At 41.1% G+C, this 128090-nt stretch overlaps 1 protein-coding gene across 6 annotated transcripts; it reads left to right on the forward strand.

The window, feature by feature from the left end:
- Positions 1–51111: 51111 nt before the first annotated feature.
- On the forward strand, positions 51112–120749 carry NECTIN3 (nectin cell adhesion molecule 3). Of its 6 annotated transcripts, none has more exons than XM_055802068.1 (9): positions 51112–51451; positions 78599–78937; positions 84862–85158; positions 87052–87169; positions 89923–90074; positions 103267–103405; positions 104776–104857; positions 117109–117171; positions 117722–120749. In XM_055802068.1, the coding sequence occupies exons 1-9, from the start codon at positions 51226–51228 to the stop codon at positions 117893–117895; spliced, it is 1590 nt and encodes a 529-aa protein (XP_055658043.1). In that variant the 5' UTR covers positions 51112–51225; the 3' UTR covers positions 117896–120749. The 6 variants fall into 6 exon arrangements, with proteins under 6 accessions (XP_055658043.1, XP_055658044.1, XP_055658042.1 ...); XM_055802069.1 differs by having other exon boundaries at positions 103303–103405; positions 117719–120749; XM_055802067.1 differs by having other exon boundaries at positions 51114–51451; positions 117719–120749.
- Positions 120750–128090: the final 7341 nt, after the last annotated feature.

Genomic DNA, 128090 nt, shown 5'->3' on the forward strand with positions numbered 1-128090 from the left:
AGCAGAGAGGTGACCATTCAGCAGGACACTTAACATTTCAATAGCCAGCTACAAGCACCTACCTAAGAACAATCCTCCTTAAAAGCAATTGCTTTCTTCCTTCTTATTTCGTACTTCCATCCTAGCTGTTAGGACAAACCTCTATACCTGTCTACTCTGGCTACTCAAATCTAGTTATTATTCCCTCTCAAAAAATACCAATTACTCTTGTTCTGTTCATGGTTCTCCTATTTTTATCTTATAGGCTTATGTTAATTCTCACTTAATGGTTAAAGGTGCCTAAATGCTTTCTGATGCCTATAATTTCACTTTCTATTGTATTTTATCAAATGAACACTTCCATCAATCAACTTAAATCTCATGTTTTTGAAGTATGCAGTGTAGATGCTAAAGAACAGCTGTCTGAAAACCGGGGCCCTGCTTCAACTTATTCTGTGTATTTCAGCCTAATAATCACGTCCTAATTGAAGCCAAATTTAAACGTACAGTATTTTGCTTCATTGCCATTGAATGCTGTGTCCATGCCGATGGTTTTCAAAAGTGCATCTGTAGGATCTGCTACTGAACAAATCAAAGTTGATTCTTGTAAAAGGGACCGAAGGCTTCCATCAGCTGGAGCTGTTCCCCCACCCTTGAAACAGAGCGCAAGCACGAGTTTGCTAAAGGCAGCAGTCTGCTAAATTTCCAGCTTTAAGAACAACACAAGTTTAATACTGACCATAGTGTGGTTTTTTGGTGGTTTTTTTTTTTTTTTTTTCAATTAAATAAGGAATAAACAGTACCAATGCCCATTTCCTGATTGGAGTGGCACGCAGATTACTAAATGATCTATCATTAGTAATACGTTTCCCATGTTCCCGGTATTTTCAGCCTGCTTCCTGTAAACCTGGGGGAAACTATGTTCTACAGTGTGTTCATTATTAAAAAAACCCAAAACAACAGGCATTGAATTCAGCTCATGCTATCCTGTGCAAAGGACAGAAAACATTCCTATTCTCTCTTCTTATTTCTCTTCTCTCTTACAGTGTACTTTCAAATGTACCTGCACATTAGAGAGATATAATCCTATTATTTCTGTAAGGTTTCATTACTATATGAAATAAAACTCCCAGGCATGATGCTGGTCATCCCTGTCCTTCTGTAAATGAGCAATCTTCTGAAGCAACAGTGCATAAGTTTCCCTAAATGAGGTTGAAGAATTCTCCTAACTGCAATATACCATGCCATTATTGCTTCATTCTCTGCAAGGAACACCTTTGGCAAATTCTAGAATTGTCTAGTAACCTTTGCTACGGCCAGGTTTTTCTCCTTTTATGCTGTAATAGACTGAGACAACCAGTTGACAATATCGCCTATCATGCAAGTGCAAGGCCTTGCCTTCTGTACCGTGGATTTTATTCCATTTTTGCTATATCAGTTTTGTGCAAAATAGTCCACTTCTGTTGTCCATTAAAGGTGCCTCCAAGCTTTGTCTCGGTGCACTTCATCACCATGCCTCTAGTGATTTTGCCAAATTTATCCAATATACATATTTAGTAAAGGTCCCACGATTGCTCTTTGCAGAATTTAATTAGTTTACTCCCTCTGACATTTCTAAAACTTTCCATTTTTTTCTTATTAGTAAGGATTGCTTATTTTATATTTCATCTACTAATCGCTATCTTCGCACCTTTTTGATTTCATTGATTTACCTTTTTGCACACTGACAACTGCCTGTGCAAGCAATAACCCAGGTTCACTCCTTTGTTATTGCAGCACAAAAATGGCTCAAAAAAAATTTCCTGTCAAGTGTCTGCTTCATCACCTGATTTCTTATCCAGCTTGGAAAAACAATGGGTTACTTGATAAGATTTGGGGTTTTGTAACCTTTACTGTTTCTTCAGAAAGAATTGCAAACTTTTATCTTGATAACAGAGCTCAAATTTATGGTAGAATTACTTTCTGGGAAAAAAAATAATTTGTATATTATATTCCTTTCATACAAGACTTCAAAAAACTGTGCCTCATTAATGGTCTTTGATGCCTGTGAGGAAAACTCTCTATGCAACTCCGTGGCATCAAGGCGCTGCAAAAAAGCAAATCCTTTAAGTGAGCTACATGTTTTTCAAGAGAAATAATGACCATCCAATGATTCCTTTTCAAACAGACCAGGAAACCGGTTCGTGTCTTGTTTAGAAAGTTAACAGGAACTTGATCGGTCAATTTAAAACTTCTGATGTGGATCACTGTTTCAGTCTTTAAAGAAAAGTATCTAAAGGAAAAAACTGAACTTTATATTCCAGCGTGGTGCCATCGCGTGGCCTATTGCCCGACACGGTAATGCTTTCCATAGTCCAAGGCCACACGAAGGTTATTCTGCCAGACTATTCTTCCACTTGCCACCTTCTTCACATCTTCAGTTAAGCACTTCATACAAACCCTTATTTTAAGCTACAAAACCAGTTTAAATCATGAAGCTGCTGCTTTTTAAAGAACTGTTAGTTCTGTCAATGTATTACACTTCACACCTTGTCAAAAGCAAGTGACGCTTAGTCAATCAAAGTATGTAGGTGTATATGTTAGTGTATAGCTTCAAATTCTGCTTTTTTTTTTTAAAGACTGATACCAGATGCTTTTCTGGTATCAAATAGTTGGCTGTTACCAACAATTTTTCCTTACTGAGTGTCCTGCTCAATCCTAACCTGCAGCATGAGTTATTGCCCGTTTCCCCTAACTGAGGCAAAGTTTTGTGTACAGATGGTATTTATTATATCAGTTCTAGCTATCCCTCATACAAACAGACCTCACCCACATGATCTAGAGACTTGGTAAGCAAAACAGTCTTCTGAACAAGTTAACTATTCAAGTGTCACCCAAAAATCAAACTGGTGATTACCATTGAACGAGACCTGTCACACTTCCTTTAAAATGAAGGGGGAAGAAAATTCCCATAAAGGTTTAATGGGACTCCACAAATTCAGATAACATTTGAGAAGCTCGTGCTGTGGTTTGGAAGCTCCTTTTCAAACTTTCCCTAGGTGGCCCTTTGTGGTCTCCAGGGTTAATGGAAAATACCCTGACTTTGAGCAACAAGCTCCCTGTTCTGGACAGGTAACGTACCACGTCTGTGTTTGAACTCATTCAATAGAAGTGAGTTTTCCCTAAATCTATCAAGATTATATATTCAGAATTTTGTATGAAGGATGAATGTGGAGCCACATGTTTCCAGCAGAAAGCGAGACACAAAATAAGCAATTTTCCCCCTATTGGTAGCACTTTTTTGATTTCTACTGTATTTCCAAACACTATATAGCAGAGCTGAGTGGCCTTCACCCGGCAGCCCTGCCACCTTTTCTGTAGGCTTCAACTCCTTCATCGGAGGGTGACAGCAGGCTCAGGACCCTGCAGGATGTATAAACTCTTCTTCACTCTTCCAGACCACCAGAACTGGAGCTCTGACACCAGCTCCCGAGTGCCATCGGTGCCCACCCAGCAGGGAAGGGCACACGTTCCCACTCCTCCTGGCACCGTCAGCAGCTGGAGCTCCCTCCCTGTAACCTGGGCTACCACGCTGGGAAAACACCACTGACACCCTCTGCCAGGTTCCTTCCCGCTGCCTGGCATGCCATATCCATCTGTGCACGTTGTGTACAGATGCTATAGTTTACGGGTTAAATAACTCACTGCGTATCGCACAGTCTCTGTGTGGGATCAAACGCTGCAGGTTTGCATTTCCACTTCTTTTGCCCTTCCCACCCCCGGGACAGCCCTTCTATTCACTCTCAGCTTTTCTCGGTTTACAATGTGCCCTGGGAAACCTGTTCAGCTCGTTTTTTAGTTTCTTTGATTGATTAACTTTTCTGTTAGGAAGCCAGGATCAAGCCTGCTTTCTGGCAGTGCTATTCTGTCTCCTTGCTCACCAAACTTTGCAACAGGATTGATTACACTTGAATAAAGTGCAGAGCAATGGTAAAGTACGCATTGTTTGCTGGTCTGACACCTGACCATGACTTCTTTTTGCATCAAGCTCCCTACAATCACACACGCTTTTCTAGAATGAGTTTAGTATTCAAATTGGAATGAACGGCTGTATGTCTTGGCAGAACACAAATCTGCAGTTTTTACTGAAGATCTTAATATACCGTCTTGGAACTTGCCTAATTTTCTCTTTTGCCCCAGCCCACAGCTTTCATGCCAAGCATTAGACGACAATAATTGGCATGTTCTGGCAACCTGAACGATAAGGGATCATTCCACAGGCAGCCTGACTCCTTGCTTTTTTTTTTGCAGGTTTCTAGCCTGGCTGCGTTGCCATCCAAGCTGGAGGGGACAGGATGGGATGGACTGGGACGGACACATGCCGCAGGGGTGCTGCCCGTGCCGCTAATGAGAAAGGCTGCAGCTAAACTTAGGACGCTGGCACTGCCCAAAGGTGCTCCCATTATGCTCGAAGCATGAAGATGAGCAACGTGGTGAGCTCTCTGAGCTCCTCTGCCTCTGGATCCTGGCAGTCATGTCTTCCCAGAAGCCTGGGTTTGCGATGACGCAGAAGGACCCACAATTTCAATTCCCATGTCTCTTCCATTTCAATGCTTCTAGACGTTAACGTTCCCAAAGACAGTCAGCTCCCTACCCCCATCAGTAGTCAACCCTCATTAATTTTCCTTATAGATTTCTTATCACCCTCTGAGCCATGTTAAAGAACTTTTTATTCATATGCAACAAAGGTTTTACTGAAAAATTTAGCTTTAGTTTTGCTTAATGGCATAAAAGCTAGAAACATTTTTTTTTCCCCTGTAGAGCTTTTAGAGCTGTCAGAGTCTGCAGCTTTTAAGTGTGCATTGCTCCAGGTATGTCATTTTCAAGAGTTAAAATCTGGCAATTTAATTTTCACAAAAATTCCTCTTCTGTCACCTGAAGTCTAAAATGTTTGCCCTCTCCTGCTCTACCCTGCACATTAAAATATGGTCAGTTTGGTTTGCTTTTGTGTTAGTTACATGCACAAAGCTCTATTTTTAATCTTTCCCAGAATTTGCCTACACAAAAAGTCACATTTAAGTTTCAGAGCTCCATGGGATGGGAGGGCAATGTATGTTAATCTTTCAGTTTAACCTCCTTTACAACATTTTTTGTGACATTTTATTGGACATTAAAGCATATAATTTCTTCATCTCACTACAGTGGCAGCAGTTATTTTTTTGCTCTTCCTAAGTAACAGAAAAGTCAAACCATATGGTTCTTCTATTACTTCTAAAGATGCAAGACTACAGGAAAAAAAATCTAGTTTTTCATACCATTTGGGGGAGGGAAAGACTAATTTTTTCTGATGTTTAGTTTGGGTGAAATTGTGATTTGTAATTGGAATATTCTCTCAAAGTATACTGGAAATATCAAGTTGCAAAAATCTTCAATTCAAAAAAAATCTTAACAAACTAAATAATTTCAAGTTTTAGTTTGTTCAGACATGCTCTGATTGGAGAAGGTAACACAACATGAGGTGTGCTAGTGTTACCAAAACAGAAACAGAAAGCTTTATGTATGAAATGTCTGTTACATGGATACTGATTACAGCACAGCACCAGAATTTGTAATAAAGTTTGAATATAGACGGCCACATTTGGTTAATCTTTAATACAGTGCTGTGCTAACTAGACCACAATATGCCCAACATGTCATGTTTATTCCACAGGCTTGATCTCTGAAAGGATTTTTTTTTTCTTCATTTGCATGCCTGCACCGCTGCTACATACTTACTAAGACCTGTAAAAATGACACCTCTTTGTCTAGAAAACAAAAATATTGGTACCTTTCCCTTCCCTCACCAACATTGCTTTTCCATTTTTTTAAAGATGAAAATGACTAAAAACCCACAAAACATATGTTAACTATCTTGGCATTGAGTATTTCTCCCACCTTTGGTACCCACATAATGACCTGCTGTATTTGTCATCATGACAATGCAAAAAAGGGGTATTTAGTTCAGAAATGTGTTCTGTGCATGTGAAATATAGCTATTTACCTTCAGTGTTTACTTACGTTAAGTCATTATTGCACAAGTTTTTCCCAAGACTTTCCTCCCTTGTCCTGCAAAACTCTTTCAGTTTTCACGACTTCTGGAAACCTTCTGGAGTTCAAGCAGTGGTTCCACCAGGACCAGTCTGAAACAGGGACAGGCACCCTGAAGCTTTCCTAGTGGAAGTCTTGCCGCTTACCTTATTTACACAATAAGACAGAACATTTGCATGAGCCTTCTGCAACTCTAGGTCACATATCAGGTCTCAGTACCTCAGAGTATTTCTACATTTTTGCTTTGCCAGAGGCAAGCCAGGTTTCAATGGCTGCGATGACACATTCATCTTGGTGCCTCTTTGCTCTTATATTGGCAATTCAGGAGTCATCTTCCTATACATTCTTCTCATACTAAATCCCAAAACACAGCACTGTATCAGCTACTAGGAAGAAAATTAACTCTATCCCAGCCGAAACAAGGACAGCTGCCTTGTCACTATCCCCACCCCATGAGCTCTTTGGTTTACCTGCAGACATTTTCCAAGTTTGGAAGGAGACTGGATGTCACATGCTATTGAAGGGCTACTATATTCAGAACACTAATTTTTGGCTCTTTCTTTGTGTCCGAAGGGTATTTCTCAGATATCTAGGATGGTGGGGGCAAATTTTTCTAGGGCATGCTTTCCAGACTTGGGGTGCAATGTGAATGCAGAGCTTGGCCTCCTCCTGGCCTCCAAAGAGAGGAGGATGGGACCAGACCCTCACGGAAAGCAGATGTTGCGTACCGTGTCATGAATGCAATGACGGCCCAAAGTCACCAGCAGGATGGCACGCCCCAAAATGAGGGACAACGTGTGCTACAATGGGATTAAACACCCAAGTAGAACACATCACACAGTATGCCACCTGACACTGACAAGTAGAAATAAAAGTAGGAATAAAAGGCCAAGTACAGTGCAATACTCCCGCTGGCCGTAGCTCCTGGACTCAGTCCCTAAACACAAAACTGCGAACAGCCATGGTCCCCCAGTGCTCTGTTGTGCAAGTCGTTTATCTCAAGGCCTGACATCCTGGCCAGCAGAATTATCCTCCATTGCTTTGGCTACCCCTCGGAGCTCAGATAAATTTTTAATTTTGTTTACAGTATCCCATGCAAATGACTGACATCAGCTGTACCGTGCCGCAAAGTACTTCCTGCAGATTGCTTTTTAAACACACTGCCTGATGATTTAATTAGATGACCTGTAGTTCTGGTATTTAACAAATAAATAAGCATCAATTACCCATTCTTTTTCTCCATTATATCAGTAATTTTACAGGTCTGGACTTCTGTGGAGACAGGACGGGGACTGCAGGGGAAGAAATCCTGCTTGTCAAGGCCAGATGTTTTAGTGTCACAGTAGCTCTAAGGTTACATTGTTTATGTCCTGCAGCACCAAATTTAACACAGAAATGTAAAATATTTTGAATGGTAGTCACTTACAGAACCAAATTTTTCCACAGTACATGCTACTACAAAGGTTTATTTGTCCTTTTCTTGTACTGCAGCTTTCAGACCACTAACCTGATAACCTGAGTGTGGAAACTAGCTTTTGACACGTACTAGGGGGTAAAATATCCTCAAAAGACAGAGCATGTAATTATCTATTTTTCCAGGGCAAAAGTAATACTCACACTGTTATCTATTTACAATCAGACATTTTTCCTTTTTCAAAGTTGCTGATACGGCAGTTATCAAAACCAAAGGAGTCACTCTCTCGGTGTGGGTTTTTACTGGCTCAGGCACTTGCCACGCAGTGCATTCCTCATTTGTAACTTGTTTTACTACTAACAGATAATAGTGCACTATTTCTGCGTTTTCAGCTCTCAAGGACAAGCTGGCATTGAAGGGCTGGTGACTCCTTTGCATGCTTCTTTGTGCCAGCCCTAGGAAGGCCTGCGAGCGAAGGAAAGCTAAACTGCTACCTAACCAATGATCCTTTAACTTATAGCAAAAGTGACTTTCATGGCATCCAGGAGGAGAGTTGTAGCTTGCCATCATTTAGCAGGGCTTGCATTTTAATCTGAGTGTATGAATGTAATTCTATGCTGCGTTTTACTTTAAGATGCAGTGTAACGTATGCTTTTCTACACTTGTTTTATTGTGCGGATTTGAGCAGATCTTAGGCAGCCACTATCTCTGTCCTCTTTGTGCCTCAGGGTTTATTAGTTGTGAACAATGGGTCACTGTCTCTGAGAATGAAGAGAGGCTAATGCTTCCTAAGTACATTATTGCCTATTCATTTGCCCCTAAAATCGTTTGGCTGAATTTCATCTGTTCTTCCATCTGTGAAATCATCATTTAGCTGAACGGTGATTATGCAGAGTTGCTTTTCAGTTCTTCATTACTGTTTAATAGCTGTGCTGTCTTTCAAAGATTGCCTTATTTGTACTATAGCTCAAATATTTGAATCAACTGTGGCTTGGTTTACCATGAACCCTCTCCTTTTCCCATCACTGAGTTAGCACTGGTGGGAGCTCTGGGGTGGCTCTGGGACTGGAAAGCACTGGAGGGGGTTTTTTGTCTCCCTGTATTCAGATCTGAAATGAGCAAGTTTAAGCTTGCCTCTCTACACCAAAGACACCACTGGGGGTGTTGAACTACAGGTGCATCTGAACTAGGGTTGAGCAGGGTGGTAAGTGGCAACAATTAAATTTTACATCATTTCCACGTAATCCATCCATCATCCCATTTCTTCTTAGTCACAGTGACCTTTTCTGGCCATAGAAAGCATTAGATAAAATGAAAAGAACATTAAATTCTCTCTACTACTGTTCTAATGCTTGCAGAAGTACCAGGACCACATGTGAAGTTTATATCTTTACTACCTATATGAAAACCTCAAAACCTCACCCACACAGAATATTTTATTGTGTTCATACTTGGGATGTATCACTATATTACCATGCTTTTGTCTTCTGCTGAAGCTACTTTAAATTTGCAATATCTTTTACTTTCTTCTCTTTTTTTTTTTTTTTTTCTGAAGTTAGCCTTTTGGCAAAGAATTACATTCCTCTAATAGTAAAACAAATCTATCTCACAGCTGATTTCCTAGCAAGAATAAAATTGAAAAAGCAAGTGAGGGCAGCGCTGCCCTGCTAGCCCCAGACCAGGCAGGGTCTAGTTATTAAGCTGTTAACCATGACCAGCTTGTAACAGGTACATCGCCCTCCTAAGCCACAGCCCCGCCTAAGCCAACAATCCCTCCCTTATAAGTGATAATCGCTTGTCTCGTGGCTCATTTCCATCAGTAGCTTCAGGGTACTCTTTCTGCACGGACAAAGATGAGTACTGTCTTCTAAAGCTCTTTGCCCACTGGCAGGCACATCTCTATTTTCCAGATGTATGCTATGAATAATTAACAAAAAAGCCAGAAAAAAATTACTTGAAGTTGTATATATTTTACATTTTACCTCATCACAACTTAATCTCACATTTGAGAAGCATGATAAGAAACCCAATGCTTTCAACATCTTTCAAACAAATGAGCCACAGTTCTCACCCGAGGAAAAAAAAATAAATAAAACCAAACAAAACAACAACGAACGTCTCCATTCGGGGACGAAGAAAGAGTTACTTTGTTCCCTGCCACTGGCTCTCCTATCCAAATGGAATTTAGGTCTACACAGTAAAATCAAACCAAATCTGATTGCAGGGAAGTCAGGCACATCCTCCGCAGCACGGGTAGATGTCTTGTGTCAGGCTTATTACTCATGCAGGACCCCGGGAAGCGGCTCTGGGAATGGCTCTGGCGCCTGTGTCACAATGAAATCACCGTCGGGCTGGCACAGCCAGGTGTGCCTGTGGCCACAGTCCCTCTTGCTGCTGCTGAGGCAGATCGTTAGGGGGGTTCTTCAAGACTGTGTAAATACAGGCATTAATTTAACTGAGGTTTTGCTCAGAGTGGGTATAATCTTAGAATAATAATAATAAAATTAAAATGTTCCTTAAATTCATATCTGGAAGGTTATTAAGCTTTTGGTAGAGAATCATAAGACATTCTGCTTGAGGTCACTGGTAAACTATCCCAAAATAGTTTTATGATATTATATTAATGTAGGTATTCACAAACCAACCTTGACCTAAGCTATGTTTTGAAAGTTGTCCTTGAATTTCAGACATGCATGTCAATGGTCAACTAGATTTAAAAATATTTACGTATATCTTACACAACAAATCTGAACAGGGAATATTTTTTTTTCTTTTCTCACAGCCCATTCCAGGCCTGTGCAAAGTTGTTTCTTTTTCAAATGCAGACAGCCATGTATTGGTGGGAATGATGCGTGACTACTGATATATGAGACAGAATTAATTTTAGGGAGGTTATTAAGGCATATTATAAGCTTACTAATGAAAGTTCATTTGTGTTCATTTCTGATTCATACTCCTAAGATGCATACAGATAAATGCAGTGTGCCCTGTAGTTCATAGTGGTATAAGTTTATATTTTCTTGGGCATAAACTTTATGATACTGACCTCCATTTGGACCTGACTGAGCCAGGTCTCGAAGCAATCCCTCTTGGCAGCTCAACAGCAAGAGGCTGAACAGGTTAAGTACACATTTTATCTTAATCAGCTGCTAGGAAAATTAACATCCAGCTTTACGTTATGGGATCAAAGCTTCTGCTCATGCAGAGGATGAGGAAACACTGGATGTGGTAAAACCGCATATCCATTGGTCCCAGTGAGGCAGCACCAGTGAGACCACAGAGGTCCCCTGCACATTTCCAGGGCTAAGGGTGTCATTGAAGCGTAAGTATAACGGCTTTGCTCTATAACACACCCTTCCCTTCCCCTACTTCTAATAAATTGAATGACAAAGCTTCTCTCAATGGTATGACTCTATTTGTCTTTACAGAGGTAAACTTACATGTTGAATTTCAAGTTGCCTTAAATTAGCAGGCTCCCCGGTCTTTTTCTTAAGGCTTGTTCCCTTCATAAAAACAGTGGCACTACGAACAACCCTACAGGTTCGCTTGTTTTTCTGTCCAGCTTGGCTTCACCTTTACTACTCTTAACTCACATCCAGCTGTTGTTGCTAACCACACTTCAATCAGTCCTAGCTACCAACATTACGTATGCTCCCGATCAAAAATGTGAGCTGAAAATTACCACAAAAGGCATTCATATAAATGATTTTTTTTTTTTCATTGATCTTCGCAGCAAATATCACTGGGCCAGTTGATAGTTACGCTTACAGCATGTCACCAGTCCTGTGAAAAGGATGCAAGTAAGAATAGTTCATGTCCCACCATTGAAAAACCAGCTTCTCACCCGCTTCAAATGAAGAAATGGGGACTTTAAGGAGCTTTTTAGGAAGGGGTGTTTATTAATAGTGAAATGTCTTTCACAGTGGGCTCCAAGATCATTGTAAAGTGTATTCATTCTGTGGTTTGTCTCACATTGCAGCTCAGCAGAGGCATGGTGACTGGTAAACTAATCACTTTGCTAATCATCGGTGAGCTCGCTCTTCCAGCCACTGACCATCAGCCGCTCTTCAACGACCAAAAAAAAAAAAAAGTTTACCAGGGCTCTTTGTTCTTCTTAAATAGAAAAAATGTTGGCTTAGTCCTTCTGACATCCTGCTTCAGCCTGCAGCAGGTTGGAAACCACCTACTTTCCTCCGTTTTTTCAGAAAGGGTCCAGCGGGCTGCAGCTGCCTCCGCTCTGCGGGCACGTTTTTGCTGATTTTTGCCAGTTTATCTGCGGCGCTGTCTTCTGTTATCCCGCGGGTGAAGCACAGGGATGCGCTTACCAGCACGGCCATGGCCTCAGAGCAGTCTTCCAGGTGAGCAGTGCTGACTGGCATATCCTAATGCCCAGTACCAGCCTGACCCCGTCACCTCTTGATTACATCTCGTTTGGGGTTTATTCATGATTAGGTCTCATATCACACATGAGCGAGCGCTTGAAAGTATTTAACTCTCGTGCTTTGGACAAAACCATTTAAGAAGGGAACGTTGTCATTTCAGAGCTACCAAGATAATCAAGGGCTGGAAAAATATGTGGGTTTGTGGAAGTCTTGTGTGTAATATGTGACCCTGTGGAACCTGGAATTATTGTTGCCAAAAGGATGGAAGGGAAGCTATTGCTAATAACTTCTTTTTCTCTAGGATTTGTCAACCTGGAAATTTCCAAAAGTTTTCTCATAGTTCACACTTCTTATTGATAATCAAGGAAACAATATGTATTATTGAATATTGGTATATTATCATAAATCTATAGTGCATTTTACTTGCAGGAAGCCTAAGAAAGGCAGGGAGTTTCAAGTAAAAATCTTGAGTGATCAGCTAAATGTCATCCTTTACGCTGAGTAAGGTAGTCAGCTTTCAGATAGAACTAGAATTTTATCCAGAATAGTATTGCAATATTTATTTCCCTTCATTTTGTAATAAAGCATTGAAGTTTGAGGTGTTATATTAGCACTTCTAAAACAACTACCAATTAAATTGCAACAGTTAATTCCCTGTCAAAGCCAGGAAAAGGCAAACACACAAATTACATGCCTGCCTGCTTTTTTTTCTTCCCATTCCTCTTGGAAAAAAAACACTTTTTTTTCTTATCCCCTCACCTCTGCACAAAATACCCAGCTAAGTCAGTAGGTCTGGTTGGATACCTCTCCAGCCTTTTAACGGGGTGGTGGGATTCCATGCCAGCTGTTGAAGTGTAATATACAACACTGTATTTTATGGTGAAAATGAGTCCTATTTTCCCTTCGGCCACCTGAAGCCGTATTACTAGCAAAGAATTTATACAGCCAGTGTCAGCACGTGTGAGTGCCCAGACGAACTCGGGCTGTAAGCTCAACCACAAGGAACGGCGTGAAGACCTCAGGGAGCTGGTGTGGCTGGAGCTGCAACGTTGTCCCTGTTGTCTCAGCAGAGTTCTGAGGAGCACTAGGTAAATCTACACATCAGACTGGCATCAAGCACCTAACCCCTCACCCTAAAAGAAGAACTGCATGCTTTTATATTTTATCAGCATTTGCTTACCCGCAGCCATAAAAGTTAACAAATAAGCTATTTCTTCTTTTTCCAACAGAAGTAATTTCATGTTATCCTTTGCACTGTGATGCTGGTGTATGAATACGGATTTTTGGCTTGCCGATGTTACCCCAGAAAAACAGAAAATGAAAGAAGCATTTGCCATGAGAGGAAAATAAATCCACACTTTTTCATTAGAGAGGCCTGCCACCATGATATAGCTTTGTAGAATTTACAAGGGTGAAAAATTAAGATTTTGGCAGCCAGGTTGCCAAACCTAATGCATTTTTCTGGAGGAAGAATGATAAGAAAAGTAAATGAACAGTCTTAAATCTTAATCTCTAGAAAAAAAAAGAAACAAAAATGCAAACCCTGCTAGAAATAGAATAGTCCTGTCCCAAACCTCTCTGCCATAGCTTTAGTTTGCACACCGAGGCTCTGAGATTTCTAGATGAGGGGAAAAAAGAAACAAGTTCTTTTTAGTAATTTTAAGGAAAAGAACAAGAAGTTATCAGGGTACTTCTGCCTTGCTACATCCAAACAAGCTTTTTGCAGCTGTCCTTACTGAAAGAGGTGTTCTTTCTGCGTCTGACTTTCAGTGATACAGGTACAGCTGCCCGGAGCGCCTCCGGGGATCCACTTCGTTACTCTAATGTCCGTTGACATCTAGAAAGAATTAGAAAGTATTTTCAGAATTAAGTACGTACATATGTTTTTGTTTTCTGATTCCAGTGGACAATAATGCTTTATTTTGTTTTGGTTTTGTTAACTTCTACGTTTGAGCAAACAGCTATCTCACCAGCAGCTTTGTTGTTCTTACAGGAAAATTTACAGAGCGTAAGAAAATGTTTTAAACATATTAGAAGGAAATCAATTATAATGTCTTTGTGACAGTCTTTGAAATACACATACACACACGCCCAAACACATGCTTAACTCAGGGCAAAAATCTACATATGTTTCTGATTCTGGTAACATTACTGTCTGCTTGAAGGATATATTTCCCAAACTAGCACATACCTTCCAAACAAACTCGGGCTGCGAACACAGGTTCTCACCACAGAATTTCAAAATATTTACATCTTGGAAGCCCAGCTATGGAGCCAACTAATTCACCTCCAGTTTATATTATATGACTGTGTAACTAATAAGTAAAGTCAGAAAACCGAGTTGCATTCCTGATTAATGCAGCAGTTAGAAATAATGCTGTAAATAGAGCATCACTGAATTCTCTGCCAGTCATTTATGTTTTAGCCGATGCGGTTTTCCAGGGAAAGCAGTGATTTCATGCCTGCCCTCTCCATGTGTCAGCCATTCATTCCCGTGCGCTCAGCCTGGCTGGGTATCCGGTGCAGAGTGCCATGCTGCAGCACCTCAGGGAGCATCCCAGTATGGGGTGCCAGTGGGGGTGGAAGGCAGCCCACCCCGGCGGCAGCATGGTGTGCTTGTCACTGCTGCCCACCCCGGCAGCTAGCCAGCTCGGCCCCAGCCTCCAGGGGTCTCGATGGTACACAAGAAAATACCTCGCACTTCTGGCATCCTGAATTTTCTCTTTGCTGGTAAAAGTGAAATGGTGACTTAAGCTGAAATACACTAGAAAGGCATTTTTTTAATAAAGAAAATAGACATTTATTTAATTTTTTTGATAAGCCAACGTTTTCATGATGTACTTTTTGTGCAAATAGCTCGAAGCGATTCCCAGGAGAACATAAGCTTCTTCATCCCCAGCTACAAGTGAGAAAACAATACACCAAAACCAACATGGGATTCTGGGTTTCACATACTAAGCTACTACTACACCAGTGATCCTTGGCTGTGGGCGACAGGGTCAGACACCATTACCTCTCCAAAGCTAGCATATCAAATATGCACTAGTAAAATGCTTCACCTGTTAGATGTGCTGTCCATTTAACTTTGCTGGACTTAAATATGTGCAACTAGAGAAGAAAGTCACTGGAGCGCACATGTAACAGGCAATATGTACATCCATAGGGGAGAAACGCAGATCCTTTCAGCTCGTGCACAGACTGCGTTCATTGACAGGACTGGAAAAAAGACAAAAAATAAGACTTTGAAAGGACTATTCCACCACAAAATCATTCAGAATGGGAGAAGGATACCTCATTCAGGCAAAAATGACTTTCTCGGAGAATGAGAGGAAGGGGTAGCTTAAAACAATATCTAGAATAGTGGGCAAAACCTTAGTAGCTAAAAATTGACCTTGTACGTGGGACGTTATTCGTAAGCAAGAAGAGTCTTCTGGCTTCCCTTTTAACACCCAGGAACATCGCAACGTTGCATTTTGCTGGCAGAAAGGACCTCGCCCTGCCTTCACGCAAAGCACAGGCAAGTTTGCTCTCGCACGCGGTGAGATGCAGCAAGTCCGCCTTGCACTGCAGAACCCAGCCGTGCGGTGCCTTCCTGCAGGGCTGAGCTCAGCCCCCGCAGAGGCGAGCAGGGGGCTCACGCCTGGCTGCCCAGCTTCTGAGCAGAAGAAGGTTGAATCTGCACATATAGTTTTGCACGGAAAACCTCACGAGTACTTGCAGACGTAGAGACAAACATGTTTCAAAATCCCCTGTATTACGTCTGTGGGAAACCTTTGACTTTACAGTGAAATTATTCAACACTTCTAAAAAGTTTTCTTTGCCAAAGCATGGATAGTTTTATGTTTGCACCGTTTTTCACCCGCGTGGTCCAAAATTCTGTTTGTGCGGGGTAACGTTCCTTGGGGAACGTGCCGGTGCTGAGGAAGGGGGCAGGGGGAGCCAGGTGGTGGGTGCGGGGCTGGGCAGTGGCTTGGGGACAGCCAGGGCAGGTGGGCAGCAGGTGGGGGGGAGGGGGATTTGCCCAGGGCGCAGTGCCGCACCCCTGCATGCTACCCAAAGGTAGCTGGATGAAGAGCAACCCTGGGTGGGCAGAAACTCCTCAGTCATGTGGTGGGCACAGGGTGTCTGTCTCTCCCCATACTGTCTTGCCTACTCACTTTCTCTGTTTTTTAAATGAAATCCAGCTTTCTCATTCATACCCTTGCCTCAGTTCACAAGCCACCCCGGCACTTCCATGGTGCTAGGAGGGAAGGATGAGGGAGACCGCTATCAAAGCTTTGGTCAGCTTGGCATCCTGCTGCAGGCTGGAGCTGGATTTGAGGATCTCTGGCAACAACAGGCTTCAGCATGGCTAACTCCAGCAAGCGCTGCCGCCAGGCTGTTTACCCCTGTCATGCTGGAGAGATTCACGCTCACTTTATTGCACTATGTAGGAGTCAAGTGTGAGTGAGGAAAGCTTACAGCGACCTCTTTTCAGATTTCTGCTGGAATTAGTCTGAATGAGGAGGAATATCATCCAATTTCACCCCGAATCAGCTGCAAGTTTTCATCTCTGCCCAGATCGTATCATGTTCCGTGTCTGAATGCATGCCATGTAGGAATCTCCCAGGCAGATTAACAACCGTGTTTTAATGTCCTGGGTTAACAACACGAAAAGCAAATGTCACACAAATATTCGTCCCAAATCAGCAGAACCAGAGCTCTCCAACTTAACAAAACTTACACAGACCAAGTAAGCAACACAAATCAGAAAAAAAGTTTTAATGTCATTTATGCTGTCAGCAATGTCCAATTCTATTTGGAAAGATATTGACATATTAAATGGGTCTGTCAGAATGCATTGACAAGTGAAAATCACGTAATTGAATATCTCCGTTTGGACTGGAGCTCTGTTTGCTCTTATCAGGACTGATTTATCAGTTCACATCAGAGAAGTCTCCAGAACTCTTGCAAGAACGCGTTGTCTTTTATTGTCTGCGTGAGCACATATGGTAACTGACAAAACTCAAGATGAGAAAAGCATTTTACTCCTGTACATCACCGATGATCTGTTTGCAGCAAGTGTGTAGCAAAGGGATTACTCAACAAAACCAACTCTTCTAAGCAGACTTCATTCAAAATGTTGTTTAATGAAAAGCATAACCAACCAGCCTGTAGGACAGGAAAATGCCTGACACGGCGGTCAGCACCATCTCCTGCCACTCGGTGATGAGGCATATGACAAAGCACGATACTTTTCTCTAAGGGGGATAAAGATAAGAACTGTTTATGGGATTATGCACAAGATGTAGGAAGAGCTTTGGGTGCAGTTTGTCTGTGGGTTTTTTTCCCCCAAGGGAACATTAAAAGAAAATGTCTGTACCAGCAGAACAACTCCCTTGCTGTTTGCTTCCTTCTTCAGATCTCCTCCAGGTGATCCCCAAAGTCAGTGTGAATTTTTACGATCTTTTGGACTTTTTCTCTCTTCCCACTTAGGAATATTTAGAGCCACTTCATTTACTGACAACCGTGAGAACTTCAGAAAGCCTGACATTCACTGGCTTGAGAGCCCTTCGTGTATGCACAGGCTGAAATGTCAAGGAGACCCAAGAACTGCTGAAGGGTGCAGAGAAAAGCCTCAAATAACGGAAAATAAAAGATAAACTGAAAAAACCAGGAACAACTTCCTGGCCCTTGAGCCAAGTTCAGTTGTGAAATAGCCAAGGGAAAGAATGGAAGCTCTGCTGACTAGAAAAACCTAAAAACAACTCAAAGCAAAGATGAGTGAATTAAACCCATTCTATGATTTGGTTCATACCCTACATGCCTGTCTCCTACAGTCCTTTAGGTCAGGCCAGGTCTACGTTCAGAAAGTCCCGCTGACACCCTCAAGTCAAAGAGGAAACCAGACATCTCCTCTCAGATGTCCTGATGCCAGCAAAACCATTACTGTGGGCAGTTGGTCCAAAGGAAAAAGACCTTTATATAATTCTGGGAGCTGCCAGAGGAATTTGGTCAACAGTAAGATCTCCTGTCTGCCTGACCCGGGTCTGCATGACAGGCTTTGTCAGCAGAGCTCCGTGAGGGTCTGCAGACAAGGCGTGGGTAGTCGGCCCTTTGGGGTAGCTCAGCTCAGAGGCGGTAATGCTGACCCATGAATAAAACTCATAATACTGTAGATCGACTCATCAACATGGTACAGTTATTTGTGCGCAAAGTTTCACTTTATTTGTTAGCAGGGCGAAAAAAAGTATGCCTTCTTTTATGCAGCCCTGAAATTCATCTTCAGCAGAACCACAGCTTCGCTTTTGCACATGAATGCATGCCAAGCCCTGGCATTTTAACATAACCATTTCTATCTAGCTGTGTTCCTAGCAAGGCTGGTAAATGTGTACACATTTTACACATAAGCAATGAAACACTGGTGAGAGTTTGTGAACACAGTGCTGAATTTGTAATCTGGAGCTAGGCTACGGTGTACTAGTGTAACAAGGGTTCATAATTCTTTATGCAGGCTAAGGAATGTCAATAGGCTGATTCATAAAATAATGAATGTTTGTAGTAGTAATTTCATGGGTTGACTGAAATTTAATAGCCTTTATTTCCAATATTAGTTCATGAAGGGTATCAGTGGTAAACAGGTTCTTATGAAATATGTTCTGTCAGAATTACTATTAAGCTGTTGTTGGTGTGTTTGTTACAGTTTTTACATGCCGTTGCTGTTTATGTGATGATCCGGTTTCATAAAACTTTATGTGCCAATTAAAAGCTGGACATTTGCAATGGTTTTACTGAATATTATTATCGATCAGTTAGAAGCCAGCATGACTCGGCTGCTTCGGCTTTACGCTTGTCCAACATAAATTACTTCTGAGTGGCTTTTGATTTACGCAGCACAGTTCTATAGACACTTCACATTCTTTCCCTCCATCTGCCCGTGTGAATTTGTGGTGTCAGAAGGTATCACATTCACTACCCAAGGGATTAATTTCCTAGTTATTCAACAGGGACAAAGCGAGTAACAGCATCCTACACAGACCTGCCAATGTGCTCAGCCTTGACCTGCCTCTAGGGCACGGCGGGTAATGTGTTCCCTCTGCTGTTGCCTCTTTAATAAGAGCCCGGAGAGGAGTGAAAATCAGTGCTGTCAGCCCTCTTCCACTCAGAAATCGACATCAGATCTTGTGCTTCTGATTTGAACTACTGACCTAAAGATAAAGACTTCATATGCTTTTATTGAACCTTTGAGATATCTGGGTTTGGCATTTAAAATACACAATCATTTTATATTCGGTATGTCGAGGACACAGCCAATTCAGTGATATAATCACGGATAACTTTTTTTCAGTAGCAAAGCTGGCCAGGGCAGTTCTCATTGCCCATTGCCACTCCCTCCCTACATCCCACTCTCTCCATTGTGCATCAACAATTGTTTGTGCAGCGAACCAGATTTAGAGATGGAGTGGCATGAAAAAATTATACAAGAGAAAAAAGTGAGAGCTACATAAGCCCATGCTGATGCCAAAAGAAAAACACATGCTACCACGTTCTTTGTTCATCCTCAACAGGTTCTGATGATGCTGGCCCCAAGTATTTATAAGTTAACTATAATGGATAGTACAGAAATTATTTTACATTCCAAATTTTGCCGGATAAATCTATATAATGAAGTAACAAATCGTTCTGCCACTGCCATAAACTTATCCTCTGTCAACAAACAGCAAAAACCAAACAAAAACTATTAGATTGGTAGTGAAGAGGATGCAGCAACATACAACAACGACAGCAGGAGACTGACCCAAGTTCTGATTCAACTCTGTGCAAGTCATTCACAAGTGCTTCAATTTTTCCTTTAAAATGTAAGTAAAGAAAAACAATCACCTTTCACTGTGCAGAAGCTCTGAGCTCTGGAGGAGATGAAAGGAGTTATATAAGTGCAAATTACTGTGCTTACTCATTTATGTTAAGAAAATGCCAGTTTTTCATTAAATGTTTTGCTTTGTTCAGAAGAATGAGATCCGTATCTTGATGTAACAAACATTATTCAGCCCACTCAAATGACCAGAATGTGTGATTCATTCGCTGTGTGCAGCAGCATTAAGCTTTGCAGTAGCTTTGTCTGTGGCCCATAGTGAGACGGACTAAGATCTCAAAGTCCGGCAGCCAGGGGCATGGTTCAAGCTTGGATGGGAGATCTTTATGAACGCACAGTGTATAGTGGTTTTGCTTCGGTAGGTGTCATGGTTCCTTGAGTCAGTATTGAATTAAGACCTTAATTTGGCATTAGGAAGCAGTGTGCCAGGAACCCAGCTGCAAGGGTGGGCTTCATTTTCTGGTGTTTTATCAGGGACACGTGTGGGACTCACAACCCTTATGAGCTGCAAAGCAACTTCACGTACTTGTTTTCTTTTAGAGAAACACCAAATATTACAGGGTCTTATCTGAACTACTTTATCTTATCTTAATCCCCCTAGAAAAAAAGCAGGTTTCTACACTCCTGGCTGTAAGACTAGCCAGCCTGCTAATTCTCACACAGTGTGCCTGGCCGGCCTGTTTCTCAGTGTTTCAGAGGTTGATAACCATTCTCTCCAGGTCTATTCCATTTTTATTGCTGTGTCCTTTCATCTCTGTTCCTATCACCGAACCTTAGATTTGTTCCTCCCTAATCCACTTTGATGTAACACCATCCACTAACTGACTCACCAGTTAGCAACCACTGTCAGATAAGGTTCCATTTTCAGGGCAGCTGTTTCCAGCTGTCTGAAGTAGGATTATCTGTAGGGCCAGTCCAGAAACGTTTATGGACTGTGCATTCCAAGCAGCCGCACATTGCCTACACATACATATTTAATTTACTATTTAGCATCCTCTAACATGATGAATAGTAATATTGCCAACAGTAGAAATGAGCTGTGCTTATTAGAATGGGGCAAGAGGTTGAAAAACCGAGCAAAGAACTGCCACACCAGTTACAAAGTGCTAAAGATGGAATAGCAGGATGGGGAACAGAGTTTCAACCTGCTCGAAGTAGGTTGGAATCTGCTTTGTGACTTGCCCCATCCAGCTGCTGATCCTGATCCTGGTGCATTGGAATAGCCTCATCACAGCTGAGCTGAGTGAATCTGCCCTTACTGGTGACATCCTGCTGACTTTAAGATGTGTCTGCTGGGCTGGTGACAGAACAAGAATCTACATGCAGGGTGGTAGCTCTGGATCACCTGGAAATGCAGTAGTGGAGGGAGATGCTCTGGGAGGACAGACACGCCACACAGGGGAGGCATGAGCAGAAGGTTGCAAAGCAATCTGTACCTGCCCTACAATGCAGCAAGTGTCTCAGAAAAAAAAAAAAAAGTCATAAAAATGTAATGTATTGTCAGGTTTCATCTAGTGTTACTTAATTTCTCCTTTTTCTGTTGCTTTTGTCATAGAAGGTAGTAGACGTGTTCAGTATGTTAACAAGGGTAATTAATGCCTACTTGTCATTTCCAGTGACTTGCTCTTAGCATCCAAAAGCTCATCTTCTTCCATGACTTCAACAAGTGTATACATTACCAGACTTCCCTACAGAGAGCTTGTTTTTTGGAGCAAACAACATTTAGCTGCTTCATGCTTGCTGTGCAACTTGATGAGCTTGCTAGTTCTTTCGTACCAAGCTCAAGAGAGATCTAAAATCCAACCCAGCAAAGGCCAAATGTTCAGCGTCTGTTAAACCAGTGGCATTGGTGTAGCCTCCTCTGCATCCACTGGTGAGGCTTTTGCAAAGACATCAGGAAGATGGCACTCCTCCCTTTTCCTTCCGTAGGTCTATGAAGTATTTATAGGCTTACAGCTAATGGCTTCCTTGAGATGCTTCGATAAGAATTAACAAAGCCACCCTTGACAGGATTTTCTAAATTTTGCGTGACTGTATGTCTTGCTTCTGAGGTTGGCGAGAGGATTTATATTTGAGCTTTGAACCCAAGTATGGGAAATTATGTTTGTCCGTGTCAATGATGATCTATGTCACCACAAAGGAACATGAATTCTGAACATGAATTACATCAATGATGAACGTAAACAAATCTTTCAAAGGGGTAAATGGAGATAAATATAGAAAGGAATATTGCTGTGCACCTTAGCTGGATGGAGATCCAAGGCTGGAGTTATAAATGAAGTTCTGTACCTGTTGTCACTTCAAGTGGATTCTGACCTGAATCCAAGGGCAAATACAGGTTTCATCTTGTCCTCCCTCACATCTGCTTTAGTGTCTGAAATTTTGTGAAGTCAAGAAGTAGCTCTCAGCATCATTGAACCCAAAGCTGTGTCCTGGACAGGCTTTGGGCTAGGAATCCTCACCCCACACAGCAGAGAGGGAAATGCTGACTCCGTGTGCCAGAAATGTCACCAGGCTTGGGAGCCAAGTGGGATTGCTTCCGACAGCCACGGCGCTCATTTATGGCAGTTTAAACTGATCATGAAGCTACAGCATTTTTCAAAATTTAATCTTCAGTAGCTGTAAAATGGAATAATTGTATTGCATGAGTCAGGCAAATGGGTTGGTAATGATCTAAACAGCTGAGCTTTGGATCAAGGCTGTAAGTTTTGTTAAGAAATTGAGTTAAGAAGTTTCAGTTCAGCAGGGCAAAACAGGTATGAGTGAAAACACCTAAATGAGCCCTAGAAACAGCCCCATCCCAGGGCAGGAGGTGCGAGTCTTCACGGGACCAGTGACCCACCAAGCAAGGAGTCTGAGGATCTCCCGGCCCCGACTGGAATTGCTGAATACGTTGACAGTTGTTAAGCACAGCTGCGGGTTGTGAAGCTGTTAAGTTGATCCCCCTCTGCCAAACCTTTTAGACACATTTGGGGCTGAAAAAAATAGTCATCTTTAGAAAAGAAGCCTGAGGCCACGTGATGTGGTTAAAAAATGGTTGGTAAGCACATGCACGTGCCACTTCCCTGACTTCTCTTTCATTCCTACTGCCAGCAGGATCTTGTCAAATCAATATGATTCAAACGTATCAGCCCATAGACCTGTGGGGTTTATATTTTTATGAGGAATACATATGTGTGCTCCTTTGTCCTCTCCTTAGCTCATTTTTTTCACAGTAGGATTCCTCTCAGCATATTTGGCATGGAGGCACATCAGCACAGTACCACCTCCGGTGAGTACCAAGAGGCTTTCCAACATGAAGCTGATGAATCTGCAGAACTGGAAAAAAATGAATGTGAAAGGGGAAGCATGGTTCTGTTTCATCGTGCTGCTCTCTTTGGAGATCATTTCCCAGGCTGCTGTTTCCAAGCGGCTGCTTGCCCCGTCTCCCCTGCTGCCGGAGCAGCCTCCTGCGGGGTGCGATGCTGGGCTGGGGCAGCGGGCTGGGGCTCTCAGGGGTAATTACTCATTAGCAGTAAGGGCAACATCGGTGGAGGGACTGCTTTGCAGCAGCCCTTTGCCTTGGGGCTGTCCTGCAGCAGTCGCTGCGCTGGAGGTCTAATTTACTGCCGCCCTTTAGAGAGTATTTCTGCCACAGGAATGATGTTTGCTCCTCGTGGGTCCCAAGGGAAAATGGAGAAGACAGGCAGCGGCTTCATCTTTACTCAGTTCTTTCATGTGTCACCATGCTCAATGTGTGTTTCGCTGCTGAAAAACTCCTTGGGCACTTCTGAAAATTTCAGGCAGTCACTTCCCCACGCTTTCCCAGCTCTTTTTGTTCACAGGCTGGTATTGCCGCTTCATTCTTTCTATTGTTTTCTGCGGTGAGTGGAAAAGGCACGTTACCCTGCAAGCTAGAGGTGGTGCAGGCTGTTCTCAACAACATCACTTTAACATAAATCTGTACAGAGAGAGGTTTGGTTATTTTGTTTGGAGGTGCAGGGAACTTTCCTAGTTTTGCTGCTGCTGCTACAAAGTGTGCTGCTCTCTGAGATGGCTGGCTGCCTGCTAGAAGCTTGCTTTCGGGAGATGGGAACTGGCACTTAACATTCATCCCAGTACAAGACTTTAAAGGAAAAGGTGATTTTTATGCTCATTTTCACACACAGCTTTTTGTTTGCTCTCCCAGACAGAAGAAGAGGTTAAAAACTGCAAGGCAAACGTGCCCCTTGACTTGCATGAATGCTGTATTATGCTTCCATCACTTACAACAGACATTTTTCTGTTGACCACCTCACATGAAGACCTACTAGAAAATAAATGACTGGGTGTTTTTGATAGAAATTGTTCTTTTTCTTTTCTTTTTTTCTTTCTTTTTTTTCCTTGCTTGTGTTTTCCTCTTAATGGGGAAAGGAGGATAGAAAGAGGGAAATGAGTCAGAAAATGATGAATGACATCTAAACAAGTTGCACGGGAAAGTTAGAAAGTTCCAAAAATAAGGGCTGAATTAGGATCACATGTGTTAAGAAGTAAGTGTAATAGAATTAAAGCAAGATGTTGATTAGAAGTTCACATTTCTGGGGTTTAACACAAAGGAAATGGGAAGCGAAACAAAGATTTGAGGAGGCAGCAGTGCACACTGAAGTTAATATTGGCTGCAGAGAGAGAAAATGAACGGCTAGGCTGAGTTTGTTTGGACTGAGGTAAAGAAAGAAAGAAAGTGGTTTGTGATTGTGGCATGCCTTCCACAGGAATGCAGACAATTGAGGAGCTGAAAAAGCTGCTACACTGATGACAAGGCAGGGGGATTAAAAAAAATAATTGCTGTATTCTACTTGCTGGTCTTTGCCACCGAGTGCATAAGCCCTGGCTGATCCCTTGAGGGCACAGCTTCAACGCGGCTGCGAAAGGTGCAGGAGGACACCAAGCCTGGGCTCTGAAAACACGGGAACTGCTCCGGGGGCACATGCCAGACGCTCAATCAGATCTTTTTTAAGTGAGAAAAAGCAACGTTGGTCAGGGCAGGGAATGACTTTCATTTATTTCGTTGTTGGCTGACAGTTGTGTTTAATCTACGGTTAATGTAAAACTTTTAGTTGGTATTTTCAATCTTAGGTGCATAAATGAAGGCTTTTATGGCAGTTTTCAGTGCAGAAGTGAAGGAGGCCTGGTTTTCAAAGGCAATAGCTTCAGTGAGATTTCTCGGTGCTCTGTCAGTCCCCAGTTAGTTTCCAAAATACGGATTTAGGAGCCCAGCTGTAGTCAGCCAAGTACAAAAGGTCTGGCCACAAAACCTACTGTTGGAATCTTGGTGGGGGCCTTCAGAGTTTGGAGCAAAGCTTTGGAGAAAACCATGATACAACAACTTTTTGTTTATGGTTGAACGAGCTGGGTTGATTTAGGCAGTTATTTTATGTGCATTACACCACCACTTGCATCTGTACGTGGGTGTGCAGCAAAACGCTGCTTGTTCGCAGTCCCTCTGAACAGCTGGGTTGTCCCTCACCCCCTGCTAAGTCACCTTGAAACTTCGTGGTGTTAACAACCTAGGATGCATCTATTTGTGAGAAGTAGTCACTACCACCCCGCCGTCCAGCTGTCTCGGGGCAGTGGGGGCAATGCGGGTCACTGGGCAATACCAGCAGGGGAAGGCAAGCCTTGGACCAGTGCTGCCCAGCCCAGGGCTCCATCCCCAGCCCAGCCTGCTTCTCACACAGCTCTCATTTTCCCCTCCTCAGGCAAAGCCTGACAAGATGTGTTGGTCGGAAAGAGTTGAACTCACCCATAAAATGCAATGCACTTTCAGTCAAAATGACTGACTGACTCAGTGCCCTGTTCTGTGCTGCTCACTTAGGCAGAGGGTGGGGGGCGCAGAAGGGAGAGGGGTGAAGCAAAGGGATCTGTACAGTTTCCACCTTTTTGAAGTTTGTGCCCCTGTGAACACAATGTGTGAGAAATCCTAGGATTGCTAAATTGCTTCTTTTTAATATATTCCTATAAATATTCCTTTATTTGTCTATACATAGGTGAGGTGCAAACAGCTCAGGGAGTAAATTAAATGGTTGTTTTGTTTCCTGAATTTCATTTTATTTGCACTTCTCTCTGGAGAACAAAAGTTCCTGTAGGCTTCCCTTCTAACTAGAAGGCAAGTATCTTTTACAATACTGAATCATTGAGAAATTAAGTGAAAATACAAAAAAAAAAGAAAAGCCCTAACAGAAAAGAGGAAGTATCATTTAGTTCTTCTCAGACAACTGTCATTAATTTATTCTGCCCCATTAAACTTTGGGATGCATCTATCTGTCAGAAAAAATAGATTATCACTCCTTGCTGACTCATGACTTTCACAGCATTGGCACAAACCCGCAGCAGAAAAAAAAAAAAAAAAAAAAAAAAAAAAAAAAAAGATTAAGCATTTCTCTATAGGTTTATCTGGAAGTGGTGTCCAGTTCAACTCTTTTTAATATTAGCCAATCTAAAAATCATCAAAGGGCATTCAGCCAGTTCAAGTCAACAGTAGGTATGCTGAGGGACCAAAGCAAAAAGAAGTTGGTCCTTGGTAGACAAGGAGCATTGCACGCGCTGTTACTCTTGGCAACTTACGAGATGGTACCTCACTTCCAGGTTCCCAGCGACACTATAAAGGACCTCATGGGAGTTATGAAGCCAGCTGCAGAGCCTTGTTGAGCACGATGTATTTGATCAATGAAGAGCTGGCATGCTTCATACTATGGCTTATGCTGGTGTTGCTGCATCTGGGCTCCTCCTCTACCATCCTTTTAAGGTCCGGATTAACATATTGCTTTTACCTATCAGCATTTGAACATCTCTTCATGAAAGGGGCTGGAGAAAGGGAAGAGCGCCAGAAAAAGAGGACAAAGTCATGCGAAGAGCAGATGTGATTGTCCTGTAAACAGCTGATAGAGGCTTTTGTCACAGGTATTGTCCACACAAGTGCATTAAAAGCCATGCTGAATATCCCTCAGTGCAACGAGCTGCAGGGCGAATTTAAGTACCAGTTGAATAGAGGGTTAGCCAGGATGTGATATCCATGTTTGAATGCCTGGATTAGTCCTGCAGTTTACACGAGGCAATCCCTCAGGTCCACTTTGTAACTATTTCTCATCATCCAAGGATTTCCTTTGGATTAATTAAAAGATTAATGTCTGGAAAGCCTTTGAATATCCTTTCAGAAGCATAAGGAAGCAGTGAAGTTATTTGCCCAATTAAACACCTCCGTTTGACTTTCCACCCTTATTTTAAAAGTGGTGGTTTGGCAACACGGATAAATGAATATTAATGACAGTTGTCAACCCTTCCTTGATTTACCTGTTTTTCATCCTCAGCTGCTGCTGTTATGATGATTTGGGATTTTATTTGTGTTTAAACTTACATAAATGGAGATGCAAATTGGACACGGTGTTGCCTTGCGGTTCCTGATACGCAGCCTGTAAAAGCCTCATTCCAGAGGTGTTTCTTGTTAAATGCAGAAATGTGGAGAACTTCCTTTTCACAAAGTTCTCCCTAGACAGAAAACGACCGCTCCCCTTCACAAATGTCCCTCAGAGGACCTTTCAAATAGCTGACCTCTTCAAAATCACGCTATTGTCCTCACCTGCTACAAATAGCTGAGCCAACTTTGAACCAAAACCAGAGTCTTTTCGCTGGATTATGCATTGCAAAATGCTTTGGATTATTTTGTATGACTAGACCTCTTATTTATAGCAAGAAGATTATGGTATTAAACAATAAAGAATTTTTGGACTCATGAGGGTTCAGATCTTTTAATTAATTTCCTAAAACCTTAGGATAGAAGGCTCTTGATAATCTTCTAGTGCCATTGACACCATAGTAATTGGTACATTTCTGAGCACTTTAAACTATGCTACACACAGTCCCTCTATGCTCTAGGTAACAACGCAAGTCCCACTCGCTTATGCTGTGGAGATACTGACTGAAGCACCGAGGCTTGTTAACTTGGCTACCAGTCTAAAAAAAACACTTGAGAACTGATAAATTTTAGCATTAGTTATTATTCTGTCATTATCAGCATTTACATATGGCTGTCTGTCTCACAATCTTTCAATTTATTCGTGGTTATTTACCCATGGGATGAGTAAATCACATTAAATTCACAGTGGTAGAAGAGGGCCCCCAGTGAGAAATCTATCACATGGGAGGTTCCACAAGCACCAGACTGATGAAGCTTCATTTTCTGTGAAGTGCTGTCTCATGGCTGACTGTCTTTGCCTTTTTCATTCTGAGCTCAAGGTGAAATTTCTGCTGTGGATGGATATTTATCACACCCTCTGATGTGTGCATTCTCATCTTTATAATAAAATAGGTGGTACCCTATGTTTAAGGTAAATATGGTATTTATTTAATTAAAGTATTACCTTAAATGGTAGCATTTACCATAAAAAGGCACAAAAAGGGTCTTGTTCATCTCTGCAACCTGTTATTTTCTTTACATTTGTAGGAATTGAACTATCTTTTAAGCCCACATCTCTCTATCACAGATTATTGGAATTGGCTGACTAGTTCAAATCTACTCAATGGAGGGGGAAATGCCATGGGACTGAATTATCCTCTTCCCATAGGAAATAAAAAATTAAGAGGCCTATTTTATACGGTGGTGCAGATGAAGTATGTTCCAGGACCATGACCCTGGTGAGGTGAGGAATAGGAACTACTGGAGTCAGACGTGGTGCGGCTGTGGGGAGCGGAGGAATCCTGCAGTGGGCTGTGCAGAGGGGCTTGTGCCCACCCATGTGGCGCAGGGGGAGCGTGCAGGTCCCCGAGGCTCAGGTGGTCTGTGTGAGGCAAAGCTGCTCTCTGCCTTTGCAGAGGAAAAATTAATGGAGACTAAACAGGCAAATGAGGAACCGGTTGGAAGCGCATGCAGTCAAGGACTGCTTATACATAGCATGATTAAACCGGTAACCACGGAAGGGTAAGTACTTGAGCAGTGGCAGGAAAGGATTTTTTTTTTTTTTCAGATGGAATAAATGCAGACATCCTCCAAGAAAGCCGACTATTTTATTTATACCACCACTGACTTCAGCTCATGACCCCTGGCCCCACAGGCACTTTGGTCCAGCCATCGCTCTAATGAATTTGGCCCACACAGGACAGCAATGGCAGAAATTTCTATACACTTGTAGTAACTTGCTGCTACACCGTGCAGTCTGCGTTGCCTCACAATGTCTTCCCTTACTGTAATAGCCAGCAACCTTGGAGTGATTTGAAGTGTAAATAACTTCTGGGGCTTATCAGGCAAGGAATGGTGTGGAGGATGATAAAACTGTTGCTGTACTCGATACTCTGAGAACTCCAGGTCAGCCTCACCTCCAGTGAGGCAACTACCTACCTCCTCACCAACAGCAACAGCAGCTCCCTTCCCTGAGACAAGGATCCATGCTTTGAGAACAGATGGCGTTACTTTCTATGCCAAGCATTCTGCACTTCACTGTTCATTACATTGGCCAAGAAGACCGTCAGGCCAGCTCTCAGAAAACATACGTGAGCTGTGATGTATGCACCGCTCGCACTGAACCCCGCTCTGCTCCGAGGATCTTTTAATGCTGTTAAGGAGCGGAATACACACATGATGAGAAATCAAGCCTTCTGTGATTTTTTTTCCCCAGCTGATTTGTTTTTTCACCCTGTTTCTATTTTATCCCTTGATTCCTTTTATTTAAATCATTTCTGGAGGATCCATGGCAATTGCTTTCTTATGCCCCCAGTACAGATGGTGTTGGTGTCTAAAGCTGGTGGAGAAGAAGCACTACTGCTTTGACTTCACACCTTTCTGGCATCCCCCTTGAATCCCTCCTGTGACTTAGGTACAGAGTTCATGATCACTCTACTTCCTCCTAAAATAAGTGCCAAAACTCCCCGTGTCTTCAGCACTAGCATGGGCAGTTTCCAGCAAACCTTCCAACTTTCTTTTGACTCATCTCTGCAATGGTGACCCCACATGCTGAAATCTGGGACACCCACATGGGTTATAGATATTTGCTGTTCTAAAGGGAGTAACTGAGACGTTTAGATGGTTGGTATTTCACAGGTTTCAGCCTAGTTGCTACCATGTTCATCTTCTCCATTTCAGTAAACTCTGCAGCATTGTAATATACCCCTGTATTACAATCCACACAAGAAAAAGAAGCCAACCTGAGCCAACCACTGTGAAGATGCATTTTCCGGAAAGAACAATAGAAGCTGGATATTTTATTTTATTTTATTTTGTTTTGTTTTGTTTTGTATTATTTTATTTTATTTTTGTAGTTTAGAGATTGCTCTGAAAGGAAAGTAGGAACCTGAAATACAAGTATAAAGCACTGCATGGCCTCGGGTACCTGATAAACGCAGGTATGGTAACCTGTCATCACCACCCCCAGGGGGGCTGCTTTGCCCTCAGCTGTGGGAAATCCCGGTGGCATTGCCTGGCGAGTGCCTGTGGTCGTGGTGGGCAGGGTCCAGAGAGAGGCACCACCGGCCACCGGCGCCGGCGTTCCTGCCTGCCAGAAGGTGAAAGCCATTTAACAGAGCCTGTGCCCTCCGATGGCTTTGTATTCACCGCCCCTGCTTCTCTCCTTCTCCCTTTTTTTCTTTAAATGAAAAACAATTCTGCCCTGTGTTGCACTAAATACCGTGTTTGCTTTCCAGTCTGAAGACTGAAAACAGGTTTCGTTACAAATAGACACATTATTCCTGGATAACTTAACTCCTTAAGGGATCCCAAGGGTACAAAGTGTCTACGAAAATGTTAAGTTGGGGAAGTTGTTTAGTGGTCAAAGTCCTAGATTTACAAGCCACCGGATCCTGCATCATCAAATCAGGTCTCTCACAGTTGGTTCCAAAGTCACATCCACAGGACGCATTCACTGAAACTCCACCACCTCTGGGAACAGCAGCAGCAGTGGGAGGGGAGGGAGAAGGGAACCAGCTGAGCTAGCAGGGAAGAAGTAGAGGAGCTCTGACCTCAGGTCACTCCTTTTGCTTTCCGTGCAGCTGGAAGCCATGCTTATTTCAGGTTCGTTAGTCCTCACTAGCCAAAAGACTTTAGGAAACCAGCTCTTTTCTTCTTTAGTCAGGGTCTGACTAATGCACAGGCAGAGCGTTAGACGGTGTGCTTGTCAGAAGGAAATATTATTACTGGGATGTTGGCATAGGGTTGGGCTTGCACAGGGAATGAAATCTTCCAAACAGGACTGGGCCAGTGGTGATGGGGGTGTCTGTTGCAAGGGTCCTTGCAGCAACATCTTCAGCTGGATCAGGAGAGACCCCTCAAACCACTGCTTTGCCCAGTTCTTATAATCCAGCAGGCCATAATCCTACTTAACCAGCACAGCACATGCATAAGTCATTGCTACTTGTACACCTTAACTACATAAAAAAAATCTCTTAAATATCCTAGCTACAGATGTAAGACTGTCTCACATAGCCGTCTCTGGAGGAATGCTTCTTATTGTAAATTTACAAATGTTTTATCTACATACAATCCCACCATTTCTGCAGCAGGGACACCTTGGGACACTCCATCCAGGGCGTTAATAAACACATTTAGGCACAGACATTAGACTAGACTCTAGCAGGAGTCTAGCCTAGAGGGGACAATTTCTAGAACTGTCCAGAATCCCCACCAGGTGGGTTCCCGGAACAATCAGTCAGCTACTGTATTACAAAGGTCCAGTCAATCACAGTTTCAGGTTGGTCCATTGTCTCAAGCCAGTCCATAATCTCATCCATGGTGAGACGGTTGGGATATTCCTGAACCACCCAAGGAATTAACGATTTGAGAGTACTCAGTGTGCACAGAGGCATAGCCCTGCTACCCAGCTACACAACAATTAGAACTAAAGAACATGCCTGATTTTCCTATTTATAACCTACAGCACAGGTCTCATAGCTCTTGCCACACCTCGTTGTCTTGGATATGGGATGGGGAAGATGTGGAATGGTTTTCCTGCTCCTGGTGATAAATCCTTTTCTGAATTAGAATATCTCTTTTGCAAAGAATCTTTTCAGCCAGAGCTGAGGGGGATCACTCAGATATCTGTCTGCCATCCTCCTAGAGAGTGGTGGGGAGCCAAACCCTGAGCTGCGAGTTGGAATATGATTTCTGACTTCTGTATTTTGCAGGGAAGATAGCAGTTCTAGCACACCTGCTGTTTCCTCTGCTTTGCAAAAAGAAAGACTTGAGAGCATGACCTGGACTTCCATTAGGCTGCTTTAATTAAAAACATATTGAATCTTTCAGTTCTCACCAAGGCTGAAAGAAAACTCAAATTCAATCTGATAATTTTTCTACCGCAGATAAGATTTATTAGTATGAAGTTAGCTTCTTCATATTTGAGAATTGCAGGATCCTATAAATTCTATTACTCTTGATACTCCTAACTCATAAAAGAGCCATCCAGAAAATAGTCTGAGAAGAGGAGCAGAGTGGGGATGAGATGGAGAGGAGAGGGAGAGGGAGAGGGAGAGGGAAGGGAAGGGAAGGGAAGGGAAGGGAAGGGAAGGGAAGGGAAGGGAAGGGAAGGGAAGGGAAGGGAAGGGAAGGGAAGGGAAGGGAAGGGAAGGGAAGGGAAGGGAAGGGAAGGGAAGGGAAGGGAAGGGAAGGGAAGGGAAGGGAAGGGAAGGGAAGGGAAGGGAAGGGAAGGGAAGGGAAGGGAAGGGCATTTACTTCTTCCTCTCCAAATAATGACATTCCCATAGTAATCTTTCTTATCTTCAAGGCTTTCATTCTACCTTTACAGGATTTCTACTGCACAGCAGCAGCGTTACCAAAAGCTATCAGCAACGATATAAGTCATCTGTAGGTATTCCAGTAAATGTGCTTTGGGACAGTCACCTTCTGACTCAAGAGGAAAGATGTAGTGAGTGGGAAAATAATATGAACCTCTTCCCTTGCATCCAGATTCTGCAAACCCTTCAACACCCTCAATATTGACTGATCAACACAGGAATGTACAATATTTGGTTCCCTGGTGGAAATGGTCTGCAGCTTACAGAATCAGATACTTTGTTTTGATGTTAAAATGCCTGAAGTCACGCACATGTAGCCAAATAGCATCCCCTGTTTCCAATTCATAAGATTGATTTGTATCAAAACAACATAAAATGTTTACTTACAAGCCTTAACTATAGGTGTTTGGACAGCTTTGTCTTTCCACATGAATGTTCATCAGAACATCCAATAACGTTCCTGGAAGGTCAGTGATATTTTACTCTGTGGTTAGCTAATAAAGTATTAAAATAAATTGCTGCATGCAAAATAAAAGCAAGAATAATTGCCTAGGGGAATATACTTCAGTGACAGGCATGTCATTTGGCCGGATGAAAAGATTCCTGATACAGTTCTTGGGGAATAACTCCACTTCATTCCTTCTCCCTCCAGCAATCGCCTTCTGAACAGTACCCCAGCCTGTGTACAAGGCTACACATCATTTCACAGAACATGACATCAGCTTCTTGGGTTTATTTATTGCCAACACTTTGCGATGGGATCCATGCATACGTTTAAAGTACAATTCTATTGGAAGTGATTCTTATCTCAGCTTAATCATTGGCAACACAGCTACACAAGAAGAAATCAATTAAAGCTATATACCTCGTTTCCAAGACACATTGGTGTTTGTCCAGCTATGAAAACATTATATTCAGCGATTTATTACATCACTTCAGGTAACCAGGTGAAATTTGCTGGAAGGAACAAACATGATAAACAAAGCAGATCTTAATGTCTGTCTGAAAAGATGCTTTCATTATTTTCCTGTTTGCATTCTATAAATAAATCGGTTTTCCTAGTATATATATTATACTCACAGCTGGTATAAGTGAAGGAGATGAGTGTCCTAGCTAGCAAGTTGTCTTAACTAAAATTCTTTCACACAGCTTTTGGTTTCAGCTTTTCCGTCCTTATTATAACAAACATCTTCACATTTGAAGTAATAAAATGCCATGCATTCCCATGAACAAAACCAGAGCTTAAAAAAAAGCTCAGGAAAGATTTTGTACAGTTCACATGTCAGACAAACTTGTACGGGCTCATATTGCAACAGAAGACAAAGATCAGGAATTCCTAGTGGTCTGTACATGTGCATTCACTAAAGTTGCCTGTAATTCTTGAGTAATATTGATGCAATGTTTTACAGGCACAGAGGAAACAATGAGCCGTTTATAAAAATCTCCTTTTCTAGGGGTTTGAGAAGACAAAAGCAAGCAAAGACAATGAGAAGCCTGCATGCAGATTCCAAAGCTGTTCCAGTCATGGGAATGCAAACATGGGTCAGTCTTGTTTTTCAGTAAGATGTAATGAAGTGACTCATAATACAGAAACCGAGTACAAATTAGCATGGTATTACAATGACATGGATACTGAAAATGTGAGAATTATATACAAATGTTATGAGATGAAAGAGAAATCGCAAGTTACGTCAGCATTATCTGCACAAATAAATGTGAATATGTGCATATGTGCATCATCTGCAGCCTCCCTCCCCCTGACTTCCAGAACAGAAAAGCTTAAATATAATTTCTTTTTTTTTTTCTACTTATATTTTTCCTTATGCTAAGTCACTTTGTGCTCCCCTCCTCCATTCCCACAGAAAGGCAGAAAAGGAGGTTCCACCAGGAAAAAGTAGGCACATTAAACTGAACGGTGAACACAAGTGCTTTGCATCTAGCAAAGATTTTATCCAGGTTTACTTTCCATAGGCACCAGTTCTGCAACAAAAATCAGTTACATTATAATCTGTAGGGGTGCTGGGGGGGGTGTGGGGGGGTGGGGCACCACCACCTTTCCTATGACTATACTACGTTGTAGGAGTGCTTCAAAAATATGATCTGTTATAGGGCTGGGGTCCTAGATCTCTTGGCTTTGCTTGGCTCCCCAATGTGTGGCTCCTAGGAGAGTCTGAAAGGATGGAGCTTCACGCTTTGCTCTGTTCTGGCCCTTGGGCGCCGGGCACCCCCTCCTCCCCGCCAGCACTGCTGGGTGAGATGACCTGCCACCAGCACCCACACTCCCAGAAATATCGCAAATACTATCGCTGCTGCACACTGAGTAAGCTGCTTTGTACATCCCCTGGGTACCAGCGGACAGCCAGATAATAAAGTGTTTTTCTATAGAGTGCTTGAGCATGTACCTATATTTCCTGCACTTACCCTGAAGTCCTGGACACCACTGTGATATAATTGATGGTGATGGCAACGTAAATTACAGTCTGGATAGAACTTAAAATATCCAAGATAGAGATTATGTTTGTTACTGATGTGGCTTCAAAATTATATCAGTATGGTCTCAGAGGTATGATAAATATCAAGAGTAATTCCAACACTGGAACTCTAATGCCTGCAACAGATTTTTAGGTCTGGCTTTTTAGCACAAGGATTGCAAAAGGAATATAACCGGAATTCTTGAACTGCACTACTTTCTCTCATACGTATGGGCACTAAGTGGTCCTAGAAAATTTCATTTTCAAACTGATAATTCTGTAATTTGGCCACACATTACTTCATCATGAGGACCATAAATTGGACTCGGAGTCTTTACACAGGTATCCACCACCATATTTATGATTAAAACACTTCTTTAATTTCACTCACCTCCGCTGTGCGGAAGTTTGCAATTCTGTACCGTCAGTACTTTAAACAGTAAGAAAGCATTTAAAAAAATGTTTTTTTAAAAAATGGATATAACTTAAGTAATAAAGATTTTAGCTGCCATGTATGAGAAATAATGATCCAAATTGCAATAACAAAAGTAAGCATGCAGGGTGGTGCTCGTAACAGAATGCCTTTAATGTACCTTGTCAAAATACTGATTTAGCATGAATTCTGGGGAGAATAAAGCATCTCTTTAAACATCAGTATTCTCTGGTTGGTTGTTGTTTTTTTTTTCTAGGCCTACCTTTTAGTTCCTGAGTGAGCAGTGACCATAATAGTAATGGGGTAAAAGATTTCAGAGCATACTAAAGTACCTATAAAATATCCAACCGAGGCATCTTTCTGAGCCCATATTTATTTAATTCTTTATCATGGCAATGGGCGATCTTTTCTGCTTAAGTTGCCATGCTTTCCAGACAAGCTGGTCACCAACGATCATAAAAGTACCTAAATTGAATCAATTACATGCATAAATTTCAATATTCTGGTCAAACGCTATTTTAGAAAAATATGTTTCCATTAAGCCCTCTCAATTTTTCCATTGGATTTTCATTTTTCACTACTTCTTTTAAAATCTGTCAACCATGCCAACCCTTCCAAGCACCCTAGCCTTAACTCTGCTAAGCTGATCTCATAATTAGAAGACTGCTGAGAACCCAGACGCCTTTGAAACCTCACCGTGTTTGACCGTAGTTTGTTATGGTTTTTAATTATTATTTTGCTTTCTGCTCTTTCATTTTTGGTAGTTTTTCTTCTTCAACAGAAAATGTCTTTATCATAACATCAAAACATCTCCATATAAATCTGAATTGTGGTAAAAAAGGGAAAATGTTCCCTTTTGGCAAATCCAGAAACAATGTTAAAACAGTCAGTTTTGACTGTTGATACTGAATCACTACTGTTTGATATGGGTACACAATTTTCATGATAACTTGACAAGTGTTACATGGCTCAGGTTCAGGAACTACAGCTCAGTGTCATGCCAGGAGTTTTTGTGTATGGCACTAAGCTGGAAAAGAAATCAGTAGGAGGTCAATAAAAAATTACTGTGATTGTACGTCGATGTGCATAGGTCTCCAAAATGTTAAACTCTCATAAACTTCATCCTCCAGTGGAACTAAAGGGTTTTTCATGTGGATTAAAAACGTAGGGGTATGTTTTGTAAATTACTTTCCTGGTGGGGTGCCAGAAAACAGAGAAAACACCATCCAGATTTTGCATTTGAGATGGATGCCTCTGAAGGGAGAAGTCTTGGAGTGGCAAATGGGTTTGTAGCACTGTTTTTATAATTAGTTAAGGGCAAATCTCAGGAAAGAGTGATTTTAGATGTGAATTCATGTGTGTGCTTACATCCGCATACACATGGAGGGAACAGCAACAGCACACACGGTTACACCACCATTCAAACAAGCCTGTGTGCCCTTTAGAGCCTGACACCCCTGAAGGTGCATCCTTGTAAAAGGCACATAAGCTGTATATATATATATTCTCCTGTCAGAGAAAACCTTCGTACGGAAAGAGGACTGATGGTTATGAAAACCTCCAAGGTTTCAATACCAGGCTGTTAGTCACTCCCTGTGTAGTCCATGAAACCGTTGGTCTCAATAGTGTGCCTGGATGCTAATGCTGTTTATGGTCTAGTGGGTCAGCAAAAATAAGAAAAAAGCCCGACAGGAATCTGACTTCAGGTATGTGGAAATAAGTAAGAAAATTCAGAGCTTCCAGAAGGAAGGGCTGCTGCGTGGCTCGTGCACTTGAGAAAACAGGAGTCACTTCTGGCAAGTAGCGGAGTTGCTCAAAGATTCAGCCTTGGGAACCAGATGGGATGAAATCCCACACTTTCCTTCCCGCAGCTGTTCCGAGTTTGGGTCGGTTACACACATGGTGCCTGCGAGGGGGTTATGGCACAGTCAGCACCGCGCGTACCCAGCAGGGACCACCGAGGGCTGTAACAGTGAGCCAGAGCCTGCAGTACCTCTTCCCTTTGCCTTGCAAGCTATTGCTCCAGCTTTCAGTTAAAGCAAGCTCCTAAAGCAAGCTGCTACGCTTGACTTGCAGAAATTATGATGAGCCCATAGCACAAAATACACTCATAAGGACTGGACTTCCCTTTCCCTGATTTATATGCCTGTAACGCAAATGGCTGCACATGAGCTAGTTAGCTCAGGCTTCCTAATTGTTCAGTGTGAGAAGCAGACACTTTTAAGGGTATATTCATCAACCCCATTTTAGTTGTCCGCTTTAGGATGAGATGAACTGCAACGCAGAAATGCCTCTTCCTCTCTGCTGTCTATGAAGGAATCCAGACTGGCAACAATAAATTTAATTTTCATCAGATTAATCCCCCAATGCTTTTTAACAGCAAGAACACCTTGCACGAGACACTTCCCCTAGGTGCCCATGGTGTCACCCTGAGCCTTGGAGTCTTCATGTACAATCCATGTGACAACTTAGTGGCTTTAGTTGGGTTTTTTCTTATCCTGTTGTGAATTTTTTTTTCCTGGAGGGCTATGTTGGGGGGGAATTCCTTGTTTAATTACCAATTTTTTTTAATATGTTATCACGTGTTATGTGTCTTCTGTGAAGCCACATAATATTTTTGCAAGGGAGGCTGCCATAACCTGCCGAAAGGAGGCTAGCCATAAGTTGTGTCTGCATGGCCAAGCACCTGTGCATGGTTTCCTACATGCTGGATATGCCACAGGGATGCAGTCCACCAGTGGGCAAGTGCAGCTTCTCTAGCTTTGTGCTCTGCTTTGCCCCAGGAGGGCTGAAATCTGTTATGTTGCTGGGGCTCCATCCATCAGTTACTCCGAGAATCATGTCCAAGGCCTGCAGCTGACTTTGGAAATGGTCTGGAGCCAAAAGAAGGGAAGAGGCATGAACCTCTTTCATTTGCACAGTCTGAAGCTAGTCAGTAGAAGGTGCTACACTTGACCACACACAAATTTGTCATCCTCACTACAGCTGCAAATTCTGTGAATTATAGCAACCCTACATGCAGGTGAACAGTGCAAAAATCATCGTTCTGTATGTTGTTTTTTTTTAATTAATCCAGCAGATATTACTGATATCAGATACCAGAAACTTACACATTTACACCTACATGGGTGTTTTAATATCATTAGTTATCTACACCGAATGCATGTGATAAACTACCAGATGAATTTTATATGGAGAGCAACGAAGGCGTTATTTTTGCTAGCAGGAGAGCTGGTTTTGAATGTTCACGTTCTTGTTTGAAGTGATCTACGGGTAGTCTGGAATCCTGTAACAGGAAGGATTTTGTACAAAATAGCTGGCTGTCTGATAGAGTCAAAAAGTAGCTGCTGCAGCAGTAAATCTTTGCCATAGTTTTGCATAAAGGCATATCTAAATGGGGAAACGGAGCATTATATTTGAGAAACACATATGAGAAATGAAAGTGTCAGAAGTGACAAAAAATGGCTATTTAACCTGGGAAGGGATACATATAAAATCAAAGCGTGCCATGAAATTGGGTTCTATGATACATTTCAAAACGGGGAAAAAACGAGCAGATTAATGTTGTTTGTATATTTTCAGCAGTCCTGCAGTCACCTTGTACTTAGCATTGGCCATGAAATGATGGCAGAATCAAACTTAGTAAATATTTATTTAGCTTTAAGGTATTAAGACTAATCCCCTCTGTTTTCCTTTCACACAAATGTGAAGAAGTTGGCATATGCAAACTTTAATTCACTAGTGATAACCTAAGGGGATATAGAGCTATTTCAACTTACAGAGGTGCTTGCATAAGCAGTTACAAAATAATTGTATTTTTGCTGTAATAGAAGAGAAAAGGTTTAAACTTTGCAGCATGGTGGCTCTTAACTGACTGGCAGAACAGAGCTCTTCTGTAGGAAAGCCTGATCCCCGTCATTTCATGGGGAGAATTTTGTACTGAGGATTTCTGTGCTACAACCAGGAGCCAACAGATGCTTGGTGGGGTCTCACTGGATCCGCTTTACATCATTTCAGAAAAAATAATAAGTGAAAGAACATGGTCCAAATCCTTTTTTTTTTTTTTAAACTTTTGCATCAGCACAGCTTCCTTAACAGTTAACACTTGTACACACTGGGGTGCTGCCATGCACATTAACCATTCTTTGCCCAACTTATGAGAGTTGCGTGTCACACTTCCATGCCAAAGCTCTGAAAGGGGACTCTGGTGTGTGTCAAACACATCTTCCAGATAACCACTCCTGAGTGCAGCAAGCTTTCTGCTCCTGTAGCTGTCCCATTCTGCTTCTTCAGCAAGTCTTCAGGACCTGAGGAGATAAAGCAAGCCCATGCCTTCCCTTATATCTATCTATACAGGATGGCCTTAAGCCAGTCTTTCAGTGAACTCGTGGGTTCTTGACGAGGTCCTTACCATGACAGCCTTTTTCTGCAGAGCCGCCTCATCATACCCTCCACATCTTTCAAAGGATGGAGTGAATTGAGCCAGGCATCTTCAGAGCCCTGGTCTCATTTCTTGTTTTAATACACTTCAGTGCTCAGGACCTAGTTAGGCTGGCCATACATTCACACAGGGTGTAGCCACCTTTACTTCATTGTGTTGTCTGTGAACATTGAAAACCCATATTAACTGCCTTGTCCCACAGTTACAGTGCGTGTTTTTTCCTTCCAAAATGTAACTGGATCTAAACTGATATGCATACATTGTGTTATTGACACCCACAGTCATTACTAATACAGCAGAGCAAATTACGATTCTTTTTGGTTAAATAATCCAAATTAAAAACAAGAGGGGGAAAAAATCTTCTGCTATATTGAAATAAAAATGGACTTTTCCTGTGTATTTTTCTTTGAAATGTTGCATTTTGTTCTCAGATTACGTGCCTCTAATTATTTTGTCTTTTAAAAATATAGACCACTCACCAATGAAAAATGTTTGAAAGGAAAAGCCAAAATGATTCATTAAAAAAAATGTCAAAATAAGCAGTTGGTGTTTCTGAAATGAAATCTTTCAGGACTTTTGATACTGCTTCTGTATTTTTTCCTTTGTAATTATTTGCCAAATTACACTCATTGGTGTGAACAATTTTGGTCACTTTAGAACCGTACTTTCAGCGACTTTTCAAGTAATCGAAAAAAAAAATTATCTATCCCTGCTGTTATAACAATAAAGGATGTAAAAATATTCACTGTAAAATGGAGCAGGAACAATAGACACAGTCATAACAGCTGAAAAAGAAACAGTATTTCTGTTTCAGGAAAGTAAGCCAGTAGGCATTTTCCAAGCTGTCTACAACAGTCGTGAGCAGTCTACAGCCGTATCGAAAAGCAAGCCTTGCGCAAAACATTCCTCCACCTCCCAGGCTGAGGTTCCTCCCTTGCCTGGGTTAGATGCTCCATCTGGGTCTCCAGGAGCGTGTCCCCGCATCAGTGCTTCAGTGACTTCTTTCTTCACCTGCGTCGTTCCCTGCCTGCTGAAGAGGGCTAATGCCGTCAACGTAATTCTGTAAATAGGGTTTTACATCTTTCGGCTAACTTTTAGTCTTGGAGACTCTCACCCACACCAGAAATCCCAGCCGTTTTTGGGAATGGTATATGCTCTCTTATGAGAAAGCCTGATTTAAATTCACCTACCTTTTCTGATTAATAAAATAGTTTTGGTGAATTTTCCCAAATCACTGTAATCAAGTGAGATCAGGGCTTCTATATTGTTAAGCTTCACGCACAGACAACTCTACATGTGTCGGTGACATTGTTTTGGTCACACCAGACATATAAAATAAAATGTATGCATAAGTCTTTTCAGGATAGGGTAATGCATAAGACAAATTGCATCTAATATACCTATTTAGAGACATATATCCATACATAGCTAGGTAAATGCTACATAATAGAATCACGACTGGGTTGCAACCATAATTCTGTTTTGCTTAGTTCCTCTAGTAACACATAACTCGAAAACCCCAAATTACTTTTTGTCTTCTACCTCTGTGCCCTTAACTCTTAAAAGACATACTTATGTATTAGTGGTCAGGGACAGATAAATATTTAATGGCACAAATCTCTGTTCATAATACACTGAAATTAAGGACTACAGCACTTCTCCTCCTGGAAAGGAGTTGCATCGTACATAATTTATACTATTTTCCACATATATGAGAGAGTGTGCAATGTCTTCCAAACAGGCAGAGACAGCACCAAAATTACCTTTTCTTCTTTTACAACCTGACAGAATGCCAATACCCTGGTTCTTACGCAGGGTTCATAACCCTACAAGTGAAATTGTTTATTTTTGTCTCAAATAAGTCAGTTTCCTTTCTCATTTCTAGTATTATTAATAGGAACATCATCAATAAGAATACAAGTCACTCTGATTTTGGAGAGGCTTTTTTATTCATCTGTCTTCCTGAGAGCTTACGACCTTGATGAAGGCTTCTCAGGGGAAACTGAAGTGATGCAACGAACAAACGATGCAGCTGAAAATGGCTGGCAGGGTTTGGATTGAGTATTTTAGACCAGTCTCAGCCCAAGGTCCATGGAAAGTTTGATTACAATTGGTTATACATTTTGAGTTATCCAAGTGGGAGTATTTTCTGTCCTGGTGAAAAAGTGCTTGCTTTCTCATTGGAATTTTACATGATTTGGGGGGTTAATTTTTATGTCGTAGAGTTAGAATCACTATGCTACCCAAATAATCACAACTATTTATGCAGTTTATTTAAACCCCATGCTAGTAAAACCTTTCTAAAGCATGGCAACATTATTCAGCTCATGGAATAATAGCAAATTAGCTCATGGGAAATCAGCTCAGGGAAAACCATCAGTTTCTGAAATGTTCAAGTCAGTCTTGGGGTGGCAGGGGTTAAGGTGCTCAGGACTATCTGTTACTTCTCTGTATTTCCTATTTTATTTATTGCGAGTTTCATTCAATTGACTGCAAGCAGAGGAAGAACATGACTGATAAAATTAAAGCAGCTCTAAAACCAACATCAAATGGCCATTTCAGCTTCAAATGATTAGGTTATATATCCAGCCTGCTCAAGGCTAATGGCAGAAGTCGAGAGTGGGAACGCGGAGTCTTCCCTGAAAATGCAGCTCACGAACTGGATGCTGCCCTTCCTGAACCACACAAAGTCATTTACACAACCAGATTGTAAATATTAAGAGATTTTCCTGTTCACATAACTATAAACACGTAACAAATGAAGAGACTAACAGAAAAGCCACACAGTTCCACCATATTGCTTCTAGCCCTGCAGAACCATGAGATAAGGGGGCTGCTGGCTCTCGCTGCCCCAAAAGTGAATGCAGCCACCCTTGTGGTGCTTCATGACTGGGTAACTTGGGAAGAAAAATCCGAAAAACAGGATTTGTCAGGTTGGCATCATTCTTCATGCTCATCAAATTGTTTAGCGAGCTTAGCTGAAGCAAAAAGTGAAACAGGATAGCAGCTGGTGCAAAAAAGATCCTTAAACAATATTTGATAGACGATGTACGTGAGAGAAAGCATGGCGCTTTGGCTGAGGGAGGGAGAGCGGCAACAAAGAGTGTGATTTATTTTTGCCATTCTACCTATTATAACTAGGATTACCCAGAAAACAAAGAAATCGTGGCGTTGTTCCTTTCAAGTGCAAAGCGTGACTGACTGCGTTTCACTCTGCTCTACTCCTTCTGCGGAGTAAAGCCCAAGAGTATGTTTTCACACCAAAATATAGATACATGAATAAATCAGTAAATAAAAATGATCGTCTGCTGCAGAGCAGATGTTAACAAAGCACTTGTGGTACAGAAGCGAAATTGGTATCAAAAACATTTGCAAACAACTCTGGGACTGGCAACTGTCAAAAGCCAAGAGATTCATATTTAATGTTAGTACTTTTCTCTAATTCAGATGTATTAAAAAAAGAGACACCATATGCTCAGGGGTGGGAACAGGGTGGATGTACCAAAGTAACATCATATAGAAACTAGAATAAAATCACTGTTGAAGAATTGATCCCAGATGACATGCTGTTGAATGTACTTGGATGTAAATGAGCTGACAAAAAAGAGATAATTAAATATATAATTATGCCCCAGAACTCGCTGTTGAAGGATAGTACTGAGGATGCAACTAATTTTACAACGCGATAGCAGGTGTGAGTTTGCGGGCAGGAGAAATACGTTTTACAGCCTTCAGTTTCTCAAGTTAATTAAGTGTACATGTAACTTAGGGTAAGTTTTATTTCTTTGATTTGGGTTCTTCTCATGCTTAAAGTTGCACACACGTGTGTTTCACCAGTTAAGCCTGTATCCTTCCTTGGCTGTGTCTGCTAAAGGATGACATTAGAAGAAGGTCAGGTGTTTCATAATTGTACAGCCCGCATAAAGTATTCCTTTAAACTGATTTTTTCATGTAAGCTGAAAAGAGGACTTTTGCATTTCTGTGGCAGGGTGGCCTGTTTGGATTCCTTAATCCTTTCTGAGGGGATTACTATAAATTAAAGGAAAAAAATTCTTAGGCCTTGTGAAATCTTAAATAAAGTGTAGGTGTACCCTTGCTCCCCCTCTTCCACCCTCCCCCTCCACAAAAATAATATTACTCCCAACCTCATTTTTGCAGAGCCTGAGAAGATTTGTGAATTTGGGACAGTTTCCAGGAAACGGCAGAATGTCTTATTCTGGAGGACCGCAAGACTGAAACAGTAAATATTCCCCAAATGCAGCATCGATATTTCACATTTAAATGATGCTTTGATTTAGAAACTGGCCTAATTCAAAAGGGTCAGAAATGTTCATAAAACCCCCAAAAATGAGCAATGTTGGGTTTTTTTTGTGGCACAACTGAAATTACATTTTTTCATATTTTGGCTGGACAGCCAAAGAAAAAAAGATCCACTCTTCATGCGCCCTTAATCTACACAGATTTTGTCGTTGTTACATAGCAGTTTGGATCATGATGTGGTTTCTAGGTAAGTTACAAAACTGCAATTTAGGTGTAGTTATTATCAATAAAGGCGCTTTTCCCCCCTCCTTTACAAGAATAAGGCTATTCATTTCTTTCTAAATGCAGCTTTCTCTTGTACATGGGAATAGTTGAAGTGGTGCAAGATGATTATAGAGAAGAAGACTTCAGTCTCAGGAAGGTTTTCCATGGGCACCAGTATACTCCTCTCAAACTGTGAGACAAACCAATGGTCCAAGCAGAGCTTTAGAGATGATCCATATGCTTCTAACAGCATCTATTAAAAAGCTGTATAGAAATGAAGCACTCTGCACAGAGACTGGTTTTTAAAGTTTAATAAGGTTCCCTCAGTTTACAATTCCTTTTTTTTTTTTTTTTTTTTCAAAGGATCAAAGTGTGTAGGTGCATTCTAGGCTACTCTTTTCAGGTTGAAAGTAGAAGGGTAAATTTTGAATTCAATTATACATGTAAAATTGTAAAAATAGCTAACATTAATATGCATTCCTCTTTGCCACTCAAAGTTTTAAAAAACTTCATCTGGAAGTGACTCAAAATGTGCTCCAAAATCATTCAGAGACCAAAAGCTTCATCGATTTTTGGGCCGACACCAATTTTTATAGATATGAAAAAATGGCATAATAAAACCTGCGACGTACACAGGCGTCATACAGCAGAAATTTACGGGTATAATAAGGTGACCTTTTCTTAGTGAACCATGGCATATTTCAATCTTAGTGTTGGGGTTTGAATTTGCAGAAGTTAACATGGTTTCAAGTACAAATGGTGGATGTAAGAGCAGGATTTGAGCATGTTACCCTGTGACTTTACCTTGATGCATCTTTCATACATTACCCGAGCTGTATCCCTGAGGCACAGGCAGGCACAGCCTTGGGGCTGGTGTACCCCACTCATGGAAAACCCATTGCATATAACAACCAATCCACAGAGGAAAAAGACAGTGCAAAAGAAGAAAAGCAAAGTAACAAGATTACACCATTTATAGCAGTTAAAATTTCGCCAAGATGTGCTCATTTCTAAGGATAAGAATAAGCACTCTCAAGGAAAATGAAAAGACTAAGGGAGGAGCAGTTGAGAAGATGAAGAGAGCAAGTCTGAGAAGAAAAAACAGCCAGTTCCTCTGGGGAATTCTAAACCTGCTTCTTCTCCCATAATTAAGTGAAGCTGGTGTAACAGTGCTGATACTAAAAATGAATAAAGGTTCCCATTAAAATGAATGTTAAAACGCCCTTTTCCTTGAATCAAGAACTAACCTCCTGCTGGGGCTGGGATCATGTCAGTGAATTGGCACAATGAAAATATCATTGTGAGATGTAGCTATGCACTACAAAATTGTGACCTCATTGAGATATAAGTTGTTGTGTGGTGTGTGTGGGGGGGTTGTTGGTTTGTTGGTTTTTTTTCCAGAAGTCAAGTCATCTTTCTTCTTTTTGACCCTGTAGAAAAGCAGATTCATTTTGGTTTTGTGTCATAAGAGAAATATCTACTGGGAGAGCAAGGATGCTCTTACAGAGCTGAACCAGGACTATCTTGGGCAATTATCCCTCCGTCACCATGACCCTAGGCAGGGCTGGAGGAAGCAGCAGGTCAGTGGCTCTCCCTTGTGCGGCGAGATTTATCACCCTCCTGCTGCTACACCAGCTACTCCCTGCTGCTCAGGGTACGATCCTTTGGGTTTACTCCTCTCTAACTATACCACTACACTCCTGCTTCTGAAACGTCATGGTAACAGCCCTCCCTCACTCATTCTCTTTTTCCTCACTTCTCCCCGACCCCTTCCCTTCCCTTTTCTCTCCTCTGCTCTCTTTCTGCTCATTTGAAGTATCTAAAGCTGGTGCTTAGAAAGAAATGTGGTAGGTTTAGAACAAAATAAGCAAACTGTGTGTTTGTCCATACAGGCACACACAAATTAAGGGGTGTTTCACACCTATTAGCATAAAATATCATAACTTGATATAAATGTGCATAAATACTTAAAGAGGGAGAAAGACAGGCAAGAAAACAAGCATAGAGGAGAGCAAGAGACTACAGCAAAGGGGAGCAGAGCAGAAAGCAAACAGAGGAAGCATTGTCTTGCAAATACCCTTCTGAGAGGAATCCATAAGTTTTCTGTCCTCTTTCTCCACGAGGTAAGTGGCAACCAGAGATCTCACTGGGAACCATACCATTTCCTTACCTATTACTTTTTGTCTGTCAGAAATGAATGAGGAATTTACTTAGTTGGCTGGGAGTCTTAAACCTCTTGGCTGAGACAACGGGAATCTCAGTTGCGTTGTAGAGTGGCTGACACGTATGCCTGACCGTGGGTACGAAATACAATGTTGGAGGGAGTAACTGCATTACTCTTTTGTGAAAAAGGCGAGAGAGCTTTGGGACTTTCTTGAGACATAAAAATTCTTGCACAAATGTGTGAGAGCAAGGCCACTCTGTGTGCAAAGAGAACCAGTTTTCTAACTGTACTTTGCAATGAAGAAGGAGTCAGTCACTCAGATTTCTCCTTAAAGGGACAGTCTTTGACTGAAAGAAGATATAAGTATGTCATCTTTAATAAGCAAAGTACTGGGCAAATAGGTTTTAAAAATATCCTATACCATGAGACTGTACGTATGTTATTCTTGGCTAAGCTTGCTTATAATTTGAATCAAAATATTATGATAGATTTTTCTATGAGATGACAACCCAGATCATTTTGCATTATACGGTATGCGAAGAGCTGGGAAATATGAGAATAATCCAAGCCTACAATATATTCTTAATCTTAGTCATTTATTTGTAAGTCATGATTACAGAGCATCCTTCCACCCCAGAATTCCTAAATGTATCCAACACTGTTAAAAACATAATTTACCAGCGATAAGCCAACCTCTGTGCATTGTGGGGTGCTGCCTGAGCCCTTCCCAAATACATTTGTGGACGATCAGAGCATCGAATCCACCACGGGGTTGGGAGACGCGTGCTTATAAATATGCAGCCCACGTTCTTTGGTCTTGTTGGAACTGCTGTCAATCATGCCTGCTGCACAGCCTACAGAGATGCTTTTCCATGGCATTCTAGACGAGGAATTGGACATGCACCTTTCTCCACACAGCACAGAAAACAGCAACTCTGGGCTGCAGTTTTGCTGAGGCACACCCAGAGACACAAGTATTCTGACTTGGGCCGGAGGAACGGTGCCGAAACACAACCACTTCTCAGCAAATTGCAGAAACCCTGCAATGACGGGCTAAATATCTCATCCAGCTGGAAGCACGTGGAAAAAGAGCGGGTTTTGTTTGGAGTTGGTTTGGTGTAGTTTTATTTTAAAGGGTCATAACGGGTGGTGGTGTGCAAGCATCGCCAGGGAGGCCCCGTCCCATGCATTCGAATGGAAGCGAGAGTTTTCAGAAAAGCACATTGTTCTGCTACAAATCTATTTGCCGATTCCCACTGAAGTGAATAGCCCTTCATTCCAGCGGGAATTTGTGCCGTCACTTCAAATGTTATGCATATAAGTTAATTTCACACTGCTTCAGGACTTTGTTTTCAAATGACCAAAAGGGTTAAGAATGGAGAAGTAAAGGCTTGCCAAACACCCTGGTCTAAATTAAGGGTAAGGGTTTTTTTTTTCAGAGCAGGGGGGTGGGGTGGTAGAAAGGGCAGGTGGGTGGACAATGGCCAGAAAGAGAGGGAAATATGGACTGGAAATAAAGTACAGTCTTTTGTATTTCTACAGCTCAGAGATGCCTTTGAACAGGACTGCTGCCAACTGTGGAAAACCGTCTTTTTATGGAAAAAATATGCCAGTAACAACGGATTTACAAGAACTGAGCCAGTGTGTCCTATACGCATTTATTCAATATTATGCAAGATTAATTGTTTGGAGCATCATGCCTTCAGGAGTGTTCTAAGCATTGGGGAGCCAAATTTAGCCTTGATATCATGAAGTCAAATTTCCTTTTGTATCACAAAGTCCCCAGGATGCCTGATTACGACAGTGCTGAATCTGGCACTGGAAGATATTACCTACAGACTGGGCACAGTTCTGTTTAAACATGACAAACTGCATTTGCTTCCTTCGCTTGCATGAATCAATGTACATATTCTGGTGCTAGACCTTCAAAACATTTTATTTTAAACAGACTTAATGCCTTTTGTTGTTTTGGCATGAGAAAAAGGGAAAATATTATAGCGGACGACAATTTGATTACAGTTGTCACAAATAGGATTTTAAGGGTTGTGCTCTCAATTACGCTATGGCCCCATTATATTTGCTGCCCATCCTAAGAGTGCCTTAAACTTGGTGTAAATGTAACTATGAGATGTAATTTGCTTCGACTGTTAACTATAAAAGGGGATTTATCTATACAGGACTCATCTATACAGGGAAATGGAATAATTACACCCAGTTAAAACATCTACCTCAAACATTACATCAGCAGAGCCATACCAGTATAAATTATTCTGCTACAATTATGCTCAGCAATTTTCCCATGTAAAAAGGCTCTTAGCATAAATAAAAATTGGGCTCTAATGAGTAATTCAATATTATATTTATCCAGGTTTATTGGCATAGTGGAATATATTGGTTTCCACGGAATCAAAACAGCAAAGAGTCTAGCAACAGAGCGAAGGGCCAGGCTTCAAAAGTATCAGCAGAGTGGGAAAACCCTCTCTTTCCCCTTTATACAAACTGCCACAGAGACCTATTTACGCACTTTTGGACAAAATCCTGTGTACCACCTGAGCAATCCCGAGTCCCAGTCCCAGAGCAAACTGGCATGAGAACAGCCTTGTACTAGCTGAGGATTTAGACTTAGAGAATTACACTGATTTCACAAAACTTCAAGAGTCCTCTTAGTTACGTTGGTTTGCATAGCAAAACATTGATGAACGTCAAATGTCCATCACGGCTAGCAGTTTGCCTCTAGTAACGCTTCGCCTGAATTCTGTTTTGTTTCACAGTTACAAATTAATGAGGCCAGTTAATTGGCAAACTTTCAGCATAGCTGAAGACCGGATGAACATACTATTGTGAGCATCTGATAAACTCGGCCATGCGTAGCTTTGAGAGAAACTGCTGTTCATGCCCAGCATCTATGGAAATTATTAAATATTACACTGTACTGCAGAAAATGTGGGGCTTGTACAGAACCTGCTCTCAGTAAATGTCTCAGCAGCAGGTATGGTACAGACAGCTTGTCAGTATTTTCCCTGAAGTTTTGCAAGGATAGTGCATCTGAAATGAAAAAGCACGCCTAGACTGTAACAAAGCAAGGCTCTCAACCCAATAGAGTGTCTCTATTTTGCTATCAAAAATCTGATTTGGGGATTCATCCATTAACATTGTGCCCACAACACTGACGTTCAGATCAGTGCCAAGACACAGCAAAGACTCCGTTATTTCCTAGAAAAGTCACCTTGTGATTTTGTGACCTGGTTACAGCCTGCTCTAATTCCGAGACAGCCCTTAGCTGGACTCCTGGGACCTTGGACAAAAGCAGGAATCCCCTCTTCACCTTGAGAGTGGCCAACTTGCCCTGCCACCGTACTTAACAGCGCTGGTTTCCGCCTGCAGCTGAGGCATCATCGCTCTCTCTAGAGCGGCTCTGCCCTCGTCGGTGACAGCCTTACCCAGAGCAAAGCTCCAGGCTGTGCCATCGCCAAGAATCCCTGCAGGCGTTGGCGTGACGGAGACCCTCGCTGCTGCCCGCGGACCCCCGAGGCCCCTCTGCGCGGGCTGCACAGGGCCGTATTTGGTATTCCTCGGTGACTTCTGCACAGGGCTCGCTGCTCCCAGATGGTTTCAGATCCTCAGCCTGCCTTTGCGTGGAGTCATCTCCTGCGGGCTTAGGGATGGGGTCCGCAGCTTCTCACGGCCCTGCCCGGCACGCTGCTCCCCCTGGGCTGCCAGGCCCTACGCAAGCCACGCTGGCAGGTGCTGCGGGCACGGGTGCCCCTGCCCGACCTCGGCGGCGGCCGTTAACCCCTCGGGAGGGAGGTTCGCCCACCACCATGAGGAGGCGCAGGTGGGAATGCCCCCCGCCGCTAACACCACGGGCCGGCGCCCACGCCCGGCCCGCTGCCCCGGGGCCCCGCAGCGGCCGGGAGAGGAGGAAACGGCCCGTCCCGCCGCGGGGGGCGCGGCCCTGCCCGGCCCCCGCTCCCCGGGCCAAGGGGACCGGCCGCCGCCGCGCCCGCCGCTTGGCTGAGGGGGCTGCGGCCGGACCCCCCCGGGGACCCCGGCCAGGACACGCGCTGCTGAGCGGCCCCCGGGCCGCGGGGCTGCCGCCCGCCCGCTCTGCCGCACGGCGCCCCTCACCCGCCGGCTTCCCGCTGCCTCGGCGGGGCCCGCGGCCGGCATGCGCCGGACAGCGGCTGTGGGAGGACGCGTGGCGCAGCCTCCCTCTCCCCGCAGGGGCGAAGCGGGCCGGGAGGGGCGGGCGAGGCGAGGGGCGAGGGCGGGCGCGGGGGCCGGGCGGTGAGTCAGGCCGGCCCGCCGGGGAGCGCGGCGCCCCCGACCACGCTCGGGGCGGTGGCGGGCGGGGCGGGGCGGGCCGGGCCGTACCAACAGCCCCCCCGGGGGAGGACGATGTGGCACCCCCTCCCACCAGCCGCCCGCGTTGCCAAGGGGAACCCCTCCCTCCCCGTTCCTCGGGCGCGTCTGTGAGTCCACAGAGCGGGCCGGGAGAGGCGGGGGGCGAGGCGACTTGCGGCGGGGCGGGGGGGTGAGGGGGTAGAGAGCTGGCGGGGCGAGGGTCGAGGTAGGCACGCACGGCACACGCCTCCCTCCCCCCCTCCCCGCGGCGGGGTGGTGTGGCCCGCTCTGAGGAGGGCGGGGAGCGGCGCGCAGCGCCTCCCTGCTCAGTGACACACGCACCCGGTGCGGGGAGGCGGCGGCTGATCGGGGAGCGGGAGGGCGTCGTAGCGGCGGCGACTGGGAGCCGAGCCCGGAGCCCGGAGCATGGCAGGGGCCGAAGCCGCTGCGGAGGCTGCCGCTGGTTTCCCCCTTTCGCCAGCTCCTCCAGCCCGCCGGGAACTTTTTCCAGCGGCCGGTGGCGGTGCCTCCCCGCGGTGGTGGTGGTGGTGGCGGTGGCAGCGGCGAAGGCGGCAGCAGCGGCGGCGGCTTCGCTCGGCGGTACCGCCGGGGCTGGGGCTGCTGGGGCTGGTTTTTTCTCGCTTCTGCTGTAGTAAGTGAAACTTTTTCCCGTTGGCGGCCGGGGCAGGGCGAGGGGGCGGGTGGAGGAGGAGAGAAACCCGAGCCTGGGCAGCTCCGGGGGACTCGGCCGAGTTGAGGGAAACTTTGCGTGCGCGCCCGGCGGGGTGGCGGTTGACCTGCTGGCCGCCCCGCGGCGGGGGGAGGCGGCTGGCGATCGCGGAAGCTTCCCCCGGGGCAGGAGGGGGTTTTGGGGGGGGACCGGCGCCTGGAGACCCCCGGGCGCCTTCCCCCGCCCTCTCCCCGAGAAGCTCCCCCCCTGTCGCGCCTTGAGCCCGGCGCCGCTAGGAGCGAGCGCCGGGCGTCCCGGGAGGCCGCGGCGGGGAGGGCCGCTGTGCCGGCCGTTGGGGTCCCTTGCCTGGGGCGGGAGCCGCCGCCGGCAGCCTCCGAGTTCCTCCGGCCGTGGGCGCGGTGCCGCCCGCCTGAGGCGGCCGCAGGGCGGCGGGGGAAGTTTATCCGGGCCGGGGCTTCCCGCCGGGCGGGCGGCAGGTCAGCGGCCGGCATTCCCGTCCCGAGCGGCGGCTTCCGCCGGTCTGCGGGAGCTCGGCGCTGCTCCCCGCTGTAGCCCGAGGGGAGGGTGGGTCTCCGTGCGCCCCGGCCGCGCTTGGGGCGGGGGGATTTTTTTGTCTCCGTTGCCTTGCATCGTTGTTCCCCCCTTAAGTGGGCTGAGACCGGTGCCGGTTAGCCGTAGGCTCACGGGTTTAGGTCGCAGCGCTCCTCCTGTGAGAAGGGATCTGCGTGCTCTACACCCTGAGCAGCTACTCCGGGGACACTGCGGTGATGGGCTCCCGTGACCACTCGTCGGAAAATACCACCCCCACCCCGCTTTTTCCTGTGGAAAGCAAGCAAGCGGCATAGCAGTTGGGAACTAAATCCCAGCAGGATTTTATCTTTCTTTTTTTTCTTATTGCGTGCAATCTAGTGTCATTTTTACAGCAGTGGAACATGGGGGGGGGGGGTAGTGGACTGGGGCAAGAGCACATCAAACCCCATCATCCTGCTGTTGTATTCCCAATGCAGCAATGAGTAGTTGGCAGGGATGTTGTATTATAGGACGCGCTGTGTCCTTTCCCTCTTGAAGGAGGGAGGAACAAGTTAGAGGAGGTTGTCCCCGGAGGTTCATGTGGAAAAAAAAAATAAAATACCGAGGAACTTGCAAGGTGTGCCACTATAAAACAGTTGTGTAGTATCAGATAAATGCTTTTTCAGGGAGGGAGTTCAGGCACTGCTGCTCTAAGATTGTGCTCTTGCATGTAATAGTCTCCCCCCTCTGGCAATGATGTAACTTTCAGTAAAGATGATTATTGCTAATTTTTCAATATTAAGAAGGCGCCACATCTCAAAACCTTAAGGCTTGAATGCTTAATTTCCATAGGGTGGGCAAACTTCTTGCGCTAAGTGGGATTTTTTCCTCTTCCCTTTTTTGAGGGTGATTGCTGCTCTTTTGTGATTTAAAAAGGTGAAATTGCAGACTTGACTTAACCTTGCTAAGCTATTTTTACATGTAAATGTGAAGATAATAGTAACAATGAAGTTCAGAGCAGTGTCATGCGAGTAGCTTACTATTTTAGTCTTGATGAGCGTAATTCAGATGTCTGTCTTCCCAGATTCCTTTTGACACATGCGAACTTGACTTCCAACTCTTCAGAACATCTGCCAAAAGTGGGAAAGTTGTGTTGAAGTAATGTTCTCTTTCAAGTGCAGAATTTTGAAGTATTATTTATGGATAAAAGGGGAAACTTCAAATAGCAGCGACTTTAGGACTGTAAGGTGTGGAGCAGGGGAAGATGATTTTTCATCAGTATCTTTGTTTTTACTTTTTCCACCCGCAAAACTTCCCACAATTGCTTTAATTATCTCTGTAATTGTCACAGGTGTGTGTGAAGGGAAAGTAATATAAAGACTGCCTTTTAAGAATGCTTGTGAATACATTTTGAGTATGATGAACCCAAAACTGCAGACCGTTCTTCCTACTGGGTGTCAGTTCTGATAGTGCTGGCAACAGGAAGAACTGAAAACAGCACCACAAAAAAATCCCCAAAACCATCAAACCGGTAGAGTAATTTCCCTATAAAATCAAATTAATTTTTATGCGATCATTTTGACTGACTGCTGGAAATGATTACTTACTCAATCTGTAATTCTCAGAGAAATATTGCATAAACGGCCCAACACTTTTCAAACGAAAAAACTGAAGGGAGAAGGAAGAGACAAAACATATGTGGGCTCTGAAATAACAGCAACTTTTGGATTTTTGCATAAAAGTAGACCTGCTTTTAATAAATCCCGCTCTTCTTAGGAAGTCGAGACTATTGGATTCATCTTGCATGTACAAGTAATTTTTCTACTTTGTGGTTGAATAGTGTGTGATGCCATGAAGTATGTAGTAAATTTATACGCTCAAATTCAACATAGCTTTGAACTAGGGGAGATACATGGCATTCATAAGAAGCATCATTGTACCCTTGAATCTATAAAATAACTTGGTATACATCATGGTAAATATTTTTCACCTATGCTACTAGATGATGAATTCCTTGCAGTTAGTGCCTTGTTAGTTTGCACACAGTGGTAAGTTTTTTGCGAAGTTTTTTGGAGTGTAAGTATGAAGTAAAAACTAAGCAAAATTTTGAAGTGAGGTGAATAGAAAAGAAAAACGTGGAAGATGCATTTTTTTGAGACTTCATTGAGGATTTTTTTTCCACTTTTCGTTGCTTATGTTAAGCTTCTCAGTAAGGCTAGAAAAAGAGGTGTTTGTAGAATATGTTTTTAAATTTCCACTGAATTTTTCTGTTTCTTAAATCAGCCTGGAGTACAAGAATTTCAGCCTGTAGCGGAGCTGGGAAGGTTGAATTATAAAGATGTGGATAATACAAGTATACAGTGCACTACATACAGAAAAGGAGTTGCAAATTAAAAAAAGGGAAATTCCCAAGTAATTATTGACCAGAACAGTCTATTGGACTGGAAACTTCTTTTTATGATTTCCAGGTTAAGTCATGACAAAAGTATGAGGTCAAGAGAACAAGGAACTGGGAAAGCGTGGCAGAGTGGTCAAAAAGACACCACCACTTTTTCCTCCTTGTATGTATAAGGAAATGATAGTTTAGAAATTCCCCTCTGAATGTGCATTTATGTTTTTGAAAGTGGTATGGAGAGAAATGCATTTTTAAAAAGCTGTTAGGTGAGTCAATACAACAACAGTAAGAGAAGGAGTAGGAAAACTATAGAAGGTATTTGAAAAGTTAGAGGGAATGGAATGTTGGTGAACTATGTACTAGGCAGGGCAGCGTGTGAAACAAAGCAACTGCACTGGTAGAAAAAACAGTGTAACTTCAAATGGAGAGTTAAACCTAGGCTGTTTCATAATTAGCAAAGCAAAAAAAAAAAAAAAAAAGCCAGAAGTTTAAGGCTGTTCTTCAGGATAATGTAGTGTAATACGAGGTGTGCTGTTTTGGAACAGTTATTAGCTCTGTTGTGTTGTGGTAGCTCTGTCCTGTTCAAGATCGCTGTGAAACTGTGGTGCTTATGTAAAATAACTACAAAGCAACAAAATACAGATGCTAACATTTAAATAAAATCTATTGTATAGGCTTATAATTCTTGACAGCTATTTAAATTGAGATTTTTCTTGTCTAATATTTATCTGTAGCACTGCATGGAAATAGTGCAAGTTGAAGTTGCTCTGAGAGAAGTGGTTATAAAACTTGCATGGACAGGGTGAAAGCAGGTTTACAGTAATCATAAATTTTAGGATGAATGAAAAGTGAGGATGCCAATACTTGGGCTTCTGGTGTGCAAGAACTCCCATCCTGTATATATGGAAGTGAAATGTAATGTTACTTGAGTTGTTAGGATGTGAAAGCATTGAATATTGTAAAAGAGTTATGATGGTTGTTTAGCCACTTGAGCTACATAAAGATTGAAGAGTCTCTTGAATTCTTGCCTCCTTAAATAACTTAATGTCACGGAATATGAAGATTCTTTGATACTGAACAAAAGAAGGCTCTAGCAGGATTTATTTTTTAGTCAAGTGTCCTGTTTAGAAATATGGCCAAATCTAGGTTGTTCTCTTTCCTATCCCCTTTATGTAGTATTCATCCCAGGATGATACTGGGAAACACAGAACTTTTCTGTAGCAGGAAAAGCAGAAATATGTTGCCTTTACAGGGCATCTGTACCAGCTGATGACCTTTCAGGTACTGGTGGTAGAGCTTTTCAGGTATGCAAAAATCACCAAAGTAAATGCATCTGCTGTGAAAAGGGAAAGGAATTGAGGGTGTGTTGCTTCAGGAAGCAGTGTGTGGGGCTAATGAGTAGCACTTGTGGAGCTCAGAGAAAAACTTGAGAAGCTTTAGAAAGTCTGAATCTCAATTTTTAGAGTCAAAATCAGTAGTGAATAGAAGTAGGGCAAGAGAAGTACACAACCTGGTGTCCAAACTGGTAGAAGGTAGTCCTGCTAAGTGCCAGCTGCTTGCAGGGCTGTCAGTAAACGTTGTCCTTTTTTAGTGTTGATTCTGTTATCTGTTGAAGAGTATTACTTTCCATTCCATGTCACACCAGATTGTTGCTGTGGAGGTAGCTTGACCTGCAGTCCTGTAGTTGAACGTGACTTTGTCCAGAGTGCTTTATCGGAATGTGTGGCTACAGGCTGGCTAGGTCAGGCTGCAAAGAAGTGAGAGTGCTGAGGTTTTGTGTGTTGTCTGCTTGCTCTGCAGTCCTGATACATTGCCTCTTAAAGCCGAGCTGTGTGATGGCAGGTTACTTTGCTCTGGCACTGTTGATGTTTATACTTGGACCTTTTGTTTCCAGCTTTGAATGAGTGCCTTGTATTGAATCAGGATTATTTGAACTTTTTTTTTTTTTAATCCTGATGACTGTTATACTGACTGGTACATAGATACTAATGCAGAAGTTCCTGTAAGGAATTTTCTTAGGGACTTGATAATTAGGTACTGAATGGCCAGTTTTTGTTAATTAGTGAAAATTGTCTGTAGTTGTGATTACTTGATTATTACTGTTTTTTCATGCCATGTGTTGTTAGGTTTTGTGTTGTTTTAAGAGGAGGAGGTATATATCATCTTTACCTTCTAACCCAAACCATTCTATGATTCCATGTGGGGTTTTGTATGGGTTTTTTTGGTAGGGTTAGCCTATCTAAAACAAGATTTTTGAAAAGTATGAGTTTGAAGGACAGTTGTATTCACTGCCTCAGATCAGAGCTATTTGAAATGCAGTAATGTATTTTTATTCAGAGGATCAAGAGGATGATGAATTATTGGATTAGGCATGAGATGGGTTGATCAAGCTTTCTTGTTAGAGGTAGAGGGGTCATTAACACTGATTTAGAAAGCAAATGGATTGCCTAGAAGAGAGTATCATGTAAGTCTGGGAAGACATGCCAAGAATGGCTAAGAAAGAAAAGATGGAAATAGCTGAATGTGGATAAAATGCAAGGAAATAGATGAGAAGCAATTAAACAGCAGAATGTGCAGTAAAGGCAATGTCAGGGCAAGTGATTACTGTGTTTCCGTCTACAGAGTAGACGAAAAATGTGGTAGATGAACAAGCTGTTACATAAAAGCTTGTCGTACTCCCCTGTGTGTGAAAAGATGGTGAGAGTGTAAAATAGTGGGTTAAAAAGAGGTGTAGATATGTATGAGTAAGACTTGAGGGGGCTCATGGCTAGTGTTTACCTTGGTTCTGAAAAAGCTGGGCCAGCGGATGATTGCTGCACAATTCAGTACACAGGCTCGTGGTGTGGAGCTACAAGGCATAGCATGACAACGTCCAAGTCAAAGTAAAAGCACCAAACAAACTCAATAGATGAATGCTTCAAGAGTTATTTTTCCCCTTACGCTTTTCAGGTAATTAACTTTTAGACTTGGAACTGTTTTACATGTGAATTCAAAATTTGGTCTGTCTCTGGGTAATCAATAGAATAAAATGAGCAGCAAGAATGAAAAACTTCGAAAGTCTTGAAATCTCTGTCATCTATACTTGTGTTTTCCCAAGTGTGGGGAACTGCGTAGGTTAAGTTTAACATCAGCATGTTATCAAGAAAGTCACTATTCAGGTAGTGAAAAATAACAAACTTGCAGACTATCCTTTTATTGATACTGCATTCATCTGTTCAATAGTTGTGCTTTTTTCCAGTTTTTTCAAGTAGTGTACAGAAGTAAAAGCAATTTTAATTTTGTGATACTTAAAATAGCATGGTTTTGTGTTCTCAGCATGAAAGCTAGTTAAGTGTAGCTTGTACTTTGAGTTGACTGGTGTACTAGGATTACCTGCAGCAGTACATGGCTCTTGCTGATTTTGCTCCGTGCCCCTGTATCAGGTTTTGATTATCTAGCATTTAAGATACCTTTGTATCTGTACAGGGGATCATTGTTTTCTCTTTTTCTATTAGTCAAGGCTGGTATAACATGATAGCTTTTAAATTTGTCCTTGGTGTCTTCCTGGAATTAGTTTGAACAGGATGTTTTCCTTAAGTGACTGTTATTTTGAATACTTAGAAGGTGCTACTGCTGTCACTGTAATGCAGTGGCACACGCAGAGTTTGAAGGCACTGAAATGGCAATCTCTAGCCTTTACATTCAGCAAGTATGTTTTTTAGGCTAGTCAAACGGGTCTCCCCAGCTGATGTGTGTACAGATGAGCGGAAGAAACACACTGTGCTAGCGTGATGATTTAATTAGTTCGTTTTGGATCTGTTATTTTCACTAGCCCTTGAGCTGTAAGATTACAAATTAGTGTTTGATTTAAATTTTTGTTAAGCCTCTTTTGCGTAGGCATTCTTTGCCCAGTTCTGTTGCTGCTTTTTTACTTCCGATACCACCCATGCTGCTTATGGTTAAGCTGAACACTAATTACTGCTGGGACAAGCACACTTCAGAACAGCCTGTTGGATGAAGGCGTGCTGGACATAGAATGTGAAAAGGTTGAGGTTACGTTTAAGTTGGGTAACTAGTTTTACTTAATTTCTTTTCATTGTACATAATGTGATAGAACAACAGTAAGTTTACTTAAGTGTAAATTCAATTACATCAAATGCAAGGAACTTCTTCAGAGTAACTGGGGGAGGGGGCGGGGAAAGCCTTTGGATTTGTATTAACTTGGAGTAATTTTTCCCCCAAAATTCATTCTTAATTTCTCCTACATCACCCATTGGCCCTTTCCACAGTAAACTGTGTTAAAGATTATTACCAAAGGTTGGAGAAGCAAAGATCAAAAGCTGTTAAGCTTAATTCTGTTTTTGAACATGTTTATAATGCAAATACTACCAATATTTACAAAAACCTACTGCTTAGCCCTTAACCTTCACACTATTTCTGTGCTTAAAACTCTTCCATGCACTTTTGACTTCAAAAGGTAAACTTTCTTGAAACAGAAGAAATGTTGTTATGACTTCATTAAGGTACTCTTAACATTTAAAGAGGCACTATAGATCTAGAGAAATCAAGCATGAGCATTTGATGGCTGTGACCATACTGTTAATCACTTCCTAGGAGATGTAGATGCTTCCTCTTGAAAGTTTCAATGTGTTAATATGTAGCTGAGGTAGCATAAAATAGTCTACCTCCGGTAAATGGCAAGTGTAATATACCCATTTATCCAGGATATCCTGTATAGGAAGTATACCAAGTTCTGCATGGTTGTGTTTCAGCAGCTTGTGGTATCAGGGGTAGTTTAAGCTTCTGCACATAACTTCTGCGGCAGGGGATTGGAACTAGACTGGCTTTAAGGTCCCTTTTGACTCAAATCATTCTATGATTCTGTGTATAACAAGTGCTGAGTTCAATGGCTATAAAATAGTAAGGCTTTTGACAAAACCAGATTCTCACAGTTGATGCACATGAGCATTTCTTAACTTAAATTTCTGTTAAACATTCTGTCAAATCAGAACGTAATCTGTTATCAAGAAATGGTCTTAATGTAAGCTTAATGTAAAACTCTTTCAAAAGATTCTGCTGAGAGTGTTCAGCTTGACAGAAAAAGGTGAGGGCTATGGGACACTGGAACTTTTGGGGGAGGTCTTTTCGTGTGTTTTGAGAGCTACTTTACAGCTGTGTTTTCCAAGACTCAAGAGGCATGGCTTAGGTGTGATAGATTGATGTGGCTGCAGATGAGGTAAAAACTGAAGTGAGGAAAAGGGGTTATGGTGTCACCTCAGTTTGAGACTGCTCAGAAAAGGGGTCCCGAGTTGATTGCTGCAAGTACATAGGGCAAGTCTGTGGAAGGCCACTAAGATAGGAGGTCAGTAGTACATAATGTATGGAAGGGGAATGAGAGGCAAGTTTGTCTAGACTTTACTTTTCTCAAAGCTGAAGCACAGGATCCTAATCGCAGGCTATGTTTGCTTAATAGAGGTGAAAGAGAAAACAAAGACACACTCTCCTTAGCTGTGCACAGGGAAAGGATAAGTGGCAGCAGACGCAAGCTGCGAGAGAATTCTCATAACCTGTTCGCAATATGTTTTCCCACATGGAGAATGAAGCACTGAAACAGGTTGTGGAATCTCTGTCCTTCAAACTGTTCAGAATCCGACTATGGTATGACCCTGAGCAACTTTATCCGACTTCAAAGTTGGCTCTGCTTTTCGGGGATAGGGTTGGATAACCTCCAGCAGTCCCTTTCAGTCTAACTGAGCCTCACTTGTTGTGCATGGGTAGGCAGGAGCTAGTATACTGTAGGCACTAGCCCTGGAAGAAAAGTAGAAGTAGTTGGAAGTCTCTCTCTATTAAGATTAAAATGTCCAAGTACAGTCTGCAGTAAGTTTTTCCTGTAAAGGCATTTGACTGCTAAAAGCTTACTTTAAAATTGGATCTCATTGTTATCTCCTAATATAAATAATACATTTTAGAGAATTTCTTAAAGATTTGCCTGCATTCCTTCTGTTAGCTCACTGAGTTCCTAAGACCAGTCCCTTACAGCACGGAGCCGAGTGGCAGTGTGACAGATGGGGAAAATGAAGTTTGGCTGTAAATCCAGCAGCTATTATACAGCATTCATATGCTTGGCTGTTGGTTATCTAGGCCTGCTGTCTTGAGGCAGTTCCTGGACAAGAAGGGTTAACTTCCTGGAATAGATTGCAGTGGAGGATGGCCTTAAGAGCTAAAAAAAAAAAAAAAGCCAGCAGTGTCAGCAGTGCAGAGGGCAGCAGGCATCACATAACTTCCCAGTGTAACTGGTAACTCATCAGGTCCTGTCAGGGACAGCTGGGATTTAGGCACTGTGTTCTCTGGTTTGCTGTTCCTGACAAAATACATTGGCTTTCTATTCCATTGTACGGCTGCAGTTGTTAAATATTGGCAGATGACACTGGAACTTTACAAGTCACTGAAAATGTGAAGTTAATGTTTAGCTGTCTTTCTGAACTTACTCGAGGCCTTGCTAGTTCACGTAGTGCAAAGTACAGCCCGTCTCTTCCGCCAGACCTCAGCTTTTCCTGGAGTAGGTGGTATGTGGGAAGACAGCATATAAAAAGCAAAGGAGTGGTCTGCTTAGGGGAATTGAGGTTTTCCTAGGGATTGGCAGTCTTCTCCCTTCAGCTAGAAAGACATCACATAAGTCAGTGTTCCTGACCAGTTTTTGATGGTTTTCTAATTCCAGTGTAGAAGGTATGTTCTGGGGGCAAGGAATGCTGAATGCTTACAACTGCTGCTGTATGCTTAGCAGAATGTCAGATCCTTCCTTACAAATTTCACAAAAAAACAAAACCCACCCCCACCACCCCCAAATCCTGATACCAGGTGTTTATTTTAAGCAATATAGAATTTTTGCTTGCACAGAATTTTTTGTCAGTTTATCATTGAGCTTTCTCTAAAGACTGTATGCTCATACCACCAAATACAGTGGGCAGGTTTTTTTGAGCATGCCATGTTCCTTTTTCCATTTAAAGTTGGAGCAATGTCCATTTCTGCTTGACTTGCAATTTTTTCTTTAATCTTCCTATGTAAAAGCAGTATCCTATTAAAGATATTAATGCAGCAGTATTTTTCTGTTAGTTTTGTTCCCTCAAAAATGGCTGAAATGCCTTATAGTCTAAGTTATCCTGAGTAAGGGGATGTTACTTGTGCTAAAAATTCCAGTCTTGCTGAAGTTTAATAGGAATTTCATGGACCCTGCTTTTGGAATGGCACGCCTTTAAATGGCCATCGTTTCATCCTGTCAATACCAGCTAGCATTTCTGGTAGTATTATGTTACAAAATTGTTTTTGTTGATTTCTTAAACTGTCTTGTGTTTATACTGAATGAACTTAGTTGCCTGTGACAAAGAAAAGCAATCTCTGTACTTTTCACTCTGACTTTATTGGCCATTATTGACCAAACAGTTCAGAAATCCTTCTTGCCTTCACCCATGCTTCTGAGTAGGTAAAATATGGCTTAGTTCTAGGAATTGTAACTTAAATGCGATCGCTTTTTATTAGACTTATATTTGAACATAGAGTAATTGTGAAATTCAGAAATTGACATTAATTGTTTCTCAGAGTCCATAGATCAAGGCAAACAAGACATTGTTAACAATGAGTGGAGAAGTTGGGTCTGAGAGGTGCAGTAGGGTGGGAAGAACAGAAAGTACATAGCTGTGGAAAACTAAGTTACTGTATAACAAAATAATTAAGTACTGCTGTGGTACTGCACAAGCCTATAAATATAGGCATGGACATATGTTAATTCTCAATTTATATCTTCATTGCTTCATATAGCCAGCTGAGTTGGCCATCATTCCAACACGTGTGCCATTCAGTTCTGTAGTTAATATGTAGGTTCTGGCTGACCATTGGAGCTTTTGTGTGCTGGCTGCTGTAAAGGCTGTGAAATGCCTGAAGGATCAGGTATGAATTCACAATCACTAGAGTTCAGCAGTTAGGGCTAACTTCTGGATCTTTATGTAATACTCGAACTAATGGCGAAGGACTTGCTTGCGAAGATGCCTTAGTCAGCTATTGCTTTTGGTAACATGCAGGATAAAATTCTGATTTGTGAATTCCACAGGTCATGCATTCAGCAGTATCTGCTAGGCCTATCAGCACAGTGATACTTAGATTGCCTTTCAAACAAGTACCAGCTGAGATGTGACACAGCTTTTTTTTTTCTTCCTGTTTAAGAAAGCTTACTGATGGCTAGCTGGGATTTGTACTGCTGGGGAGTAGTAGTCTCAGCACTTTTAATTACCAGATGGAGGAAGCTAATACTGCTTAGTGGTTTCATCATATCTGTGCACCTAGTTTTGTGCATCTTAAGTCTCCTGTTTTGTGTGAAGGACCTAGTGTTGGAAAGAAAAGGGTGATGGTTATCAGAGAGAGTTTCTTGTGGGGTTTGGAGACACCCTATCTGTGGACTGGATGTCTTGAGTTCTTTCCCCCTTTCTGGGCCATTGGATCCAGGATGTTTTGGAGAGACCAAGTCTGGTCTTTTGAGTGTTGTGTTTTGCAGATACCAATGTGTTCCCTGATGATTCTGCCAAGGGTCACCCTGAGCATTATCAAGAGTGACTAAAGAACTCTCAGGGCAAAAGTGTAAGACGTGAGTGCAGAGCCCACAGCCTGGGTGCCTATCCCAGTGAGAGAGAAAGACTCTGGTAGGAGTGAATGCATCTGGCTGGTGTTGGAAGTAGGACTTTGACTCCTGATCACTGAGCTCTTCTTGAGAAACAGACTGCTGAGCTAGAGACAGGGTCCATCTGATGAAGTAGGGTGGGAGTTTATTATCTAATAGCAGAACTGGTGAGGAGGGCTTTAAATAAACTAGGTATGTTGGGACATCCTCAGATTTTTTTTCTTTAATCTGGAGGGAAGACGTGAGGAGCAATAAAGAAGTGTCCAAGGAGGAGATGATGGGAGAGTTTGTTTTCTCTCCCATCATGAAGGCAGCACAAGTGAGCACAACTGCAGACATGATCTCACTGGGGTTCCAGCTATGTGGTGGGATAGTTTGAATGACTGGAGTAGTGCGATTAGCCTGGATTCATGTCTTTTGGGAAAGGCAGGCTGAGAAGGTGAGGCAGGGATAGTGGTCTACAGAAGAGTAGCTAGAATGCATGGAGTGTTGCCCTTAAGCAGGTGACAAGCTAGTTAAGAGCTCATGGATAATGTTAAGAGGACAGATCAAAACTATTAAGTGTCTGCTGTTGCTGACTTGATCAAAAAGTAGATGAAGCCCTCTTTAGGCACCTGGAAGAAGCCTCATGATTGCAGGCTATGGCATTCATGGGAGACTTCAGCCACGCCGGTATCTGCTGAAAGAGCAATGGGGCTGGGTGTAAACCATCCAGGAGATGTCTGGGGTATATTGAAGACAATTTGTTGATGCAGGTGATCATGGGCTGGCTAGGGAAGATTGTCTACTTAGCCTGTTCCACACAAACAAAGAACTGGTTGAAGATGTAACAGTCAATGGTACTGTTGGCTGAAGCAGCTTTGAGACTGGGATTTGAAATACTAAGGAGAGTGGTGAGGACTGATGGTAGAATCATAACCCTGGCCAAAGAAAAATTTTGCCTTGTTTGGGGATCTGCTTGTGATGTTCTCATGGGGGAGACTGTTCTGGTGGGCAAAGGAGCTGAAGACCGCTGTTTGATCTTCAAGAGAAACCTCTTCAGACTACAATAAATGTTTCCTGCAATGTGCAGGAGGTCCAGCAGGTCATTCCAACAGCGTGGAAGAACAGGGAATTCCTCACTGAACCTCAGATGCACAAAAGGGATCCACAGCAGATTGAAGCAGGACAAACATGGAGACAGTGTCTGAGAGCATAGATATAGAGCTGGGAAAGCTCTAGCTCAGCAGCAGCTGGAAAGTAAGGGATGTTAAAGGTGGCAGGAAAGGGTGCTGCAACTATACTGTCAGCAAAAGAAAAACTAAAGAAAATGTGCCTACTGCTTAGTGGGGCAGGGGACCTAGTGAGGAATTACATGGAAGAAGCTGAGGTGTACAATATCCTGTCTCAGCTTTGATTTTACTTTTTTTCACTGGTGGGGTCTGTCCTCTGGCTTCCCAGTTAGTTGAATCTACTAGCACCATCTGGAGGATGTAGCATAACTCACAGTAGAGGAGGATATAGTTTGAGAGTACTTAAGCCATTGCACATATTCAGGACCGTGGACAAAAAAGATGCTTCTTAGGGTGCTGAGTGCGTTGGCTGATGTCATGTTCTGTCACCTTTGAAAAGTCATAGTGACTGAGGGAGGTTCCTGGTGAGTGGAAGAAGGTAGATGACATACCCATGCAAGAAAGGTGGATCCAGGAAACTACAACCTGGTCAGCCTTGCCTCAGTCCCTGGAATGGTTATGGAGAAAATCCTCCTCTAGGCCTTCTCCAGGTTCATGAAGGGCAAAAAAAGGTTGTTTGGCACAGCTTGAAGGGTGTGTGGAGTCCAGCTGGTGGCCAATTGTCCATTGATACTGGGACAAATACTGTTCCATGTCCTTGAAGGCAGGATATAGTGTGCTTTTAAGTTTGTGGATGGATGGTACCAAACAGGGATACAATTGATACACCAGGAGGCAGGACTGTGACGTTGAGTGACTTCAACATGCTGGAGAAAAATGGACTGACTGGAATGTCATGGAGATCAGCAGTAGCAAGTGTGAAGTCACGCATCTGGACTGAAATGACCCCTGCAACAGCATGGGCTGTGGTCCAGTGGGCTGGAAGGCAACTTGGCGGACAGATGTAGGGACATGGTGAACAACAAATTGAGCAGTTTGCCCTCGCAGCAAAAATGACCTCATCCCAGGCTCCATTCAGCATGACGGCAGGTTGAGGGAAGGGATCTTGGAACAGGAAGCTGTGTCCAGTTCGGGGCTCCCCAGTACCAGAGGGGCACCGAGGTACTGGAGCAAGCCCAGTGGTGGGCCTCTGTGTTGGCTGGGGGCTGGAGCCCAGGGTGTGTGAGGAGAGGCTGCAGGAGCTGGGCCTGATCAGCCTGGGAAAGGGGGAAGGATCTGCCATTGCTGCCTGATGGGAGCATGTCAGGAAGGTGGATCAAGGCTTTCTTCAGAGGTTCCTATTCCCTCACATGCTGCACAAGGTGCAGTGTGGGAAATTTGGAGCCAATGTAAGGAAAAAATACTACTTTGTGAGAGAGAACAGATATTGAAGCAGGTGCCCAAAGTGGCCGAGTCGTCAGTCTCTCTCTATGTAGATAGTCAAAGCTTGACTGGATGAGTCTCCAAGCAGTCTTAACTGGGCTTACTCTGAGCAGGAGTAAGTGGCCTCTGGAGGTCCCTTGCCTCGTACCTATGGGAAGTCATTATTCTCTAAATCAATATTAGAGCTTGTTTGCCTTTGTCAATGATAAATGGATAGTGAAGAAACCTATACCTTGGAGTTCACTTGTGTTTGTGGTACTTGGTAGGTATCCTGACTGGAAATGATTAATACAGTTTATACCTGTGTCGGAGATGACCTGTTGAATAGTTTGGAGACCTTGCAGGCTTTCTATGAATACCTTTGCTGTGCAACCTTGTACTAATAAATAGTGATTCCTGGGACTTGAGCATTCTGAATGCTTGGGTCTAACAGAAGAAGTCAGAATTATGAAGTGAAGAATGTCTTGCCGCAGTAATTTATACTCTGATAGACATGGGCTGTCTAGCTCATGTAATCTAGCACGATACATATTGCATTTATGCTGCCATACTAATCATAAGGGTATGCATCTATTGCTACGTAGCAGAATACAGCATTCTGCCTTCTAGTAAAAGACGGCAAGCAGCGATGGCAAAAATCCTGTACTGATCACTTGGTATTGTGGTTTTGGATTCTGATTGGAGTTGTCTTGTATTTCTGTTTATGTAATGGCAAGTTTGTTAGTGGTGGTGCTGAAACAAGGACCATGTAACTTGGAAAGGAAATTGTTGGACTCTGTGTGCATCTCCTGTGCATTGCGAGTTTGTGGCTAGGTGGAAGATGAAGACGCTGTACTGCTATGCCATCGATAAGTGCCAGATTTTTAAATGGAGCAGGACTGATGGGACAGTAACTCTTCGACTTCTGTGATATTTAGTGCCTGATGCCCCAGTACCAGTTTTCCTCTTAGTCTCAAATAAAATAATAAAAAAAAGGGCAGATATTGTGACAGTATTAAATTGCTTTTCTGAATAAGGAGTGGAGTAGTTTGGAGTCTGGAAGGAAGCATGGGGAGGGTATTTATTAGGCCAAACCTTCAGTTGGCAATCGCTGTGGTCTTGCTATGACCTTTTCCTGAAGAGAATTCATGTGGGGGAAGCTATAGCTCTGGGTGGTGCTGGAGGATAGTAGGATCTTGCCTATTGAATTTCCTGGAGCATGAGGTGCCCTAATTATGTATAACTACTTTTTGCTGGTAGTAAGTTGGAATAAAGATTTATTACACAGAGTTATGGAGGACCTTACAGAATGGACTGATTGAATAGTGAAACAAGCTGAAGTATAGATAAATGTTCACTGATACCCCCAAGGCCTCCTTTGTTGAGGGGAGAAGTTAACTCCATATATATTATACATTATAAGTATTATGTATTGGTGTACTTGGAAACAAGGCCCTGAGCATGCAATGGTGAGTTCTGTGAACTGAGTATTTTCTGTTAGCTATCTTTAAAAGGTGGGGGTGGTGGGGGTGTCAAATCAAGTGTTTGGGAGTAAGAGAACAGAACACGCTGTGCTAATGTGTATAAATAGGTTGTTTGCCTGTTCTTCAAATACTTCAGTTTTGATTCTTGATCTTAAAAGCAAACTGAAGAACAACACAGATCTTAGGGTTGAAGTAGGTTCAGAGGTGGGCAGCAAGGGTCAAAGATATGAAAGTGGTCGTCTTAGTGAAGTTGGCTAAGACTTAGCTGAGAAAAGAGGCGATTTCTTGGCAGGAGGGGAGGAAAGTGAGGGATATGGTGGGATCTTTGAAATCGTGAGTGATGTCAACAGCGTATGCAGATTAACTCTTACAGTGCAAAAAGTAGGTGCTCATCACATGAAGCTAAAACAAGGCAAGCTGCAAGCAAAGAAGGTGTTTTTGGAATTGGTGACAAGATTGCTAGCGCTCCTCACCAGAGGATGCTGTGGATGCAGAAAACTTGTGAACCGAACAGGAGATGGATCAGTACTTGAAAATCAACTGAGGGTTAAGCTGACAGGTCAGATACTTTCTGCTGTCCCCAGCCTTATTAGGAGTAAATGTTTGTCCTGACAAACCACTGCCCCTGCACGTAGTTGCCTGTATTTTTACATGTGACTACTCTTGGTGATTTATTTTTTTTTCCCTTGGTGAGAGCACAAATCCTCTATGCTGTTAGGTTTCTGGGTGATGGGGAAGGATATGTAGAGTGCGGAGAAGGAATCTCGGTGTAGAACTGTTGTCTTGATCAGAGCATCTTCCCTTTTGGAAGCAGTTTATGTGAGGTATTGAAAAGTGAGGTTACACAGATGCTATCGGTGATAAACACCCCCCACCCCAATTTACAATAACTTGTATAAAATGTTCAGGTCACATTTATTTTGTAGTCATGTGACAATCTTTCATTGCCTTCTTTTCATCTATGCAGTCAATTGTACAGTCAGTCCTGCTCAAGTCAAGAGCGTTTTTGACTTAAGTGCTGTACTCACCTGAAGAAAAATCCTACAGTAAGCCTTGCCTCCACTGGATTGCCCTTCACTGGCACAGCTGGACATCTCATACAGTTCTGAATGGTAGAATTATGGTGATTTATGGCAGTTTGAATATCTGGTGCTGAAGTTCGGACTGTGAACTGGAAGCTGTGTTGTCTTCCCAGCTTTACATTCTGGAGAGGAAAGTCAGGCCCGTCTTTGCCAGAGGTCTTGCATGAAGGCAGCTGCACATACGAAGTATGAACGAGGTGGTGTACCGTCCTGAAGGGTGTCCTCTGTCATGGAACTACATTGGCATCTGCTTTGAACTTAAGGTGTAGTAGTGCCAGTTTTGGAACTTCTGGACTTAGAATTGAAACCTTTTAAGAATGAATTGATGTCCAGAAAGTGGTGATTTTTGTGTAATGTACATAATTGTCTCTTTGAATCATGAAGGACAGATGGCAGTAGGTGATGGGGCTGACTTCAAGGCAAATGAAGTTCTGTGTACTTGATTTATAGAAAGCAGAGAAGCTGAAGCACTAGCTGACTAAAAGTGGTGAGGTGTTGCTCTATACCTCCTGAGCAGAATTTGTCATCACCTTGAATTTAAAGCCCTGCAGATAAACAAGAAAATTAAGCTTTTAAAATCAACTTGAAGCAAGCAACACTAAACTTAAGTTGAAATATCATGTTATAACATAAAAATGAACATACTCAGAATGAGTTACTTTTCTCAAAGCTGAAGGCTGTCTGTTTTTTCTCCAAGTCTTATTTGTGGCTCAGAATGAGAAAACTAATCTCTTCAGGAACGACTCAGTTGAGGACAAACTGGTGCTAATAGAGATATCATGTGGATTCATATATACAGCTTTGAGGAGTTACAAGCTTTTAAAAAAATACATGACAAAAGCTGAATATCTGCTTATAGATATGAATACAAGAAACTAATAGAGAAGACTGACCACCTGCTGTGAATTGGCTGTCCCTCTGATGAAGAAAACACTTACTGAAAAGAGTAACCGGAAAGGATACAAATAGAAGCAGCAAACAGTGGAAAATATTTCAGAAAACAGCTGAATAGCTTGGATGTAACATTCAAGTTAAACCCCAAATGCAGTAGACCTGAGGATGAAAAAAGGAGCTGAAAGTGTGCTGATGTAATATGTATATGTATGTGCTCTTGAACACAGAACTTCTGGTTTCTTTTTTTTTGAAGTGCTACTAACTGAATGTTAAAAATGAAATAATTCGCCATCCTAGACGTCTTCTGAGTTAATATTTTAAGTTTTTGATAATTCCTTTATGTATAACTGTTTCGTGCCTTGATTTGCAAAGCAAGTGGTGATGGTCCTGAAACACAGGTGGAAAAAAACGTGAATCAGCAGGTAGCTAGTAAGAGACCTGGGAGTGAGATTTCTAAAAGCAACATAGTCTGAGATTTTCTCAGAGTAGTGAGGTCTGAGTGAACTAAATGAGAGGTCAAGTGGTTTAAGTGTATTGAATGGATTGTTGCAAATAAGCTCCTGAAAGGAGAGCTTGTGACTGGGGCTAGCAGCATGTCATACCAGCTAAGAAGAATCTGAAGGAAGACTAGATTGTTAATTTACTAGTAATGTCTGTTAATAATCTTACAGTAGTTAGGCCAGCAAAAATCTTCAACAACAGATCATGTCTGTACCCCAGTGCAGGATTCAGCTTAGATTAGTTTGGATATTTGGGTTTTTTAATGACTAAACATCAAACCTTTCTAAAGGTTGTGGAGGTTTACAGTTTTGGCCAGGGTATTCATTTGAGGAAATCACTTTCTGTAGCATGAAAGGATTTCCTAATTTCAGTGGGGTTTGTTGTTGCTTGTTTTTGTGGTGGGTTTTTGTTTCTTCTGTTTCTCTCCTTCATGACCTCCACAGGTACACTCAGCGGTGCTGGAATTTTTTGCAGTGTAAGTGCTTCAGGACCTTTTGTTGGGTTGCTGCCCTTGAGAACAACCAACAGTTCTTCCAGTCTTTCCTTGTAGGTCATGTTGTCCAGGCCTTTGAGCGCACTTTGCTTTCAGACTCTCCAGGCTGCTAATACCTGAAGTATGATGTTCAAGCTGAACAGCTCCAGATGGAGCCTCACTGGTGTTGGCTGGAGCAGGGAGGTTACTTTTTCAGTAGCGTGTTCTAAACCAGGGCTTTGAATTCTCGAGATACAGTCACTGTATACTTGCTGTAACTTTCAGAACAGTCTTTGCTCTGTAACTAGTTGCTTAACACCCTGTATCTGTTGCTCATACTTGTTCCTGCTGACAACTATTCTAATTTGGACCCACTAGAACGTGAAGCTTTTTTCAGACTGCCTGGTAAAGATTAATTATGTACATAACTTCAACCAAGACACAGAACAGAAGCTCATGCTCATTTTGACCTCCCACTGTATCTGTTGGATGTTTTGGTTATGTGTACTTAAACTGGATGCCTCATAGGAGTACTTCAGCCTTTTTCTCCAGGTTGGTTTGTCAGAACTGTTGACTCGTGTGTTTCAAAATATTTTGAAGATCACTTGGAGCGCTCTAACAAACTTTCCAACCAATGGTTTGAGTTATATGAGTAGCTGCTTTTTTTACTATCTCTTGCTTTTCTTTTAGTGTATTTATATCTGTTGCTCTGGTACTTGGGGATTTAAACTTATTTAATGGAAATGTGAAGCTTTTTGTGGTGTTTAGGCAGAGGAGGTGGTATGTATTTCTATGCCTGACTTCTGAACTACTTGTTTACTCTTCCTGCTAGTTTTTTGAGGGAGTGGGACTGAGGATGAGATGATGTTCTTCTGTCCTGCTTTTGAGCCTAATCCTTTTTTTTTTTTTTTTTTTTTTTGGAAAAGGAGTGTCTCACTTGTTTGCTTTTGAAAGGGGATGGGATTGGGAAGTTTGTCTGGTTAGAGAGAGGTTGGAATGTTCATTGCGGAAGAGCTTCCAGCTGCCTCATAGCTTGCCTCGCTTATTAGTTCAACATGTCTTGTAAACATCTGAATTCTTAGTATCAGGATAAACATGAATGTCTTAATTTGCCATGTGTTAACATACATAGAAGAATATTAGTGTAAGAGTGTGTAAGACAGACTGATGCTAATGGTTTAAGTTGAAATTCCAGATGAAGTTTTAAAGTTCATGGGACTTAGTAAATATTCCTGGTGAGTAGCTGGGTTTAAAGCTTTAACCTTATAAAACTGGTTTTCTAAGGGTGTCCTTCACAACTCAATTTGAATCATGAGCTTAACCTTTTTTAAACTTTCTTCTGATGTCTTGGGTTGTATCTAGTTTCCTGCTGCTTGAAACGACAGGTCTGTGCAGCGTGGTAGGAAGCAGATTATACAGGCACACGGCCTTGGCCTGATGTGGGGGTAGTGACATTAGAACAGAACCACCAGTTAGCGTGTGAAAACAACACTGTGAAATAAGCATAGTGGGTCACAGCCGTGCCTTGTAGAGCTTCTCTGAAGCTCCAACTCATGACTTCATGAGGTGGGTTCAAGCTATGTTAATGTTGAACTCTGAGTTTAACTACTTTCTTTCTTCTACTTCATATTGCACTGGAGTAAAATACCTCTTTCTAATCAGTTTCCTTTCTGTGATGAAGATGTCAGTCTTGCTGATAATAGGTGTTTATTTTGGTGCTGTAGAGGTTTGCATATCTTATCATCTTGACCCATTTGTATTAGGATGGGAGTATTTTATCCAGTATTGCTTTCTCTGGCCTTTTAACAGGCGGTATGAATCTTCTCTGTGGGCATTATCTTGTGAATGGTAGCTGTAGCCTTCCCCACAAATATCAGTATTCCTTGATATCTATATATATGTGGAGAGAGAGAGAGTTGATTCAGCAGCTGGAGGAAGATAATTGACTTTTCCATCAGCTGTGAGGAATGAGGGAATTGAATAACAAGAGCCTTTTGGTAGAATGGTGTGATATGTTGTCAGTTCTACCCTTAGGAGCAGCAGGTGTAGGTTCAAAGTATTTAAAAATCCTGCAGAACATCCTATGATAGCACTTGAAATAAGATTTTGTTTGTCTTGAGCTTGGTGTTATTAGTAAAATCTGTGCTTCAGCAGCAGTTAACATGGGCACAGTACTGAAGAGACTGACTCTTTCATGCTTTGTGAAAATCTGCCAGTTCTTGTGGCCAGTTTCTATAGCTTCTTGGTTGCATGAAAAATTTTACCTTTGTGCAACTCTTAGAATTTTCAACTAAAATAGATGTTCCCCTTAGTACAGCCTTTGTAAGCCTGTAGGCTACAGTAACCTAGAGGAGAGCTGCTCACATCTTAAACTTAAGACTGGTAGATAATTTTGGTCCATTTGTAGGTATAAAAGGTTAACAACACTCAGAAGTTCATAGATGCATCAGCAAATGGTTTACCAGTGCAATGGGAGAAATCTAGGAAACAGTTTTTTAAACAACTGTTACAATGTTCCTAGTTGCTTTTTGGTATTGGGTAAAGTTGAGCTCCAGATTAAAAAGACTGAGTCCCTTGAATGTAAATAAAATGAAAAAGTAGCATTAGATAGCTGGGAAATGCAGAAAAAGGCTAAGAGGATTTCAGTAGTCTCGGCTTCAGACTGTCCAGTTGCTATGCCTCATTTCACCAGCATTTTTTGCTTTTTGGTAAGCTTAGGCATGCCTGTTACAATGCTGTGATAAACACTGAACAAGGTTTTAAGAATTGCTCTTCAAAGTTGGAAGTAATATGCCTCTAGTTTGCTTTTTTTAAAAAGAAGAGCGAATGCTGTACAAAAAGGGAACTTGAGCTGAGAGTCCAGCAAATGTAATGCTTACAGAAGCCAACCTCCTGCCCTGTTTCTGTTCCCAGCCTGCTTCCCACCCAAAACCTGCAGTGACAAGCTACCCTCCGTTTCAAGCAAGGCTTGTGATAAAGCAGGTCCTTAGGCAAGAGCGCTAGGTTGTAATGCCATCTCTTTCATGTAAGTGCAGGGGTTTTTCCTGAGTCCTTGCTTAATAATTCTAATTGGAAGCTAGCGTTGAAGTTTTTTGTGCTACTTAATCTTGAATCTCTTCCATTCCTTGGTTCTGATCTTTTTTTTGACACAGTAATTTGATCATGCTCTGGTACTCGAAAGACACATGCCGATTTCTTCCCAGTAATTTAAGCATATATTTTTATAAAGCCTCAAGTTGAGGTTTCAGGCTTGTTTTCTGCAGTGTCCTTAAGTGATTTGATTCTCCAGCTAAACAAATCTGAAAATGCCACCAGAATGAGTGGCTGCCCTTGCTGCCTCTGTGGTATTGCCACTCGTGATTGACTGAGCAGGAAATGAGCTAAATCAGGAAGAAAACAATTGAGTTCTTGTAAGCTGGGCTCTCGTAGGTGCCTGATGAGTGCTGATGCAGGAAAAGGGGGGGCTGGAAGAATGAGTCTGAGCTTTCTGATGTCAGCTAAAATTAAACTGACCTAAAAATAATGCTTAGCCTGACCTTAAGTGTGTTTCATGGGAAGTTCTGCTGACGTAGCAACTTGCTGTCACCAAAATGGGATGTTCTTATTTTTCTGCTCTGCTGTTGATTGGAACTCTTCTTAGTTCCTTGCATTAGTGTATCCTAAAGCCAGATAAACCCATGAGCCGAGTAGCTTGCTGATGTAGGGGAAAACTTGGGGTTTTCTGCTCTTCTGCAGTTTGGCTTCATTGTCTTGTGGAAATGGTTGACAGGTAGTGAAAGCGTGGTCTCTGTCTTGCCAGTGGTGTGCTGTTAAGCAGACCGTGGTTCTACAGCAAGTAACAAAATGGATTGCTTTTGTAATTAGACTTGTGCATGGCTGTTCTGTATAGAAAAATCTCTAAACCTGCTGTTCATTACAACAAATAACAAGCCTGGAAGTGTGGGAAGTTCTCTTTTATGCTCTTTTGTAGCACGAGTACTTTTCTTGTATGAAGAAGGTCATTATATCTTCAAGACCTTATTTGCTCACTATCTCTTTTCAGTTAGATAAGCTTGATGAAGAATTACTAGTGAACAGCTTCTGTTATCATGATCAATATTTGATAGCTCCTAGTTCCGTGGCTTTTAAAGGTGGAAGTGAGCTTTACGGTTGGTTTTTTTCTTTTGGTTACTCTTCAAACTGCTTTTTGACAAGTGAAGTGAGAATGGTCAGTACCTTGCTGTTTTGAATAAGATTATTATGATGGTCTGGAGAGCTAGTGAACACAATGTAAACCTAATAAAAAAAATTGTTTGAAAAAAAAGTGATGAAATCTAGTGTTTGCTTGAAATAAAAAAGTAGCTTGTACAATTTGGACTGAGATTTGCAGTGCTGGGCCTCGAAATCTGGTCTGTTTGGTGATGTGAAGGGTGGGTGGGAAAATGAAGATAGTGCCGCTTGTCTTGGGCCAGGAGCAGGGGTGGTGGGAAACCAAAGGACCAAAAACATGTTCCTCTGGGAGGTGTGTTAATAAAAATACTAGAGCAAGAAGCTTATGCTGTCCTTCCCTGCACTCTCAAATGAGGTAATCCATTGTTCAGTTGTTAAATTGTTTTATCTTAAGACTTTTAAGTTGAGGTAGGGCAGTCTCATGGTATTAATAAGTAAGTGTGAGGCCATGAATAGTAGATGTGACAGCTTTTTGCAAAGTCCTGTCAGTTATTAAAGTTACAAAAAAGAGCAACTGCTGCAGTTTGAGAAGCTGAGATATGGACTGTCGGTGTTTGCATGCAACTAATAGTGTTAGCTGTGAAATAGTTTGAGTTTTATTAGAATGTTTGCAAATAGTTTAGCAAATAGATGTGTCAAGTAGACCAACTAGGAGGAGTATCCACCAGCTTAACTTGTTAGCTTTAGACACAAGGTACTTTTGTGATAGACTTGAAGTACGACCAGCATGTGTTGGATGACTGTGCGATTAAGAAATCAGTTAGTGCGTAGGGACTTAGCTAAAATTGAAACATCTGAAGGTCCTGGAGATGGCAATCATGCCAGACGGCATATGAAACAGTACTGGACAATCTGTTGCTGATCAAAACAAGGTAAATCCCTTTGCCTGTTGGCTGTGCAGTCTGAACAACAGCATGAACAGTTTCATTAAAGGAGGAAGCCTGGCTGATTAGTAGAGACAAGGAGTTCTAAGGCATTTGGACAGGCTGAGCGATACACTTAGGTGCAAAGCTTTGAAGTGAATGGGACTGAGTGCCATCTCACAACATGATACTCAAGTAATTAACCCACCAATAAGTCATCTGATAGTGTGTTCAATTAAGTGGGGTTATACAGGAACCTCATTCCATGTCTCAAAGACATGCTAGAACGTATGAGCTGTCAGAGCACACATGACTAAGGTAATGAGAGGGAAGATGATATTTTATCTGTCTTTGAAGTGAGCAAAAAGAAAAGGGGGGGGGGGGGGGGTGTCCACAAAGACACTATCAAACCTAAAGGAAAATGCAAGGAGGCTGCATGATTACTAATTGAATGCAGAAATGCAGATTGTTTCCTGAAGGGATGTAGGTATGATGATAAGCAAGGACTTCGATATTATGAAAGTGCAAGTAGAGAAAGTCAGATTTCAGTATTAGATTTCAAGACGAGAGCTGGACATTTATTAAAACAGTAAATGTGTCCTATACATTAGTACCTTGGATCAGTTAAGGAGATGAATAATGTGGCATTGAAGTGTCATCTTGTTCAGATTCTTCTGCATCATAAGCCTCTAAAGCTTTATTTTGGAGTGGACATGTAGCTGTTACTCATTATTCATGTAAAATGTTTAATCAAAATATTGACTTTCGAGTGGAAGTCGCTGTATCAAGGGAAATACCTGTCTTAGAGTCCTGAGTCTTGGAAAGCCCTGAATATTAATTAATTTGCTAGTTTGAACTGCTAGCTTGATTGTTCAGCACGCAAAGTAGTTAGTTAAATGGTAACTGAAGCTTAAAAGCAGAGATGCTATTGCAAATTAAAGATGTGGTTGTTCTCACTTGAGTTTTAAACTGATTTTAAAATACAACACTTCAGAGTATATATGTTGTTATATAAGCTATATGTAAGTTCAAGTTAAAGGATTAGCATAGATGAATTCATTATGGTGGGTTTTTTGTCTTTAGAGTCTGAGCATGTGTCAGAAGATGAGATAAATGTGTAAAATTTGTTGTAATGATCTGTTGCTCTACTTTACTGGAGAAGGTGGGTTAACAAGATGTAACTACTGTTCTACAGCTGCAAGTGTGTGTATGTGTATTCTGTATGAGGCCAGCTTCATTCAATCTGTAAATCTTGAAAGTAGCAGAAATAACAAAGTTTGATTTCTGAAAATTTGTGCAATTAATGTGAGAACACAATGTTCTTATGGCACAAATGATCTCTTAGAATATTCCCTGGTGGAAAAGTTTTATTTTTGCATCTTCATAAAAGGTATAACTATTAGTTGAGTACAGATTAAGTGTACTGTGGTCATCTTTGTGTAGCTAAAGCCTGTAATCATTAGGAGTAGGAGTAGCATTGTCAAAAAAAAAAAAAAATTAAAAGGAAACAAAATGGCTTGTGCTTTCCACTAACTAGGATGACTTTCCAATTCAGTTAGTTACCTTCCTAGAAGTCTGAGCAGCTTTTGTGTAAATTTAGTTGTAGGGCTTTTGTGTATTAAGTTTGTTAGAGTTATATAGAGCTGATCTTTATGTTAAGGTTCAGTACAGCGTAAGATTCAGTAGATATAAATATTGCAAGTTGCTGGTTTCTGAACAAAAGTGTGGTTTTCCTTGAATGATGTATATTCTGTACATTTATATAAATATAAGGTGGAAAGCAATGGGTAAATGCTTTTAAAGGAACACTCCACCTCATGCTTAAATTAGCAATGGCAAGTGGAGACTAAGTTTGGGCAAAATTCTGCACGTTTCAGTTGGTATTTGAATTGTTTGCCCTCTTTCGAATGTCTGTCCCAACAATGTGTGTTAGCTGAAGAGGCATGAGGACACTAGACGAAATGTTCTTTCATTACTCATGGGTTAGTCATGGTAGATATTCTCTGTGAAACTTACTCCAGGTTTTTGTTGTTGTTGTTTTCTGGCTATTTTTTTCTTCACCACCCCTTCTTAGTGACTGGCATATCGAGAATCTTGGTATGAAGTTCTGGCTTAGTTTGGTTTATTTGTGCAACTTAGTGTTTTCATACTATTGGCATTAGTAGTTTTATACTGAAGAAATCCATAGCTGAATCTTTCAATCACTTGTTTAGGTGACTTCATTGACTTAGTTACGGTTTGAACACTGAAAAAAATCAATTGATGGGAAATGGAAAGCTTTTAACGATGGCATCATACATAAAGGCATATAGAGAATTTTTTCCTGACCACGTGGTTTCTCTTTTGTGGGAACTTGTTGACTGAAAAGGCAGTTAATGTGTCAAGTGGAGTGACCTGTTCATGGCTGTGACACTGGGGCTAGTAAAATTTAGATGTGAACCTTGTTGGTTCAAGGGTGAACTTCACTAGTTACAGCTTAATATAATAACTGAACTGGAAATCAGAGCAGTTGAATTAGCTCTGTTAAGACTTAGAGCACAGTAAAAAGAAATACAATGTGGATTAAGGGTTTGATTCTTTTTCATCTTGTTGGTTTACTCCAAGAGAACAAATGATGTAAGTTACTGGAGCACTGTTTCGCAGAAGAAATTATGGACCTATAGTTTAATGAATTGCATGGTCCTGGTGGATTTCCTTTCTTGAAAGGAGGTGGTGTAAAATGCTGAGCTCAGAATGTACTTGCTACTGTGGGAAGTGTTTTAGGTATTAAATAGAAATGTATTGAATCTTAAGCAAAAGTAGGTACAGTCAAGTGTTAGCTTATTTGCTGTGTTAATGCACAGTGAAGATCTAGAGTGAAGGCACCACACTACAGTGTAGCAGAAAGATTGCATGTGTATGATGGTACATATCTTCACTGGAAACTAGGATCATAAAGCTAAAATTGAATTCTTAGATTGACTGTCACTTAAAATGGAGTATTTTGTGGGGTTTGGTTTTTCTTGTTTTACTCTTCCAATTGTTCCTCTGGTTTAAGTAGTTGTTTTGGTAAGTGGTAGAAGTTTCACTTATGTATCTTTCCTTAAATTGTCTTTATTAGGAGTCTTATCTTATAGTAGAAATAAGTGCAGTAATTTAACATGAATTTTTACCTGATGCTCTGCATCAGTAATCAGACTGCTAAAGTACCTTGTCTGGGGTTTTTTAGTATATCTGAAGACATGCTATGCTTATATCTTGTTAAAATTCCAAGAGATTGATAATGCCAGTTAGACAATTACACAACTCTATAAAAATGACTTTGTATTAGTGATAGTGTTCTCTGAAGGATAGTTGATCTATACCTAGCTTTCATGGTTTTACTTAAAGCATGCTCTTGTAATGATTCCACGCTGCTGTGAACCAGGTAGAATGTGGTTGTTCAGAAGAAAGTAGGAACTATCTTTGAAAAATGCAAGCTAATTATGAAGAAGGCTTAACGTGAAGACTTAGAGGTATAACCTTCTTGTGTACCAACTAACAATTGCTTTGTTTTTAGGTGCCTTAGCTGGACCAATTGTTGATCCACATGTGACAGCAGTCTGGGGGAAGAAGGTTGCACTGAAATGCATAATTGATGTAAATGAAACAATAACACAAGTTTCTTGGGAGAAGATACATGGTAAAAGTTCACAGACTATTGCTGTTCATCATCCTGAATATGGAATATCTGTTCAAGGAGAATACCAAGGAAGAGTGTCATTTAAAAACTACTCGCTTACTGATGCCACAATCATCTTAAGAAATGTAAGCTTTTCTGATGCAGGAGAATACATTTGCAAGGCAGTTACATTCCCACTTGGAAATACACAGTCGTCAACAACTGTAACAGTACTAGGTAAGTCAGCTCTGTTAAGGGAGGTGAAATTAATAGCACAAACTTGTTAGTGCAATTCTGCAATTATTAATGTGTTGTATTCTACCTTTAACCTGATGACAATACAAAAAAAATATTCGCTAGTCTTCATAACAGGTGCCTTGATAGTTTTACTGTCATCATTGAGGAGGCAACTTTTTTGGGGTCTTGCTTCTTTAGAACTTGCTTTTTGATTGTCTGGGTACTAAAAATGTTTCCTATGTAGGCATTGTGCGAATGCAAACGTTTGTACAGTGCTTTAAACTTAGATCTTGCAATATTCATATGGGGGACCTCTGTATGTGCATGCATGCTGAGAAGCTGCCAAATGCAGCTTTAGCTACCACCTTGACTAAATTCCCTCCTTAATGTGTTGCTAATGTGGTAAGTTAATTTATCCGCTTGGGGTTGGTGATGAAACTGTTGCTTTACATTTATACCATGCAAAGAAAACTGCCTAGACCAGTATTGGGAGTTGTGGGAAGGAAAAGGCAATTTAATCCCTGACTACTTTTGGATAGTCATAATGTGGAGCTTATATAAATTCAGTTTTTCACATAAACTAATTTTGTCTATCTCATTGAGGGTTCAGTGTTGCTGTTACTAAAGGACCAGTATTGAAGCACAGGTAGACTTGGGCACTATTGCAGTATGAGGTAGAATGATTATCCTGAAACTTGAAAGCCTGAAGTCCTCTCCTTACAGCCTTATACCTTCTTGTAATACAGTAAGTTACTTCTGGATCCACTGCAAGTAGTCAAGTGGTCTTCCCTACAGCTGGGGTTAGTCCTCAATGACTATTTCTGTGAAAAATTGTGCTTTTTAGGATCTTCTTGGTCTTTGATCTCTGCTTGTCACCGTAGTAGAATACTGTATGAGATTAATGAGATGGTTGTAGCACAGTATGTGGACTGGTTTTCACCACAAGGTGGGGCAAAATAAACGCATCAAAGCAAGTGGCTTAATCCAATTTGAAACAAGTAACTTGACCAAAGAAGTTCTATGTGATATAGAAAGCATGCATCCTCATGGCTCTCTTGTCCATCTGTCTTCTCTCTGTACTACGAGTGGCTGTGGCTGTAGCTGTTGTAATAGGTTTTGTACTTCAGGCTTCAGCCATTGTGCTTTATCAACATACAGTGGGAGGTTCTTACTGATTTCCCTCATCTCTTCTAGTCAGTTCCTATTTCTATTTCTTTCATTTTTTTCAGATCACATTAGTAGTTGTTTCCATGTTGCCCTGCACATTTTAGGTTTATGGAGAACCTGAGGAGGAACTTGGAAAGCAGATCTATGGTCTGTGTGCTTACTATTCTGGGTTTGAAGATGTAGGACTGCAACTTTCTTGATGAGATATATATTATCAAACATTGCAGTTGGAATAGGTCAAGGAAGCTTTTATCAAGTGTACAATGGTCCTGATCATAGGGGGGAGTTATATTTGATGTAAATGGTTGCTGATAGTCGTAAGCCTCTCTGACTTGGTGTCAACCTCTGAACTGCAAAATGCATCTGCTTGTGAAGATGCCTTTCCATCCTAGTTGGCAGCTGCTTGGCTTGTGTGTGCAGCTGGGTAGCCAACTCTCTGCTGGACTTAACTATGTTCTGTGGCCTCAGCAGCACATTTTCTGTCCTTGAAAATTTTTTTTGGTACACTGACATCTAGACTCAAAAGGTAAAAATACTGTGGAAGTGATGGTTTTCAGACTATGCATGTGACTGAGTAGCTTCTGAGCTTTACTGGCCTGAGCTCAGCCATTCCAACCTCAGCAGAATCTTAAGGCATTGAACAGCTCCAATCAAAATTTAAAATTTGATGTAACTTAAAATTAGCTTTATTCTGACTGTATTTTCCCACTGTTCTAAAAAACCTTGCACTTAAGTGAGAAGTTTCATGTCCCAAGACTGAAACTGTTTCCAGTCAAAGCAGCATTGCCTTTTTCCCTAGTCCCTGTCTATTCCTAATTAGCAAATAAATAATTTCTTTCTAATGAGTGAACATACTGAACTTAATCATGTGGTAGATCCTTGTACGTTGTAAGGCAGTGACACCAAAGAGAAATGGAGGAAAAAATAAGTACAGGACACGGTGTCCTTTTTTTTTTTGCAACAGTACTCTTGATTACCTAAGAAAGAATATTTAGAACCTCTGTCTTAGGCTACTTAAGCTTAACAGACTTAGCACCTTTGGTGACTTTGCTTACTCCCACTTTGCTTTGCCTAGTGCTTCATGTTGTCTTAAAATGCACTGTAAAAGAAGATTAAGACTGTGAAAATATGAAGATGCTTTTTAGGTCAAACAGTTGCATGGATCTTGTCTAAAGTGTTTTTTCAAACTTACCTTGTCAAACTAGGGCAAAAAATGGCAAGGAATTTTGTGTCAAGCTGTTTCTTAAGATGCTGAGTAAAGTGGCCAAAATGGTGTTTGAAGGCAGAAGAGATGATGTGTGGCAGCATAGCTTGCAGAGCTAATGTAATTTTCGTGTTACTAGCTTCAGCACTGTACATAATTATTTTAAATAGTTGGTTTGAGTCTGTTGCCTTACTAAGCATGGGTATTCATAAATCAGATGTTCTGCAGGCTTCTTGCCAGTGCTGTGACTGAAAGACAGGCTGCACATACAAGGGTGTCAAAGGTGTAGATCCGTCACCAGGAGTAAATCTCAAACACTAATGTTCAAATTCTTACAATAAGGCATTAAAGATGCATGTTAGTATAGAAAATGGATCCTCTCAGTCAGGTCTGATAAAGTAATGGTGTTAGAAAAGTGCTAGTTCGTGAGATGTACTGGGCTAAGAATAAGTATCAAGTAGATAACACATGAGTTAACTGACTGGTCTTAGAAAACAACCCAAATCACAACGACAAAACAAATCAAAAACCCTAAAGTCAATAATAAAGGATTAATCAGTGGGCAGGGTAAGTTACACGGAAATATAAGGCTGCTGGTTTTGACTGGAGAGAAAATAAAAAGCAGAAGAAGTATTTTGGAAAGAAGTTAATCAAAGTGTCACTTGATGAAGGGGCTGGCAATTCCGTGTCATGCTGTTGTCAAGGAATTAGTGAATATAATGGTAGTTGGTAAATGCTGTTGATATTATGATCATGCTGACTTCATCCAGATCTCCTGTGCACAATGGTTAAAAAAATTGGTTAAAATTAACAGAAGCAATTGAAAAAGGCTTATGAAGTACTTAAAATCAAGAAGAAACTTAGAGGCCTGGAATCAATGCAACAGTATTTGAGGCGCTTTATTTTCTGGATGCTTTATGTTGTTTTTCTAAAAGTGCAAGGACTTGGACAATCAGAGTTCTCTTTGCTTGCGTGAGAACTAGAGTAAGTAGGGTTAAATTGGAGAGGGGTCATAAATCAGTAAAAGGGCTAGCACAGATGTGCAAATTAGTTGAGAATTCCTAAACAACTGCACATCTGGCTTCCATACTTGAGCCACCATTTCTTATAATTCAAATATAATTAATGCTGTAATACTCTTTTGGATTTGCATGGCTATTCTTCTAAGATCTATGAATGAGATGATCCATGTGCAGTGATAACATTTGTCCATTCAGTCAGTTTCTCCTTTGCCCATTATTTAAAGGGGATAGGGGAAACTGCCGCTGCCCTTGAGCTATTACATTGTGGAAGCAGGTCGCTTCTGCTTTTGGATCTTTCTGGGATTGGTGGCTTCCTTTCCCAAGCTAAACATTGTCTCCACCATCTTTTATTTGACCCGAATAGAGCATAATATTTCTAGTGAATGGGTGAAGCAGCTTCTCCAGTGTTCTCCTGGTCCCCTTCATGTGTTCCCCCACCACCACTACAGTGAGCAGTGAAAGTGTAGGGCATGCTGCAGTATGATTCGTGTGGCACACTGAATGGTCCTGGGACAAAAGAGGACTGCTCCAAGAGTCTGTGTATGGAAGTTACACTTCCATAAAAACCAAGTCAGCCAAGAATCCACAAAAAACCTTTCCAAACACCACAATGGGTAATTTTTTTTCCAAGTAGAAAACCTGGAAAAACATGGGTCAAATATCCAAGCTATGTAATGTCACGTTCACCATAGTAGCTTTGAAAGGCACTTTTTTTTTTTTTCAGATGATGGGATGCTTGGTATGTGCATCCATTCACATATCCAAGTTTATTGCAGAAAGCTTTAGTTGTTGCTAGTGTTGGAGAGCAGGGAGTAAGGTTTTGAAAGCAGCTCTGGAGATACTTCAAATCTAGAAGAGTGAATGTGGGACTAAGTGGGAAAAATGCCGCTGTTGCTTTATGTACAGTAGGGTCGCTAACGAAGCAGAGGGTAGGTATTCAGAGAAGCCAAGTAGAAACTAGTCCGCTCTCAGTATCTGCCCAAACAACCTTCAGTTTGTTAATGAGGTATATTCTTTAAGCACTTACAAGCATAGAACAGAAGACGTATTTTTATAAGGTTATCCATTTAGTAGTTGCCTTTCCTTTTACTGTAATCACACAGATAATAAACTACCTTCAGACATGAGCAGTGTTAGACTGAGCAGAAAACAAAAACTGATTCTGGCACTGAAGTCACTCAAGCTGAAGCTACTGTTACCCAGTTCTCTTGAAAGTATAGGTAGTTGTGAACTCTATTTCATTTCAAGATATGTGGGTCAGCTTCAACTTCTAGGAAAGAGTCTGTGAACTAAACTTCCCTTTCTTAGAGTATCGAAAGCTGTGGAAGTTGCAAGAGTTGTCGGTGCTCTGTCATTAGTGAGGGCTGGTCCACTGAGCTGGGTTCTGAAGTGTTATGCTGTGTAGAGATGGCTTCACTTCAGGGGACTCTGATAACCTCATTAGATGAAAAGACAAGGACTATGTAGTAGGCTGGGATGCTACTTGGAAATCTGTATCTTCTAGTATTGAGGGTAAAAATGGCCCATCCTAGAAAGCAAGCCCTGGGTTTGTATCTGAAGCTTCAGACGGTATTTCTGACTTAAGCTGCAACTGGAGTTCAACAGGTCTGAAAGAGGTTTCTTAAATAATAATAAAAAAAAAATAAAAGCTTTTCAGTCTATGGCTCTTGACAGTAGACTTATCCATTAGGAACTCAGCTTCTTTTAGAAGGAGGTGGGTTCTCTAAGCCTCAAAAATTTTGGCATGAGCAATGGGTTTACAGATCCTTCCACTTGGAAATTTGAGTTTTGGGCGTAGCACAGAGTTCATTATTTATTTATTTATTTACTTACTTACTTCTATGGGTATTTGTTCACAGGAACATATATAGGCAGAATTTTTTACATATACAAATAAATTGTTTATATCAAACCTATATGAATTTTATGTAAAAACAATGTTGTATATTTGTGTGTACCTGTTAGATTGCGTATAAAATATATGTTTGTACATAAATACATTTTTAGAGGTTAACTGTCCTTTTCAGCATGGAATGAAATGAATTTCTACTGCTGTACTGTTAACTCAAGGGTATTAAAACAATCAATGAATTAGCTTTGAAATGACACAAATTGGCAGTATAGATTAATACTTTAAGTGTAATGCTTGAAAGTACAGCAGAATCTAAGCTTTTTTAAAAAATCATGGTATAGTTTCAACCTAATATCTTAAGCTGTCCATTGTCAGGCACTGCAGCCAGAGTACTAGTTGGAGTTTTGAATCTGACCACGTTGGAATTCCCTGACAATGCATTAAATGTAGGGAATGACCAACATTAAACTTCAATGACTGGACAAAGGTGAAAAGTATCACCAGGCCAAAGCTCTATGCTGTCATCTCTGCTATGACATGATCTTACTTCTGGAATATCTGATTAGCATGAGCTCTCTGTAAATGGATTAGATCTTGTCTAATTCCTTTGCGCAGCAACAGTTTCAAAGATGTGGAGTCCTTCTTGTTTTAAATGGTTTTTTTTCCTCCCCCTCCATAGTTGAACCAGTTGTGAGTTTAACAAAAGGACCAAACCCTCTAATAGATGGTGCAAACAGGACAATAGCAGCCACTTGTACAGCAGCTACTGGAAAACCTGCTGCAGAGATTGACTGGGAAGGAGGTCTTGGTGAAATGGAATCCAGCTCTATTTTGTTTCCAAATGAAACTGTGACAGTCGTAAGTCAGTATATGATTGTCCCTACACGATTTGCAAGAGGAAGACGGATAACTTGTATCGTGAGGCACCCTGCTTTGGAAAAGGAGATAAGATACCCTCATGTGTTGGACATACAGTGTAAGTATTCTGTAAGGTAGTTTTTGCTTGGTATCTTTCTTATAACCACCCTCTTGCTTGGTGTATACCTTCCCCAGGAAGTAATTGAGCACTTAGTGCTTGAGGAGAAAAAGGGAAATTGAACTGGATAGAAAAACATGCGGTAAGAGGTAGGCTGTACAGGAGTAGAAACCTAGGGTCTCTGTATTATAAATAAATTAGTAACAAAGCTTAGAATACCATTATGTTTCTATTGTTTGTTTTGCGTATTGGCTCATGGGTAGATATTATTATTCATGTTTGTATTTAACATTGAAAAGATTACAGACAAAATGAAACTTAGCTGATCTGTAAACTGTTTATAGTGCCTTGCAATTTCAGCAGTATTAAAAAGAGTTCTAATGAAAATTCATGTTTGAGATGACAAGTCGAAAGTAGGTCTTAGGGGGTCAGTAAGTTATTTTCAAATTACTTGCTAAGCTTTTTCCAGTCTAATTTGCAGAAGGAAACAAGAATGTAATAGATAGACTGCTAACATTTGTTATTCAGATTGCTCATGTAAGTTAAACCTGTACCAGGCTTAAATTTGAGGCTTTAAAACACGAGCCCAAAGTGAGATGGCTTACAGTGCTGCTTAGCTAAAACCAGTTAAGAGAAATAAGCCTTAGGCATGTGATCAGTTTTTTGTTAGACAATGCATATGTGACCAAAACTAGCCATTTTCAAGTTCTTCCTTTGGTATCCTGTGCCAGCTGTGTGCTGCTTTAAAGTTCTTAAATCAGAGGTCTGTTAACTCAATTAGAAGAAATGTGGTGGCTGGAAAAAGTTAACGTTGCTCTTTTGGTTTGACTAGAATATCTTGTGGCTTTGGTTTTGTTCTGTTTAGTAAAGAATCACTTATTTGAGCATGAAGTAGTCATTAGTACTGGTTTATTTTGTCAGTGTTGCAATGAAGTTCTAGATAGAAATGTCATTGGTACAGAAATGGAAATAAATGTTATTTGTTCCTGTGACTGTCTGAAAGAGTGAATAAGAGAATGAAGTTTCGTATTTGAAGTGAAATGAGGGGGCAAGCTGGTCTTGAACTGGTTTTTGTCTGAAATCTGTGCTAAGGCATATTTCAGAACTCTTAATGAAATTGTATAGTAGCAACAGAGCAGCAAGTGAGCAGCAGAGGTTTTGTCTTGTTCTTTAGGCTTCCTTCAGTCTTCTCTTACACTTGCAGCTTTTGCAACTACTTGTCCATCTCTGCTGTAGGAGCACAGATGGATAGCAAATCATACTGCTTCTTATGTTTCCTGGTTTACGAATATTTCATTTAGGTCCCTCTGGCTTATCTGAAGTGGTCTTGCATTTTAGAGCCATAACATAATTCTACGTTATGATGCCAGGGGATAACTGTTAAACTTTTTAACTGGCATCTGTGAACTTGTTGATTCTTTCCTAATTACTTGGCTTCTCAAAACACTGTTGCTGGTCCTTTGCTGCATTTTCTTAGTGAGAAGTAGCTCTAAATTACCATTTCTCACCTTAAAAAAAAAAAAGTCAAACAAACAACCCACAACCAAATGTTAAACTGATTCTTTTCTTCTGAAGTCCTTTTGCTTCCCCAGAGTGGGGTATGTTTGCTGAAAACACACAGTGGGACACTTGCACTGATTAAAACAACTTTTCCTGATCTAATCCACTGCTGCGTATTACACTGTGGCTTGGAACTGTATTGGTGTTCTCAGTGTATTTTGTTGTTGGTTTTTATTTTGAACCCCAAAACAACAACAAAAAAGCCCACACCACCAAAAAAAACCCCCAAACAACCCAGAAACCACCTTCTGCTCCACTGAGCTGACCATTACATGCAGTTCATATTTAAAGCAAGTATTGTGACTGTTGATAGGTTAAATCTTTTTTTGTCAGATGCCCCAGAAGTTTCAGTAACTGGCTATGATGGAAACTGGTTCATTGGAAGAGAGAACGTTCAGCTCAGATGTAATGCTGATGCAAATCCATTACCTATGGAATTTATGTGGACCAGGTAAATATTTATAAAAAGGGGCTTGCCACATCATTTACAGTGGTATAATCGCTTAGTTTACAGTAAGCACCTGTTATGAAAACAAAAGGAGTGTATGACTTGTATTGTATTGGTATTATCTAGCCTTTAGAAGGAGGATACAAGCTGTGTGTATATATGAGTACGGGTGAGTACATATCTTGTACACTTACAAGCCTGAACAGTTTGTCATTACTCAAGATAAAGCCTACTGTAGTTAACCTAATAAACTGTGTATGATGCAGTATATAAAGCAAAGCCCAATGAATCTAGTAGGGAACCAACTATTATTTCATTAGTTCTGTTTCATTATTACTTAAGTAGATTGTAAACACTTGAGCAGGCTTTTCTATATCTGCATTTTAAAATCTGGAAATTACAGTTGAGATGGCAAATACTGCTTACTGAATTACAGAATTTGTCATGTTTTTCAATAGTGCTCAAGTAGCTGCCAAGACAAGATAAATGCAATGTTTTGCATAATGATGGAAACTGTCTCAAACATATGTCCCCAGTTGGAAAAAAATAAAAAAACAAAAAAAAAAAACAATTCATGAAATGCAGCTGTTAAGTAAGAATATGGTTTGGGTGGGTCCTACCCTGAAATTTACTGTTTTGCTTTTACAGTGATGGAGGCATTTTGGGTAAGAGACAGAAGAAGATGATAAAAGCAACTGTAGATCAAAATCTGTCCTGTGAAGAAAAAAAAGAAACCTAACTATTTAAAATTGATTTGTTGGAAGGAAATAACTTTCTGAAGGACAGTGTAAATTTATATGTAGCTATGTTACAGTGTTTATGTCAGTAAAATCACAGGAATGTTTACTGATGTGAAGCTATAATCTATTTCCCGCCTTCTTGATGGTAGATATAATTCGGAATGTAGGAACAGTAGGCATAATGTCACTTGAGAATGTTGTATTGATAAGTTTGGGATGGCTTGATGGCAGTTTCACAGGAAAACAAAACATTACTGTAACAGACTCAATCCTAAAAGCAGCCATTGAAATCTTAAGTCAGTATTGCAGCTACCTCTGATCCGAACGGCGTGGCAGCTCTAAAGTAGGCTTACTAAAATACATGCTGCAGTAGGCTGCCACTCCTATCCCATGCTTAGCTTAAAATCAGTGAGATAACAACAGCCAAAAATTCATGTTTAATAATCAATAAGACCTCTACTTCCAATTCCAGAAGAAATACACACATTGAAGGCATTTCAAGCTTCAGAGGTCACTTATAAACTTCCTAAGGTTAAAATTGAACCAACTTTTACAAGAATAAGCTTAATTTTCTGGAATAAAACCACTGTGCTGCCTTATTTGAGCAACAACAAAACCCATCCAAGAAGCTGTAAAATACTGGTAAATGAGGAAATGCAAGGCGGGGGGTGTGGGGGCAGAATTCAGTTCTGTGCAAAAGAAGGATCACTTGAGTGGTTAAGGAAACAGAAACTAGCTGCTTTGAAATTGTGTGCTATTTCACTGGTTTCAAATTCTAGGTGCTTCTAGAACAACCACACCAAAAAATCTTCCCTAAAAGCAAAGGTGACATTGTATTTGCTAGGGTAGTAATGTTCTAATGTTCTCATTTTAAAAAGTTGCATATATGTGAATTGCGTTAGAATAGAGCTTTCAGACCATTTGGCAATTGTATAATGTTTTTTGAAATAGATACTGCTGTTACTATGAGTTATGAAGTACATGCTTAATCACTTTTATCAACTTTATGTGGCTGAAGCAATTCTGGGCAATAGTCTTGGTCAGCAAAGCAAAGGGAATGTTGTCTTGAACCTACATTTCCTGGAGATCACGTTTACTGTTAACCACAGGGGTTTTTTTCTATTTGAGAACCTATTCTTAAGTGTCGGGGTGGCTTTTCTGTTCCATACTACCTTAAAAAATGATACTTGCTAAATGCTTCCAAGATACGGACACCTGCTGATCACATTTGAGTGTAGACTTAGTCCTGCTTAGCTGTTAATAGATACTTGGATAAAAGTAAAAATGGGATGCAATGGTATGAAGTTACACAGGTGTTTCATGGTAGTTGGCAGTTCTGTTAAGATAGTTGCAGTGCCTTTGCCCCTGGCCCTTTCCCTGTTGAGCTTACAAGGTGGTTCCTGCAATCGCATGCAGAACGCTAGAGGGAAATAAGATTTGGAAAAACCAGTTGATGGGGAAAAAAATTTTAACCAGTTGTTTCCCCAAATATATCACCAAGCACCGAATTTGGTTTCAGTGCTGTGATTTAGGTGGAAAAGTGATGGGGAATGAGAAAAGGCATGTTGAGAGGGAAGAAACAGCTTAAACTCTTGCTCGGAAGTCCCAGTTGAAACATCCTATAGATGAAGCATGTACTGACAAATATTTATTGTGACTGGATGCAAAAGAACAGACAGATAATCTTGACAGCAGTCTAAATGCTTCTTGGTTTGACTGTTGGGTTTTAGAGCTGCAGATGGATTGTTCCCCCAATTTCTTTTGTGATAATGCTTTCTTAGCTGTAGCAGTGTATCTGTAGACAGTTTGCTAGTGCCAGCAGATTTGTCATTTAAAGGATTTGGAACAGAAATTAAACACTGAATGTTGAGTGAATGCTGAGAATATCCAATGAAGGCCCATTGACAATGTCAGAGCATGGATAAGCTCACTCTCTAAACTATTGCAAATAGCATTTTAAACCTGTTAGACTGTAATCTAAAGATTGACAGTTGGAATATAACTGTTCTGTTTTAGGTTGGATGGGCAATGGCCTGACGGTTTGCTGTCTGTCAACAATACTCTGCAGTTCAGCAGCCCATTGACTTACAACTACACTGGGACTTATATTTGTAAGGTGACTAATTCACTTGGTCAGAGAAGTGATCAGAAGACAATCTACATATTAGGTAAGTCTTTGCTAAAAAGTTGGAATTTTTTTTTGGTCAGTGATTGAAATAGCAAACTGAAGAGCCAGTTGATGCATAAAATATTAAGGGCTTTCAGTTGTGTGAAGAGCTTTTGAAAGTATGGATTTGAGAGCTACAATAAAACTTGGGATTGACCTGGCTTCAGTAACAGCAATGTACAGTGGAAGTTCTTGAGGTTGAGGTAGTTCACATAGTGCTTCTGAGATGATTATATTCTCTTGGTAGATGAAGTTTGGGGTTTTTTTCCAATGTTAACCTGCATAACATTAACCTGTGCCTTGCCTGTAATAAATTGGAAAAGACGTATTAGTGGGAGGGGAACAATTATGTTTAGTTATGTCAAAGATGCTCTGCTTTAAAGAAGTTAGGATTATGATCTGTATGTGTGCGTTGTATTCCAGCTACTCATTGTCTCCTTTTCTCAGGATGCATATATCCAGGAACTATAAAGTATCTTATGCAGAACTCTTGTTGATCTTAGTGTGGTAAATTTGTGTGTCTCTTTAGCACCACCGCTGCTGGAAAACATCCTTATATCTATTAACACAACATAATTAATGTTTCACTATGACATCTTTGTGAAAGAACAGCACGACGTAGGGTATGTGTGAATAGTGCTATACAAATGAAAAAGCACTCCAGATTTCCATAACAGATCAGCTAAATTAGCTAATAGCTAGCTTGATCAGTAAGTGCTAATGTGTTATCATTTTGTAAGGAAGATAATAGGCTTGAAAATTAAAACTTCATTATGTTGGGTGGTGATGATGCTCTTTAGCAAGTTCTTGACATGAGTTACTCCACAATGTGAACTGTCAGAGTGCATGTTGTCCAGTTAAAGGATAAAAACATAGACGACTTCTTTGCAAGAATTTAAAACTACATATGAAGACGTAAGGGTGGAGATGAGAATGAAAACTTAAGATTATAAAACTGAAGGTACAGGATGTTTGAAACCACATCTTTTAGAACTCGTATTTGACGGTTATCTGCATCTTCGCAAAAAAGGATTGGGTTTGTCAGACTGACATAACTGCACTGCAGGGTATTGTGGACAACCAGTAAGCTCTATTTAACTGATTAGTCGATGACCTTGTTAACTGGGAGCTTCTAAATAGTTTGAGACATTGGAATTATTTGTGAACAGTTCTGGCTTTGAAAACTGACAAGTGCTGCAAATCAATATGAACGTAATTTCTGTGAGAAGTTACTTTTGGATGCTTGGTTCTAATACCTCCTTTATGGAGAAGAATAACTGCCTGTGTGACAGTCTCAAAAAAATTACAAAGACTGTTGCATTGTATCAAGTCCAACAAAAATATCATCATTAAATAGGATGAAATATTCTCTTGGAGTGTAATATTCAAATACGTTTACTCAGAAAATAATGATACATGTTTTTATAGCTCTGTTGTGAGCCTCAATGTAACTGTAAGGAGGGGTGAAGTTTGTTAAAGTCCACCACTTCTCAAGTTGTCAGTTCTGTGAATATGATGTGCTGTAATTACAACTCATGCTTTTTACCCTGGCTGTCATACATGAAAATATAAGGCTATCATTCAGTTTGTTTGAGAATAGCAGACTAAACTGGGTTAACTATAAAATCGCATATATTTCCTAAAATGAATCAAATTTTTGAAAAAGCAGAATAGACATACATGCTTGTGCAGCCATACAAATACTTTAGCTGACATTAATTTCAATTTTAAAGAACTTAACTTTGACATGTAGCATGATCAACATCTGAGAAAATAAACATGATTTTTAGGCAACTTAGAATAAATCTGGTGCTGTATCACTACAACTAATGCTCAGGCAAGTCGTAGACATCAGTTTAATGCTGAAACAAGCATCCAGCGCTCGGCTTTTAGATAGCCTGGAGAAGATAATAGATGGTGCTTTTAATCAGTTTGGTATAGACTTTACGTGTTTAGGAGATAAGATTAAAATGAGATAGGTGAGGCAATCGAAGTATAGTACCTGTATTACTTTCAGAAATTAATAGTAAGCACATTTTATTGTAACTGTAAGAATAACTTCAGTGTGACTGGCTCTTTTAAGTAGGTGAAATGACCTTAAAATTATGCAGGATGGATCAGTGACTGAAATAACAAATATGTCCATCTTAATTGTCATTCAGGTTACCCTGCAGAGGGGAATGTGGGAGACTGGTGTCAGAAGTATTGAAAATGAGACTGCAGTAGTAAACTTTTAAGTCAAACTGCTTACCGCCTTCATGTTTGACTTCACTGAGCAGATACTATCTAGATACTTAGATACTAGTGATGGTGAACATGGCACTGCTGTACTGTAAAAGAATAGCTCAGTTAATTTATGTTTCTATTTTGCCTATTTTACACTGTATAAAACATGGCAAAAATGTGAACTGAAACTTTGAAGATAGCAGTCAAAGCTGTATGATCACACCATCTTTCAAATGTTAATTATGAAGCTGTCAAAGAGGATTTATGAAGTTGATGTTTCTGAACAGTCATGATGCTGGTAGTTGTAAAGATTTTTAACTGCTAGGGAAAAAAAAGCTAGGAAGTTGGAATGTGTTGTAGGATTGGAATGTAAGATGAACAAAAAAATGGTTTTGGTCCTAACATGCTTTATTGAAAAATAAAGCTGTATTTTTAATAAATTCTGTGATCCTAACCTTTATGTTAAGACTCCTGAAGTGGAATAAGGAAATATAAGATAAGTAGTTGACAGGGGACTAAATAGTAGATTTACCAGCTTCCCATTACAGGAGATGATCCAGCTTTATACAGGTAGGGGAATATTAAATATAGGGTGTTTGAAGCTAGAGCCTTTTTTAATGCTGGTTTTAAAGGCACAGGTGTCTACACTTCACTTGTTCAGTGATGTAAAGTTAAACTTGGCATGTATATTTGTCCAGCAAAAGCAAGTCGTGCTCCTTATGGAGTTCAGAGGTGATCAAGTGCTGAAATTCCTGACTTGGTCCTACAGCAACAGGTTTTCCAAAACAAGTTGTCAGCTCTATATGTAAAGCACTTCATCTATGTACATTTACTCAGGGGTTGTTTTTTTAAACAAGGAACTGAATTTTATTTTCTTGGCTCTGTGTTCCCTCACCTTCATGTTGTTTACTGAGGCTTCCCCTTTCTTTATTTGTGAGAGAGAGGTGACCTGTGAGACTCATACTAAGATAAAAATAGACTTGCTTCTCTGTCATCTTTTTAAATGCCTGCCTTTGGAGGAGACCTTTTGTTAAAAGTAAAGCTGGTTTTAGCCAGCAGTTGCAGCAATTCTAGGAAGATGTGACTTCTAAGAACAGTCACCTTCTTGCAGAGTGGATATTGTCAGCATTAGCAGAGCACAGGCTGATCATCACTTCTGTTTCTGTTTCTTCATATATAGACCTCTTTTCTGAGAGCACTGTGAATACGCAGCTGTATTAGGGATAGTGATAAAACCCACGTTTTCTGCTGTATGGAAAAGGGAGTCCCCTGACTGCAGACTTGTGTGCTGCCTGGTATAGCAGGCTTCGAACTTTCAACATCATTCCTGAATATTGCTTGCAAGCTTGAGGTTATGATAACACATTTTCTCATGTCAAAAAAAATGCCAAAATACTCTATCTGGTGTGTGGAAATTCCAACTGGAAAGTGCAAAAGTACACTGGACTTGGAAAAAGGATGATTGATGAAAGAAATGGTCAGTTGCCTTCAGGCTTGAACCACTCTTCAATCATGCTGCCAAAATGGAGGGGAACAGACTGAAGATACTCCTAGGCAAAATGTTTAACTCTAATGCAGAACCCATGTATACAAGACACTGTGGGGAGAAGGTTATGCAGTGTTGGTAACGGCTACTCAACTCCTCTAGAGTAGGAATGATTGGAGAAGCTGTGATAAATCTAAAAATCATTAAACCTCAGATGTTAAGAAAGCCTTCTTCCATGGAAAGGCTACCTTCCTTGCTGTTACAAGGTTGTTGCACCATAAGCTGTTCAGCAGTTGGAAGAAAGGGCTGTTTTTATAATGCCTGGCTACATAGTTATGAAGTACTTGAATTTTTAGGTATTTAGCATCTAAAGGAAATACAGCAGTAGCAGCAAGTTAAGAAGCAGAGGTAAATATGTCTTTGTGCAAACATAGTTCATGTACAGGCAGACACTTTTCACTTGGTAAAATGAGAACTGCAGAGAAGTATCTTGTAATTTGTGTGAAGCCAACTCACTGCTGCTTTCTAAGTCATTGATAGCAGGCCTTTCTCTTGCAGAAGGCAAAGACAGGATTGTGGGAGTCGAAGTGTGGGGCTTGAATAGTGTAGGCTTTGTGTCCTGCCTTAAATAGGGAGAACTAGGCATTGTCATGGCTTTTGGAACTACTTTGTATTAATACACAACTACGAGCCAAGGTACCTTCCCTTCCAAAACTTTGTTTCTGTAATGCTTAAATGACACGTTTTAGCCAAAGGATGTGTGTGCTGCTATTGAGTTTTCTTCTTCATTACTATAGAGGTGGTCCCTTTACCTGTGAAATATTTTGAAGTGGGCTGAATCCCAAGTGGGTTGTAGTTTAAAAATAGATTCTCTAGCTGATTTTTACAATGGTGTGCTTGTAAGCACACCAAGACAGGACTTAACCTAAGATTTTGAAGCTAATGGTGTGGTTCTAAGGATGATTTGTCCATCTCTTTGTCCATTCATCCCTGATACTTGGCTTCATGTTGGCTTGGAATTCCCATAGGAACAAAGATGGGTCCTGGATATTTGAACAAGGCTTTACTGCAGGGGGATTGAGGAGTGAAGATGTAGTGTTTGGTGATGTGAGACGTATCTTGTAGTTGGATGTCTTAACTTATCTTGAGCAGAGTTTCTACATTTATTTGGATTGTAAGAGCTGGGAAAACTATCAAGAGCAGTCCTTTGAGGGAAAAGTAAAAATACCAGAAGCTTTTGAAAGTTGGTACTGACTTCCATGGGAAACATCTGAGAAATAAGTAATAGAGGGAAGACTAAGCAGTGTACAGTGACCATGGTGCTTTGAGAAGGTATTAGTTTTATTTGAAGTAGAGAGTAAATCTTGCTTTTCTTGGTAGAAGATTGTCAAAGGCCTTGAAAGAAACTAGGAAAAAACAATCAGTAGGAAATCAATGTTTTTTGAATAAAGTGTCATTTAAAACAATTGACTTAAAGTGGTGTGCTTAATGTTCTGTGGAAAGCATTGAGAAGTCAAAACCACATATCAGTGACAATGTGAAATCTTATAATTAAAGAGCTTGTTGGTATGAAAGAATAGTCTTTCACACCAACAGACAAGAGTGGAATTTCCTTAATTTGGAGATAGTATTTAAGGTGTGATTTACATGCAAAATTATGTGGAGTGGAGGTAAGAAACTCTGCCTTTCCTGGTTTTAATGTTGTTTTCTATTTGGGTGCAGGGAAGAGGAAAAAAAAATTAGCTTTACTTTCAGAAAGCTCTGGGTGACATCAGAAGTTAACTTTACATGTTCTTAGTTGTAACTGGCCGTATAAACAAGGAGGGACTATTTTGATTCCATTATTCTTCAGCAATAAAAGGTCCTGACACAAATAGACAGTAGAAGCATTCAGGGTTATATATTCGAGGAATTTATTTCAAAATGAACACTGAAATGATGCTACATTTGCAATGAATTTGAGATTAATATGTTAATTAGTGCTTTTAGATAATGCACTGGGACTACCTGACAACTGGTGGATGAAATGGAAGTTTTGAAGGAAGTGTTTTGCAAATCACTTGTATTTTAATATGTTAATAATAGACTGTAATTGCCACTGTGTTTATTTCACATGTTTGATGGTTGAACTTGCCAGGATGCAAATACTACGTACTTGGGAATGCATATTTTGTATTGTGTATGTGGAAGATGGGATTTAAGACCTCTTTATCAGAGGGAAATAGATCAACAATTACAAAGCCAGTCTAAAAAACCAAAGTACATACAGCCTGGAAGAAGGTATTGCTGGTACTGCCTGAAACTGTATTTTAATCTAACAAATCTTGTGTCTAAAGCAAATATATTTTCAAGGAAGAGGGTTTTGAGTTTAACTTCTTGACCTGTGGTTTTGTGGGATGTGGGAACCCTGGTAAACTAGGATTCCATAATCTCTGTTTCTTTGTTAAATTATTAAACTTGCTTTAAATTGTTTGTTACTAAAATCATCTGAATTCCTCTTGTTCATTTTGGTAGTGAATCTTCCTTGTTCAGTTTCCTGTCTCCTGTCAAATTAATTTCATTTATGTATAGCTCCCTAACAAATCACCACTTCTACATAGTCAAGTAATATAACTCTGTGCTTTGAAAATCTGTGTAAAACCTTACTTCTGTCAAGCTTAATGTTCTGTTCAGCAGTGAGGTGCAGTCTGAAGTATGATTTGTAGTGATCATGACAAATGTGGCAATTCTGTGTAGTATGAGAATTGTATGGCAGTCTGACTAGTAAAATTAAAAAATATATTTATGAATCTTTCAAGTTATGACTTGTCAACTAACTGGAAGCATGACAAATCTCCAATTCTATCTATTTTGCTTTTTGTGGTGGTAAATTTAGGGTGCCTCTGCAATACAGTAGCAGTAGTTCCATGAATCTTGCTTATGGGCTTTTAACTAAATGACATAATGAGCTACTTGGCCGTCCATATAATATTCTCTCTAAAATATTCAAGCTATAGTAACATGTTGAGTGTTTGTTGCTTTACTGACTTGAAAATTACCTTGCATTGGGTGAGGCAAAAAGCCGGTTTTATTCAGTTTGTGTGGCACAGAAATAGAAACTGAAGTTGCATGTCACGTTGCGATTGACTGGGATAATCTCAGGAGGCTTTCTCAGTGTCATCAGCCCATCACTTGCAACCCTGTCTTCAATACAGATGTGATCTCCAGTAGATCTAAAGAACAAAGGAAAAAGCCGAGTGCTGGAGAAGCTTGGTATCTGGCAATCTGTTGTTTACTTGCATAACGTGATGTGAATCAGTTTATATTTTCTATTAAGAAATTGATACGGAAATTTCTTTCTGCATGAGGGATCAAATTGCTTGTAGGACAATGCCTAGACATCATTTTTACTTCAAATGTTCCCTTTAATTTTAAAATCCTGAAAGCTCCTTACTCAACATAAGTGTTATTTTGAGATTAATACATGCCATTTTTAACTGTGCTTCTTTAACTAATCCCAAGGTGTAGCGGAGTAAATTGTATTAATGCAACAAATGTTTTTGGAGAGAATAGCTTAATAGCTTAAAAATCAGTAGTTCATGTGCTGCTGACTGAGCACACAACTCATAGTTTTTCATTCTTGCATTTGCTGCCCTGAACTATTTTTGAAGTGGGAATTTGATGTGGAATAATTTACTCTGTGGCATAATCAATTAATTTGATCGAGTATTTCTAACTGCTGCCTGGAAAGATCGAAGGACTGCTTGGATTTTTCCTAATAGGTGGCATTCTTCCATGGGGGAAGTAAATGAACTATGAATAGTCGACATCTGAGCAGAAAAGCTGCATCACCGTGCTTTGAGGAGGGCAAGATGTCTACTTTAAAAAATACTTTATTTCCTCCCCATACTTCCTATCCTGCTGCAGTATAGCTCAAAACCACATGTATAAAGCTTGTTCAAAGCCTGTGGGAAGTGTATGATTTTTTTTTTTGTAGTGCCATGAACTTGAGAATGAAAAACTATTCTTGTAGAACATACCCATCAACTTTGCTTTCTTATAAACCCTTAACTGATTTAGCTTGCATTGACATTCTGTGCCTTTTCTGTGTCTTGTCTACTTCTTTGCTCTTTCCATTAGATCCTCCTACTACTACCACTCGACTGCCCACGGTTCCCTGGCACCCTTCGACTGATGGCATCACAGGTTTAGCAACAGAGCCTAGAATAATAGATTTCCCATCATCAACCTTGCCAGCCATGCAGGAAGACACTTGGGGTACCGTCATCGGTAGTGCGGTGGGTGGGGCGCTCTTCCTCATACTTGTCAGTGTTCTGGTTGGAATTATCTGCTATAGGAGAAGACGGACGTTCCGTGGTGACTACTTTGCTAAGAACTACATTCCACCATCAGATATGCAGAAAGAGTCTCAAATAGATGTTCTTCAGTCAGATGATGTGGATTCTTACCCTGACAGTATAAAAAAAGAGATAAAGCATCCAATGAACAGCTTAATATCTAAAGATTATTTAGAAGACCCTGAAAAACCTGAGTGGAACAATATAGACAATATTAACAGGTACCAGGAACGTTATGAAAGACCAATGGATTACTATGAAGGTGGAACATTGGGAATGAAGTATATGGGTGGTGAATGTTATGATGACAATGAAGAAGACTTTGTTTCTCACATAGATGGCTCGGTAATATCTCGGAGGGAGTGGTATGTGTAGTGACCACTGAAAACTAAACATGTACCTACGGTTCATTTCGTTGGCTGATCACTTTCAGATTGTTTATACTTACACAAGAGGAGGAATAAACTTTTTGAAACTGATGTTTTTTCTTTGGGGGGGGGGGGGGGGGCATTTTTATATTGTGACTCGACACAATGGAAATATTGAATCTGGGGAAAATGTATTTGAGCTGCTTTTTTTCCCAATGCTGTACTACTGTTTAAGATTTGAGTTTTAATGCAGAGTGCTTATATTGGTCTATGTCAGAGGTAAAAAAGGCTAAATTAAAGTTGCCATTGAAAATCGTTTAAGAATAAAAAGTGGCTGTCTTGGCTCTCTGATTTAGAAAGAAGTTTACCTAAGGCAATGATCAACTAAAATCCTTGGGGGCTTTTACTTCACAGATTAAGTGAATTACTCCAATCTAGATACCATCCATGGTAAACTTAATGCTTCTGTATAGCAAATACTTCACAAATTAAAAAGAGTTACAGCAGAATCAAAGCTTTATTTTTGGATTTTTCTGCACAAAAATGAATACCTCTTAGCATTTTAATGAGCCTTCTTGTAACTATGTACTTAAAGTCATTGCACTGAAGTTAACTTATGAACAAAATTTTGAGGAGTAACTGTGTAAACAGGTCAAAGGCTTGTCTCTGAATAAGATGAAAAATATTTTTTATAGTCATTGATTTCTGAAGCTTATGCTAGTGTCTGTATATGTACATACAGTAAGATAGTTAGGCCTGTAATTGGCAGGATGTCAAAACTCATTAACAAATACCAGACTTTTCTTGCAAGTACACAGGCTGCAATTTCAGAGACCTGTTTCTGAGGCTTTGTGGGAATCCTGCATTGAATTTGAAAGCTGGAGAAGCGGACACAACTAAGGAGAAAACTCTTAACAGATTTTGAAGCTGGAGGCTAATGCAAATTTGGTTGTTTTCCTGGGTGCCAATAAACATTAAGCATGCTAAGAGGTGTCAAAGCATTTGCTAGATTTTTTTATGACCAGAAGTTAAATCAGCGGTTTTACGCTGCTTCTGAGTAAGTTATAGCGCTTGCTTTGAAGAGGTTAAATAACATCTCAGATTATTAGGGAAGTGCACACTTGCATTGCTACTTCACATAGTGAAAACACATTCTCTGATGGTGCAACTACAGAATCTGTTACAGCATCTGTGAAACAGCAGTTTAGATAAACTGTGCAGTTTCTGTACTGCAGTGGGTTTGTTTTCCCTGCAAATGATCAATACTGATTTAACAACTTGTTCTTGAAAACAGCATTGTATGTAGGGCATCTCATTTGACTTCTGAAGTAGTTCTACTTTTTGTCTTGGGCAGGTTCACCAAACTAGTTCTGATGATGATGTAGGGAGGAATGAAATAACTTTAGAGGAATTACAGAACAATTATAAATTCATAATTAGAATAGTAGATACTTTGGAGTGCCATTTTTAAGTGTTTAGCTCAAGGAAAATGAAGCTGGTAAGGCTATTAGTATTTGAAACCTGGAAAGGGAAAAATCCTTGCTGCCTTTGAAATAGGCTGCGTAATTATGGCTGCTGCGTGAACATTCATGCTGGAAGTTCTTTTCTATTCTCAAGATCTTTGGTAGCTTTACAGCATTTAGAGCTTCACAAAAATAGTTGTATTGAACGTTGTAGACAATACACTGTGATTGCATATGACTGCATGTCTTTTAAAGAAGAGTAAGACAACAGCTTTATTTGAAATTCAAATGGAAAAGCATCCCTGAAGAACTTAAGTTCATGTTTGGATTAACAGAGTACTGATAACATGATTGACCAAAGTCTCAAGAACAATAGCAAATTATATTGTGTGTAGCTGTAGTTTGGGTGCAAACACAAGGAAAGGAGTTAGATTTTCTAGCAGAAGGTTCTGATCCAAATTATTTCTGGAATAGAGATACCATACCTCTCTTCAAATGAAAAATACTTGATATATCATCTTTAAAAGATGGTGTTATTTGGAAATAACCATAACCATAAGCCTGTTCTCCACATGGGATATCTTGCTTTTGTCTCTGTGGATTTTTTTGTTTTGTTTTTTAAATATATATATATTTAATTCCTATGGGTAAAGAAGTTGAAATGTTTTGAAGTTGATAATAGCGGTAGGGCTTACGCGTGTTGCAATGTTTTGTACATTATGTCTGCTGTAAAAAGAATTGATTGTAAGTATAAATGGCTGTTGTGTGAATAAACTTTTTGTTACATTCTGGAACATAGGTAGTGTTCAAAAATGTTTGACAGGTACGTTCTCAAAATTGGAGATGAAAAAGCATAACATTACCAGTGGCTGGTAAGCTGGCTGAGATGGGCTTTTTAGCATGCCTTCGTGGAGACTCAAAGCTTACAAAATAAGTGTCTTCAGAAACTATTTTTAAAAGTATGAACCTTGGGAATGATAAATGGGGATAGGTGCTGTCCAAACACTTTCACTTTAAGCACAGCTCATACACTGTCTAGGCTTCACATTCTTTTTTTTTAAAAAAAAAGTACTATTTTTTCAGGTTTTGTTTTCAGTTACTGTAGCTCTGTTTTAACCATATTTCTTGGAGTGAATAGATTCCCATCTTTTCTGACCACCTGGTGGTTAAGATGCTGTGTAGCTGGCACCACGCATCTCGGGTGCTCTCTGGCTTGTTCAGCTTGGCGGGGTAGTCTGGGTGTCTGATCGTTTCTCCGGTGAGACTGATAGAAGTTTTGTGCCTCCTTTTTTGCCAACGTGATTCAAAAAAAAGCAAAGAAAGTGAGCTCTCTGGTAATTGCACTTCAGTTCCTGTATGTCACTGCACTTTCTGGGATGTTGCTTTTTTTTCTTGGTGTTCAGTACTAAGTGGGAGGCTATTGTCATCTCACCCAAAATGGGATTTAGTGGCTGAACTTTCAATGAAGATAAAATGCTTTGATGTTTCAATATTATAGGAGAGTTCACCAGAAAAAAAGACTCTGGGAAATTAGTGCAGTAGGGAAAAGTCAAACTCTCCTGGTGTAATGAGAAGACCAAAGCATCTTTGTGTACTCTGGACCTAACAGTGTATATTGGTTCCCTGCAACTTTCCTACTTACGAGCACCCAGTGGAAACTAAACTGAAGCCAATTAAAATGTGGTGGTTAGGTGAGCCTTCCACTGCTCTGTGTGCCCATTCTGCTGGAGACAGTGGGAATTATTGTTCTTACGAATATGTAGGCTGGTATCAGACGTAAATGGAGCTTATGCCAAGAAAACTGTTTTGTAAAATAGAACAAAGATCACTGAGGGTGGTATGTTACATTAATCTTCTGGAGTGAAATAGCTTCCTGCAACTTGTTAATCTGTCTTTATGCCTTAACTTTAAGATAGTCACACAAAAAAATGCTGATTTCTTTTTTTTTTTTTTTTTCCCAAGCTACTTAAACATGCCTGCATAAGTGATCCCAGGGGAGTATTTCTGTATGTATCTAATGTTGTGTGTCTTCATATGCAGTGAGAGGACAGGGATGCCTTTATTGAATTGGAAGGAAGGTGGTTTGGTTTGGGGTTATTTGGTTTTTTTTTTTCCAAATGAGGGATGAGAAAAAGATGGCTTTGTCCAGCATACAGGCAGAACAGCATTAGAATGACGAGTAATTGATAAAAGATACTGCATAGCTTTGTTTTTTTGACGTGTGAATAGAATATACAGTTGAAGAAGCTCTTAAAATTTCCTCTGGTAATAAACAGAGGATGGTTGTGTAGTTTCAAGAAACAGCACAGGATTATTTCCAAAGGAAAATAGCTGAAGTAAACTATTAGAAATACATTACAAGTATAGAGCTGTGTTAATTTTAAACTCTTTTTTCTGTTTACTTTTCTGACCCAGTAACCAGTATAGATCAGAGCATTATTTCTATATGCTACCTGTATTTTACAGGTAAAATTTTTAGTTGAAGCTAAAGTGAATTATTCCAACTGTGCAACGTTTTGATAAGCCTGTTGATGCCAGCTTGAAACACTGAGATTGATGATACTGAAATAAAGTATGCAAGCAGTTTTCACAGTCCTGAGATCTAAAACTTACTGAATTTCTAGCATAGTGAAATGGGTGACCTTTAAAGACTGACAAGGGTGTTAATTCCGTATGAGAGTTGTTAAACATTGGATTTGACAACGCTGAGGTTAAAAGTGCTTTTTTAAAAAAAAAAAAGTTTTTCTATCCCTGTTAAAATTTATTTACAAAGTGGCTGTTTCTTGTAGCTTGAAGTATGAAGTCGTAGAGATGATGGTGTTAGGGTTTACTTATTGGTAAGTGTAAGCGGATTATTAGTGAGTTCACGTGTTCATTGCTCCTAGTAGTATATTTCTTTTTCCTCTCTGCTTTTAAGTTTCCCTTTTTTCCTTTCTGCAGACTTCAGTGGCTTTAAAGAAAGATTGCCAATAAAGCCATAGTTGTCTAGCTTTTTGAATTAACACCTCATTTGCTCATGTAAGTGTAAAAATCTTGCCTTGAACTTGAAAATAAAAGCATGCAGCTAGTATTTATTGAAAGTAGTTGATGAAATCTCTGAAATCATATATATGATTCATGAGTTCTCTTAATTCAACCAGTTTTTTTGATGGGGTGACTTGACCTGATACTGCAAGAGTGCTAGTGCAGGCCAAAGCTTTCTCTTCGGTCATGGAAGGAAGAAACATTTCTCAGGGCAACGCTGAAAAAGCTTATCTGAGTATTGAAAGTGTGTGAACTTCTCAAAGGTGTAATCTATGCTATCACATTGCAGATGTGCCATTTAAGCAGACATCTTCTGTTGCTGTAGCAGGGGCTGTGATTGGAGCAGTCCTTGCTCTTTTTATCATCACCATCTTTGTGACAGTGCTCTTGACCCCAAGGACAAAAAGGCCATCCTATCTTGACAAAGTGTGAGTATGTGTTGCTTTTTTTTTTTTTTTTTTTTGAAACAAAGCAATATGCAGGAAGTGTTTGTTCTATATAGGATTTTGAATGTCTGAGTTTACTTCACAGCTGTTCAGCTGTCATAATTTCAGGGCTGTGTTTTCAGAGTAGAAAAATGTAAAATCACTTGAATTTCTGAAAAAGAAATGAGGCAGCTAAGAATGACTTGAGAGGTAATCTTATTTAACTCTTCAGAAGTTGTTGGTTTTTTTTAAAGGAAACTCATCAGTTGAGCTGGAGGACAGGGGAGAGATCTGTCTTGATTGATGGTACAGACTGCTAGTTTATCATAACCATAGGTCTAACATGAGAGAAGATTGACCATGCTTTGCTGCAGTGAAGGTTTGCTAAGATTTATCCTGGGGTGTGTGTAAAATGAAGCAAGCGCCCACAGATGTGTGACTCGGCGCGCTTTCTGGAATGTTGGTTATTTCTTCAAGTCTCTGGCGCAGACAGGCAGTTACTTCTTTTAAGCATCCAATATAGTCAAACAAAACCAAGCAAACTAAAAAAGTCTGAAAAGATTTTTGTCAGTTAAAAGTGTATGATGTCTAGACCCTGTTTGGAACACGTATAAGAAGTGATGATGTTTTGAATATCTGTAAATGCAAGCCTTTTCACACATGCTGTATACAGTTAACACTTAAACTGAATGAGAAATGAAAATGTCTGTCATGTCTGTATATATCTAATGAGGAATAGAATAAAATAACTTGCAGCGTTTAGCACAAAATAAGTTTCAGAATTTGAATCTCTTGAGCAAGATGAGTCAAGTGTTTTCCTACAACAGTAATTTCTAACATGGTTTGAAATGTCACTTTCTTGTTTATTTCTCTTGAATTCTGTAGCTAAAGCATATTTATATGTCTAGTCTTAAATGTTTTATTTCTTTTAAAACCATTTGCTTTCACTGAGAAAGTTACAATAGAGAAGTCTTGCATGTAGTGTATTGATTGTAAGGCTTTCTCAAAGACTTTTCAAAGAAAAGCTGTATTAGTAAGCGTTGCTCAAGCTGTATCTCATAACCTAGAAATGATGATAGATACTACTAATCCCTAGTCCTACTTAGTTTGGAGTTTGTGGAGGTCTACTTTACACCTTATATGATAAATAACAAGTTATAGGCAGTGCTTTTCTACAAAAAGCATGTGCCTGAATTATTACTAGTGGTGGATGTGTTCAGCGTGACAGTATTTCGTGTGTGTCATTGCTGACTGAGAGGTGTGTGTCCCTGAATGTTGAGTGTTGGAGGATTTGGCAGCTAAAGTAACTATCTGACGATTCAATTGGGCTTCACAAATACGGCATGTCGTATTTCATTCTTTTTTCGCTACAGGATTGATCTTCCACCCACTCACAAACCATCCACATGCGAGGAGAGAGCATTCCCTGTACCACAGAAGGAAGCTATGCTTCAGGTGGGTATGTGGTTATATACGTCTTAAACTGAGGTAAGAAAAGCGTTAACTTTGTTCTGTTAGTCTGATTGGCTTTCCTGGTAATGTATAGTCTTCTGATTGTTGGCTCACAACCAAGAGGTTTCCTTGTACTTGGGTGATACCCGAGTCTTAGGTCCTTGGTGTTAAAGTCATCCTTAAAGGTCAGGAAACTGGTTGATAGGTCCTTTTTGTGTCTCCAGTAGCATTTAACAGCCTCTGCTCCTCTTGAAGTAGAAAAAAGCTATAGTTGGAGTTTTCTGGCCATCAAGAGAATATACATAGTTTTAAAAAACTTACCTTTGTTTTGGGGGGAACAAATATATTTAGTAATCTTAAGAACTGACTTGAGCATCATAGCCTTCCTTGCCATTCTTCTAAGCTGTTAGGGGCTGAATAGTGGGGATATATTAGAATTTGGGCTGTTGTGTGTCTTATTTACCAAAGTATGGTTTTGGTTGCCAGTGAAAATTATTAAATCACTTTGAAATGTCTGTAATTATGTAACTTGTAATTTTATCTTTTTTTTTTTCTTGAATTTACCAGCAAGAAAAGACTGTACTAGTTGTGTCGCAAGTACATGAAATTTTAGTATGCTTTCAAGGGTAGCTTCATGTGATTTAAAGTAATGCTGTGCAAACAAGATGGCTACAGGTATTAAAGTTCCTTATCAGCGTTAGTGTTTGTGGGGGTGTAGTTTGATCCAACAGGAGGTGATACAAGGGGAAGCTAATTCTAGCAGATGAGGCAGATAGAGTAAGTGGGGAGCAAGGAAGGGTAGGACTGCCCTTAGCTACAGCATGGCTTTGTACTGGGTTGGGCTGCTTGTGAAACTTGTGAAACCACTGTTTGCACTAGGAAACACAGAAGGGCCCTGTTTGTGGGAGACAGCATGGAGTAGTTCATTATATGAAGTGTAATAGTCTGTTCGTGAACGCTATAGATCCTGACTATAGCCCTCAAAGTGTGATTGGTTTTTCTTTTTGCTTTTTTGTCTGGTATATATTAAAAATCAGTCAGTCTGATTTTTAGGTTTCTAATTAACTGAAGAAAACTTAATCACCTAACAGTATTAGTGAGAACTGGTTCGTAATTATTCTTAATGGAATTTTTGTTCCATCACCAGTGCTTTGTGTAAATACTATGATTCTAACCACTGATGTGCTGAATTATAAGACTGAGGTAATTCAGGCAGTCAATTATTTATAACAAATAGTGTTTTTCCAGTACTCCACTGTACCTTTGCAGTTTTAGGGACCAATAAAAGCCTTTTTTCTGATAGAGGCATGCTCTAGGAAAAAAATCTTCACTACTTTCAAGATGGATTTTTATGGATATCTTAGTAATGCTGAAAATACACTTGAGGATTTTCTTAATGTGATTGCTGGTTACTAAAGCTCACCAAATAAGAGTTGCCAATAGAAGCTTTCCCCTTCTACATGAAAGTAACGCATGAAAAGAACATAGCTTATTACAGATATCACATTGAGTAGTACTTCTTCATACTGTTGCTAAATGAAGAAAGAAACTTCTCTCAGATCCCTTGCTACTTCTAGTAGCAGCCTGATTATTCTAACTTTTTGAAGGTATAAAATATTTAGTTGGCCAAAAGCCTAATAGGTTTTTGCCTTCTGATCTTGAAGGCGGTGTAACACCTAGGATGGCACAAAAGAAAAAATGCTTTACTGTGCTCAGGCTGGGCGTCTTGTGCTAACTATGTAGTAACTCTTCTGTCACTACAACACTCAATGAATGCGATGGTGAGTCACGCTTCTGCTAATACATTCCTATGCCTTAAGTATTATGGTAAAATAATCTCTTGCTTACAGAATCGGGAGATACAGACTGTTGTGGTATTTGTGCATCTGTAGTGCTGCTAGATGACAAAATGATGACAAAAGGAAATGCAGTTATTTGTCCTTTACAGGGCTACTCATAAAGTGTATACCGTACTGTTTTCCTCTTTGAAACTCTGCTGTCTTTGAATTCTTTCTTGGTTTTGCTTACTCTGGCTTTTGTTAGTGAACACTTAAGAACTAAGAAAAGGTGAAGCTGTCTGCAGTCTTTGTTGAACACACAATAAAATGTTTTATCTAAATATATTTTGTAAATAGAGAAAAGACCTTAAACAGACTGAATTGTATACTCATTGCCCTCAAGCTGGATAAATACAGTTTAAAGTTGTTTTGGGGAAGGGAGGAGAGTGATCTAGCTCTCCTTCAGGCTTAAATGTTAACTGTGCTTTAGTTAAAAATAATGGATGTTGGCATAACATTGTTAGTGTACCTGTTCTTTTTCTCTTTTGTGGAACTCCAAAACTGAAAAGAGCTGGAGGTTGAGTCTTCCTAGATGATACTACCTAGAATCAGCATGTACTCTCTGTTATGCTTTAGGCAAGAACTTCTACTCTATTCAATAGAAATACATGTCAAAATACTAGCTTTAGCCAAAAAGTGATTGGTTGCATTGTTTTGGTGTAGTAAGCCAACGCTTGAACAGCTGTAAAGAGGTAGGAGCAAGTTAGCAGCCTGTCGCTACGTCTCATCCTGTTGGTCTAGAAGTCAGTACTAGCCGTGTATTCTGGGTTCCAGGTGCTGCTTGAACTGCGCAGTCGTAAGTGAGAAGCATGCTGGTGAAGCCTCTCCAGGCGGCTCAGATGAAAGCTTCTGGTTACACTGAAAACTGCAAGTGACGCATCACTGCATTGTCAACAGCAATAGATGGTCTAATTCAATCTGAGCAGAAATGTTAAGCTTCACAAAGGTGCAAAGCAAAGTTAAAGGAGAATGAACTTAAATGGTGTCTTCTGTATGCTGACAATAACAGGATTGAAAGTGGATTGATTCAATTTAAGCTGACTCTGGCAAGTTGTTAAATGTAATGTGCAAATTTTTCAGTCTCTTGTATGGTTATTGTTCAAACCATGCACAGAGGCTTTTTTGGATCTTGTATTCCAAAAGTATTTTGGATCAAGTATTCCAGGTGCAACTGAAGAAGCTGCAGTTCTCCTGTTTGTGTCCTAGCTGTTGTATTTTACTAAACTTTACCCATGCCTGAGTAGGTAGGTATCGGTGTTAAAATGAAGTGGGCTGTTGCAGATGTTAGATAGTACTAGATAGTCAGTGTCTTTCATGGTTCATCCTTCAGACTTGGAAGCTTAAGTATACTTTAAGAATATATTAGTGTTTACGTGCTAATGTTAAATAATAAGCTACGTGTATATGTAAAATTACTGTGTAATGGAGTACTCATAATAATTTCTCAGTACTGATATTTGCAGATAACAGTTTACGTATACATGTGAATAATTTAAAAATTGAGAAAGACTGCTTCACTTATGGCCCTCAAAGTGAGGCAAAGTACAAAACACAGGAGTATTAAGTGGAACAAAGGAAAAAATAAGGCAGTATAATTTAATTTACTGTGAAGACTGTAGGTCATCTTTATTAACTTTTTTTAGTGACAAAGCTATCGCTTTTGTCCGGGTGGTTTTTTAACAGTCATTGTCATGGAAATACTATTTTGATACTCAGAACTATTTTTGGCACATAATGTGAAAGAGCAGTGAGCAGCCTGAAGGTTACGTCTTTGGTGAGAGGGGTGTCTCTGCCTGGCACATGAGTTTTGTGGTGAATTGAGAGGAAGTTGAGCAATGGAAGAATTCCAGTGGCTTAAAAAAGAATTCCTCTGTTGCATAATATTTATAAAAGGAGTGGGAGAGGAAGCACTAATTCAGGCATCCTTTGAATCATTACAGTTGCTTTCACTATATTTCAAAGAATATATTGCTCAGAAGCAAACTTTACTTGCCTAGAAACATGACTGAGATGCACAGTCTTTGACACTGTGAAAACTGAATTCATGTCTGGTTTGCTTTTGAAGGAAAGCAGGGGGGAAATGTAGTTTTGTACAATGGAGTGCATGAATGTTCAGAGTTCTTGAAATATTAAAAAATAATAGAGCTTTTTTGTAGTGACAGAAATAGAAGTGGAGAAGGGAGAAGCAGCCCAGTAGGTAATTCTAGCCATGAGAAGGCTGACTTGAGACTGCCAGCCTGAAAGAATATGTCACGTATTTAGCCAGGCAACCCTGTCAAATGCTAAAGCTCCTTAATGGTAATATTTGTATTTCTGTTTGACACGGGGAAGAAGATGATGGAATTTTATTAGCACAGTTAAAAGCATATAACGCTATTTACTGAACGAAGGCATTACTGGATCAAATTTGAAAAGATCATCCACAGTACTCTGAAACCTAGCATAATATTGATTCATTTATAGATTGTGGCACTCTTGCACTTTTCTAGTTGTGGGGTTTTTTTCCTAATGGTCTTAATACAGGTGGGAATGTCTCTTCCTTGATGAAGAAGGAAGCATTATTGTTATAATTTGCCTTAGATTGAAGAGCTGTTTAGGCTAACAAGGAAGGAAGGAAGCACAAAATGTGCATAGATAAACTCATCTGTATTGATAAAAGGATCTTACAATGGAAAAAACAATTAACCAGATAGAGACTAGATGAGGCACAAGCTTTTTACTGGTGGAGGCTTTTGTAATGGGATTTCTAAATTGGAAAGGATGAGAAAATGTAAGATGATGATGATGGGATAATTGCTTTAGGCTTTTAAAGGACTTGGAGAAGGAGCATGTTTAAAATGAAACTCAATGCTTTTATGAAACTCTGGAAGATGTAAAGGTAAGTATCCAAGCACAAAACCCCAGGTACACTGTGTTTTTCTGCATAGAAACACTGTAGCTCAACACCAGCTACAGTGAACCTGACGATTTTCGTTCAATCACTTGCTGCATGGCAGTAAAAGGTACAGCTTTGTTCTGTAGCAAAGATGTTGTGTTTGCATACCACGTGAGATTTTCTTTGCCTCTAAAATTAATTGCATAAATGAACCCACTGGAGTTTCCAGTTCTGGTTTCCAGTGCTTGTCTAAATCATGTCTAAATCCACTGTTGGTAGAAATTCTTGAGCAGGCAGTTTTTTGCTCACAGAACATTAGCCTTTGGTGGTGGTGCAGGGGTTCTTGTTCCTCGTGTGTTTCGTAGTCATTTAGTTTGGAAAAGAACTTTAAGACCATCAAGTCCAACCATTAACCCAACACTGCCAAGTCCATCACTGAATCATGTCCCTGAGCACAACGTCTGCGTGTGTGTTAAACACCTCCAGGGATGGTGATGCCACCACCTTCCTGGGCAGCCTGTGCCAGTGCCTGACCACCCTTCCCATGAACAAATTGTTCCTGATAGCCAAAGTAAACCTCTGCTGGCAGGACTTGAGGCTGGTTCCTCTTGCCCTGCCACTACTTACCTGGGAGATGTCTACACCTCCTACACCCCCTCGCTACCACCCGCTGTCAGGCGGCTGTAGGGAGCGATCAGGTCCCCCCCGAGCCCCCTCCTCCCCATGCTGAGCACCCCCAGCCGTGTGCCCCAGCCCCTTCCCCAGCCCCCTGCCCAGCTCTGGACACGCTCCAGCCCCCCTACGTCCCTCTGGGCCTGAGGGGCCCGAAACTGAACCCAGGGCTCGAGGTGCGGCCCCACCAGCGCCGAGCACAGGGGCACGGGCACTGCCCTGGCCCTGCTGGCCACACCGTTTCGGATCCGAGCCAGGGTGCTGTTGGCCTCCTGGGCCACCTGGGCACACTGGGGGCTCATGTCCAGCCGGCTGCTGACCAGCACCCCCGGGCCCTTTCCATGGGGCAGCTTTGAGCCGCTCTGCCCCCAGCCCGCAGCGCTGTGGGGCTGCTGTGACCCACGGGCGGGACCCGGCACTTGGCCATGTTGAACCTCACACAACTGGCCTTGGTCCATCCGCCCAGCCTGCCCAGACCCCCCGCAGAGCCTCCTGCCCCCAGCACGTCAGCACTCCCCCCAGCCTGGTGCCAGCTGCAGACCTGCTGAGGGTGCGCTCGGTCCCCTTATGCAGATCGATAAGGGTATTAAACAGGACTGGCCCCACTACTGAGCCCTGGGGCACACCATGTGGAACTGGCTTCCAACTGGGTGTAACTCCGTTCAGCACCACTCTTTGGGCTCAGCTGTCCATCCAGCTTTTAACCCCACACAGAGTATACCTGTTCGAGCCGCGAGCAGCCAGTTTCTCCAGGGAGATGGGAGATGCTCTGGGAGATGGTCAGAGGTTTTGCTAAGGTCCAGGTAGACACCACCCATGATCTTTCCCTCATCCACTAAGCAGGTCATCCTGTTGTAGAAGGAGATCAGGTTCATCAAGCAGGACCTGCCTTTCATAACCCCACGCTGGCTGGGCCCAATTCCCCCAGTTGTCCTGCGTGTTCTGTGTGATGGTGCTCAGGATGACCTGCTCCATAACCTGCCCCACACCAGGGTCAGGCCGACAGGCCTGAAGTTCCCTGGATCCTGCTTCCTGCTGTTCTTGTATATCGTTGTCACTTTGCCTAATCTCCAGTCTGATGGGACCTCCCCGGTTAGCCAGGACTTGATAAGTGATGGAGAGCGGCTTGGTGAGCTCCACTGCCAGGTCCCTCAGCACCCTTGGGTGGATCCCATCTGGCGCCATAGACTCGTGTATGTCTAAGTGGAGCAGCAGACCACTAACGGTTTCTTCCTGGACTGTTGGGATTTCATTCTGCTCATCATCCCCGTCTTCCAGCTCAGGGCTGGAAGTTACCCTGAGGGTAGCTGGTGTTGCTATTAGAGACTGAGGCAAGGAGAGCATGAAGTACCTCAGCTTTTTGTTTCCTCATCCTTTGTGGCAACGTTCTCCCCCGCAGCCAGTAAAATATGCAGATTATCCTTCGTCCTCCTCGCGTTTCTAATGTGTTTGTCAAAACATTCTTTTGTTACGTTTTACAGCAGTGGCCAGCCTGAGCTCTAGCTGGGCTGTTATCTCTCTAACCTTTGCTCTGTGTAACCTCACAACATCCTTGTAGTCCTCTCCAAGGGGTAAGCTCTCCTTTCCCCCGCTCCCCAAGTTCCAGCCAAAGCTCTCTGTGTAGCCAGGCCGGTGGTCTGCCCCACTGGCTCGTCTTTTGGCACGTGGGGACAGCCTGCTGCTGTGCCTTTAAGACTTCTCTTCTTTTTGCTGCTTGATGTGGTGACTTCATGCTCTTAGCACAGGTATGAAAGAGCAGTGTCTTCTTCTGATAAGTGGTAAATCACATATTCTCAGAACTGGTCTGCAGATTGCATTCTAGGACCCAACAAGCAAACGCAGTGTGGCCTTAAGGGCAGGGGTAAAAAACCCTTCCATTTAATTAGAAGACAGAAATCATGGCAAACTAAAGTTGGAGTCACAGGCCTGTGAAGATGGTAGCAAAGAACTACTGGAAGTGTGGAGTAAGTAGAAAACATTAGAAGATTATTTTTTTGAACTTGTTACACAATGCATTTGCAGGTCACGTTACAAGTTAACTCAAAATTGCTTAAAAACTTGAACTAAATAATGAATGTGGAAAAGTAAAACGTTAAGGGCAAGGGAGGAGAAAAGAATGAAGTGTTACTGAGATTGGGTTCTTTGCCAAAATATTTTTGAAGGTGAGAACGTGGGTGTATGACCAGTGCAAACGTTACCTCCCTGTTTGAATTTTTGTTGGGTGTCTGGGGGGGCTTTGCTGTGAGACCTGCAACTTTGCTACTTCATGTTGTTGCTACCACTGTGAGGCTCTTGGGGAAAGCAGGAGTTACCAACCAGGAACAAATTGCCAATTGTGTAAAAGCTGTTGCTTTAGCCTGTTGTGTCCCTGTACGATTAGCAGTGAGGCACACAGGGAAGAAGTTAATTAGTGATACCATGGTGTAAACTATATCCTAAACTATAATTCTTAGGTAGCATTGCTTGGTGTGATTAAAATTGGCCATTCTTCCATTCAGGCAGCTGGTGATTAACTGTCAGTCTGGAAATAACCTGTTTCACTAAAAGTTACTCCACCATAATGGTGACCAAAAAAAAGAAAAGTTTTTTACAAAAGAAGGTGTCGAATCTTCTGTGTCAAGTAAATGACGTTATCATTAATATATTCTATAGCTTGTCTAATCTAAAATTCGTGATCAAAAGTGGCCCCTCAGTGAGCTGACTGAATTGCAGGAAGGTTTTCTGCTCCTGCCTGAGGAAGTGTTTGGTTGTGCTAGTTCTTCCCTGGGAAAAATACCATTATTCACAGAGCTGCAAATGTATAGTTGCAGTATAGGTTTTTATTAAACTAAGTTTAAGAAGAAAATTGAAGTGTAACATTTAGATACTCTCTACCCCTTCTGATAGACTTTAAAGCCGTAAATACCCAAGAAGGATCCGAGTTGCTTGGGATTTGAAAATACGCCTTCAAGTGTGCTGTGTAACGTGTGCAGTGTATTTATTCAATAGAGCCCAGAAAAAGGGCAAGGAAGCATTTCTTCCTGAAATGAGTAGAACTTTGTCTGCCAGATAAAATCAAATTAGAGGTGAGTATATAAACATGCACAAAGTGACAAGTTGTGTTTATTTTAATGGTTTTGTAAATAATTGAGCGTCTGTTTAGCTCTTGGGTCAGAGTTTGGAAGGTCTTACGTTGTCTGTCCTCGAGGAGACAGTGCTCTGCTCTTGTGTTGTGCTTTGACTGTTTAGGGGAAAATCAGGGAGGCAGTTCCAGAACTGGGCTCTTATTAGCCCAAAATCTAACTTAATTTACATGTTCAAGATGTGTATATATAAGCTAATCAGTGCTGTAACTACTAATTGCATGGAAGTATTCAGCAACTTCATGTATGCAGGCAGGTGTTGGAAATAATGACCCGTTTGCAGTGAAGAAAAAATTATATCCAACTATTCTTAGCCCGAATAGGTTTATTATGAACCGCACAGAATGCAGCCTGTTTGTATTCTGTTCTGATATGAACCCTGTTAAAGAAATGAGCTCTTTGTGATACGATGGCTCTTTACTAGCTTTGATTGATGGGTTTCTTTCATGCGGTTACTCTTACCGCAGTGCAGTTGCCCTCTCCTTTGGCAGAAAATCACAGGCACCATATATTGGTCCACTCTGTCTTCCATAATCTTACAGCTGTTCAGGCTGTGTCCTGCTCGTCTGTAAAGTTTTACCTTTCGAGTCGTAACTGTGATATCTCTTAGACCAGTGGCAGTGTAACCTCAAGGTATATGTTTGTTTCCTTTGGCTATACCTGAGCCTGTTATTTTCAGCTGCTGTAATGTTATTTCAGCTTTTTTTCCAACTTGGTCACCTTGAGGCTGCTGATGGCAGACAACTGGTGAAGTTGTGATATTGGTTAGTGGCAGACTGGAGCTAAAACATGCGGGTTTAAGCTGCAGAGTTCTCTGTTTTCTGAATAAATCTGATAGTCATTGAAGGCTCCTTATACATGACCCAGATACACTTAGTTGTATGTTACTATGAAGAGAACTTCTTTTATTTACCCTCTTTACGCAACAGGAACTGCATGTTTTCCAGGAGTTTTGCTGCCTTTTCCAAAAAAATCCCAGAGGTTGCTAGAGGGCTGAGGTTTAGGAGGATGACTGAGGGAGGAGAATGAGTTGGGAGTCCTGAGCTTTACCAAGGAAGCTTGAAGTTGGTGGGGGAAACATCTTCTTAGTTGAGAAATGCTGCTAGTGGATTGTGACTCAAGCAGTCTAAGTCCCAAGATCCCACTAGGTAGAGACCTGAGCAAAACCTAAATGCCTCGTGTCTATGATTGGATCAGTGTGGTAAATCACTCAGATAAACATCTGTTCTTGTCTGCCAGCAGCTGCCAAGTGTAGCAGTAGTCTGCTTGTTGAGATGAGACCAAATTTCCACTTTAAGCATGAGACGATCGGAGGACCCGTGGGGCACTTGAACAGTGTTTATCGCGGTTTGTACAGGGCTGATTGGCTGAAGGAGGCAGTTGGCCGTTGTGAAAGAAATACTGGAACATGCGATGTTCTTCCTACCAAGTGAAGGACCATTGCAAAGAACAGAAATTTACTTGTTTTCCTTTGGATGTCAAAACAAAAACCAAGAAAATTAAAGAGAAACCACACACACACAAAAAAAAAAAAAAAATAAACCCACCAAAAAAACATATTTGAGGAAATGAGATTTTGCTAGTAGCAGAATAGTGAGGATACTAGGCTGTCTGGGAAAATTATTTGTAGTCCGACCTGCTTTTGAATAGTATCTCCAAACACTGTTCAGGCGAGACATAGGTATGGGTGATTCTACTTCAACAAAATGTCTGGGTGAGCTCTGGCGGAAGTTCCCTTCTGCCAGGTTTTTCTAGCTTGCTTCCAAGAGCACAGCAAGTGTGCTGATTTATGTGCCAGTGTAGCTGCTTTTCTAACAATAGCATCTACTGATAAACACTAATACTTCTGTCTTTGCATGTTAACTGTACATGAAGTATAGATAAGCTACGTGTAGCTCATTTTTCTTCAGTTGCATGCAGTGAGCAAGACTTCCATCTGGTGCTGTTTCTTAGATGGTTTCAGCTTAGCTGGTTATGAAGCATCTGTGTACTTGAATACTGTTTTGGTTGCCATGAATCAGTAAAATGTATACCAAGTAAGCCACAACTATGGCCTCTTAAAAATCAGGAGTACCAGCAAAGACCAGCTGTTCCAGGGGTAACATAGTTGACATGACAAGCTTTGTAGGATACAATTTTCTATCTAGAAGTTGTGTGTCTTCACTCTTTAACCCGTGTGTATTCTAATGGACAGGGGTAACATCTGCATTATTTACGTATCTTCTGTGTACCTGTAATTTTACCGACCAGTGTTTGCTCTCTGGAGCTGAGGGCTAACACCAGCACTCGTGTCAGGCCCAAGTGGAGTGGTGCCACTGGGAGTGCTGGTGGCTGCCGTGGCTCAGAAAGCTGCTGAGGGCCCCGGTACCCCTGGGAACCGTTCTGGTGCGAAATGTCAGAGGGCAGAGCGCCGCGGGCCATCTGCCAGCTGAGAACCTCTGCTTTTGCCATGGACTTGCTGTGAGACCTGGCTGAAGCATTAAGCGATAGAGACGCCTCTCAAATGCTTTGATCACTAGATCACTGTCACCTTATGACTTTTTTTGTTACTGTGATAGCTATGTGCTGCTATTGAGTTCTGAAACTTAGTGTTAAGCAGCCTGTAGACCTGTATTGATCTTGGTGGTGGGACTCCAGGGGACAACAGAGGGCGAAGAACTGCAGAACAGACTTGACTTTTGAAGACTACTATCATAAGCAGGAGAGGGAATCGGGTAGCAGGACCCAGCTGGACAGCAAGTTGTTGTTTGTGGTTTTTTTTCCTACTCTAGCATAGCCAATTTTCCAAAGGACTAATGGGCTTCATGACCCAAGCAATGGACTCCTACCTGAGTTGCAGAACCTACTGCTGTGTATGGCTACGGTGGCATTAGCAAGCCATGCTGAACAGTAGGAGCAGGTCCGCAGTTGATGTTGAGATGTGGGGTGTTCACGTGATGTGTGTTCAGGAGGATTTTGGTTGCTGTCAGCTCTTGTCTTGTCCTGTGGATAGAATGCCAGTTAGTTCCTGATGTACATCTAGCTATCCAGCCTTCCTAGACCTCTGACATCATATTTTGGAGAGACATGCTTTGAGGAACAGGTTCTAGACCTCACAGAAAAAGCTAATGGTAAAACATCTAGGGAGTGTGGGCTGTCAGTTGGAAAAGCAGTCAGCAAAACAAACTTGAGTAGATGAGTTGTAAATATATCTATGCTGCTTTAATTAAGAAGGGTAGAATAAAATGAGTTGTAATGAAAAGCATTTTCTTGTATTTGTTTTCAGTAGTCTCATTAGAAGTTTTAAATTTTTCAGTAGGAAGTGCTTAATTTAATTTTATGAAGTTAAAAAGCAAATGTACTCCCTTCTACTCTCAGTAGCGTACAAGTAAATTCCTTTCCAGTTAATACTTTTGTGCAATATCACTGAGCATCAATCTGTATGATCCTTGTGAAAACCTTTGGATATTTTTTTTTTTAGCCTGTGGCTTACCTAAAATAATGTCATGTTAAGCACATTTGAGAAAGATTAAAAAGATCTATGCTTAAATAAAAAGGTCAAAATTAAATGTATAAACAACACTTCTTAAATTGACAATAGCATCTTTTGCTGCCAGAGATTAACTTGTAAGAAGCATTCTAAATGGTGCTCAGTTAAGACTTCACAAGGCAGAGTGTATTTTGTGATTATTAGCACTTTTGTATAAAGCAAATCTGTGCTGCAGGGTTGAATTTTGACTTGTTTCCACTGTAACTTTCTTCTTTCAGAAAGAACATTTTGCTTTGCAAAGCCAGTACAGAGAGAAGGATACTGGAAACTTGCAGCACATGGTAAATAATAAGATGGCTTGAATTCCTGATTGAGGCTTTCATTTCATCATGTTCCTTAGAATAAGCTTATAAGGAGGTTGTTCATGAAGAACAAAGTATTTGTCCGTCCCAGTCGATGACTTTGGATGTGTTGGTTTGGTGTCCATGAAGCAGAAAGTATCTATCATTTTCATAGCGTGTATTTCCTAGGTAGTTTTGCTGACTGAGTTTAAATACATAGACACTACAGCTTTGAAGTTTTTGTTGAATAAAATAACAAAGCACAGGAATGCTAACAGATGTTTTTATAGTTTGTGATTTGCTTGTTAGCATTTTTCAGCCTTAAAGTCTGACCTGCTTTGAAACAACATTTTGAGGTTAACTCTGAGTAGTTACTATTACTTTGTGTCTGTTACTGATTGGAATTTTTTTCAGTTCCTGTTTCTTGATCCATAGGACTGATTTGGACATCATGCGCCTTCTGTTTTGCTTAAAGCTTTAACAAGAATAGGAATTGCAGGTACTATACGTGAACTGTGAAACTGATATGCTTCTTGTTTGTGTTTAGAAGGCTGTGAATGGAGGGCAACTTACTTGCGAGGTGGAAGAGCCACAGGAGCAGGAAGGTCTGCAGCATATGTATCCTGTTTATCAGCAAACATACTACAAAAATTGGAGCAGCAGATACCCGCCAAACTCAGGACCTGGAAGAGTCTACATCAATCCAAGGGAGCATTATGTATGAATCCGTACCCAGATGTCTTAACTTTTAAGATGCGAGGGGTTTAATACCTGTTGACTGTCTGACCAATATGTCTCATTGGCTTTGCTCTCTAAAGTAACTGGTCTTTTTTCCCGTGGGAAGAAATCGCATGGAGAATTTTATGTAGGTAAACCCTATAGAATTTGAGACTTAACTTGCTTCTAGTTTTTGATATGTATTTGGTTTTGTAGTTCTATCAACCTGCCAAAAGAGAAGAGCGTTTAGCTTTACTAACCTTCCTAGTCATAAGATGTATAAATTAGATTAATTGGTTGACACATGCCAAAACGTAGTTAAGCTGTTTCCCTGGTTATTTCTGGGAGCATTCTCTCCCTGACTGGATATTTTATAATACCCTTACCTGTGTAAAAGTGAGTAAATATGAGCAAGACAAACGAATCCCTGGTGGCATAAGCAGTCTTGGGCTGAAAGTAATTTTTTTGCATCTTTGAAAACTTTGGGATCATTATAATTTTGACTGGCTATTGATTTGTCAGCTAGCTCTACCTCTCCCAGTCAAATGAGCAACTAGACTACCTCTCAAATACTGACTTGCCTGTTTCATAATGTATGTTGTGTGTCTTCCCACCTTGTTAAAAGCGAAGCAATTTTCTTACATCAAAAACTTCGTGTTTCATATTGGTCTTCCCTGTCAGTTGGTGTACTTGCTGGTTGTAGCTTCACACTAGGTCTATGTGAAACTTGGTTGCAAGAAGTAGATTATTAGACTTAACTCTCTGAAAATTGTCTTACATGTAGCTGCATCTTACCTACATACTGATATCTAGCCTTTTTTCCAGGTATGGGTCCTATGTTAAGTGTTGCAGAGTTTGTCTTGTTTGGTAATAAATACATCTCACATTTTTTGGCTGCTTCTCAGTTTGCAGTAAAACTGCCTGTGATGTGTTCTTATGTATTAGCAAGAAAAAGAAAGCCTCAAGCAGACTTCAGGTAGTCTTCAGCACTGTCCTTTAACCTTAACCAGTAGCGTGAAGTAACTGGAGAATGTCCCGATGTTACCAGTGCTAACAGTATCCCACATCAGGTGTTGGTGGGTTTGATTTTGGTTTTTTTGGGGGGGGAAGATAATGATTGAAAAAATGTGCTCAGGATCTTTTTAGAAAAACAAGTTTTCCTTTGGACTGAAAAATATTAAGTAAAAAAAAAAAGTATATAATGTGTTAGTGCTGAAATGAGCTCACAGGAAAATCTTAAAGTATTTTAAGACAGCAGGAAATAAGACAGTGATTAAAATTTGCTAGAGAAACTTAAACAACTAGTGAATTCTATACACATAGGTACAGAATAATGATTTTCAGTCAGATGACCTGAAGCCAAAATATTGAGAATGGCTATGTCATACTGAGCTAGCTATTGTTTCAGAATTAAACATAGTTTCTGTAATATTTACTGTTTTTTCTGCAGATGATTGGATTTTTCAGAGGGAAGAGTCGTAGCTGTAGAAGGAATAAAATTGCAAGGTAGTTTAGTCGTGTGCTGCAGGCAGGATGCCATTATACAGCCTGTATTCAACCTGCATTTATCTCCATCGTAGTAGAAGTTCGAGGTCCCTGCCCACAGAGGGCTGGGTTAGTGTTTCTGGTTTGTTGCAGGTAGCAGTTCGATGATTATGGTTTAGGTGCCTATTTTCTGGACACTGTACAAGTGGACATTAACTGTTCTCTTGCTAAGCAAGAGATTACATGATGTGGGTGAGATTGACAACTGAAGGAATGGCAAAGGAAAAGGTTGGAGAGAATCTATTTCTTGGGAGCTTTCTTTGAAATGCTGTTAACTTGCTTTTTCTCTTAGGCACTGAGCACATTTGCGTAAATCGAGCAACTGGTTTCAATTTCAAAGCCTCCTGTGGTATTTGAGACCTTAACGAGGGCTTATGTGCCCCAAAAATATATTTTCCAGTAACATCAGTGTCAGCAGCTACCTCTTCCCACCAGTGTTGCCTCACCTATCCCTACATTACTGCAGCTGCAAAAAGCATTTACTGCCAGATCGTGAAAAGAAAACACTGTCCTGGCCAAATGTTAAAGCAAAGAGAATGACAGAACATCGAGATAACTATACTGCTTGAGATAATTTGATCAATATCACTGAGAAAACCTTGATACAAACAATACTGGGATATATGTTATAGGATTGTTTAAAGCTGTTATTGTGATAATGCTTCCACTGCATTCATTAGTACAATGTGATTTTGAGCAGATGATCATTTCAGTTTCTATTGTGCTGGCGGATGATGTAAAAAAACAATTATTTTGGGTTGAGACCTCTTCTACCGCCTCTTATTTGCAGATACATTTTTGTTTGAAGGGTTGGAACTTTGGGGGAAAGAGGGGGGAAGGAAGAATGCTATCAACAAAGCTATTATTGCTTTTTTTGGATTTATAAAACTAGGTTGAAGAACTGTAGTCCAGCTGCGCTGCCCACGTTATGTATTGACAAACTAGGGGAAGCTGGAATTGCAGACCACCGGTCAGCGTGTAGTTTGCCCTGAAGTCATTAGGGAGATATATTATGTTTATTACCTGTGAGAAGTGGTTTCTTTGTAACCTGTTCAGAGACATTGCGTGTGTTAAGTTTTTTGAACCCTTGCTTGTAGTCTTAAGTGTGGCTGGAGATTTGAGGGAGGGGATTTGGCAGAGTGCTCTGAAGAAAACAGAAAAACGTCTGCCTGTTAGGATTTCCCACAGAAAGGATTGCACATGTAGAAGTAAGTTTGATCTGCTTTAAGAAGTAGAAAACATTCTCTTTTATTTTTGTACATTTTCAAATGTTTGTATTTGTATTTTGATTTGAATAAAAGCATTGAAGATAGGAACTTTGCATATGTTGTTTAGATTTAAGATTGCTTAAGGTATGGAAAATGCATCCACTTTTCTTGGTGATAAGTTTCCTTCTCTCTGGTTGTATGTGTGGGGTATGTGTTTTTTTCTGAACAGCACCACTTTTGAATACCTGTGGCACCAGATGCTGAAACGAGATATCCTTTCAACGTTTGTTTTATTTAACGGGGGGCATACAGAACTTTGTGTAAAGCCAGCACTTAAGTAAATGGCACAACCAAAATCACTGTTGAAGGAGATCGGAACCGAGAAGAGGAGGAGTTGTGTATGTCTCTAGTTTTGGCAAATGTAGATTGTCCTCTGCTCAAGTATCTTTTAGATTCTACAAGCTAGTTTAATTACAGGAAATGCAAGATTTCATGTTTGGTATGCATCCAAAATGGTTTTGGATGTGTAAAAAAAAAAAAAAAAAAAAAAAAAGGAAAACTAAAAAAAATGTACTATTTATAAAAGGGGAAATGCTTGACAAGAGATCATTAAGGGACCACTGCTGTTAGGTCACAAAATGATGTAACGTATTGGGTATCCAGCTTGAGGAAAGCCCAGTAAAGGTGTTGATAATTCATGAAGAGTGGAGGGAAGGTTTTCACCTTCCAGTTCTTGGCTTTAGCTGCTTTCTGGCAGTGCTCCTGCTGTTGTCTTCTGAGATTCTTTTCTGTATCTTCTCAGATACAAAACTGAGTGCAGAATGCTGTCTTGTATAGGTAAGTCCTTAAAATATAGTATAGTAACTTCTCTGATGCCACAGACCTGAAGCTACTCATGTGAACCGCTGTGTTTGGAGGCTCTGCGTGTGAGTGCTGTAGTAACAGAGCAGGTGGCTTAAGTTGTCAAAACAATTTCGCTTCAGAGATTACCGACTTGGAGAGCTAAAGCTCCAGGCAAAAAAATATTAAAAAATGGCCTTGTTTGTTCTTAACTGCTCAGTTAAGAACAGTGGACACCTAGTGGGAGGTGTCCTGGGTTTTTTTTGTCCACTTGTGGTATGTGTCCAGTATTGGAAGACTGGGTTTGGCTTTTGAAAACATGTTTCTTTCCAGTAGCAAAGGTAATGCTTCATTGCTGCTTACATGTATGACATCCTGCCAATGTCATCAAGACGTTAAGTTTGAGATTAATCAGGCTAGCCTGCATTTTTAGTGGTGGTTCAAAGCTGTGTTACCTGATCTTAAGTATGTGGGGGTGTAGAGCTCTGGACTACTGGGAAACTGAGAACAACCTGCTTGGTGTGGAAAGATGTGAATGACCTGACCAGTTTTTGTGAAGCTGATTCAAGATAGTTCTGTTCTAATGAAATGCTCAAAAGATACGTAAAAGTTATGGTAAACTGTAAATGTGGTGAAAACCAGTAAAAAGCAAAAGCAGAAGAGTGGTTGAATCTCAGCAGAATAACACATAATAAAAGTTTTGGTTTTTTGCCCTGTGGATGTAGATGGCTTAGAAAATTCAGTGGCATTAAAACCTACCAACCCTCATTCTTTTTTTGTTTTGTTTTCTGTCTTGCTGTGTAACTGAGATGACCTGTTCTGAAACTATTTGTAAGCAGTGAGAAACTGCTAGGCAGGCGTGACTTTGCTAAGAAACCAGCCTGGGAAGGGACCTCATTGTGCTTTCCATAAAGACTTTGGCTTCAGAAGCTCAGGCAACTTTTAGATTACGCTGCTTCTGGTATCACCAGCTGCTTGGAAACGTGCAGGCGTATGATTTGATCCTTACCCAAAAACTGGGCTTGTAAAGGGACCTACCTGTCAAAGTTCTGGCCCAAACTTCTAGCAAACCTCAGAGTTCCTGACAGAAAGCAAAGATTTGATGTTTTTGTATTTATTGAAAAGTATGGCATTGTGCATGGTAATTAGCTTCGTACTTCTAGCTGAATGAAACAGAAGGAAAATGCACAAAAAATAGATTCTGAGTCTTAGTAATAATTATTCAGACAATGTGAAACCCAACCAGAGATGTGTTAGGCATTTTAATGTGCACTGGCAATCCTTCAGGGCAGCTTCTCCTAGTCTTTTTTGTCATCTTATGTGAGTTGATTTTTATGCTGTATCTAAATCTAGATCCTTGAATTGCCAGTAGAAAATAAATTCTACTTCAGAGCCTACGAGTCAAGCTGTGCTTCTTCTACCCTTTGCGTGACTAGTAATCAAGACTGTACAATTGGTTTCAAAATAGTAAGCTACATTCCAAGTTGGAGAAAAGTGGACTCCAGCTTGCCACCAGCTTAGATGAATTTGAATTTACTATGCAGGGTTATACACTGACTGCATACAGTATGGTAAATATCTTAAAATGTAATTTTAATTTGACTAAGTTCAGCCAGATTTAGTATATTCCAACTTGAAATGTGCTCATCCACTGGGATAAATTAGAATTATAATTGAACACAGATTTACAGGAAATAATGCCGATTACCAGAGGAATATTTTAAGTATTTGCTGTTGCAGCACACCTGAATTTGCTCCAGTTCCAGCAGAACCTTACTCTAGCGGGTGCTGTGTTTTTATGATGCCTGTAGCAGTATATCAGATACTCTTACTGCTCATAATGTGACTCGACAATTTAGGTGCCTTTGACTAAATCCTTCTCTGCTACTTTTGCCCCTGGTTCCAGTCCAGTGCTGTGTGACTTCAGTTGGAATGCTGGGAAGTTCAGGTTTGCATCTATATGAAAATAATAATCTGGCTGCGTCATTTAAGGATTGTAAGCAAAGTGGTTAAGAGGTGATGTGTAAAGTTTTCAACTGTCTTTTTTCCACTTGCCCTTTTCTTGGTGTTCCGTCGTATTTGTTTATTACTCCTAGATCTCTGAAATCTTGCTCCCAGGGGCCTTGCTGCGTTAGATCCTTAGGGATGGTGTGCCTGCGGTTTCAATCTTCCTGATGCTTCATTTTGTGTGTCCTATTAAGTTTCTTATAGTTCTCTGTATGACTTGATACTCTGTGCTTGAACAGCTCCTTTGTTGACCACAAAATATTTTGGGCCGGTATTTGTTTGTTTACACCATTCAGCTCCTGAAAAATTCAGAAAGTAAAATTTTTCTTGCTGGTTTATGGACATGGGCAGCGTTGGGTCAGGCGCAGGGCAGCAATGCACCAGCAAAGGTGTGTGAGCCCTGCTCGGCTGGGGGGGGGGGCGTCTGCTAAAAAAGATGAGGTGTGCTCCCTCCTGTCACTGCACTGTGTGGTACGCATCAGAAAGTCCACAAATCTACATAACCTCTCCAAAATGCAGTAGTGGTTGTGGAATAATTATTTTTAGGTACTGCCTGTGACAAAAGCTGAATTCCTTGTCAAGTATGGTAATGAAAACGTAGAGCATTTGGTTTTCTGTTTTGTTTGACTAAATTGGCTATTTGAAGACTTCAGCTACTGATGCGACTGCTGCTATTAAGCGTAAAAACTGAAGCTGCCTGAGTTTAATCCCGCAACTAACAAAGTTCTTTCGTCCTTTCACATGAATTGAGAGGAAAAAGGAAAATTGCTAGGGGCAAATAAAATGCCTTTGTATTGAATTGATCCAGGTGGTTTTAAAATCCAGATGGACTGGATAGTGTCACTTGTCGAAGGGTTCATCCAGGTAGGCTAAGCAAATGGGGAAAAGGCTTAAGGTTGCTGGAGGAGGATGTGCACGGTTTTGGGGTGCAGGGGTTTGTTACTAATGCTTGGAACTTGACTTACTATGTCACTTACCGTCAGCTGGAGCCTTTCCTGGGGCCAGGAATATTGGTAGAAGCCCTGGATTAGTAACAAATACTGGGTAAGGCGCTTACACGTCGGGATGTAGTTTGTGTTTGTTCTTCAAGCTCTTTCAAACTTGGCTAACAAAAAATTGGATCTTAAAAGTCCCACCCTTCCCCCTGCCCTGGAGATCAGGAATTCTTCCTGGCTGGACTTGGTACCTTAAGCTGTATGGCACAGTTGTGTCTCCGTGCACCAAAGTTGAGCAGTCTCTTAATTTTCCACAGCTGGCATGGCTGCTATCAAGGCTTGTCTCTGGACAGAAAGGTGACTTTCCAGCATCTCCCAGTGTTCATTTGCTCAGCCGGAGGACACCAGGGGCTTCGATGCTGTGCACTGGTTGCATAAACCAGAACCTGCAACGTGGGTCTGCTGCATTTCCCACCTTTAAAAGGGAGCTCCACGGATTCACATTGTTTCATTCAGTTCTATTCAGGGTTATTAATTAAAATAATTCAGATTGAAGAAGCTGTCAGACACCTTAAACCCTATTTTGTTTCTGTTAATTCTGCAGCTTGTCTGTTTCCTATCCCTTCCTTACACCTTTGCTCCTTCTACATCCATAGGCAGCAGTCTCTCCCTGAGGATTTTTTTTTCTCTTTATATTCTTGGCTAAATATTTCCCACCAATATGCCTAGCTAAGGCTTTATTAAGGAGAAAATAATGCATTTCTAGGATGAAGTACAGGTTTTATGTTGTACTTTATTTCTCTTTCTGCTCTGCCTTCTTGGGAGTGTTAACTAATTTCTGACTCTATGGAAAGTAGACATTCACTGTATGGAAATGGTTGAGGTTATGTTGCTTTTTTCTTTTTTTTTTTTTCTTATGCTCTGTAATGGCATCTGTGAAGGGATGTGGAAGGGGTGTATGTGTTTAACTGGGAGAGATTTTCAAAGTGGAAAATGGGAAACTTGTCAACATGAACTATGTTCCTTGTAGCTGGAAAAAATGAAGAAGGTGCAGCATTGCAAATGGTTAATCACCTTACTTCCAGGTGATGCCTGACGTAAAGTAAGCAAGAAAAAAGGTAAGCATGGAATGGAGTGCAGTAGTTCGGAGGAAACAGCCCTGTGCTTTGGGCTGCTTGCCTGTTGCCTTCCTGAGGCAGGACAGCTAGCGAGGAGCATGTTCAGTAGTGGGAGTTCATATCTTGATCTGATGGCAGAAATGAGCTGACTGTCTCTAGGATAATATAGTGCTACCAATCAAGAAAAAAATACTATTCTCTGTCCAAGCAGTGACTGACCAATATTCTGAAACCATTTTAAAGAAACAAACTGTCCAGAAAGCCACTCAGTTTCGGATGTGTCCTAGTAGCAGGAGGGATGTAGTTGGTTTGGATGCTGGTGCTGCTTAGCTGGTTGGTGTGGGTTACGGCAGGGTATGCAAAAGCCACATTTTTTTGAGACAAAGTGAGAGATTAAGAATTGTCACTTTCAAATGTGTTACTGTGAAATCACATCCAAATTTTACCGTCTGTTTTAAGATTGAATCTGTGTACAGATTAAATAGCTGCGTAGCTGTTCCCTAGTCCATCAAAAGATCTGTCTAGAAAGCCAAAGATAATAGAATTTCTGGTGTCACTCATCAGGCACGAGTGAACGATTTGTACAGTGAGTGTAATGGACTCGGTGGATATCCCCGTGAAATGCAGTGCCTGGTGGATGCTTGTATCTAAAAGCAGTAATTATACGGTAAGTAGTTCAGTTACTGTTTTGGGAAATAACTCGGTAATTTTGAATTAATGAAGAAAAATCAGTTTTCTTTAAGAAGACTGGGGGAGGCAATGCTGCTGTCAAAATCGCAGAACACAACGTGGCAGCTTAAAGTAAACAGCTTAAAGTGCAACCGAATAACCACAGCAAGTTGTGACATCAGTTCTTCTTGTGACGGAAGCCTCAGGTAAGTCTTCCTTTTGCGAAAATACAAGTGATCCTACCTGAAGATGCTTTGAAACTTTGCAGAACTTTGAAAAATTCATCGGCCTTTTGTGTCCGAAGACCAAGCCGTGGGGGTGAAGATGTCTGAATGCTGTAGGTGCTCACTGCGCCTTCCGCTTCCAGCTCTTACCGAGCTGCCCCTCTCCTGCCAGGCTGCCTGGTGGCGTCAGCAGAAGGGCTTCTGCTGCGGTTCAGGTTCTCTTGCCATCAGCAATTGTAGTTGGTACCAAACTCTGGACTTTTTTGTGCCTCTCCCCTTGCTAGTTTCTTCCCTCGTGCCCCCTGTTGATGTTTTTAGCAGTGTTTTGGGGAATATTTTTTAAATGCTAATGTCCAAAACGAACTGATGTCGGTGCGCTCCTGAGATGCTGATTTAAAGAAACTACGGTAGACCAGAGTGTGCTTATGTCCTAGCAAGCTAGTGGATGCCCTGAATGGGTTTGGAGCTGCTTTGGACCTGCTCCAGCATTCTTCAACAAGCACCATCTGAAACAGTCCTGGTGTGCATTAGAAGAGCTTCCTTATGAAACCACATGGAGTCATAAAGGTGGGTTGGTTTTTTGTTTGGGATTTGTTTTTTTTTTTGGGGGGGGGGGGGGGGGCAGTCTGCGTGGTTTTATTGTTAACTTGAAGCCTAATTGCATCTCGGGATGTTGTGCAAATTCTTCATGTCGGATTGCAAGGAAAAAAGTCTCCTGGAAGGCAGTAAGTTTTGTTTTTATTTCAATACCACTCAATTTGTGTTCAGCGGTGTCCTCCCTCCCTCACGGGTTTTTTGCCTTCGATGCCTGTATCTCAGAAAGGCATTCAGCTGTGATACTTTGTAGTAAGTCAGAAGTTTTTCTGAATTTGTTTCAGTGGATTTTTTACTGATAAATGAAAGTAAGTCTAGCCAAAGAACAGATCTCTCTGGTTTGTTGGTAGCGCCGCTTCTCTCCACTCATTTATGTGAGTGCAGCTTAGGAAGCAGGGTGAACTGAGCAAAGAAAACGAGCCTTTTGCATCGTGGTGGGAGACTTTCGGCAGCTGGAAATGGTCTTGCAGCAGGCGCCAGGCGCTGAAACAGGCTCGTCTGTGTGCTGTGGCCGTCACAGGTACGGTAGCTGTGACAGCCACTCAGTGTCTCTGGATGAAGGTGACGGTGTAGCAGGCGTGGGGTTTGGTTAGGGTGTGTGCCATGCTGAACGCGTGTCGCTCGTCACATAAACCCCCGCTAAATGGAGACGGGCTGTCAGTCCTCAGTCTGCTCCCGTGCCTTCGAAGCTAACCATATGGGGTGCGAATGTAATTAAAGGACTGCTTTTTGCCGTTGCTTGCGGTCCTGAGTGACTAAAAATGCCCCAAGTACTTCAGGAATTGCTTAAAAAAAAGAACACAGATCATCTTGGTGAACACAGGGTAGACTGATAGGATGCCTCTCTCAGAACTGCATGTGGTGCCAGAACAACCTCTGGAGACTGCACGGGTGGGCTGAACTTACAGATGGGGAGAAGATTTTCGGAAACGTGCTGTACTTCAGCTTCAGCTCTGTTTGCTTCGTTTTGGAAGTCTGGAATTATTTTTTTTTGTCCCCCCGGTCACTACAAGAGACATGGCAAATGCTGGCTTGCATTGGGAGGGCCAAGACTAGATGGAG

This window comes from Falco peregrinus, chromosome 4 (genome assembly GCF_023634155.1).
Source record: "Falco peregrinus isolate bFalPer1 chromosome 4, bFalPer1.pri, whole genome shotgun sequence".
Classification (NCBI taxonomy): Eukaryota; Metazoa; Chordata; class Aves; order Falconiformes; family Falconidae; genus Falco; species Falco peregrinus.

What these genes read in the sequence shown, in the direction of transcription:
- NECTIN3 (XM_055802066.1), top strand. Translation starts at nt 51,226, where the DNA reads ATGGCAGGGGCCGAAGCCGCTGCGGAGGCTGCCGCTGGTTTCCCCCTT. An exon ending in TCATGTGTTGGACATACAGT is followed by an intron (nt 85,159 to 87,051) that starts GTAAGTATTCTG and finishes TTTTTTTGTCAG; the next exon opens with ATGCCCCAGAAGTTTCAGTA. An exon ending in ATGGAATTTATGTGGACCAG is followed by an intron (nt 87,170 to 89,922) that starts GTAAATATTTAT and finishes GTTCTGTTTTAG; the next exon opens with GTTGGATGGGCAATGGCCTG.